Source organism: Staurois parvus, unplaced genomic scaffold (genome assembly GCF_062004578.1).
Source record: "Staurois parvus isolate SC_StPar_1 unplaced genomic scaffold, SC_StPar_1.0 ptg000694l, whole genome shotgun sequence".
In the NCBI taxonomy this organism is placed as follows: domain Eukaryota; kingdom Metazoa; phylum Chordata; class Amphibia; order Anura; family Ranidae; genus Staurois; species Staurois parvus.
Window position 1 is genome coordinate 4,344,434 of NW_028318490.1, and position 144,179 is coordinate 4,488,612.

At 40.1% G+C, this 144,179-nt stretch overlaps 3 protein-coding genes across 3 annotated transcripts in view; 2 read left to right on the top strand and 1 right to left on the bottom strand.

Annotated features, from left to right (window-relative positions):
- The window catches only part of PRDX5 (peroxiredoxin 5), a 25,567-nt gene extending 18,714 nt beyond the window's left edge, over window positions 1–6,853 (top strand). The window contains exons 5-6 of the mRNA XM_089652838.1: window positions 3,191–3,255; window positions 6,625–6,853. Of these exons, the coding sequence (XP_089508964.1) occupies window positions 3,191–3,255; window positions 6,625–6,730 (171 nt within the window). The 3' untranslated portion in view covers window positions 6,731–6,853. The remainder of the gene's footprint in view (window positions 1–3,190; window positions 3,256–6,624) is intronic.
- A 4,042-nt stretch (window positions 6,854–10,895) lies between these two features.
- LOC149446201 (uncharacterized) lies at window positions 10,896–107,049 on the top strand. The gene is made up of 20 exons (XM_089652840.1): window positions 10,896–11,105; window positions 36,432–36,553; window positions 53,727–53,796; window positions 54,625–54,694; window positions 57,621–57,679; window positions 58,727–58,810; window positions 58,922–59,062; window positions 63,205–63,362; window positions 64,603–64,684; window positions 69,526–69,675; window positions 69,763–69,909; window positions 73,474–73,678; window positions 77,966–78,156; window positions 79,198–83,192; window positions 88,055–88,180; window positions 92,290–92,476; window positions 93,407–93,552; window positions 95,671–95,766; window positions 97,605–97,747; window positions 106,093–107,049. Exons 1-20 carry the CDS (start codon window positions 11,037–11,039, stop codon window positions 106,374–106,376), a joined length of 6,525 nt encoding a protein of 2,174 aa, XP_089508966.1. The 5' UTR covers window positions 10,896–11,036; the 3' UTR covers window positions 106,377–107,049.
- Window positions 107,050–136,517: 29,468 nt separating this feature from the next.
- Window positions 136,518–141,081, bottom strand: LOC149446202 (LRRN4 C-terminal-like protein). Its single transcript, XM_089652841.1, has 2 exons — window positions 140,744–141,081; window positions 136,518–137,587 (listed from the first exon to the last, which is right to left on the bottom strand). Exons 1-2 carry the CDS (start codon window positions 140,759–140,761, stop codon window positions 136,655–136,657), a joined length of 951 nt encoding a protein of 316 aa, XP_089508967.1. The 5' UTR covers window positions 140,762–141,081; the 3' UTR covers window positions 136,518–136,654.
- Window positions 141,082–144,179: the final 3,098 nt, after the last annotated feature.

Here is a 144,179-nt window from a genome sequence, read left to right on the forward strand (position 1 = left end):
CTTTTTAGGTTGCATTACTGAAATAAATGAAGATGACTCAGATGTTTATGTCCGAGGAATCTTCGTAAACACGAACGAAAAATCCAAATGTTAAAATTAGATTGGCTTAAGATAATTAAATATTATATTGTATGTATCACTATTTATGTATATAGGTAATGTAATAAACTATATTCTACTCATTGCTGGTAATTGTGTATATCGCACGTTCTGGCCAGAAGGGCAAGGTCACACGCACACTGCATCACTTCCACTTGTACGGAAGATATCAACGCTACATATTGCCCAACGAACAACAATTATTTTTTTTTTAGATTAATGTGGGTCATGATTTCGCCCAACGAACAAACACCTCTCGGTCGTCGGCTGATCGATCGGTCGATTTTCTAATTGTGTATTCCCACCTTAAGACACTGACTCAGGAATTTTTTTTTTTTCTTTTTACACCCAGTCATGTTACTGCCCTGTTGCCAATTGACTTAATTAGTTGCAAAATGTTGTTAAAAGATGTTTTACTGTGGTAAACATGGCCCTGTGTTGCTGACATCAATTTCAAAATTACCTTTTTCTTTCTTAACCCCCCTGGGGGTATTCCCTAGTGTAGCTCGGGGTAAACTTTCAGTACCAAAAGCGGTAACCCCAAGCTACACTTGGGAATACCCTGCAGCGTTGCTCTGGGATCCCTGTTTCACTTGCCTTGTCCTGCGCTCCCGCGATGTCCCCCCTGCAGCGTCCCCGGCCATCTCCTCCAGCCGATGCCGGCATCTGTTTTCTGGGTTCTGTTCCCTGCGAGCGTCGGGATGTACAGGGGCCGGAACCGACGGGAAATTCAAAAATTTTTAGTGACACTCACTTAATACACTAAAATCACATTAATAAAATATTACTGTATCAAAGCATTTCACATACATTTTGTCCTGTGCCCTGCCTACATTTTTACTGTTCTTTCTGCCTGGAAACTGAGAAGCGTCCAAAAGGCGTCCCTTTAGGTCAAAAGCTGTTAGACCAGCTAGAGAACAGCGATAGTAAATTAGAACCACTTGCAGAATTGAGTGATAATGATTCGTGGGGAAATTCGTCATCGGACACTGAAAACTATTTTACGACTGAGCTCAGTGATGTGTGAACTTGGTGCTATATTTCAAATTTCAGTGTTTTTGGTTTGATTAAATTATTGAATTTTATTATAATTTTATGATTATTATATTATAATTTTATGATTTCGTGTTTAAAATGTTATCATACCTGGGATGTTTACTAGACTCTTGTTCGGACAGATTTCAGTGAGTTATTCCAAAAAAAATTACAGGCCTACAATAAAACTACATATTTCTATGCAAAAAAGTACCGTTTTGAGCACAAATATTGACAGAATCATACCGCTAGGGAGGTTAAAATGGTACATTCTCTCAATTTTAACATTTAATATTTTCTGTTATGTGTCGCAACTTTTTTGGCATTGGGGTTGTAAAAGTTACTTATATTCAGCATTCACACTTGTATATTGCTATGAACCAGAGCAAATAATACATTTCTGCTATTGGCCTGTTTATTTGGCACGAACGTAAGATAACAAAGTAATTTGTAAACTGTATTTCTTTTGGTGTTTATTTTTTATGCAATCCCATTAAAAAAAGCGCCTAAACTAACAAAAAACCCAAAAAACTAGGTGTACCGAAATTAAAATTTTGGTGCCGAAAACAAAATTCAAAATGCACTTGGCCGAAAACCGATATGCGCACTTTTTAAAAATTTATATACCCCAATTGTTTTGTAAAATATGAAAAAGGATGTTACAGCAAGTAAATAGATACCCAACATGTTACGATTTAAAATTGCGCACCCTCATGGAATGGTGTGAAACTGCGGTACTTAATCTCCATTGGTGATGCTTTAAAAATTTCTACAGGTTAGCAGTCTAAAGTTAGAGGTCTAGTACGAGAATTATTGCTCTTGCTCTGACGTTTGTGGGGATACCTCAAGTGTGTGGTTTGAACACCATTTACACATGTGGGCATGGCTTACATATGCGTTCATCGCTATATGCGAGCACGGGGGGGGGGGGGCACTTTAAACTTTTTTTTTTTTTTTCTTTTTTTTCTTTTTTTTCTTTAGCACTATTATTCTTATCACAAGGAATGCATGCATCCCTTGTGATAGAAATTAGTGACAGGTCCTCTTTATGGAGAGATGGGGTTAATAGGACCTCACATCTCTCCTCTGCAATGTAAAGCATTAGATAAAAAAAAACATTGATCTAGTGCTTTAAAATAAAGAGAAATTGCCGGAACCTGAAGTGACATCGCTCTGGTCCTCCAAGGGCATAGAGATGAGTGGAGGCCATCTTTCCTTCACTCATCTCTATGCCCAGGCCTGGGATCATTGGTAGTTCTCAGCCTTACATGAGAAACCATCCGAGTGGCTGCAGCGACGGACGGCAACAAGGGGCGGGGGACTTTTTCGACATCTGTATTGATGCTTTTTTTTTTTTTTTCATATCGGCCGACAGCAGAAAGGGGTGTTTTCGGACAACATTTTGGCCACCGAAATTTCAGTGCATCCCTACAAAAAAAACCTACAGTCATCAGTGGTAAAAATATTTAAAAAATTTCTATGATTTGTCCTGCCTAAAATGACTTTAATGACCCTGTGTTTTTTAAAATGACCCTAAACTGTATTCTGGTTCAAAGGGGTTGATTTATAAATCGTTCATTACAGCTGTCTCAACATTTCTGGTAGTGTAATGAACAATACCTGTAATGTGTTTCATTTCCTTTGTACATTTTTGCCAGGCGAATGTAACATTGCCTAACATTCGATCCTATTAGAAAAGAGAAATTAGCTATAGGAACCTTCGACCATGAAAGTTAACATCCACAAACACAGAAAATAGCCCAACACTATATGTCAAGGACATTCTACCAGCAGAGGAAATGAGGGAGACATCTGCACTGTGTACTGTCAGTTCTTTTGTGAATGGCTGAATGGGCATCGTTCGGCTGAATAAACCTCTAGCTGCAGTGTAAAGCAAAACATTCAACACCCGCAGACATCATAACCACCAGTAATTCAACATTCTTGAAAAACTTCAACAAAAAACATCAACAAACTTCTACTAGTGCATGGCCAGCTATGAACAAGTTGTAGCAGGTGTAGCTTTGTATTGTCTAACTATATTTTTCTGTTTCAGGCTTCTGGATTAGGTTTGAACAAACCAGAGTTACATGGTATCTTTGGGGGCGAAAGGTGCAAGAGGTGAGCCATTGCCACTCAGTGCAGACCTTCTTTTGACTTGTTTGTATCTAGTTGACATTGCATTCCAATTATTATTATTATTTATTATTATTATTATTATTATTTACATTTTTTATGCAGTGCACCACAACTCACAAATTCACATCTGTGCTTCATAGTGCTCCAAAATGCAATTATGAAGGTTTTTTTTGTTTTTAATTAGTTGACTAACATGCATCTAGGGCAGTGGTCTCAGGGGGCCATATGCGGCCCTTTGCTTATCCTTATCCGGCCCTTTGGGCACTTTTTCCCTCTCATGAAAAGCACTATTCTCCCCACTGACACCAACACGAGACTTATTCCTTCCACTGACACCAACAGACTATTATTCCTCCCACTGGCATAAACAGCGCTGTTCCTCCCACTGGCGGGGCGCCACATTTTCTACTTTCACTGGCCACAGTTCGGCCCTCCTAAAGTCTAAAGGACAGTAGCCCGGCCCTTTGGTTAGAAAGTTAAAAGACCACTGATCTTGGGGAAAGCCAACTGGTCACTGTCATGCATTCCAGCAGTTCACGCTGCTGTTATCAGTGGACTATAAGCCCCTGGTCACATCAGCCAATTTTAAAATCGTGCAACTTACAGTGAAGTCGCATGACTTCAAAATCTGGTGACCTGCCGATTTCAGTTGCAATTTGCAGGACATCTGACACAGATTTCTATGCAAATCGCAACAAAGTAGTGCATTCACTACTTTAGAAATCAGTGCAGCTCTGACCAAGTCAGAACCGCACTGATATGACTGCTCTAATAGTGGACAATAGGGTGTAACTTGGCATATGATTTGCAAGTCGCATGGCATGCAAATTGCATGCCAGGTTACACCTGATGTGACCGGGGTGTAAGTGTTTATTAGAAATTGCAGTACACACTTAACAGCTTATACTTTCTTTTAAGTTTTAATGTATTACAATTTTTTTTTTCATATGCGATTTGTAGGGTTGCACCAAGACCATTATTGGTGCCAATGCTGAGCATTAGCACGAGTACTTTGTACGTAAAAACCGATACCTTTTGGGGTCCAATTTGAGGCCATACAAAATGAATGCTCAAATTACACTGCAAAGAATCAAATGTGATTTGAAAGAATGCGGTGTGATTCCTGTCCAAATCACATTCCTGTTCAAATCGCATGCGATTCTGTGCAGTGCAATTTGAGCCATTCATTTTTGTATGGGCTCAATCACACCGCAAACATATTGGTGATTGCTATCAGCGAGTACTTGAGTTCAAGTATCGGTACGCATAATTGCCAATTTTTAAAAAAAAAAAAATAGTGCACCCCTAGCGATTTTGAGTTGCACAGAATTGCATGAGAAGGGAAATCACATTATTTGGTGCTGATTCACATCAGTGAGATACTGTGCAGTGCAATTTTTTGGAAAAGCTTCCTGTGCTACTTGTGTGAATTTTTTTTGCCCCATAGAATATGCAAATCGCATCTAAAATGCAAGCAAAGTTTCATCAAAATCGCACTACATAATTACACTGAAAATCCAAATGCATAGCAATAGTGTGCACTGAGCCGAACAGCTGCAGGATGTGATCACTGACTGTTATACTGATCAGTGATTGGGAACCAATTAGCTTTTCCTGATTCTTAGTGACACCAGCACTGTCAGCCAACATTCAATTTTAAAACTTGAGACCAAGCTGTCACTAACTTTTCCTGTAGCACCTGGCATTGTCTTGGAGAACAATCTACAGACTGTAAGGGATTATGGACAGTAGGAAAAATTAGTAGCCACACAACCCAATCCTGTAGTTATATAACCTGTCTGCAGTGGCTTCATAGAATAACCATAGTCTACTGTAGTTGGGTAACTATACAGTCAATCTTCATTAGCAGACTCAAAACAGGAGATATATACAAGGCCAGTGAAGTTATCTTTCTGGGTGCTCAAACAGCAAAATCTCTCTGCAATAGTTGTCCCTCATTCTGACCATTCCACTTGGAAGTTTTGAGTGTTCGAACAACTCCTCCTGTTGTATTCTCTGTATTCTAAAATAAACAATAAATGGGGAGTGGGAATTCCTCATAATGACCAGATAAGTTGTACAAACCCAGGAACATAAGCACCGAGATCTCACCAACTGTGTATAAAAGCTATAAGAAATTGTCGAGTGTAAAATTCTGTCATCTACTAAATAATTTTTCAAAAAAAAAAAAATATGTTCTTGTGCTTTAGTATTGTAATGGTGCTTGGGAGAATTATTTTAAAAGCCAGCTGTAGGTAGAAGGGATGGTGCTTCCCTATTTGTCCCTCCCTAAGTGACCACTTGCTGTGATTGCTTTAATATTGTACCTTTCTCTCAAGGAAAGAGTGCAGTGAGCTTTATTTTTCTATAGATAATACCTGTAAGCCCTGGTTCACACTGATGCGGTGCGGAATTCAGAGTTTTCTGTGCAAATTCCTCACCGCATCAGAATTGCACCCCGTTCATGTGATCCGCTGTGGGTGTGTGTTAACACCCAGAATACGGTCCATAAAATGTGGTGCAATGTGCAGGATTGGATCGCATAGGTGTGAATACCCATGCGATCAGATTCTAGTGCGGACCAAAAAGAGGGTCCTGCACCTTTTTGGTGCAGGTGCGATTGGAGCCATACAAAATGTATGGCTCCAATCGCACTGCACACAAACTGCATGTGATTTGCACAAGAATGCAGGGCAGTTCCTGTGCAAATCACATGCGATAGACCACACAGTGTGTGTGTGTGTGTGTGTGTGTGTGTGTGTGTGTGTGTGTGTGTGTGTTCCATCATCCTGTGGCAGGATGTCTTTTCTGCTCCGGAATGTGGGTAGAGCCTACAGTCATTGCGTCATATAGTCATTGCATACTATGCAGGAACAGCGAGGACATTAAAATATCTGATGCTTGCTAGTCCTGCTTTAGAAAAGTACTGGATAAAAAAACTCCACAAAAAACAAACATGCATACTCACCTAGGTGGATGCAGCATCGATCCAATATTGCATTTGTTCCCTGCCGGCTCTGCGACAGAGAACCAATCGATCAAAGACCTCTGCTTATTCAGTTCTTTCTTCAGTGAGCAGTCGCTGTCAGTCACCGCACTCTTATCAGTGAGAGGCTGAGCCAGCTGCAGGTCCAGGCATCTGGATGGATCCTGACTTTAATCTCTCCAGAGCCTGGACCAGCTTGGTGACGTCAGCTGACAGTGGGCTTTGGGAGAGCAAAGTGACCCACAAGAGAAGTTGGGTCAAATAAACTTCAGCCCCACTTCTCCTTTTAAGACAGACCATGAGAAAATGGTGTTTAGTCATGCTGTTTCAAGCATACATTTTAATTTGTTTTTTATTTGTTTTAGGTTTTCGCTGATAGTTGAAGGTGGAAAGGTGAAAGCCATTAATGTGGAGGAAGATGGGACCGGTCTGACCTGCAGTCTGGCTGCAAACATATTGTCTCAGCTCTAAACTGGAAATCTGCATATACAATAAAATGTCACCATTCGTAGAAATATAACACTGCAGAAAACGTAGTATCCAAACCGATTGTATAAATGACCACAAATACATATTAAAGGCAATATCAAATAATTTCTCCTGAGAAGCTGTTTTATTTTAAATATCTAATATCTAGTGGATTATAGTAGTGATGAACATTTGAGGTTGTAGCCATTTCAGTGTTTAGACCCTGTTCACACTAGGTTTTTTTCAAATAGTGGGTGGAATCGGTGCAATTCTGCCCTTGATTTGGAAATGCATTGTTAAGTGTTTGGCACCCGAAATCGCAGGGAGTTTTTGCCGCAATCACAGCGCATTTTTCCCACGCAGCAAACGTGCTGCGATTATGCAAACAATCGTGAGACCCACAACGCCCAAAAAAAGTTTCGGAACATTTTTTGGGTGTTGCACATCCCACAATTTTGTTTGTGCAAGTTATAATCCTCTACCAACAGTTGATCCAGAGGAAAGCAAAAAAGCCTTTGATGCATCCCAGTTCATTTTTTTGCCTTTTTTCTTTGTTAAAATTCAGGAAGTGTGCATCTTGTATTCATTTTTGCTCAGTTCCAGATGTGTTTTTTTTTTACAGCAAAAAATGCAGCATGTTTTTACTTTTGTTGACTGCACTGGTGTGAACTAGGGCTATTGGAATACATAGAAAACCCTGTGCTTGAGTTTTTGATGCTGATTAAAACTGGACTGCATCTGCTGTGAACTAGATCTAAAGCAAAACTTAATCGACCCCAAAGTAGCTTTTATTGGTACAAGTGTCTCTGGAGTTTGTATGCAAAGGTTCATTTCAAATAGTTTTTAGAACTACAAATGCAGTCAGTGATGCAGACAATTAAAACATCAAATTTTAAACATAAAAAAACCAGCACTAAAAGTGTGTATACATACATACATACATACATACATACATACATACCAAAAATTTGAATATTGTGCAAAAGTTCATTTATTTCAGTAATGCAACTTAAAAGGTGAAACTAATATGAGACTCATTACATGCAACGCAAGAGTTCAAGCTGTGATTTGTCATTGTGGTGATTATGGCTTACAGCTCATGAAAACCCCAAATCCACAATCTCAGAAAATTAGAATATTGTGAAAAGGTGCAATATTCTCGGCTCAAAGTGTCCCACTCTAATCAGCTAATTACGCCATAACACCTGCAAAGGGTTCCTGAGCCTTTAAATGGTCTCCCAGTCTGGTTCAGTAGGAATCACAATCGTGAGACTGCTGACCTAACAGTTGTGCAGAAAACCATCATTGACACCCTCCATAAGGAGGGAAAGCCTCAAAAGGTAATTGCAAAAAGTTGGATGTTCCCAAAGTGCTGTATCAAAGCACATTAATAGAAAGTTATGTGGAAGAAAAAGGTGCACAAGCAGCAGGGATGACCGCAGCCTGGAGACGATTGTCAGGAAAAGGCCATTTGATGAGATTTAAGATATAATTTTTTCACTTTATCTTTTAATATTTTTACATTTTTTCACATATTCGTATTTTGGCACATTAAGATTGTGGTTGGTAGATATGGTCTGCATTTTGGATGCAATATACTCGCATCCTGAGGAGTGCTTGTCTAAATATATTTGCAGTTTACTATTCTTGGTTTCCAAGTATTAGCTGCTCCACCCTTCCCTTTCATTTTTTTCATAGTGTATATGTCTATTGGCGCCATCCAAAAGTAAGATACATATGGTAATCTGTTGTTGCTGGGAGGGTCTTATGTTGCTGGGGAGGTCAATTATTTCTGGGAGACCTCTTCTGGTGAGGGAGGGGTTTATTGTTGCTGGAGGGTCTGTCTATATTAAATATATTTGCAGTTAACAAAAGATCGCCCACCAGCAAAAATAGACTTCCCCAGCAACAATAGACCCCCAGCGACATTAAATCCCCCGACAGCCAGAAACAATACTCTCCATCTTCTCTTTTTTTTTTTTTTTTTTTTTTTTTTTTTTGTATCTCAAGTGGTTATTAAAGTACAAAACAGGTATCCACATAGTGTAACACTGTTATGACACCTGTGTTTTTTAAACAATCTATACGAAATTTATACTTGCATGTAATTGTGCTAAAATCTTCACCAGATCTCTCTATAAATATGTAAAACCCATTGAGCTCTGACAAACTGTGGCCTGTACCTGTCACCTGTGGACTTTCTCAAAGGGATGCCCTCAAACCTTGGCTCTGATTATAACTGCACTCGTACAGGAAATGGAACATTTGGTCTCAAGAAAATTGCCTCTATATATCTACATATACCAGTAGGTTTCAAGAAATTTGCGCGTGTGTGTGCACAATTCATATTTAAATTGCTGCACTACAAAATAAAATTATATAATTTACCAATTAGGACTCATTCAGATGTGCGCTGGCACCTGTAGTTTGTGAATGAGCACCTTGTTTGTGCAGCGTGCAAGTAGCTCATTTACGGTATCTCTTGGCATGCATTGGCTACCTGGACACAGCTGCTTGTCCCAATTTGACGGGTGTGGGTGAGCAGCACTGAATGCAGACAGTCTGGGCAGCTGAAGCTGCATAAACAAGGACATAATTTACAGACTGCAATGACAGTGCTCTTCTGCATGAGCCCTTCTACTCAACATACACTCACTGGCAGCTTTATTAGGTAAACCTGTTTAATTGCTTAGTAATACAAATTACTAATCAGCCAATCACATGGCAGCAACTTAATGCATTTAGGCATCTAGACGTGGTGAAGGCAACTTGCTGAAGTTCAAACCAAGCATCAGAACTGGGAAGAGAGGCGATTTAAGTGGCTTTGCACATGGCATGGTTGTTGGTGCCAAAAGGGCTGTCCTGAGTATTTAAAAAAAAAAATGCTGATCTACTGGGATTTTCTTGCACAACTCTCTAGGGTTTAAAGAATGGCTCGAAAAAGAGGAAATATCCAGTAAGTGGCAGTTGTGTGGATGAAAATGCCTTCAGAATTTGGTGTAAACATGAAAGAAAGGACCCACCCTGCCTTTGTATCAATGCTTCATGATGGTGTGGGGGATATTTTCTTGGCACTTGCAAGGTGTACCTAATAGTCACCAGTGAGTGTATATTATAATAATTAGAAAATTTATATAACTCCTATTACAACTTATCTACCTGTCACTAATAAGCAATTCATTTTTCATGTATATATCTCCCATGTGAAACTGTCACAAAAAAGATATGTTGCATTTGTCTTGAGAAGATTTTACTTTGAATTTGGTTACATAATTTTTATATGTAAGAGATGCTGTGGAAAAACGTGTGTAAGCCTGCCTTCTTTCACAGGACACAGGTCCCTCCCCTCTTTATTCACTCTGATCTTGCTTGCTGACAAAACTGAGGCAATGCTAGGAGTGGGAGGGGTTATGCAGGACTGATTTAAAGGGATAGTTCACCTTCACCAAATAACTGCCTATTCAGGAAAGGGGTGGCTGTAGAAAAAAACAAACTGGGCAGCTCTGACTAAAGTTGAATAATGCCCTTGCTATAGGTGTAGGCCATTTACATACCTTTTTTATGAAGGCTTACTGGAATATTTCCAGGACGTTGCTAAGTGAGGCCTACATGTTACTGGATCACCTCCTCCATCACAGGAGTGAGCTCTCAGATGATCAGCTCGGAATTACTGTATCAGGGGAGAGAGAGCATGTGAAGGGGTCTGAATTAGAGAAAAAGCTCACTCCTGTGATGGTGGGGGTGAGTAGCAATGACTAGGCTTTGCTTAGCAATGTCCTGGGAGTTTTCCAGCCAGGCTTCATCGGGTATGTAAATGGTCTGCACCTACAGCAAGGCCGTCATTTGACTTTAGTCAGACATACAATTTGCAGGTAAGGGACATCTGTGGATAAACACAAAGTCAGTTCTGTGGTGAAGGTGAACGAACCCCATAAGCTTTACTAAATTGCCAGTGTCCAATCACCGAGAGGTGGAGCATAACCCAATGGTCTAACATACAAGTGTTTTTTTTTTTTTTTTTCTGAAATTACATCTTTCGGTGACATTTGGCTGTAGGAGACTGCGCAATGGGAGGTTTCCTGTATCACAGTGCCTGTGTGGTAAGAAAAGGGAGGGGACAAGGCAAACAGAGGAACTGATGTACATGCAGAAACCACAGGCTGTGACACATTAAAGTAGTGCTAAGTAAAAAGAACATTGTGAGGGGTAACATCACAAAAGCTGAACGCTGGAGGGTGAGAAATGTGTATGGGATATGAGACTGTGGATGTAGGAGAAGCTGGACAAGTTGTGACCACCATCATTTAATATGGAAACTATGGACAACCATGAGGGGAAAACCATTGAACGCTTGATGGATGGAGCACTGCTCACATGGGTAAGGAAAACCATTTTTAAAAATGTTTTCAATATAATTCCTGAGCATTTTGAACCACTGTGTAGCGAGACATCAATCCAGCACTAGGTGTGGTACAGTTTTGTGTATAATGTATTCCACTAAGCAGACAAGAATGTATAAAGCTGAATATGCACCTGTTAGATATTGCAGAAATGTTAAGTTTGTGTGTTAATTTCTAGAGTAAAGCGGCATATGCCAAGTATGAAAACCATATTGTGCCGTGACTCATGATTAGGATGTTCTAAAGATCGCAAAACTCCACAGTAGAATGTATTTCATGTATTCTGGCTGCCTTCCCTGCTGACCACTTCCTCTCTACTGCTTGTGAGTAGGAAATAAAGGAAGATTGCTGAAATTGTACACTGTGGGTTTGCTCTTTGCTGGGTCACCTCCTTTACAGGCTAAAGCTGGCCATGCATGAATTGAAATTCAACCAGTTCAACAGGGAACAACTGAATTTTAATACACATGGACAGTCTAATTGTACACAAGTTGATCTATGAATTGACTTGTGTACAACCAGTCCTGTAGAGGATTTTCCTAAACAATCAGTACCACCACCACTGGCTATAGCCTGCAACACGGATCATTGTGTTGTGATGGCAGGGAAGGCTCCCTGCTATAAGACTACAATACCACAGCAGGAAAGATTCCCCCATAACAATCTAAGCTTATTGACGTTCAAGTCTCTTGGTGGGTCCCTTTCTGTTCTCTAAATGTAGCCTCATTCATGTGTAATACAACCTTTACTTAGACAAAAACTATCTCAATATCAGCAATCTGGGGAATGAAATGTATATTACAGCAGTTTGTGGAAATTGGTGAGATGATCTAGTAGAAGATTGCTTCATTACATTTGAGGTCATTGGTAAATTGTGTGGCATATGCAGGTGCGGGAGAAGTACGTGGATATTGAGACAGTAAGTGCAGAGGGGCATTGGTAAGTGGAAAAGAGAGAAAGTTGTGTGGGTGCACGATAGTATAGGGTATATGGGTGAGTAATGGAGACATGCACTAGTACAGTGATGGCGAACCTTTTTGAGCCCGAGTGCCCAAACTGCAACCCAAAACCAACTTATTTCTTTCAAAGTGGCAACACTGCAATGAAACCTGAATATCGAGCTTTTGGTTTAGAAAAAACAACTCGTACAGTAGTGCAAACTAATTAACAGTACAGGGATGACCAGAGACTGCGGACACGGTACAGGGGATGACCAGAGACTGCGGACACGGTACAGGGGATGACCAGAGACTGCGGACACGGTACAGGGGATGACCAGAGACTGCGGACACGGTACAGGGGATGACCAGAGACTGCGGACACGGTACAGGGGATGACCAGAGACTGCGGACACGGTACAGGGGATGACCAGAGACTGCGGACACGGTACAGGGGATGACCAGAGACTGCGGACACGGTACAGGGGATGACCAGAGACTGCGGACACGGTACAGGGGATGACCAGAGACTGCGGACACGGTACAGGGGATGACCAGAGACTGCGGACACGGTACAGGGGATGACCAGAGACTGCGGACACGGTACAGGGGATGACCAGAGACTGCGGACACGGTACAGATGACTGCTGACCTTTGGGGAGGGAGGGGGAGCGGGTACCTGAATTTGACAGGTACCCGCTCTTACTTCCGCAGAGTTTTTTTTTTTTATCTTGCCTGTTCCTTTATCCAGCCGCGCGCTGTCTTCCCGGCTTCTGTAGTGTGGGCGCTCGTCGGACAGCCGGATGCCCAGTGCGCATGCGCGAGAAGCGCTGCGCTTTGTGATTGGTTCGGCGGCTTCTGGGATCTGTTGTGTCCCAGGTACCGCCTTACCATTCACAAAGAGCACTGCTTCTTGCGCATGCGCACTTGGGACCCGGCTGTCACGCACACTACAGAAGCCGGAAAGACAGCGCGCCGCTGGATAGAGGGACAGGCACGGTCCTACTGCAGAGCTGAGCGGCCGGCCCGGTATTCTGACATGGCGGCGGTGGAAATACCGGACCGGCCGCTCTATATTCGCTCCATAAGACGCACTGACATTTTCCCCCCTTTTTTGGGGGAAAAAAAGTGCGTCTTATGGAGTGAAAAAATACGGTATTCTCCTGGCGTGCCCACAGATAAGGCTCGGCGTGCCACGGGTTCGCCATCACTGCACTAGTAGAATCTCAGTGGGGATGTTGTTGAAGTGCATAAACAAGGTGGCGTCTGTGGAGAAATGCATGGGTGCAGTAGATGTCAGCAAAAAAGTGCCCAGGTACAGTCCTGGAGACACAACAGGAAATCGGAAGAAATGTCACCAAAACAAGCGGAAAGAAATGGCACCAGCACACCAAGGCTCTCCAATGTGGGTCCAAAAAAGGCTTTAATTAAGATTTGCATAGATACAGCAAGGCAATGTTTCAGACTCGCAGGACCCCTTCATCAGCCATGTGACAAATTGAACAAACTAAACTATTTAACCTCTACCCCGCCACCATATAGTAGATATACTGCTACATGGCGGCACGGGTGTGCAAAATCACGTGTGTGTGTGTGTATATATATATATATATATATATATATATATATATATATGTGATTTTACCTTTCTGGGTAGGGGGCGTGTGCAACCTACCTGTGCCGCCATTTGCGGCCACGGATGTCAATCACCAGGTCTCAGCCCGTGATTACCGGCAATCACCGATGGGGAGGAAGACTGATTTGTTTACAGTCTTCCTCCCTGTCAGCTCGGGCACACTGCTCAGGATGGCTGTGCACAGCACAGCCATCCTGATCAGTGTGCTTACAGTGAAGCACACAACACACCCCATGCCCCCTAGTAAAAAAAACTCCCAGCACATAGTTAACCCTTTGATCGCCCCTCACATTAACCCCTTCCTGCCCAGTGTCAGTGCTGTCTTTTTAGCACTGATCACTGTATTGGTGTCACTGGGGATGTCAGTGACACCAAGTTGGTTCCCCCCAGTGTCAGAATGTCTGCCGCAGTCCCACTAAAAGTCGCTGATCGCCGCCATTACTAGTAGAAAAAAAAAACGCTATAACTTTCACGTAAACCAATTAATTTACACATATTGGGATCACCGCAATTACTAGTAGAAAAAAAAAATGCTATAACTTTCACATAAACCAATTAATTTACACATATTGGGATTTTTTTTATTAGCAAAAATGATGCTGCAGAATACATTTTGACCTAAATTTATGACAGGCGATCAAATACCACTGCAAACTCAATGTGTGGGGGGAAAAAAGGACATAAATGGGTGCAGTGTTGCATGACCGCGCAATTGTCAGTTAAAGTGATGCGCTGTAACGCAAAAAATTACCTGGTCATGAAGGGAGGTAAATCCTCTTGAGGGCAAGTGGTTAAAGAACCATCCACCAATCAATGTGCACAAAATTGAGCCAGGCCCCTACCCATGATGCGTGATTCCCGCCATATATGAATCAGACTAAATGTAAACAATAACAACAATCATTCCTATAATACATGTGCTGTGAAATGTGTGTGATTTTGCGCAGCCTTGTAGCAGTATATCTGCTATCTACTCTCCAGCGCCAAGTGATTACCGAGGATCTCCGATGGGGAGGAGGGCTGCTTTGTTTACGAACAGTAGTCCTCCTTGTCAACGCACGCCCCCTACCCGGAAATGCAAAATCACATATGTGATTTTGCGCACCCCTGCCACCCTGTAGCAGTATATCTGCTATAGGGCGGCAGGGAAGCAGTTAAAGCTCTTTCGGACTCACATTGGACAGCCTTGGTATGCCAGTGACATTTCTCTCCATTGACTCTGCAGGGTTCCAGTTGACGGCCGCTGCAGTACCCACATATGCATACAGCCATTTCTTGCAGGAAAGTGTGCGTTGGGATTGTGCATTTTCAAAATGAGCGGAAGTCACCGAACTGGTGTCCCCATTGCAAGACTCCCCTTGATTTCCTGTGCTGGTGACAACCAAAAAAGGTCTTCTCATCGTTTTATGTCCCAGTGACAATTGTCACCAGAACAAAAAGAAAGGGAGAATTGCCCCAGTGGGACACAGACAACTAAAAAAAACATAATAGATGTTCTAAACTTTTCCCAATCGATCCAAAACCAGAAAATATTTAAAGATTTAGATACTTATTGACAATAGTTTGTATTGTGATCTGTGTGTGGGGGTAATAAATACCTGGAAGTGCTACAAATTGCTTAGCTTGTATGCACTAAGGCTTGCCATACACTATACAATTTTCTGTCCAATTTCTGCACAATTTCCTTTAGATTTACCTTCAACTATGTAGTGCAAGGACTTGCTCAATTGGATACAACTGAAAGTGTTGTTTAGGTTTGACCTCCTATTATATGGTTTTTGGTAAATCTAAAGCAAAATTCTCAAGAAAATTGTATAGTGTATGGCCAGCCTAAGGCTGGTCATACATTATACAAGTTTTTTGAGATTTTGCTTATTATGAATGTCCATATAAAAGAACATCTGGGTAGCAGTGACCATAACGTCATTTCCTTTATTGTTAGCTGTAAACAGCAAGCACATAAGGGAAAAATAAAAACGCTCAATTTCAAGAGAGGTAATTTTCCAAGGCTGAGGGCTGCTCTCCAAGACTTAGACTGGGAGGGAATATTGGCATTGATGAACACAATACAGAAATGGGAGTTCTTCAAAAAGACTGTAAGTGAACACACTGCAAAATATATTCCCATGGGGAACAAGTTTAAAAGGCTAAAAATCAAACCTATGTGGCTTACGGCCAAAGTTAAAAAGGCTATAGATAATAAGAAAAGAGCCTCTATTAAATATAAAAATGAAGGAACACTATCATCGGTTAAACATTACAAAGAATATAACAGAATATGCAAAAAGGAAATAAAGGTCCCAAAAATTGAAAACAAATGACAGATTGCAAAAGATAGCAGGACCAACCTCCAAAAAAATCTTCAAATATATTAATAGTATAAAGGTTCGGTCCGAGCATGTAGGCCCTTTACAAAATAATCTAGAGTGGGTGACTAGGGACAAAGAGAAGGCAAATTTATTTAATACCTTCTTCAGCTCTGTGTATACAAAGGAACATGGGGGAGCTCTTGTCCATAATGGGCATGGTATTGACACAGCTCCAGATGATCCACATTGGCTCACAATTGATATGATCCAAAAATATTTAGACAGTATAAAGATGAATAAAGCACCTGGACCGGATGGCATACACCCACGGGTCCTTAAAGAATTGAGCTCTGTCATTTCAAAGCCATTGTTTCTAATTTTTACGGACTCTTTAATGACTGGCATAGTACCACTGGATTGGTGTAAGGCCAATGTGGTGCCAATATTTAAAAAGGGGTCAAAATCTTTACCAAGTAATTATAGACCTGTTAGTTTACCTTCTATAGTTGGGAAGATACTGGAGAGCAGGGGCGGACTGACCATTTGAGCACTCGGGCACTGCCCAAGGGCCCGGGCTCAGTAGGGGGCCCCATGAAATGCCCCTGGCACTTTATATAGGCTTTTTTGGGTGTGCTTTGAGTGTGGGAAAGGACACAGGGGCCCCATGATCCCCTATTGCCTGGGGGCCCCATGAGTTGTCAGTCCACCCCTGCTGGAGAGTTTAATAAAACACCACATAGATGAGTTCTTGCTGGAAAAATAATATTGTAAGCAACAGACAGCATGGATTCATGAAAGACAGAAGTTGTCAAACAAATCTGATTTCTTTTTATGAGGAGGTGAGTAAAACCTTGTTCAGAGGGGTAGCGGTGGACGTGGTATACTTGGATTTTGCAAAAGCGTTTGACGCAGTTCCCCATACATGGCTAATGTGTAAGGTAAAGTCTACGGGCTTGGAAAAATCCGTATGTAAATGGATAGAAAACTGGCTAAAAGATCGTATTCAGAGAGTAGTGGTTAATGATTCATACTCTGAATGGTCTGGGGTCATCAGTGGTGTACCCCAAGGTTCAGTGTTGGGACCCTTACTTAATAAGACATTTATAAACGATATAGGGTCTCGGATTAAAAATCCCATTTCAGTCTTTGCAGATGACACCAAGCTGTGCAGTGGAATAAACTCCTTACAGGATATCTTCAATTTACAAGCCGACCTCAATGTACTGTTTAATTGGGCAACTATGTGGCAAATGAGGTTCAATGTTGATAAATGTAAGGTGATGTACTTGGGGGCTAAGAATATGCATGCATCATACATACTAGGGGGGTACAATTGGGGGAATCAATGGTGGAGAAGGATCTGGGAGTTCTGGTAGATCACAAGCTTAATAATGGCATGCAAAGCCAAGCTGCGGTTTCTAAAGCGAGCAAAATCCTCTCTTGTATTAAAAGAGGTATAGACTCCAGAGAGAGAGATATTATATTAACCCTGTACAAATTATTAGTAATACCTCATCTGGAATATGCAGTTCAATTTTGGGCACCAATTCACAAAAAGAACACTGGGGAACTGGAGAAAGTACAGAGAAGGGCAACTAAACTGATAAGAGGCATGGAGGAGCTTAGCTATGAGAAAAGATTAGAGGAACTGAATTTATTCTCTCTTGAGAAGAGGAGATTAAGGGGGAATATGATCAACATGTACAATACATCAGTGGTTCATATAGTGAACTCGGTGCAGAGCTATTCACCCTGAGGTCATCACAGAGGACAAGGGGGCACTCTAAGTCTGGAGGAAAAGAAATTTAATCTCCAAACACGGAAAGATTTCTTCACAGTAAGAGCTGTGAAAATGTGGAATAGACTCCCTCAAGAGTTGATTCTGGCCAGCTCAGTGGATTGCATCAAAAAATGCCTGGATTCTTTCTTGGATACACAGAATATAACTGGATACTAACATTTATAGGTAAAGTCGATCCATGGAATATCAGATTGCCTCTCGGGGGATCAGGAAGGAATTTCTTTCCCAGCTGGAGCAAACTGGATCATGCTTTGCTGGGTTTTTTTTTTTTGCCTTCCTCTGGATAAACTGTGGGTACAGGATTATAACTTTTTTTTCTATGGTTTAACTGGATGGCCTTTTTGTCTTTTTTCAGCCAGACTAAATATGTAACTATGTCAATTGAGATGTAGCGGCTGTACAGACAGACATTGCTCCCAATTTGACAGCCGTGAGAGTGCAGGTGCGTAGCTCCAAAAGCAGACAGTGTTTGTTTGGGGCCATGCACCCACCTGGCTGTCAATGGAAGCAGCGGCTGTGTCTGTGCAATTGACATGAATGGAGCTGTTTGCACAGGGATGTGTGGAACACCACCAGTGCAGCAAACGCAGCCCTCACATGGCCATACGCTCATGTGAGGGCTGTGTTTATTTATAGCTGTGAATGTGACTTCCCCAAAAAATTTCTAGTACAGAATTATTAACCCCTTGACGCCAACAGTATGCAAATATGAGGCCTCTCGGTGTCTGGGCCTTGTCGCCGAGCGGCTACATACAGTATTTGCGTACCATTTGAAAACACATATGTGCTGAGAGCGCGCACCCTGCGCTCTCAGGAACACTGCTGGGCCACTATGTGGCGATCAGGGACACTGTGACAATCAGAGATGTTTGTTCTCTTGCTATCTGCTCCTTCTCTCACAGACAGAACTCCATGTGAGGAGAAGGAGGCAGAAGCCGCACCATGCGGCTTTTGTTTACTTAGACTGTGTCCTTGTTGGACACAGCTGATCACTTGGTATAGGACTGATTTAATTGGTCCCGTACCATGTCACGTGATTCGCCGTGTTCGTCGAACTCGCCGATCATCGGGCTCGCGGGTGCACGCTCTAGGAGCCACGCACGAGCCTCAGATGCAGGACGCAGAAACGGCAACCCGCTCCTGGAGGTGTCCTGTCCCGCCGTTCATAAACAGCGGCCGGACGGGATGTGGTTAATACCTTGGACTGTCTACTTTCCAAAAAAATTTGTAATGTCTTGGCATTTTAGGGCCTCAAGAAATCATATAGGCCGTGGGTACTTCACGACTGATTAATTTTCAAAAATAAATACCATAGTTTGTGTTTCCTACAGACTAAATAATATATACTGATTTGGGTTATTTTTACCAAAGAAATGTAACAGAAGTTTATGAAGAAAGTTTATTTATTTGCAACATTTTAGAATAGAAAACCACTATTTTTTTTTTTCACTAAACATTTTTTATCTTTTTATGTTTATTTAGTAAGAAATAAAAACCCCAGTGGTTATCACATTCCACCAAAAGAAAGCTCTGTTTGTGTGAACAAAATGATAAAAATTTCATATGGTTACAGTTTTGCATGACTGCTCAGTTGTCATTCAAAGAAAAATGTCCAGGGCAGGACGGGGGTTAAAGTGACAGGTATTGAAGTGGTGACTTCAAATGACAATCAATGACCAATCAAAAGCTGAGATGTGGAGAATACCGGATTGACAAAATCAAAATATCCAAGGTCAGAGGCAGAGGGTTGCAAACATAGAGATGTGTACCAACAAGGGGATTTATATGAGAGGTGAGTAAGGGAGGGTCGTACAAAAGTAAAGGGATTCTTCTGGTGTTGAGGGCCAGCATGAGAACCACGTGATCATCAAAGAGCTAGTCACTGTGCTTCTCCACAGAGGAGAGTGATGGCTGTTCAAGATAAGAGCTGAAGTGTGTTTTTGGACAGTCACAACATAGGCAATTCTAACACACATTGCAGCTATATGGAGAAAAAGCTTCAGATATCTCTAAACAGCCAGAAGGCTTTGAGCAACTGAGGGCTATGGGCAAGCAGCATCACCAGAGCTAGAGCTGCCCACCTAGAAATTAGCCTTAGCCTCCAATCACACTGAAGCAGGTGTGACACAGCGTGCAAGCATTTCTGTGTGTTTCAGTGTCAACGTAGCCATATGCTGGCCATACATGGGTCGAAATTCAACCGATTTTTCATCCAAAAATCAGACCTAAGAATGCTCTGTTAGTGGGTCAGTGGCACCGGCCGATTTTCGTGGTTCTTCCCCTTTTCGGTGATCGGGCATGTTGGAAAATTTGTGAAAAACAACCGATTTTCGACTCGATGGTCAAATCTTATGATCGTTTTTCCGAAAAGAATATGCGCATGTAACCTGGAAGTTTTGCCTGTTATATGGGGTGAACTTTATGACTTGGTCGGCCGATTTTCAAAATCATTGATGGCACCACCGGATTACCGAGCAAATGACGTTTTCGATTTTCGGACGAAAAATCGTTCGGAATTCGACCCATGTATGGCCTGCATTTCACCAGGTAATTTTGCTTTTTTTCAGTTATTGTCTTCAACATCACTGTCTCCACTCGCACAGCTGTTTTGCCACACTTCAAATCCCAGTGGCAATAATCTACTGATTCCTGCTGCTGGGATTGACAGCTTTGTGCAGACAGCAGTGGTCCCCAAGTCTGTACACTGCAATGACAAGCTGTCAGAGGCCACAGCTATTTGTGTTTGTTCGCACACCCATCAATTACTCCTATTGAATGCAGATGTACTCACTTTCTCACCGCAGGTGATTGCTGGGTTTGTGAATAGGCATGAATCGCTGCGGCCACCGCCGACACCCTGCCATTACAGTGTAAGGACTCGGCAGCCAACTGTCAATCCCAGTAACAGGAATCAGATTCTTGCCACTGGGATTCACAGCATGGCAAAATGCCCATAAGAATGGCAGGCTAGTTTCACATTTGTGCATTGTGGGATGCATGCAAAATCATGTGAGTTCCTGCAGAGCACAAAAACGTGAAGCCCTTTTGCATGCATTTCTTTTGGCTGATTTTTGTGTATAGGGCAGCCCATTGAAATTAATGGGCAGGGTTAATAGCTGTGTGTGGTGCCAAATGATGGGTATTGTAAACAAAGGTGTGTGGTTAAATAAAACTTGAGCCTGCTCTAGGTGAACAGTGCATAATACACAGTGGAGGGTCAGTGATTGGTAACAGTGCAGGGGTCAAAGGTAAGTAATGCAGAGGTCAGGAGTAAGTAACATACCAAGTGCAGGGGTCAAAAGTAAGTAATGCAGAGGTCAGGAGCAAGTAACATACCAAGTGCAGGGGTCAAAAGTAAGTAATGCAGAGGTCAGGAGCAAGTAACGTACCAAGTGCAGGGCTCAAAAGCAAGAAAAGCACAAGGTGTCTTCCATAACTCCCCCCCCCCCCCACTTCCCAATATAACTCTCCTTCACAAAACCACCTCAGGCACAAACTTCCTTCCTTAAATTTGAATTGTACTCACCAGACCTTGCCATTGCATTACATCTCCTGGGGAGTTCCTAAGGTCCCAATGCTGTTGGCCACCCATGTTTTTTTTCCTCTTTATGTAACTTATGCTGCAGTTGTTAGAATACATGTGCTACAAATGATTAATGAAAGCAATACATGAGCAACAAAGATACAATTGTGACAATACACTGTCAACTAGGGAAGACTGAGGGTCATGATGATGTGCTGTGGCCCCCTGGGGGCTCACTGTTGGCTGCTAATATATGAGGATGGGCATAGGTCAGTAGTGTGTAATGCAGAGCGCAGGAGTCAGTAGTATGTAATGCACAGTGTGGTGTTAGGAGTAAGTAATGCAGAAGGCAAGGGTCAGGAGTGGGTAATGCAGAGTGTAGGGGTCAACAGCAATAAGTATCACAGAGTGCAGGGCCAGTATTGAGTAACTCAGATGTCAGTAGTAATATAGAGTGCAAGAGTCAGTACTGTGGTAATACAAAGTGATTATATCAGTAGTAACAGAGAGTTCAGATGTCAGAGGACAGTAGTATGTAACACAGAGAACAGGGGTCAGTGGTTAGTAATGCAGAATTCAGAGGTCAGCTGTATGTAACGGAGAGTTCAGAAGTCATCAGTATGTAACGCAGAGTTCAGAGGTCAGTAGTAAATAACAAATCAGTAGTATACTGCACAGTATTCAGGGATCAGTATTATGTAACTCAGAGTTCAGAGATCAGTAATATACAACACACAGTTCAGAAGTCAGTACTAAGTAATGCAGAGTTCTGAGGTTCGTAGCGAGAGACAGAGTTCAGAGGTCAGTAGTAACACAGAGTGCAGTAGTGACTAGTGCACAGTGCAGAGGTCAGTAGTAAGTAATGCAGAGTGCAGAAGTAAGTAACACACAGTGTGGAGGTGAATTGTATATGTAGTATATAACATAGAGCTCAGAGGTCAGTAGTAAGTAATGCAGAGTGCAGTAGTAAGTAGCACAGATTGCAGGGATTAGTGGTAAGTGCATGCCTCATTCCTTGCCATGCCTACTTTTCTTACAGGCACACATTTAATGAATGTAAGCAACAAAGGCCAGGACTAAGCAGAATCTTCTTAACCTCCTCACCTCTCAGAGCTCACTACATCTACACAAGCTAAAAGGCAAAGAGCATTAATCACATGATATCTGTACAACAATAGGAAAGGGCACCTAGATGATTAAATCAGGGAGGTAACACAGGTATTTCCCCTTCCCTCCACCTACTCCTCCAGGCAGCAAATAAAAAAAAACAGTTTCCAGGCAGGTTCCAATGCAGTACCAATGCCCAAGGGCGACATTTGAAAGAGGCAATGAGATTTTAAAACCAGGGATCAAATCGGGGACACTTTGCAGATGTGGACAGCCTCCTCAAATCGGGGATTGTCCCTGGAAACTGGGGGAGATCTGGCCACACTAGAATGAGATGATTTGCTTTTATGTCAGCATTTTGCCAAAAAAAAATACAACTTGGCATGTAGTTATTGGCCAATATCAAATGTGTGTGTGTGTGTGTGTGCCTATGTCTGTTTCTGTGGATTTGTGTGTTTTGGCACAAAAGCAAACAAATCAACTACACAGGCCCATACACTGCTAAAGAAATATCTTTTCATTGTGACTCTAAAAATATATTTGTGGAATAGAGTGCCTTACTTTTACAACTTTAAGGAAAACAGATAATGCAGTCAGAATTTCCTATTAGTAACAAACAAATAAATCATTCTTATAGGTACTATACTGTATATGTTTGTTTTATTTTTACTGGCAGAATAAGTAGGGGATTGACTGAGTCACTGATGCATGATGAAAAGTGGTAGAGAAAATATTCCTCTTGCTGCAGCATACACAATTATAGAAAAGAAGAAACCGCTTAAATCAGTTGAAAAATATTGCCAATATTTGCCACCTATCTGCAGCAAAAATTTAAAATAATATATTTAGAGACCTGGAAACAACATTTTTTTATTTCAAAACAAGGTTGTTGAATCACACAGCAAATTACTTGTGAATTTCCTAAATCTATTCCTCTATACCTGTAATTTATAGCTCTGCTCCTTAAATCTGGCCCCAATTGCTAGGGCTAGTCTCAGTGGCCCTGCCTAATTCCTGCTATCTACTTGGGTGTGAGATGGATAGTGACCTAAACTGAATATTATCACATTTGTAAATATCTACTTTGGCTGAATTGATGAAATCCAGGTCTGATCTGTTTGCTTCTATTGGCAATTACTATGTTGCCTGGGAACTGGAGGTTTTTTAGATTTACAGGAACTAAACTGTATCTGAGCAACACAAGCTGAAAGCACTATTTCATTCATTTTTAATATTCAAAGCAAACTAACCCATCTAACCATGTCCCATTGCTTTATTTTGTTGAGAAATAATTTTAAACCTCCCCCTAGCATTTCTAGCTGCAGCCATCTTGAATGAGGGCAGGTGATTCATGTAGCATTTACTTCCTGGAATCCATCTGCCCTTAGCTCAGGTATGCACGCGGGAGAATGTGCTTAGCTGAAAGCCCCTCCTCCCCTCGTCCAGATTAACAAAAATGCCAATGAAGACTCCTGGGATGTATGACATCATTTTGGCAAAAAACAGGGAGCAACTAAAGAAATGCAAATTAGAAAAAAAATTTAATTTAATAAACCTTTTTATTTATTTATTAAGACTAGCAGCATTAAAATAGTTAATGTTGATTAAGAAAGCTAAGTTCTGCTTGAAGCTTCATTACTTACAAATACTGGCATAACGTAGATATGAAATATACATGTCCAGACAGAAACCAAATGTTTTGCCCCAGTATCTGTTCTGCTAACCCTTTCGTAATAAGAGGATTGTGGTAGAAACCTGTTCACTTACTGAAGTTGTGGCGTGTATTATGAGAATGGTATGAAAACACGTTCCACATATCAACAAACAAAAGAGGAATATTATACCATACTGGATAGGAAGTCAAAAGGGAAGTTTGTCACCTTTGTTGAAGGGGAACTGGAATGGATTTCTGTCAATGTGTAAAGGTTTTCAAATTGACTTTTTATGTACAGTATCTCACAGAAGTGAGTAAACCCATCACATTTTAGTAAATATTTTATTATATCTTTTTATGTGACAACACTGAAGAAATTACACTTTGCTACAATGTAAAGTAGTGAGTGTACAGCTTGTATAACAGTAGAAATTTGCTGTCCCCTCAAAATAGCTCAACACACAGCCATTAATGTCTAAACCACTGGCAACAAAAGTGAGTACACCCCTAAGTGAAAATGTCCAAATTGGGCCCAAAGTGTCAATATTTTGTGTGGCCACCATGAATTTACTGCACTGCTTTAACCCTCTTGGGAATGGAGTTCACCAGAACTTCACAGGTTGCCACTGGAGTCCTCTTCCATTCCTCCATGAAGACATCACGGAGCTGGTGGATGTTAGAGACCTTGCGCTACTCCTCCTTCCATTTATGGATGCCCCACAGATGCTCAATAGGGTTTAGGTCTGGAGACATGCTTGGCCAGTCCATCACCGTTACCCTCAGCTTCTTTAGCAAGGCAGTGGTCGTCTTGGAGGTGTGAGGTCATTATCATGTTGGAATACTGCCCTGCGGCCCAGTCTCTCAGGGGAGGGGATCATGCTCTGCTTCAGTATGTCACAGTACATGTTGGCATTCATGGTTCCCTCAATGAACTTAGCTCCCCAGTGCCGGCAGCACTCATGCAACCCCAGACCATGACACTCCCACCACCATGCTGGACTGTAAGCAAGACACACTTGTCTTTGTACTCCTCACCTGGTTGCCACCACACACGCTTGACACCATCTGAGCCAAATAAGTTTATCTTGGTCTCATCAGACCACAGGACATGGTTCTAGTAATCCATGTCCTTAGTCTGCTTGTCTTCAGCAAACTGTTTTTCAGGCTTTCTTGTGCATCATCTTTAGAAGAATCTTCCTTCTGGGACAACAGCAATACAGACCAATTTGATGCAGTGTGCAGCGTATGGTCTGAGCACTGACAGGCTGACCTCCAACCCTTCATCAATGCTGGCAGCACTCATACGTCTATTTCCCAAAGACAACCTCTGGATATGACGCTGAGCACGTGCACTCAACTTCTTTGGTCGACCATGGCGAGACCTGTTCTAAGTGGAACCTGTCCTGTTAAACCGCTGTATGGTCTTGGCCACTGTGCTGCAGCTCAGTTTCAGGGTCTTGGCAATCTTCTTATAGCCTAGGCCATCTTTATGTAGAGCAACAATTCTTTTTTTCAGATCCTCAGAGAGTTCTTTGCCATGTGGTGCCATGTTGAACATCCAGTGACCAGTATGAGAGAGTGAGAGTGATAACACCAAATTTAACACACCTTCTCCCCATTCACACCTGAGACCTTGTAACACTAACGAGTCACATGACACCAGGGCTAATTGGGCCCAATTTGGACATTTTCACTTAGGGGTGTACTCACTTTTGTTGCCAGCGGTTTAGACATTAATGGCTGTGTGTTGAGGTATTTTGAGGGGACAACAAATTTACACTGTTATACAAGCTGTACACTCACTACTTTACACTGTAGCAAAGTGTAGAAAAAAATATTTACAAAAATGTGAGGGGTGTACTCACTTCTGTGAGATACTGTATGTATATTTTTTAAATCTATTATAACACCAATAAACACACATACATGTTCATTTGTCATGAGTAAGGAGAGACATTGCAACATGAATATGGTAATACAAAGTCCAAAAGGATATCCGTTTCAGATATGTAACAATAGACTTTCATAAGAAAAACGAATAGTGTGGGTCCTTCCAACATTTTCATATTAGCCATAGGAGTCCACACAGGTGCTGCTGAGCCTCGGATAGGAGAGGTACCCCATTACAGAGGCCGTTAAAGTGCAGCCAAAAACACAAATACAAAATTCAGCACAAGGGTCATAACTTATAGTTAGTATAATGTGTCCCTTGTGTTGATTCTTCTTCTTTTAGTAGTAATCCAATAGGTCCTGCACCATCCCAGCTGCTGTAATCTTCCGGTGCAGCAGAGGTTAAGGAGTTCTCATCAAAAGAGTTTGACTATGCTTTTCTTACCCAATCTGCCATTTACAGAAGTCATATTACAGATTCTATGAATGACACAAGATCTCAGAATGGAAATATCAGAACTATCAATCAACCATCTATTCCCCGTTCAGAGGGCAGCAATGTGAGGGGATGGTGGAGGGGGAGGTGTAGCTGTGTGCAGGACCAAGTGGATTAAGCTGGCCATAGATAGTTCGAATCTCAGCCAGTTCAGCAGGGACTGGCCAAGATTTAAACCATGTTTAGGCAGGTTAGCTTGAACAACTTGGGTGCAGCCAGCCTGTCTGATTTCACATGTAAATATTCCTATAGGCTATTAAAGCCACAAGCAGTAATCACTGTATTCCGGCTCCCTCCAACTGGGAAAACACAGTGGCTTTGTGGTAGGGATTCCTATACCAACATTGACATTATTTTGGTTGCAGGAAAGAAAATTGCTCTGTTTATGACCAGCTTTACTATTAAAAGAAGAAGAATCAACACAAGGTACACATCTTCCTAACTGTAAATTATGTTCCTTGTGCTGATTTTTATATTTGTGTTTTTAGTTGCACTAAGACTTTAAGGAAAACTAAACTATAAAGTTTTGCTGTAGATTTACTGCCCTTTAAAACTTCGGCTGCAGACTCAAATTAAAGTGACAATAAACTCTAGTTTTAAAAATGATATTCAAGTATGTTACTTGATTCTTAACTCAGAAATTACCTTCAATTGCTGATATTATGTAAATTATCTTGTGAGCCACTGGAGTATAAATGTATTAGTTCGCTGGTTTAACTGCCCACTCTCATGTACTGTGCGCTCATTATAAGATAATTTATGAATAAATAACCGCGCTCTAATACTATCATATCATTGGAAAAGTGTATATTATCTGTGCAAATTCAAATATATTGGTAACTCATGATTAAATATTAATTTGATCCACCCAATATCACCTAATATTAGGTGATATTGGGTGGATCACAAATTAATATTTAATCATGAGTTACCAATATATTTGAATTTGCACAGATAATATACACTTTTCCAATGATATGATAGTATTAGAGCGCGGTTATTTATTCATAAATTACCTTCAATTGCTGTTACCCTCCCCTAATTCTTGAAATTCCTATTTTCTGCTGCTGTAATCCTACTGTTAGAGGGTCTGGTAGTTCACAGTTCATAGTCCCTAGTCCATCTTGGGCGCAACGTATAAAAGGTGACTACTTCCTACATACAGTAAAACCATGGAGAGTGAACATTGCCACACTCTCACTTGCTCTCGAAATGGACTTTTGGCTGTGGACTATAGGATATTTAGTGGGCATAGATCCTGGTTCCAAAAGGAAGTGAGGGGGAAAAGGAGAAGTTCAGGGGCTCATGGAGGACTTTACAAGAATGAAAAATACATTTCATGGTCACTGAGTAGTAGATGTTTTTGGATTGTTTTTGGAGAATAAGGATATTGTTTAGTGTCCCTTTAACATTGTATGCATAATGCAGTGAAAAAAAAATCCAGAGCTGCACTTTTGCTAAAACAAGAGGCATCCCTAGGGCTGGTATCACTCGGAGCGGTAACACGCGGTGTCACCCCTCCAGAGAGGAAGCAGCGGTGCCGGTGTAGCGGTAAAATGAGTATCCCGTGAAGATATGTCAACAGGGTTAGCTGATCTTGCAACCCATAGTGATCCATGGGATCAGCTTCAGCGATTTGCAGCCTGTAAGGGGTTAACTGTAGCAGCTTTGTGCTAAAGTCGGAGATCGGCTTCCCCGGCCTGAAACCGGCACATGCACAGTTGCTTCAGGGGATACATATCTTCACGGGATACTCATTTTACCACTACATCGGGGGGTAGCTGTCACTGTGCCGGGAATCCGGGATCACCCCAATAACTGGCCAGAACATTCACAGAGCCCAGAAGCTCTGCTGGCATCCTGTTCCTGCATCCCCTGTGATGGTATCACCCAGTGCGGCCCGCACCCCCCTAGGGACGCCACTGACTAAAACCATAAAATTATCCTAAAAGCCAAACATTTTTACCTTATTGCATTCCCTGCATTAGAGTAAAAAATGTTCCAGTGATAATATCACCCCCTCACCCCCATTATACTTACCTGAGTAATACAACTGGATCCAGCACTGTGCCTGTCTGCAGTGGCTCTGGTAACTCTCTCCTTATAGGACACAGAGGTAACAGTGGGAACCATTGGCCCCTCCTGCTGCCAATCAAATACTGTGGGGAGAGAGCAGGAGGCAGGTCCAAGCCAGGCTGTGTGTCTATGGACACACACAACCCCGCTCAGGAACAAGGCCACACAGGAAGCCGCTAGCTATGATGGCACACAGAGAAGAGATGGAGCCTAGAGTGCCGTCAGGGGACCCCAGAAGAAGAGGTTCAGGGGCGTTCTGTGCAATTCCATTGCACAGAGCAGGTACTACAAGTATAACATGTTTGTTATTTTAAAAAAAATCAAACCATTACAACCGCTTTAAGGAACAGCCGTGGTTTGTAGTTTTGTAAAAAAAAAAGTTTAAAGAAGCTTGTATTAGAATATAGAGTAATTGTGCACAAGAGCATTTTGAGCAAAGTGTCATTATGCTACCTGCCCTTTCAATTAGGAATACATTACATTTAGATCAGTGAAATGGATTGTTATAACTAACAACTGACTCATGGCTCTGGCGCTACATTGCATTATAGGTTTTCTAAAGAGTAAGCAAACCGTATGCTGTTTGCTTTTAAACAGTTTTTCTTGAATTAAATGTCTTCATGGAGCTGTACAAGGGAAAGGTGAGTCTTCGATGGATTGGTGAATCAGTCCTCCTGTTAAGTTTGTGTGTTAAATTTAGGCATGAGCTGTTGAGCTCTGTTGCCTTTTTTTAGCAAAGCTGTTAAGAGAAGAATAGCCAAACCTTTTTTAGCCCTACTCATCTTGTGGGTCACGGAAGTACAATTAATTTTGTCCTCCTGTGACCTGGAGTCAGCTGATAACAGGCTATCAGCTAATGGGGCAGAGCCACTCCAGACTCAGGAAGCATCCTGACAATATTGTCGGGATCCACCCCACTGCCTCATTGACAGCTGGTTCACCTTTCATTGCATGGCTGAGATCCAGAGCCAGCCGCTCCTGCCTCCTTCCCAGCCCAGAACTACAGTGAGCGCCAAAGGTGCAGAATGGAGAGCGGTGACTGACAGTCACTGCTCTCCACTCAGGGCAGACAGAGAACTGAGCAATCATGTAAACACTCAGTTTTGGGGCTTAGAGTTGAGGTGGGAATGCTGCAGGATCACACAGATGCTGCAGCATGGCGATGAGTGCATATTGTGAATATTTTTTTTTAAATCACATACTTCTCCTTTAAGATTAGCTCAGTAAACGTGAAGACAAGCCTAGAACTCCACCTACTGGCTAGAAATACATATCAGACAATCATATATGCCATCTTATTTACTTGACTATAAAAATAAAAAATCAGTATAAAGACCTAGTGCAAGTATTTTTTTTTTCCTCCAAATTTTAGTATTGTAGTAATTGAGGTAATTGCCATGCCAAAGCTGAAAAAGGGTCCACTTTTGGAACACCGTAGGTCAGATGAATAATATTTGTTCAAAACTAAAAGAAAATTGGTTGGACTTCTCTTTTTTTTTTTTTAAATGCACACATAACTGTATTCAGTGGCGATTTAGTTATACATTTCCTCTTACAGCCCAGCTTTCAACCTTCACTAAAATGTAATTCAACTTCACTTCTGTAAAACCTATCCAATCCTGTAGCAACAATAATACAAACAAAAATAATGTTGTCATATTAAAGCTTAAGACTGTCATCCTTCCTGTGAGTCACACAAAAACTACCACAAGTGTTCCTCTGAATATATTCTTTACTGGGATTCAGGCCAGTGGGCATGTTTGTTAACTAATGAACATATAAATGGAACCAATTTCCTAATCAGATTGAAGAGGCAATTTACATTTTTTCTTTTTATGTTGCTGAACGTTTTGGGTATTTGATGTGATCTGAAAAAAAAAATATTCTTTCCTTAAACCTGTTCTACAAAAATCTTATAGAATAACGTGATAGATCTTTACCCCTGGTCCACACTAGTCCTCATGCTGCGGGCGAGAAACTATGCGATTCCTGCACCCGCAACCACCCGCAGCCACACCGCAGTTCTCTTGTTCTCATTCTGAATGCATCTTATCCTGCAACACGATTGAGGGTGTGGGAACCGCGCGGAAACCGCATGGTCAAAAAGACCATGCGGTTTCCCTGCAGATGAGTTTTGGAAAAGGTGCATGCATTGCGTGAAATGAGGGAACAGCCCATTCAAATGAATGGGCTGCTGTGCCCTTGCAAACACGGCCGCATGGCCTGCACTAGTGTGAACCTTACAGCTGAACTACAGGAAGATACCTAAAAAAGCTTGAAATACATATATGGGAGATGTTCCACTTATCAAAGAATTGTGTTTCTGTCCATCTAGTACTGAGATTTAAAAAGTCCTGCCAAACTGTCCAGTCAGCCTGGTGATCTGACTTTTCTCTACTGTAGTTAAGTGATAAAACTCATCAGGTATCTATGGGATATTGCAGGCGAGGTGGTGCAGGAACTCAACCACAACCCCCCTACCCCTCCTCCCCAACACACACCCTCAAAACTGCATCAAATAGTGGGTGTGGTCAACTGAGCTAAAAGTGGGAGGGTCCTAGCAGGAGTGCATTACATACAAAGTGCAGAGTTGGGGGGGAGGGGAGGTTACACAGAGAGTGCAGAGTAGAATAGTGTGCTATGTACATAGTGCAGAGTTCAGGGGAGCGCTACACACAGAGTGCAGAGGTCAGCGTTCTTCCACAGCTGCTTACTGCTGCATCCCCATCTACATCTCACCCCTCTTCACCTCTGATCTGAGCCCTCCCCCCCCCCACTACCCCCCATCTTCTCCCCCCTCCTTAAAAACTCCACCATCTTCCACATGTCTTACTTTTGTTACTGTCTTAACCCCTTCATGCCCAAGGGTAAAACAAATGTTAATGCCTAAGCACAGTTTTGCAACTTTGACATGTGTTAGCAAAAGGAAAACTGATCCAAAATAGTTCAAATAGAACTTTTTTTTAATTTAGTTGTATATTTCTTGCTACTACCATAACTAACCACCATAGAACAACCCAAAATAATTTCTCTTGCTCCTGACAATCGCAGTGATACCACAAATGTGTATGTTAGTTGTTGTTTGTACCCGTAGTACAGCCCAGAAACAATAGTGCACATTTTGCTTTTTCTTTTTTTTTTTCATTCTGCCACTAACTGACACTGATACTAATTTAAAAATTAAAAAAAAAAAATCATGACCAAAAAAAAAATACTGACCCTGACCTTGACCCAAACACTAACTCTGGCACTGACCTAGATCAAACCTTGATCTGGGTTTTTTTTTTAATTATTATTTTTATGTATTTATTTTTTACAAACACTTGTTTTCTTTCTGAAAGGACAGAGAGAGATGCAATGTATCTCTCTCCTCCACTCAGAGAGAAAACAAGGGGGGAGGGCTTCACAGTGACTGATCACTGTGATATCCAATCAGAGGCTTTCACAGCGATCATGTGACCCGGAATTGAGAGTTCTAGGTCCTGATTGTTAGAACGGGACCCAGGGCTCTCACTGACACCCTGGTCTTTGTGCTGGTAGTAGACCACGCGACGTGCTCTGAGCACAAAGACAGGTATGCAAATTAGCAGCCCCACAGAAAAAAGCCCAGTCCAGTGGGGCTGCTAATTTGCATACGGTCGCCGCCAAGGGTTTAAGCTGAAGCAGCCAGCTGGCCGGCTCTTGTACTTTCCCGTACACTGTAGGTGGCCCTGCCTCTTTCACTTGCAGGGAGATCATCCAGTGGGGGTGTCGGCATCCACACTGCACCCTGGGCACCTACATCTCCCTTGTTCCCATCCTGCACTCAGTAGGAGCCCCTTAGGGAATCAGATCTGTGGGTGACATTGAGAGACATGCTGTCACTTGTAAACATAGAAGCCGGACTTCTGTGTTTACGAGTGATAGTGGTGAGCAGGAAGCAGAGGGCCTGGAGGTGGTTGAAGAGTTCTACCAAATTCCAGCTGAAATAAAGCTCTGATTTTAGTTTTTGAACCAATGAGGAAGAGTTATGAGCCCTATCAAGTTTTATTGCAGTATCCCTGCTCAGGTGACTTGGGTGATTTACCCTTTCTATTTGTCTTGGCGACAATTGTCAATGTACCAGAAAGCAACAGACAACCCAAACTTGTACAGTCACTGCAACAGAAGCTGAAAACTTTGAAGGAGGACACCTGTTCTGGTGATAACTCTGTCACAGGGAATTTCCCTCACTTTAGAGAGATTTCTTCTTACTTCTTGTTGTATCTCTGTACCAGGAAGTGAGGGGTCTTAAAAGCATGAAGAGTGGCTCTTCATTGCAGATGTCAGATGTCACAAAAAGTGGAACTCATTGGCAGTGCCAATACTTATAGGATGACGGATGACTCTGTTGTATTGCCTTTCCAAATATAGTCAGGCAAAGTAGAGTGCACATATTTTGACAAGAAGAAGACCTGAGCCGCACCACAGCTGAATCCAAGGGGGCAATAGCTTATAGTTAAAATCGATGCATCTCCTGCCATACACAGACTCCACCACTGATACGTTTCACTCAGAACTGGACTTAGTCTTAGAGGAATGACTAAACCAAGTTACGGGCAAAACGTGTCAGTGACAGAGTCTGTGCTGAGTAGGATGGATCTATACCTGTAACAGAGTATGCGGCTCTGGTTTTTTCACTGTGACTTTCAGATATTGGATGGATCTTTTGAATGCCTGGGCATCTGCAACCAGTTCCTGTGTACTATGCAAGCCTTGAGAGGCACCTGTGTGTGGGGGAGGGCCTACAGCGCTTGTGCACATGAGGGTACCCTTGGCTTGTGTACATGCTTGCCAATGCTCAGGACCAAGCGGGGGCCACGTTCATGTAACATCAGCTATATGACGGCACTCTGAATTAGAGACTAGTGGTACACCATGTGCTGTTCCATGTCACTACACAGTTTCTGTGAGTTGTTCCATAGAGCCTATGCCCTTTCCACCCGTTCAGCATACTTCTGTCACCTCACTCCCAGTGACAGAATGGGGTCCTGCCATGCACTTAGAACAGACCTCATGTGTGCACTCAGTAACTCCTTCTGCTCTCCTGTACCATGCGGCCAGACTGTGGGTCTCCATAACATGGGTTTGGTCCTGAACTTTTGGGGAACCGACCACTGGGGAGGGAGTCAGAACACCGACCCCCTCGCTACCGAAGGACTCATCACCAAGCCAGGTACCATGCTTCATGACAGGCTGCTAAACACTTTACACCAGTCTTTGATTACCCATGGCAACTACTCTTCCACTCTTCCTGCTGAGTCAACTCTTTATAATGAACTTGCTTCGTACCCCATATGTGTTTTACAGGCCCTGTTCTTTCATATGCCAAAAACCATCATGCACCCCTTTAGAGTAGCTTCAGACCACACTTTAGGAATGGTTTAACAAACTTTACTTAACTTCTTTTTTGTGGGATTATAAATACAAGCTAACTGGCATAGGCGGCTGTCCAGGCACCAGGCATAGAGGTGAGAGTCCATGATTGGCAACCTCCAATACTGGTAGTATCCTCCAGACTTTCCAATATCTTGTGGGGTTACATGTTGGCTCTTGGTGCACTTTCTCCAATTCTCTCTGAGGCTCCTTGGCTAGGCTCTCTTGGGCGACCTCTTCCAGAGGTAGCCCGCTCACTGGGAAATTGCTGGTTGTAAAGGGTTACATCTTCTTCTGTGAGCCTCTTGCTTCTATTTCCATGTGGCCACAGCTCTAGAGCAGAGCCCTCCTTTATACAGTATATGAGCACATGGAGATGAGCAGGGCCTAGCAAAAGCCTGTGAACAGTAGAGTTACCATTAATCTTTCCATAACTTGGGCAGACTAGATAGCTCACTAAACTTAAACATTCCCATTGTAGGCACCTGCCTGCATGCAGCATATTGCTACCTCTGATCTTGTATACATATTTTGAGTCACTATTGCAGCATTTACATTATGTTTTTATGTGGCTTTAACACTTTAAATTCCTCCATATTTATGTTTAAATATAGAGATTTTCTAAAAAAAAATCACTAGAGGGAGCTTGGTATGTGGCTCAATTCCTAAATCTGCCATCTCCCATAGGTCCTTTGAGGGATTCTGAAAGACGGGAGGTTCTTGATTGTGTGACTGCTATGAGTGGTGACATGATCAGGAGCCCGCCCACCAACTTCCTATCATAAACTGTGACCAGGAGTTCCTTACTACCTCCATGTTTAAATGAGAGTCAGTCTGCCTGAAATGAAATGAATGCTAATGTGCTGGCTCTTTAGCTATCCTATAGTGCTCTGGGAATCTCTTACCATTTGTTAAAGTGCAGGCACTTAGAAGTTCAACACTGCCTGGAAGTGTCAGAACTTTGCCTGATCAGAATGGTCTGGGATTTGGGGCAAAGCAATGGGACTGCAGGCTGCTGTGGTTATGTATAGGTGTAGGTACTGGACTTTATATGTAAGAGAAGCCTTCACTTCAAAGTAACAGATTTGGTTTATGGGATGTGCTGCATTTTCCATGATATGGACAAGAGGTAACATGGATATTTAGCATAATCAATGCAATGCATATATGAACAAGTCCTCAATTACATCAAGCCTCTTTTTTTTTAATTCCTCCTAAAATGTAGTACTTACAGTTTTCATTGGTTCTGATGGGACCTGGTTGAGCTAAAGAAAACCCCAAATGAGGTAAACAAGTAGGGTGCCATTGCTGTTCTTTGGCCATTCCTCCTCCACATCATCATTGAACAGATATATAAGGAAAAGGTCAGCTTCCGTACTGTAATATGAACTTCCTCTACTCTGATCTTTTGTAACTGCGCTGCCATGAGTACAGGGAAGATGTGGCCAAAAAACATTTTCTAAAGTGTTCGGTGTATACATCTTCCTAGTTTTAAAATGTACTCCTGCTTCCTAGAGTTATTTGAGCTGCCTGATCATAACAACTACGTACATGATAAATACACCACTACATGTTAAAAACAGCCCTTAAAAAGTTTTATTTGTAATGTGGGTATGATTATAAGCAGTTAGAGAAAAACGTGTACTTATTGGCTGTCAAAATATCTCTGAAATACTTTGCAGACCATGTGCTTGTAGTTTTATCTTGTATTCTAGTTTTCTTTTACATTTTTACATTTTCTTCGTAAAAAACCCCAACCTTATCTATATTTTCCTCTCCTTTCCTCCATACCACCACCCTTACGCTCCCCCTCCTATGTTTTTCTTGCCTGCATGCCTCTGGACACCAGGTTCTCTAAAGACAACCACACATGAATCGATATTTGGCTGGTTTCGCAAGGACCAGATGAATTTTGTTCCATGTATGGGTAGGCTGACTGTACAGATATCAGTCTTTCCATCAATTTCTGTAAAACCAGCTTGCTGGATTTTCCCCACTCGATCAGCACCACTGGCTATAGCCAACAGTGCCAATCGGTGTATTCTGTTGGAAGGGAAGTCTCTCCACCATCACAATGTAATAGCACAGTGGGGAGGATTTCCCCATCCACATTGAGTGTGTGCAGGACTTTTTTCAACCAGAACATGCTGGAACATCATTCAGGAACCTCTGGCAGCCCTCTCCTCTCCAATCTGTCAAGTAACACATTAGCTGGTAGAGGAAGTTTTCCGCACAACTCGCTTCCACTACCGGCTTCTCTGTGTACTAACGATCCCTGGTGAGCCCTGTACTCGAGGCCTAGTGAGTGCCTCAGATCCCAGCACTGCAGCTGCTTGTGGTGATTCGGGAGGTAGCTTCCATCTACGGGTGCCACCACTACTCTGACATTGTAGCACAAAGCCAACCATTCTGATAACCTTGACCCTGTTACAGAAATTTTGCTTTGGAATAACACTTTCTTTGTTTTCATCTATCCACAGATCCGAACCTTTGAGCAAAATAGGGCATTTGAATATGGACCTTTATCTCCTCTCAGAGATCCAGTTAGAGAATATATGCAACTGACGGGAGGAGGAACACTGCACTACATCATGAGTTTTGTGTAAGTCAAGCCACTATAAGTCCATTGAAGGTCTCATCACTTTTTATTTTACTTTTAGTCTGTATGTAGACGAGCCTACCCTGATCACCGGCCACGAGGAAATGCAAATCGTGGCAAAATCACGGTAACGCAGTTGCTGCATTTTGTGTTTTCCTGTGGTCGGCAGTCAAAATGTTCCTATCCTGAATGTGATTCTTCTGCAGTCAGGAGAGTGAGGTTTAACCTCACCGAAATGCGGCAACTCCTAAACTTTGCTAAAAGCCTATGTGTACATGGACATATTCGCTTTTATGGAGTTAAGCTTAGGAGCTTTGGCAAAAAAATGCCAAAAGCTCCTAAACTCGAGTTTAGGAGCTGCTTGTGTACATGGGGTCTTATACTGAACCACTTGCCCTCCTGAAGATTTACCCCCCTTCCTGACCAGGTCATTTTTTGCATTACAGGCTGCGTTACTTTAACTGACAATTGCGTGGTCATCCAACGCGGAATCCAAATGAAATTTACATCCTTTTTTTCCCCATGAATAGAGCTTTCTTTCAGTGGTATTTGATCGCCTGTGCATTTTTTATTTTTTGCGCTATAAAAGAAAAAGACCAACAATTTTGAGAATAAAACAATATTTTTGACTTTTTGCTATTAAACATGTCCAGAAAAAAAAATTAAAAATCTAATTTGATCATAAATTTAGGCCAAAATGTATTCTGCTATCTGTCTTTGCTAAAAAAAATCCCAATACGTGTAAATTAATTGGTTTATGTGAAAGTTATAGCTGGAATTTTTTTTTTTTAATTTTTACTAGTAATATCGGTGATCAGCGACTTATAGTGGGACTGCAGGACTGTGGCGGCATTCTGACACTGGGGGGAACTGACTTGGTGTCACTAACATCCTCATTGACACCAATACACTGATCAGTGCTAATAAAAAGTACTGACACTGTACTAATGGCACTGGGCAGGAAGGGGTTAACATGTGGGGCGATCAAAGAGTAAACTTTACTGTGTGTGTTTTACAGTGTGCTGTGTGTGTGCTTCACTGTAAGCACTCGGCTTTGTATGGCTCTGCTATGCAAAGCCATGCATAGCAGTGTGCAGGAGTTGACAGGGGAGAGAACTGTTTTGTTTACTTACAGTTCTCTCCCTCCTTCTGTAATCCTGCCCGATCACCGGGTGCCGGCGAGTAATCACCAGCTGGGACCCGGTGATTGACAGCCGAGGCCGCAAATAGTGGCGAGGGTAGGGCACGCGTCCGCTACCCGGAAATATAAAATCACATAAATATATGTGATTTAGCGCACCCCTACCGCCCTGTAGCAGTATATCTGCTATAGGGTGGCGGGAAAGTGGTTAATAATGTCAGAAAGAAAAAAATCTAAATTTATAATTTTTCCCGAATATCCAGAGATTCACCTAACATAACAAATTGATCACAGTTACAGTCTTCACCTGGAAAACAGTAGATATTTAAAAACTGACAACTGTTCCTGTAACAGGAGGAGGGAGAAGTTTCCCAATGGCAGCACCTGTGCTGGTGACAAATGTCAAAGTTGGGTAAGATTTTCACTTCCCATTATGTCTCCAGGACAGAAAGTGAGGGGAAATGGGCTCATTGTTGAAGCCAGCAGCAATAAAAAGCCTCACTGCTCCAATCAAAACAAAGGATGGAATTCCCTTATTTCTTGGCTGATAAAATATAAATGCAAATGTCATTTTTGTAGTTAGGGGAATGTAGTACTTTCCCACTTTGCAACAGATGTAAACATGACTGACTGCAATTCCAGGAAAAAACCTGAAATGTCATCAGTTGTTGTGTTTTCTGTAAATTCCTCCAGGGGGCAGAAACAATTGAGTAATGTCCGTGATACGTTTTTTATTTGCACTAACATACAATTTTGAGGACAAGCTTTCGGGGTATGTCCCCTTCTTCAAAGTCCAAGCAGTACTATAAAAATCACAAAGTTTAAGCAGAATGTTAGAAGAGATGTAGAAAAAAAAAGAGGCTAAAGATAAGATACAGCCAAAGCGAGGGGGGGGGGGGATACTACACTCACACAGAGGGAGTCAAGCTTCAGCTAATAGTCATAAAACTGTTGGATAATGAGTGAGGAATCCCATGTCCAAATTAAGGCCATTATCTCTTAAGCTCTGGAGCTACTGCTCTTGCAAAGTGCAGTCTATTTGCCTTTAGTAAATCAACCCCAAAGTGTTAAAAATTGCAAATATATGGTTCTCCATGTTGCAACTGTGACATTGATATGTGTTCCCACATTAGCTGGTCCAATCCAAAAATAAAGTGCAGCGCAACTTCCTATATGTGCTACATTAAGTAATACGTGACCTGTTCATCCGTAAAAAAGAAAAAAGTTTTTCACTTTATTTGTGCTGGTAGAATATGTATTTCTATATATCAGTGGCAAGAGACAACATAGTGAACACAAGATATATACATGGATACATGACTACATTTATTTTATTATTATTTTTTTGTGTGTGTGTGGGATTTACAGGTCACACATTATTTGATGTAGCACATTTATATAATCTTATAGGAGGTTACTTTATTTTTTGAGTGAAGCTTTAAAGATTAGTTAGAATATTTCACATTTTATAATCTATACATTTATTTATTTATTCATACGTTTATTTTTACACTTATAATATATTTGACATTTGATTTGTTAGTCATTCCTAATTTAAAATGATTAGTAATATGTTTTTGGTACTTGAATATATGAAGGGCATAAACCCTGATATTTTCCATCTTTACCTGAAAATTTCAAGGATGACCCAGTAAGAAATAAAACATCATTGAAATAATTGCATATTTATCTTCTGTCTATCATAATCTATTATCAGTCTCTGAAATAGGTAAAATTAGGTATAATTTATCAACACTTTGGCAGCCCTTATATTATGCAATTTTCTTTCCTTCCATCATGAGTGGAAAGAAAGAAAATTGCTCAATCCCCCCATCAGCATAGTTAGGCCCAGTTCACACTAGTGCAGGGTGTGCGGCCAATTTGAATGGGATGCTGTGCCTGCGTTTCATGTAAGGAAAAGATGCATGCACTTTTTTCAAAGCGCATCCGCAGGGAGACCCCATGGTCTTTTTGACCATGCGGTTCTTGCACCCGCAATCGCGCTGTGGAATGAGATGCACGGGGGTGCCATTAAGAATGAGAAATGTGATGAATTGCATCGATTCCTACACACGCAACCAGCCCGCAATGTGCGGACTAGTGTGAACCAGGGGTCGGTGTTGATGAGGGATTCTCTCCTGCAGCTCTATTGTGTTCTGCTGGTGGAAAACCTTCACTACTGGCAGAACACAATGATTACTGCCAATGGCTATAGCCACTGGCAGTGATTGATAGAAAAAAATCCAACAGAGTGGTTGTACTAAGGTCAATTAATGGATCTACTTCAGTACAGTCTGCCCATGGATCAAATCTTGCAAGGTCCCTGCCGAACCAGCCAAGATTCAATCCATGTACAGTACCTTCATACCTCTTGAAATTTTCCACATTTTGTCATGTTACAACCAAAAATGTAAATATATTTTATTGGTATTTGTGATAAACTAACAGCAAGAGGCACATAATTGTGAAGTGGAGGGAAAATGATAAATGGTTTTCAAAAGTTTTTACAAATAAATATCTGAAAAGTGTGGCGCGCATTTGTATTCAGCCCCCTTTACTCTGACACCCCTAACTAAAATCTAGTGGAACCTATTGCCTTTAGAAGTCACCTAATTAGTAAATAGAGTCCACCTGTGTGTAATTTAATCTCAGTAGAAATACAGATATTCTGTGAAGCCCTCAGAGGTTTGACATTAGTGTACAAACAGCATCATGAAGACCAAGGAACACGCCAAACAGGTCAGCGATACAGTTGTAGAGAACTTTAAAGCAGGGTTAGGTTATTAAAAAAAATATCCTAACCTTTGAACATCTCACGGAGCACTGTTCAATCTATCATCCGAAAATGGAAAGAGTATGACGCAACTGCATATCTGCCAAGACATGGCCGTCCGCCTAAACTGACAGGCTGGGCAAGGAGAGCATTCATCAGAGAAGCAGCCAAGAGGCCCATGGTAACTCTGGAGGAGGTGCAGATATCCACAGCTCAGGTGGGAGAATCTGTCCACAGAACAGCTATTAGTTGTGCACTCCACAAATCTGGCCTTTATGGAAGAGTGGCAAGAACACAGCAAACATGTGGAAGAAGGTGCTCTGGTCAGATGAGACCAGAATTGAACTTTTTAGCATAAAAGCAAAACAAACACTGCACATCACCCTGAACACAGCATCACCACCGTGAAACATGGTAGTGGAAGCATCATGTGGTGGGGATGCTTTTCTTCAGCAGGGACAGAGAAGATGGTTAGAGTTGATGGGAAGATGGATGGAGCCAAATACAGGGCAATCTTAGAAGAAAACCTGTGGGAGTCTGCAAAAGACTTGAGACTGGAGTGGAGGTTCGCCTTCCAGCAGGATAACAATCCTAAATATACAGCCAGAGCTACAATGGAATGGTTTAGATCAGGGTTCTCCAAACTGCGGCCCGAGGGCCAGATGTGGCCCTTTGCTAGCCTTTATCTGGCCCGTGGGGTACTATTCCTCCCAGTGATATGAGGTACTATTCTTCCCATTGACACCAACAATGGGACAATGTTTCTTACACTGATACCAATGATGGGGCATTATTCGTCTCATTAATACCAATGATGAGTACTAATGGTATTCATGGGAGGAATAGTACCCCATGTTTATTTTCACTGATGTTGGGCCCCAACTGGTCACAATCTGGCCCTCCTAAAGTTTGACGAACAGTAAACCAGCCCTTTGTTTGAAAAGTTTGGAGGCCCCTGGTTTAGATAAAAGCATATTCATGTGTTAGAATGGCCCAGTCAAAGTCCAGACTTAAATCCAATTGAGAATATGTGGCAAGACTTGAAAATTGCTGTTCACAGATGCTCTCCATCCAATCTGAGAGAGCTTGAGCTATTTTGCAAAAGAAGAATGGGCACAAATGTCACTCTCTAGATGTGCAAAGCTGGTACAGACATCCCCAAAAAGACTTGCAGCTGTAATTGCAGTGAAAGGTGGTTCTACAAGTATTGACTCAGGGGGGCTGAATACAAATGCACGCCACACTTTTCAGATATTTATTTGTAAAAAATGTTGAAAACCATTTATAATTTTCCTTCCACTTCACAATTATGTGCTGTAACGATTGTGCGCAATAGAGACATGGAACCTGCACATGACAGCCATTTTTGTTTTTCATGAGCAATGATCTTCCTCCCTCCTGAAAATTGGAATTTGTAGCTGTAATGTTTAACAAACTTCAAAAGAACCTCTTATCTTAATTAAAACACAAGAAGACCCAGCGTGCAGACCTGTCTGGGGCTGTAAACAGCCAATTGGTCTTGGCAGGATGTCTGTTTCCACAAACCATGGAAAATACTTTCCTCTGCCCTATTGTAAAACAATAATAACTCAGTCAAGCTGTCACACATGACCTGTAAGGTCACTAAGGCTCTAGGAATGCAGAGCATGCCATAAAACGTCTATTCCACATGTAACAATTCCACATACAATTAATAGAATTCAACAGAAACAGGGCACATTAATATTAGGTATATACTGGAATATGGAATATCATACTGAACAAATTGAGGTCATACATGACTATGTTAGCACATAGGAAAGGGGAGAAAGCAGTCTCTTCCCTCCTAGGTGACAAAGGTACTCTGTGTTTTGTATCCCTGGGTTCCAAATGTAATTCTGAATATTAATCTGCCAGTTGCTAGAATACCCCTGTATGTATTGGAGGTTATTAATATTAGTATGAAACTGTAGTTGGGACTGGGTCATAAATTTGGTGACCTCCTAGCACCCATCCTCTTAACCGGATTATTGGTCAGCTGTTCTTGGGCGACACCCCTTTGATATCATAGAAAGGGACTGACCAGATCAAGTATGAAACTCTTGTTTAACATCAACCAAGGAACATCTTAACGAACTTGAGAGCCAAGGCAGCATTTTTGCTTGGACAATTGGACTCTGCTACAACCAAGGACTTCGCAAGTATTCTGCCTTCTTAACTCCCTTCTTTTATTTCTCTGTTGCATTATTGTTCTCTTTATTTCTTTGTAACATCCCTTTCTGTAAATATTTTAATTGCACCATTTTAACCTTTTTAGTAATAAACCCTATTTTGAAAAATGTTGAAACTGTCTCTAAAGCTTTTAATGCAACTAAAGAATCCCTGTCTCTTGAAGAGTGCTACTGCATAATAGTAATCCTCTGAGTATACCTGTCTGTGGTGACAGTGTGTGTTACAGACGTTTATTGTTCACATTTGTTCTTGCTAACATTGTGAAGGGTTGATAGGCCCAAAGCTATCTGGTTGAAGGGTTAATTGCGTAATTAACCTAACCCAGCGACAATCGCTCTCAGGCTGTTTGCATATAGATTGTTGTCCCACAAGCTGGAAAATCTCTGTGTAGGGTGCAGGTAAGAGTAGCATTGTTACACAAGTGACAGCACGGTGTGAGATTGGCTGGTCCTTTGTCACAAGTTCATGAGAAGGATGGGGGTCGGGCACCATGGTCATCACATGTGCCAGTTTGTGTTGGTCTAGCACCTAAAATCCCAATAAAATACATTTACGTTTTTGGTTATAATATGACAAAATGTGGAAAATTTCAAGGGGTATGAATACTTTTTCAAGGCACTGTATGTCTGGCTTTAGAGGAATAATTGTTGACAACAAATCTACATATATTACTTGCCCAGTTCTAATGCACCTTTGGTTAGAATAAAAAAAAAAAAAGAAGAGAAAACACATTTCACTGTATCTTAACCTCTTCATGCCATCGCCTCACAGCCCTTTAAGGGGTTTCAGATGCCGGGAGGTAGGGTGGGGTTTTAGGGTCATGTGACCGCCGTGTAACGGAACCGGACCCCGACGGCACTAGGGTATTTCTGTTAGACTCCCGCTTCCCTGTCAGAACACAGATCCATGGACACCACCACTGACCAGACGAGACAGCACCAGACTAGTATTTGGACTGCTTTTTTTTAACATAAATACAAGATATATACACAGGGCAGGGAAATACACCCAGTAACAGGAAACGCATCAGCAGGCCATCTCATCAGGGGGAAGGGCTGCCGGAAACACCCCCCACCAAGCAAGTACAAACACATAGATCCCATAATAGTTTGCTCCCAAGCAAGACACACAATAGATCAATGGGATACACCACCTGGCAGTAGACAATACATAAACCCATGCATCCCATAATAGTTTGCTCCCAAGCAAGACACACAATAGATCAATGGGATACACCACCTGGCAGTAGACAATACATAAACCCATGCATCCCATAATAGTTTGCTCCCAAGCAAGACACACAATAGAACAATAGGATGCAGCCGCATGGCAGTGAACAATGAACACCCCCCCACCCCAATATTAGAACATTCCACCCTGTACCCCTAACAGGCACATGATGACTTACACATAATAGGGATATGGGGAGCTGAGACAGGGGTCTCCCCACCTCTCCAAAGGGGGCTGTGTTCCATGGACCCCCCACCCAAAGTGACTCCCGTCACACGCCGTGATTCGCTGTCACGGTGGTCACATGATCGGAAAAGGTCGCCATCGCAAGGGGAGATCTGGACCTTTCTGTGAGACACCGGCATATGTGCTGGGAGCGCGCAGCACTTATGTGTTTTCAAATAGTCCGCATATTTGCGTATGGCCGGCGTCAAGGGGTTAATGGATAATTAGACAGTATACTCCCTTCCTGCAAAATCATGTGTTCATAAAGTTTACCATTCAAGTTCAGCCCTGGTTCACACTAATGCAGTGAGGCACATCGCATGTGATTCGCACGGGAACCGCACTGCATTCCTGTGCAAATCACATGCGATGTCTGTGCGGAGCGATTTGAGCCATACATTTTATATGGATCAAATTGCATCGCATCTTCACCATAAAGGTGCAGGACCCTTTTTTGTCCCGCACCTGATTCATGTCGCATGGGTGTTCACACCCATGCAATGTGAATTCTGGTAATCACACTGCATTTTGAAATCTGTTTCGGGGTGTTGTTAATTTAACATTGACACCCGCAGCAGATCGCATGGATACCTTGTCATTGCAATGCGGTGCGGGAAATACACAGGAATCACTGCTTTTCCCGCACCGCATTTTTGTGAACCAGGGCCGAAGCTTTAGGCTTGGTTCACATACTTGCGGGTGGTGCTGCTGCGGATCCGCACGAAAATCCGTGCAGCCGCACCACCCACACAAAGCAATGCGAAGCCCTTCAGGCGGGTGCCATTAATTCTAATGGCATGCCGCCCGCACTGGAAAATACAACCGTACTGGGAACCTCGGGTGTTTTCAGAAGAAGCGCAGGTACTTCTTCCCTGCGGGTCACGGGGCATGGGAGTCCATTCAAATGAATGGGCTCTCGTGCCCGTGCAAAACGCAGCCTGCATGGCCACATATATACCAGGGCTTAAAAACAGATTTATATGTTTTGCTCTCTTAGGCCAGCTGTGGTGCACTAGTGTCAGCAGCCTGTACACCCTGCCCACACCTCAGGGGGGCAGTCTGTGAAGTCACCACTGCTCCAGGCATCAGGGGCAGTACGGGAAGTGTGCTCCTATACCATGGCACCATTGTTGTGCTGTTCTCTGCAAAGACAAGGGGAAGTACACATGCCAGCAAACACAAATGCTCCTGCGCTTGGGGATGGACTCGATGCTACAACCACATTAAGAATGTCCTGGAACATGCACACCTTGCTGCCCTCAAATGGACCGGGGGAATCCAAATATACTGAATGGGGAAAGAACAAAAAGAGGGCGCACAGGCCTAGTGCATTACCATAAAAAATGTTTAATAAAAAATAAAGTAGGTGTTGTACTCACAAACGACAATATAGTCAAGGCACATCATAGAAGAACAGCTGGATCAACACCGCGCTGAGTAACAGTCCACAATAGGGAGTTTAGACATCCAAAAGGCTGACGCGTTTCGAGGACTTGCCTCTTCCTCAGAGCCACTCTGTGGCTCTGAGGAAGAGGCAAGTCCTCGAAACGCGTCAGCCTTTTGGATGTCTAAACTCCCTATTGTGGACTGTTACTCAGCGCGGTGTTGATCCAGCTGTTCTTCTATGATGTGCCTTGACTATATTGTCGTTTGTGAGTACAACACCTACTTTATTTTTTATTAAACATTTTTTATGGTAATGCACTAGGCCTGTGCGCCCTCTTTTTGTTCTTTCCCCATGAAGTACACATGCCGCAGGCATTATGCTTCCCGGCTGCAGCAAAAATTATATCCTCTGTTGCATTCAACAGGCCACTACCAATTGAAACCATCTCAAGTGACTGGGGCCACACCACAACCACATGCAACATACGCAGATTCAGCACAGTGGTGTGGCCTTTAGGGGTTAAAACAGGCACTCCGCATGCAACATATCACTTGTTCACCGTCTGTAATATGCCTCTGAAAAGCGATCCACCAAGAATTGCTTTTCAGCGGGTTGGCAAGGTCTGCAGCATGTGTAAATGTAGCCTTATAATGGGGATACTAGGAAGGCAGGGCAAGACAGGTGCCAAAAATATAGGCCCTCCCCCCTCACCTTGCTCCACTAGCAGTTCAGTTCTAGGTATTGTAAAGATGTATACCAGGAAAACTTTAAGTATTGGGTCCTAGGGAGAATTGGAATGGCAGCAGACAGGAGACAGAGCCATTGCTTTTTTATCTTATATAATCAGAATATCAACCCAGGGAATAGCTTTCCGGGGTAAACCAGCAGTGGTATATGACATTTACATAAGAGGTGTGGCTAATTTAATTACCTCAACTCGCTTAAAAATATAAATTCTCCAATCCCCATACAAAGATTTTTCCACGGAGACAATTCTTTTAATACCAGGCTCACCAAATCCAGCTTCCACCTTAACCAGCAGCAGACACAGTCAGTACCATATATACCAGTACAACACCAGAAACACATCCATAGAAATGCAATTATACCTGCAATGGCATCATCAGAACCACAACTGCAGATAAGATCAGGTCCACAGTGAAACATACCCCAGGGGAATAAAATCAGTTTTGTAGTGACAACACTAGAAACTGGACGTGTGCAGAACAGAAAAAAATGTTTTGTTTCAATTTGATTTGTTATTTAAATAATTTTGTTTAGTTAAATTTGTTTCATTCATTTTCAGAATTTATTTAGTTTTGTTTCGTTTATTCGTATTCAAATTTGACTGAATCGGTTTTATTATTTATATCTTATTCTATTGTTTTTTCTATTCTATTTTTTCTTTTCTTTTCTATTCTTTTTTTTCTATTCTATTAATTGGTGACTCCAGAGATTCCTGAGTGAATTGACATAATTGGTAAAATTAGTCTGAATCATTGTTGTCAGTGGGAGAAAATAGGGAATCAATTGTTGATGTCAATGGTAGTAAAATAAGCACCAATCAGTGCCAGTTGTTGTAAAATAAAAACCAATTGTCGGTATCAGTGGTAGTAAAATAAGTTGCAGTCAGTGTCATTGGTAGTAAAATGTAGTACCCTTTTAGACTAGGATGCTAGGGAAATTTAGGGGTTGATTTACTAAAGGTAAATATGCTGTGCACTGCAAGTGCAGTTGCTTTAGATCCAAAGAGAAGCTCTGAAATGAGGCGAAGCTCTGCTGATTTCTTTCAATAAATCATGTGCAAGCAAAAATGATATATTTTTTTAATTTACTTTGCAAGTTCCCCTCAGATCTAAAGCAACTGCACTTTCAGTGCGCTTGCAGTGCACATCCGAGTGCACTTGGAGTGCACAGCCTATTTACATTTAGTAAATCAACCCCTAAGTGTTTGGCTTCGTCTGTATGCAGAGAAGATGGATTTGCTTGTTTGGGTCTGTTCGTGGTATCCTAGGTGGTGAGACTGACTATTTCCGCCTGTCTCTGTTCAGAACCTTCCAGATTTCAGGGAGGGAAATTCAAATCGCTCACATGAATATTTACTACCCATTGGCCAATCCTTGTGGAGGTGTGCCCAGTAGGTGGTCAGAGAGGGGGTAAATAGGCTGTAACCTGTTCAGAAGTGTTATTAGCAGAGGGGAAGTGGATCTGTGTGCTGCAGATGGCTATTTACCTTGAAGTTTTCCCTGGATTGACTGCTTGGACTACTCTCCTTTGGACAGAGTGCACAGACTTGTTCTCAGTCGGGATCTGTGACTAAAACCAAACCCTCTGTGCTGCAGTTTTTTCCATGGTCCCCAGCTGTCAATATTTGAACTGATCCAGCATGCCTGTTTGGGCTATCAATTTACTTTGTGGCCCCCAGCTGCAAGAACTCAGACTGCTCTAGTCTGTTGCTGCAAGTGATCCCTACCTACCTTATGGTCCTCATCCACAAGAACTTAATCTGCTTCAGTCTAGCTCTTCTAAATGTGCTCAACAAATCTCCTGGTCCTCACATGGGAGTGAAAGACCGTGTTACCTAGAAATTGTCCTCTGCAGATTTGTGCCTAAGCTTTTTGGAGTATCTCATACCACATTGTCCTCCCCAGTTACAAGTTATTTAGCAATAAACTTCAAAAGGATACCCCTAGGTTGTTCAATGAGCCAGAGTGAATGGAATGTTACTATGTACCTGGCTGCCTCTGCACTGCTTGGGAAAGAACCTGTCTAATCGAGAGCGGCCCCTTTAGGGTAGCGTTACAAAAAAAGTATCAATTATAAGCATCAATGGGATAAATGAGCCCTAATTGTTGAGGTCAGTGCGTGGGAGCAAAATAGAACCTTCAGCCCATTATTGCACCAGTAAACTTGTCTCTTCGACCACTCTAACTCTGCTCTGCCGCCTCCTTCCTTTGGGAAGGAACTTTTTTGTGAGTGTTGGACAGGTGATCTATATATACAGTAGGTCTGTATTTAAGGGTTTGCACTACCTTTAAATATTCAGATCGTATCTGTCTCCAAAATCTAAACCTTAGATGATGGCAATTCCATTCATACATGTAACAATGAGTACAAAAAGGGTTTACAATTTTAATCCGGAATCAGTATAGCATTATGTTGATTTCATTTTATTTCCCACCAGTCTTGGATTGTATGCACTGTTTCAACAATTTGATTAAACAGTGATAATAAAACCTAAAATAAAGTACAAAGGCAGGCTTTTGATAACCACATTCCTCCGACCACACAGCATTATTCATCACCACATGACTTAGCTCAGAATCATGGTGTCACACTCACAGGATCAAGCAAAGTCTATGGTCAGCATCAACAAAAGCTATACTGTGCATATATTCAAATAACACCCAGAAACCAAATCAAATGCTAAAAAGTTGCATTTACAAATACAATTTACAATTCGCAATTACAATTCATTAGTAGATAATCCTCTCTTCAAGTACAGAAACAACATTCAAAAACACACAATTCATAAGTACAAATAGTGAATAATTCCATTTAAAACACTACCCCAGTCAAAATGTCTTTTTAATTTTGATATGGTTAGAAACACTGGGCGCAATTCACTAAAGCTTATCACAGGAGTTAAGTCAGTCACATGACCACATATGGCATGCGATACTGAAAAATGTCAATTCACTATTGCTAGTATGCGGTATTTAAAGAAAATAGCAAAAACACTTGGTAAATACTACATAAAAAGACCTTAAAGTCAATTCACAAAAGTGAATAAATAATTAAATGCATGCGGTAGTTGAGTAGTGGTCCAGGCATGCAGTATATACTGATATCTGTCATTAACTGTCATGAGTTGTTAAAGAATTGATGGCTGCCAAGTCCCTAACAACCTGTCAGTCATCAGCTGTCAGTGGGGTTCCGCACTGACAGCTGAATGTGAAAAAAAAAGAATTGCTGGCAATTAAAAAAATAATAAAAAAACAGCATGGGGACCACATGCCCTCAACATGGGGGGGTGCTTTGGGGCAGGGGGATCTCCCCCCCCCCAAAGCACCTTGGCACCATTCTTGTCTCCAATCAGCTGTATGGTCAGCTGGCAGAAACACCGGCTACATTCTCTGGTTCCCCTGATGGCACGGGACTGCCCGAGAAGGCCATGGAAGGCAGCAGGGGAAGGGGGGCATTTTCTCTCGCTGCTTGTAAAAGCAATCCTGCAGCTAATTAGCCACTAGGATTGCTTTTGCATGAAAGCCGATCGCCGGCTGAAAAAAACAATACCAGGATGATGCCTGCAGCTGTAGGCATCATCCTGGTATAACCACTCAAAGTCTAGTGATGTACCAGAACATCACTGGTCCTTGTTGGGTGTATATGCTATGTTTTATTTTTTTTTTTTGCAGCCTATGGGCTGAATGAAAAAATGAGAAGAAACATCTGCCAGAAAAAGTGTATGGTATGCCCACCATTAGAATATACCACCCTGCATCCACCCACTTCTATAGGTGGGCACACATGAAATGTGCCAAAAAATATTATAAAATATATATGCTGAAGCATAGGTGCCATCCACCCACTGGCCACCCCAGGCCCCCATGCTTCGGCATATATGCTCTTTTTTTAACTGCGGATGAAAAATCTCATCCAACAGCACTGCACACTCCTACTTATGTATATTCTGAGAGCAAGACCCTGTTGCTGTCAGAATAAACAAGTCGGTGCTGCAGCTGAATGACATCCTCATTTCTCAAGCAGGCTTTTTCCCCCTTTCTAATATGGGTATTTACAAGCCATTGAGGAAATCCCCAGCAATTAGGTTGCACAGTATCACATGCGTCAATTCCAAGATTGTACAAATGTCTAAATAGTGGCACGCTTGAATAAAAATTGGCCATGTATAAGTGGCACCCCATATAGAAAAAGGATAACAGGATGTAGTATGGGCATTCGGGGGGGCTCCATGTGACTATCTTTTGCCTCATTTATCCGGAATGTATATGTATAGCCTATTGCCCTCTCACAGGTCTTATACATCTTGACCCCATATCTGGCACGCTTGCTGGGGAGAAATTGTTTGAATGCAAGGCGGCCAGAAAAATTAATGAGGGACTCATCAACGCAGATGTTTTGCTGGGGAGTATAGACATCTGCAAATTTTAGGTTAAGGTGATTTACGAGGGGCTGAATTTTGTGGAGCTGGTCAAATTCAGGATCACCCCGAGGATGACAGAGTGTGTTGTAGTTGAAATGCATAAAACACATTATACTCTCATATCTATGCCTGGCCATGGCAGCAGAGAACATGGGCATGTGAAGAATCGGGTCTTTGTACCAATACAACCGCAATTAATTTTTTTAGTTATGCTCATGTTGAGGGTTAGGCTCAAAAAAACTTTACATTCGGAAACTGTAATGGGTTTCCATGTGGATGGTGTGGCAAGGTTTGAATTTGGGTTGGTGGCGATAAACTGTTGTGCACATAAATTGCTTTGATCCACAATCAATGCATACAGATCTTCCGTGAAAAACAGCTCCAAAAAATCAAGGGGAGTAGTTAAATTTGCTGTTTCTCCCTGAATTCTGGGTTGGGCAGTGAATGGGGAAGTACGGGTGCTGCAGAATTTGTGGGCTGCCAATCAGGATTTGCAATCACATCCGGAAGGATACTAGGGGCTCTACGGACCTGTGTGCGAATTCTTGGTGGCTGCAGGACACTACTTGTGCGCCCACTGCACCATCTTGTACTGCACTTATGGGACTCACCACATCACCAAGTGATACTGCAGTGCTGGTATGTGAAAGACCAGGATGTACTAGGCCGCTGGTGCTCACCAGTGCACCAATAGGTAGAGCAGCACTAGTACTGGCACTCTACTGCATTAGAGTCATCAAAATTTACCGGCAAGTGCTAGCAGAGATCAGGCCTGATTCTGCGAACACTGTGGTTTTGTGTGCAATGTATCAAGTGACAGTGACCTACTGACAGTGCACTTGCTGGGGGAGAAAGGGGCAGCGAAGAAGTGGTTAAACATGCCCAGTAAAAAAAAATTTAAAAATCAAATTTTTCTGCGACATGTCTGTTAAAAAATTCCCAATACGTGTACATGAATTGGTTTACGTGAAAGTTATAGTGTTTACAAATGATCCAGTATAGATACTGGATTTTTTTTTCCTACTAATAATGGCATCGATCAGTGACTTATAGCGGGACTGTGACGGGCATTCTGACACTGGGGGGAACTGACTTGGTGTCACTGACATCCTCAGTGACACCAATACAGTGATCAGTGCTAAAAAAAAGCACTGACACTGTACTAATGGCACTGGGCAGGAAGGGGTTAACATGAGGGGCGATCAAAGGGTTAACTGTGTGCTGGGAGTGTTTTCCTAGGGGGCAGGGGGGGTTGTGCGTCACTGTAAGCACACTGCTTTGGATGGCTGGGCACAGTGTGCCCCTGCCAACAGGGAGGAGGACTGTTGGTAAACAAAGCAGCCCCCCTCCCCGTCTGTGATTGTTGGTAATCACCGGGTGCCGGCGGGTAATCACTGGCTGGGACCCGGTGATTGACAGCCGCAGCCGCGAATGCAAGATCACGTATATATACACGATTGTGCGCCCCCGTGCCACCCTGGAGCAGTATTTCTGCTATAGGGCAGTCGGGAAGCAGTTAATTAAACCAATGAACTTAATACTGAGCTGCTAATACGTAAATTAATAATAAAAACATTTAAAACATTGAAAAAAAACAATAAATTAAATCATCAAATGTGCATAATAACGTACATAAATCATAATATATATGTTAAAAATACAAGCAAGTCCATGCAATTAAAGCAGAACTCTCACCTTAACAAAATAAGAATGTGCTTATACTGATTAATAAACTGGAATCCTCCGCTCTCCTGGTCCTCCACCACTTTATAACCACTGGGGGCCCGTCTTCCTTTCTTCTGGTCTCCGGACCCTGTTACAAGACTGGTCCCTTTAAGGGTTGCTTGGGATCAAATTTCCTTCACTCATGTAAAGGAAACAGAGGAATCTCCAGTAGTGCAGTATGTGTCAAGAAATAAATTTATTAAAAATATTACACGTACATGTTTACACTTGTAAAAACGCCATTAAAATAACATATGGTGCAAACAAACACAGACCACACTTACGCGTACGTCACTTCCAATTCACGTCTGGCTCCGGCCACGCCCTATGCGTTGCGTCACACCCACGTGACTTCTTCAGGGGTAGGGCGGAAGGCAGAGGGGGAGTCCTTATATAGTGTATGTAATTCCAATCTATTAGTGGCCATTTTGTTGAAGTCCTTGCAGAATAACATTATGGCGGCCATTTTTTATTGGTCTCAAAATAGAATGTACCAGCGGCAATTTTCTAAAAGTCACCAAGAAACAACAATGTGGTAAACATATACACTAAATCGTAGAGTGTGAAACCCCTAGCGGCCATTACTTTTTAGGTAATCTGTATGCTTACCCCATAAGCATAAATTCCCCCTCCTCCAAGTACCAGCCCCTCCTGCTGAAGTCCCCCCTGCTGAAGTCCCCCCTGCCAGCACAAATGTTCCCCCCATCCTCAGCTTAAATCCTCTTTACCCCCAAATCCCCCCCCCAAAACAAAATCAACCCCCTAGCAAAAATCCTCTGCCTCTCAAATTTCCCCGCCAAACACAAATCCTCTCTCCCCACTCCAAATCCCCCCTCCCAGCACATATTTTACCCCCAATCCCCCCCCAGCATAAATCCCCCCAGTCATCCCTACCTGCACAAATCCCCTCCCAAAACAAAATGTTCCTTTCCTAACACAAATTCCTTCCCCCCCTCTACCATCTACCATATCATCTCTTCTAGCACAAATCCCCCCTCCTAGCACAAATCCTCTTCCCAATCCTCCCTCCCAACACAAATCCCCCTAAATCACTATTCCTAGCACCCCCACCCCAAATTTCCGATTCTAGAACAATTCTTATCCCCTGCCACCCTCCCAACACAAATCCCCCCAATCTCCTGGTGGTGCCCCCTCCCCCCCTCACATGATACCACAGTGCCCAGGGCAGCTGGGCCCATCCCGGCCCTGTTGTCAAGGTATTGTGTCCTTTTCCATTATTAAAACACATGTAATGGTTTTAACAAAAATATGTGTGTGTACATTGACTGAAACATCTATATTTTTCCTTTTTGTTAGTGATACCCGACCATACCATGGAAATGTGGATCTGCACAGCCTCAAATTGAGATTACGATCATACTACCAGGTAACTCCTTACCGGAGCCCTGCTGTAGCCAGGAGCGGACTGACCATTAGTAAACTTGGGCAATGCCCAAGGGCCCGTGGTCAGTAGGGGGCCCCATGAGATGCCCCTGGTACCTTTTTCATAGGCTTTTTGGAGTTTGGGCAAGGACACAGGGGCCCCATGCTCCCCTATTGCCCAGGGGCCCCATGAGTTGTCAGTCCGCCCCTGGTTGTAGCATAACCCTGTACTGCAGCCCATGAATAGGCTATGACTACAGCAGTTTTATATCAGTAGTATTTTAAGACTCACTAAAATTGTCAGCTCATGTTGCTCCAATCTTGTTTTGCAATTTTATTATTATGAATATCATTGATTGTGACATCTTTGCTTGGATCAAAATCAGACATATCTGTTTTAAAACTACTAGACATTTACATTAAAGGAAAAACCTTTATGACATAGAGCTGTGAAGAGCTTTGCTAGAACCAGCTTAGCAGCATTTGTCATTTTTACTTCCAATTTATACTGAATTTTAAATATAAGTACAGTAGGTAACATGTACATAGTCCTAATAACAAAGTGCCATAGACAATAGCAGAAAATTAGGTAGCATCAGTCATTTCTAAATTACTCAGGATAGGATGGACCTTTATGATCCTGTAGATCTTGGAATTGATGCCCAGACATTTTAAGTATTCTGTTTGTGGTGACATAGATCAAGCCCCTTACTGTACACATATAGTTGTCTAGTAGCCTCTCTTGGGGCCTATTCAATGCAGATAGCTAGATTTTCACTTTTGTATATGTGTGAATGGATCACATGAATGAATAAACGATGTCATGTTTTAGGATGCGCTCCATCAGATGATATTGATGCCACTCCCAGATACACATCTTATAGTCAAGGATCCAGTGTCAGGTGAGCCAACCTTTTTAAGCTTTTAATATATATCTGCTCTGCATGCCTGATGTGCCTTCAAACAGTGACTTAGGTTACAACTATCCTGCTAAAATGGATGATGAATATGTCTAAATGCCATTAGTGTATGCTACTGTAGATCAAGAGTAACATTTTCAGATTTTCAGACAAAAATTAGAATTGTACAATGCACAATAATAGTTTAACTGTATTTTTACCAACTGTAACCACCATTATGGTACACAAAGGACCCAGGACAGTTGGTTTTAAACACAAAATAAGTAATAATCTAACCAGTATCAAAGCAAGAAAAAAAGATTATGTACAGTGTGTAAAGACAAAGTTTTGGGTTTTGGATAGCGTAGGACATGGTTAAAAACTCTAGCAAAGTATTTTTTATGCCATCTGTGTCCCACTGGGGAGATGTTCCTACACTTTCTTCCCTGATGAAGCAACAAGAGGTGAGTGGAAATCTCCCCAAAGTTGCAGGTAGGGATGACTGGGGGGATTTATGCTGGGGGGGGATTGGGGGTAAAATTTGTGCTGGGAGGGGGGATTTGGAGTGGGGAGAGAGGATTTGTGTTTGGCGTCAGTGGAACCTCATTTATAGGCAATGCCGTTAATTTACTTAGGCTCCATGCACACTAGATGCTCAAAAACCGCTGATAAAAGCTGGATAAAAAATATGAATATAGCGTGTTTTTTGCCAGCGTTTTTTTAGGAGTGGCGCATGTTTACTTTTCAAAGTAAATTTTCACTTAGTTTCTCCTACGCAGAGATTATCTCAATTATTGGTAGTGCACAGGGTGTATCAAACTCCCCCAAAACTCTTTAGAAGGCATAGGTGAGACAGCTCAGATTATCTCAAGATGTTGGGGTGCTCCAGCAGATCATCGTCACATGTTCTGGGAGGTGCTCAAAGTTATTTTGCTAATGGAAAGCCGTGGTACACATTATCAATACGAACATGTCACATAAATCTTGCTTTTGACCTATTACTTAATTGTGTACTGGGAAATTTGGATGAGGAACTATATACTCCTGAGATAAGGATCCCAGGTTCTAGGCTACTCTTTATTGTCTGCAAACTAATAGCTTTGAAATGAATATCCTCTTATCCCACTACTGTGGAGTAGTGGCGTGTCCAGGGTAATACTTATTTCTTAGGGATCGCTTAATCTTTCAATGTAGTGGTTCTTCAAATTAGTTTATCAAACTTTGGGACCTACAGTATGGCTCTCTGTCCTTGGACTGGTGCCATTATCCTTGGTTATATAAACTCTCTTCCATTGTTAGATATATGGTTCTCTTTGAGACAGCACTATATACTAACTTTATTAAAATGGAAGGGAGATAGATACCATACAGTATATTCTGTTGCAAATGAAAACTTTTAGTTTGTATACATGTTGTTTGAGATTACTGGAATACCATTGTACTTTTCAAAAGATTGCTTCTAACTGCAAGAGCTGATTATATTTCTAGTCCAAATATGCAGATATGTGTAATATTGTATTCTGTTTTCTGTATATTTTCATTACTGTATGTTACAATAACTGATTTAGGGGGTGACACCCCTAAATGTCTGTTGTTTTTTTATACCTGTACACACTAGCAGTAGAAGTTTTGGATGTACTTTCTCTGTAATGTACATTTTGCTATAAAATTAGCAAATTTAATAAAAAAGTATTTGAAAAAAAAATCACTTACTTTATCAAATGAGGTAAAGCTGTGCTGACTTCCATTATCTAATCATTGGTGATCAATAATCTTGTTTTTTTTAACTTTCTTTGTACATGATTGGGTATTCTTTTCAAAGAGAATTTTAACATAGCATCACCATAAGCTAGGTGTAAATTACCTTGGCAAAGGGAACATGCTCTACTCATTTAGTAAATCAACCCCAATGTGTGCATACATTTTACGGGGTAATATAAAAACATGGGCATCCTGCTAACAGAAGGGCCACAAATCTTTGTGTATGTAACCAGCTCATTTATAGGTACAACCAGGGGCGGACTGACCATTCGGGAACTCGGACACTGCCCGAGGGCCCTGGGTCAGTAGGGGGCCCCATGAGATGCCCCTGATACCTTTCATAGGCTTTTTTGGGTGTGGTTTGAGTGTGGGTGAGGACACAGGGGCCCCATGATCCCCTATTGCCCGGGGGCCCCATGAGTTGTCAGTCCACCCCTGGGTACAACAAAGTACACCTTGTTTGTCTGGATTGGTTTCTGCTGTCCTTTAAATCCTTATAATATCTATAATGTCTGTGTTAGAGGGCAGGTTTTGATTGTGTGCCAACCTGCCTAGCCTTGACCATGCTTCAGTTCTTGCTGTTTACTCATATTTAACATGCTTGTGCTGAACCTGCTTCTTTGCTGTCTGTCCAAACCTCAGACCTTCTAGACCACATCTTGGATCTTGACTTGACTCTGATGTTTCGACTTTCTCTCTTCAATTCTTATCCTGGGTTAGTTACTGCCTATTTCTTCCTGCCTCAGTATGTTTAGATACCACAACACATCCTAAAGGCAACTGCTTACTATTAAGTACAAGATAAGGGAGACTAAAAAGGAAAGGGAAGATAGCGTAGATACTGAATTGATACTTGGATCGATGATTACACTGAATCTTTAGAATCCAACACGATTGGCACACTTGCAATGAGCATCCCAACACCTTGTCATTCTTACATTTGGTGACACTATTAATAAAAGGTTGTTAACAAAATAATGTCTTAAAAAAGTTTATTCTTGGGTGTAACTAACACACTGATTTTACAGTTTTAAAAACCCTTGTAGGCTGTTGTTACTAACCACTTACATTTGAAAGCCATTTTTGCTGTCTTTTGTAATATAATTTGTAGTATGCTACACTGCCCAGTACTATTTATACTAACAACCCTTTACACTCTCTTTTCTAGACGTTTCTCTGCAAGAAATGGAAAAGCTGATTTCACTTATATTAGGAGCTGCGGTGCAGGTAATTAAAAGCATCATTAATTGTTGATTAAAGGATAAGTTCACCTTTGTGAACATGTTGCATGTTCCACCAGTTTTTAGGGTGGGACATGTAATATGTTCCCAATGCTAATGCCACCCCCCCTCCTCCCTATGACAGCAGTACGGGGAGAAGTTCCCCATACACGCTGTCACTTTTTGAATAGAATGTGGCATTGTGGGCAGATTCATTCTATGAATGAATGAACTACAAGTCCCGACAGCCTTAGTGACTGCTGGCCTGTAGTTCTCAATAAACTAGTTAATTGATTCTTCCTGTCAGTGAGTGATACTGACAGATCTGCAGGAGATCTGTTGATTGCTGGTGCAATGCTTTACGGGCTCCTGCAACCACAAATAATGCACATTTTTTTACCTGCAAAAAAAAATGTGCATTTATTATTTTTGGTCAAGAGGTGAACTTATCTTTTAACTCCATTCAGGCATGCTGATGAAGAATCACAGTGGACCATTCGCACCTTTATGTTGCAGTAATAAAAAATTTAATTGGAAAAAAAGATTTTACTTTTTGTCAGCCTGGTAAATATTAATTATTGCATATTTTGTATTTATTTAATCACCAAGTTGAGTTTAAGTCTCCTATTCACATGCCCCCCCCCCCCCCCCCCCCCCCCAGAGACTGCTTAGCAGAGCTCCATAACCCAGGCTGCAATAGACACAGAAGAAAATTAATCTGCCCTCAGAGGAATTACAGAAAATAGGAATATTGTTTAATTTGACTCCTAAAGAGTCTGAGCATAAGAATCATTTTTTATTCAACTTTACCAACGTTGCGACTATGTAAATATGTCCATAACATTTCAGTAATCGCCTTTTTTAACCAATAAAAGAGTATGTATAGAGTTCTTTTTTGGATTTGCTCATATTTTTCATTTAGTAGGTTTATGCATGGGTATTGTCATCATACTGTAGATGGGTAACTTTATTGACTCATATTTATCCAAATTTGCATTTTGACAAAAGGACACATATTCATACTCTCATAGTATCATTTTTTTTAATACAATAGGGTGAAGGTCGAGAAGAAATAATTAGTACAATAAGGAGTCTAAATTTGGATTTCCAGACAAAGCTGGCTGAGAAAATTCAAGAGGTGAAGTTTGGTTGTAATTTTTTTAATTTTATAATCCCATCATTTCCCCATCTATTTCTAGACTTGATATATTGTTTCTCACTGGCAATGTTTCTTCCTCTTTATGTGAAGATTACACAAGATCCTCAGAAGATATTTCCTTTGCCTGGGTCAGAACTCTCTGACCTCTCTACCTCTGACCTGGAAGAGCTGGTCTGTTTACTCTCTGCTCACCTGAGAGACATCCTGAAGCAGAGGGATGATGCTCTGGAGGTAAGACAGACATTTCCATATCTATATGTTAGATGTTTTATTTATTGTGTTTGCTTTAGTGAGACAATTTTTGGATAATGATCAGTGCTGTTGATTTAAATGTATCCTATCTTTGACTTTGTACCAATATAGACCATGCTAGGCACTCTTTATCCTATATGCCCAACTGATCAAACCACAACAGAAGCATAAGGGTCCTTTTCCAACTCTCTGAGAACAAGGCCCAGGGGTTCCCTGTACACAAGAACAATGCCAGAAAATTATACATCTCTCCTTTAAATCCTTCTTGAACACAAACTTACAGGAAACTAATTTCAAACTGCTCACAAGATGGTAGAGGACCCCATCACTCTTACACGCCTTCTTTCCTAGTGCCACCAATACTGTCTGGCAATGGGAATTGGAGAAGGGCTCTCTTCACCACATATTTTGGTCCTGCCTGAAGCTTTTTGGAGTGGAGTCAATACCATACATTTACAGATTACCAAATTCCAGTTGACTGACCTTCTTTCTGTTACACAATTCTCAAATCTTACCATAAATCTGTTCAATATCATCTTCTGCATCCACCAGAAATGGAAAAACCCTTTACCACCCACAGTAAATATGTGGCTCAATAAGGTGGAAGAAATCAGGAGGATGGAAACCCATATCCACTCTTCTAAAAATAAACATAAAATTTACCTTGGAAAATGGTTCCACTGGAACAGCTTCATCTTCTCAGATGAGAATAAGGCCCTATTGAGTAGTTATTTGTAAACATCAGCTAAGTTCTTCCACCATGGAACCAGGAGAGGTTCCCTCCCTTTCCTGTTGCTACTTCCCTAGCCCCTCCTATGTACTAGATTATCCCCTTACCTCACCTTCCTGCTCCACCCCTCCTCTTGACCTACCTATCTTCATAGCTACCTACTTCCACCTCACAAGCAATTTTCTCTACTTCCTTTTTAACTCCACCAAACATTTTTTTCTCAAATCCATTCAGACATTCTGGACCACATTATCCCTATTCCCTATTCTTCAACTTAAAACAGAAAACATACTTTGGAATTAACTTCCTCTTCTGATATAACCACCTCAGAGAGTACAGTATAAATAAACATTCTTACATCATGACTAAATACTGAGACACTAACATGATTTCAACATGACCCTGATTTTTATGCATAAATAATTGATATGTGTAACATACATTCGTTGTTTCTGTCTATTGTTTGGAGTTACTGTACAATGATCTACAGTCATGACCAAAAATATTAGCACCCCATCATTTCTGTCAGATAATGCACCACTTCGCCCATAAAATTGTTGCAATTACAAATGTTTAAGCATTCTCGTGTTTATTTCTTTTCTTTGTATTGGTATGACACCAGAAAGTGGAGAAACAAAAAAAACTAATCTGACACATTTCAAGCAAAACCCCAAAAATGGACTGGACAAAATTATTGGCACCTTCTCAAAATTGTAAGAAATAATTTTATTCCAAGTTTCTGATGCTCCTGTAATTTATAATAAAAATCACCTGTATCAATTAACAGGTGCTGACAATATGGAAATCACATCGGCACACAGTTAAAATGCTGAAAAATCGACTCAACCTTTCTGTTGTGTGTCTCTGTGTGCCACATGGAGCAGGGAGACCAGAAAGAGCAGCAAAAAAATCTCTAACAATTTGAGACCAAAAATTGTGGAAAAGCATGGACAATCTCAAGGTAAAAGTCCATCTCCAGAGATCTTAATTTTCCTGTATCCACTGTGCACAACATTGTCAAGATGTTTACAGCCCATAGCACTGTAGCTAATCTCCCTGGATGAGGACAAAAGAGAACAATTGGTCAAAGCTTGCAACAAAAGATTGTTCAATTGGTGGCTAAAGAACTTCAACTTCCAGACAAATTCAATCTAACCTTCAGGCACACGGTACAACTGTATCAGCTTGCCCTATACGTGACAATCTGAATGAAAAGAGACACTGTGGTAAGATACCCAGTAGGACCCTACTGCTGGCACAGAAACATATAAATGTCCGGCCTGGAGTTTGCCAAAACTTACCAGAGGAAGCCAAAATCCTTTTGGGAGAATGTGCTGTGGACAGACGAAACAAAATTACAGCTTTTTGGTAAAGTCCATCATTCTACTGTTTTCAGAAAAAGAAATGAGGCCTTTAAAGAAAAGAATACAGTCCCTACAGTCAAACATGGTGGAGGTTTAATGATGTTTTGGGGTTGCATTTCTGCTTCAGGCACTGGATGTCTTGACCGCGTGCATGGCATTATGATATCTGAAGACTACCAAAGAATTCTGGGGTGCAATATAGGGCCCAGTGTCAGAAAGTTGGTTCTTCGTCTGAGGTCACGGGTCTTACAGCTGGATAATGACCCAAAGCACATGTCAAAAAGCACCCAGAAATGGTTTCAGACAATGTGCTGGAGAGTACTGAACTGGCCAGCAATGAGTCCAAACCTCAATCCCATACAGCACCTGTGGAGAGATCTGAAAACATCAGTTGGGAAAAAGAGCGCTTTCAATCTGAGAGACCTGAAGCAGTTGGCGAAAGAAGAGTGGTGCAAAATTCTGGTAGAGAGGTGTAAGAAACTAATTGCTGGTTACAGGAAGCAATTGATTTCAGTTATTTTTTCCAAGGGGTTTGATGCCAAATATTAAATTGAGGGTGCCAATAATTTTGTCCACTCCAATTTTGGTGTTTTGCATAGAATGTGTCAGCAGAACCATAATGCTGCTGTTACCCTTGATGAGACTGAGTTTAACACCCCTGGTATAGATAATTTTAGAGACTAGAGTTCTTAAGGAAAGAATAGATATTTTTTTCTAAACATGTTCAATTAAAAATACAGGTTTCCATTCATATATGTAGAGTGCCTCATTTAGCAAGATTTTACTTGGCTGATTTCTTGGTATAAATATAGAAAATCTGCATATTGGCATCCCTAAACATCAGGTATCCATTCTCCAGTTTGGTGCTCAGCCATGAAACTACTAACCAATTAAGTTACATAGTTACATAGTTAGTCTGGCTGAAAATAGACACAAGTCCATCTAGTTCAACCATAAAATGAAAATAAATTAATTAATTAAAAAAGAAGGTTAAAAATTATTTTTAAAAAGTTTTGTTTTCCTTTTGTACAGCAAGATTTGTTTTTCTGCAGCTGCTTTGAGGTTAAAGTTGAAGATAGGGCTAACTATTCTTAAAAACGTTCCCTCCCCCTTCCTCCTATCAATCATGCATAATCTGTATAAAAAAGATCAGTGTAAACGTTGCACTTACCTATTTTTAATCCAGTCCAATCACGTGATCCAGCAGCTGTGACTCCTTTGTGCTCCCTTGTGAAAGTGGTGGCTGCAGGGAAGAGGAAGGAGAGCCAACCATGAATGGGCCACCTATGGGTGACAGCACAGCTCCAGAAATTCACAGCTGTTGTTAAGCTCTCTCTTACACAGAAGAGCCAGAGCTGTTGAATAACATGACCAGGTTAAAAAAAGGTAAGTACACATATCTTTTTATACAGGGAATGCAGGATAGGTAGGAGAAGGGTGGTGGGAACCTTTTTAAAAATATTTAGAGGTAGCCTCTACTAACAATTTAATGCATACAGCCACGTTAGGTGCAAATTGTTTCCTTATCATTCAGAATATTCTCTGCCCAAAAGAGAAAGTTCTGCTTTAAGGCCTCATCCCCTGCTCTTTGTTAAGAATTGTTACCTTTAAGGAGCGGGTACCCAATTTTGACAGATACCCGTTCCCACTTATGCTGTGACTGCCTAGGCAATCAGAAGCGGAAGTTGTCCCCCCATTCCCTGTAGTCTTCTGGGACACGTGACAGGCCCCAGAAGACTACGGGACCATTCACAAGGTGCAGTGCTACTTGCACATGCACAATGGGCACCCAACTGTGAAGCCTCAAGCTGTCACAGCCAGGTGCCCACACTGAAGATGCCGGTGCCAGGGAGAGAGGATGGATGGTGAAACTCGCTACAGTGAGCACACCTCTGGGTCAAGTCAGAGGTGAGTATCTGTTTTTTTAAAAGTAAGTAGCTACAGTTTTTCTAGCTGTTGACTTTTAATTTTGTAAGTTTTGACTGGAGCTCCATTTGCACTTTAAATCTTGTATTAATCTTTTACAGCGGCTCTCCATAATGCGATGTGACCAGCAAACCAGGCCCAGTGATACCAAGTTACGAGGTGCATCCAAAACAGTTATATCTGATCCTAACGCTTGGCAGAATCATTCTCTGCACACTGCAGATCTACAGAGCAAACTTCGGCGTGTGCGTCAAGAGCTGTATGTATAATATAATAAATAACTGGAAAAGGGACTCAGAAATTAATATATTTATTCATAAAGCAAAATATTGTAATAGTAATAGATCTTGTATTGGCCACAACTTAAAGCTGAACTCCAAACAGGGAGGTGTTTGTAATTTTGCCCAGACAGGAATTAAACTAATGGCACAGCCACGTTGGTGACCACATTTTTCTCTGCAAATGTAAGCAATATAATGCATTTACCTCCGCACCCCCAGTGTGTGACTGGACAATAAAGGACCAGCAGCAGATTGATAAGGTCATCTTTCTCTCTTTCACTCATCATGTACCTTATTAGCAAATTGCATTCAGCAGAGCCGGGTTTATTTTTGTTACGGCCATTCCCTCTTTTAGTCCAGATTTTACTGTACAGGGAATAACAAAGGGCTGGCACAGTGAGTATCTTTTATTTTATGAACGGATTCAATTGCATGGTTTTTTAAATAGTTCAGCTTTAGAAATCACTTTTACCATTGATTGTGTAAGTCATGTCTACTATATATTAAACTGACCTCCTTTAAAAGATGTTTTTTTTTAAAAAAAAAAATCATACCTACAATAGGTGGATGCAACATCAGTCCAATGCTGCATCTGTCCCCCCGCTGGCTCTAAGTGTGAGAACTCAGCGATCACATGAGTTCTCACAGCCGCTCTGAGCAGAGAGAATCTAAGAGAACCATGGAAAAATGTGTTGTTTTTAACTGTACTAGCAGTTTTAGTGAGAAATAGGAATAAACATTAGGATTATTCCTTTTTAATAAGTTACACATGTCATCTCATATGCACCAGGAAGGCCTGTTAACGGTTTTTCTTTTTTTGTGTACTGTTTTTCAATTCTTTTTTACAGTAAGACAAAAACATAGTTTCATCACTCTCAAATCTAAAATCCACAGCTCCAAATTCACATTTTGAATATTATGCAAGGTTAAAAATGGGCAGGTGTTAGCTTGCAGAACAAATGTTCAAAGGAAGAATACTACAAAAAAGTACCTTCCCATTAAAAAACAGATGTTGTGTGAATCCTTTTTTTTAAAACGACGAAAACCACTGTGAAAAATAGAGAACATATAGAATAAATTGTTGGTGCATGCAAATGGGAGAATTTTATTTGAATCAATGATAAATACACCACTATAGTTTTGGCACTTTTTAGGTGTACATAAAATGCAGTCTAGAATCTAATGGGTAATCTTTTCTCTTTATTTACATTTCCAAAGGGAGGAGAAGTCAGAGGAATTGCTGGACAGTCAGCAGCAGGTGCAGTTACTAGAAGTGGAGCTGAGAAAAGTACATCAGCAGGTACACATGTACAATTATTTAGGTCTACGTTGTCCTTTACCAGAAATCTTTTTTCCGTATTTCTTGCTGTGTTTTTTGAATACGTCTCACATTCATTAGTGTAATATGTCTTTTTGCAGTCTTTTTCCTTCCAGGAAAGGTGAAAAACAAATTACATAATGGATGGAAACCGCAACATTAGACTACTTTCTTAAAGCAAACCTGTGCTTTGCTAATGCAGGCTAAAACAGGTTTGCATTTATTCCCTATTTGGTATAAAATGCTCATTTGTCATTCACTTCCCCACCACTCTATGCATCTACTGGAATTGAGGAAAATACTCTATCACTTGCTTCTCTATAACTAATTACAAAGTGCTAAATTAATCACCAGTGCTATCACATGGATAAAGTCCATAGTAGCTTCTGGCAACAGTGGGTGTTAGAAAGAAATGGGAGTATGTAATACTGGGATAACAGGATTAAAGAGAAATTGTTACTTTGTCCTGTCCTGCATAGGTAACACACAGATTCACTTTAATTGACCTAAAATATCAGAACATATTTTTCTTACATATCCTAATTTGGGAGGCCAGCAATATGAACATTGGCCTAATAAAGTCTTGCAGAGATCTTGATAGCAGAAAAAAGAATCCAACACAGTTCCAACACAGATGTCAGGGCTCCCAGGTGTGACCAGAGATGTGTGACTGACGCAGGGAAACGCAGACCTCAGATATGTTATAAACAATATAATTTATTAACACTAACAATACAAACATAAACGCAGTGCAATACTAAAACATAATACAGTGCAAACAAACCAAACCAAACCACCCACAGATAACAGTACATACAAGCAAGCGTCGTCAGGCAGGCCGGGTCAATATCAATAGGGCAGGTAGGTACAGGGGGAGCAAGCGGAGATTGGTCAGGGTCACAAGCCAGGGATCAGAACAGGTAGCAAGCAGCGTGGTACAGAGGGTCAGACAGAGGGATGGTCAGGAGCGAGCCGGGATCAGAGCAGGAGAAGTCAGCAGCGGTTCAGAAACAGGATGCAGGACAGAAACAGGATGCAGGACAGAAACAGGATACAGGGCCCAGGACAAACACACACCAAGGCAGAGTCTGTGGGTCTGGCCATCCCTTAAATACCCCAGCATAATCCGTTACAGGTGTTAGCTGGCTGCAAAGTTGAGTCTCTGATTGCTGGGAACACCCGCTGGCCAGCCCTGGTACTGCAGATCAAAAGGCAGGTGAGTCCCACCATAGCTGGCCAGTCCATTCCTGACAACAGATAACATATTTTCTAATCTATTTCAATTTATCTTCATTTTGTGGTAGGTTGCATCAGTAGGGGTGTATAGGCCTTGTGCATTGCATCTAAAGAAAGGTCTTTTCTTTACCATAATGCTAGTATTTCTTGTTGTGGATCATACATAATCATATGATAATCTACACTGGAACTCATGATGTTTTGTGTTAGGGCCTGTGTCAACAAGCTTTGGGCTTGGGCCTATTCCATCAGTTTGAGATGTATCTAAGATCATTCAGAATTCTACCTACAGTTGATCTACTTCACTTGCCTTTGACCTTAGATTTTCTTAGATTTGTATTGGGATGTAAAAGTGGTTTGAAGCTAACAAAAGCCCGTTCATGTTGACACAGGCCCTTACATTGAGTGACCTAGAATGGGATAGTGATATGGGGTGTAGTGGAATGAAAAATGGGAACTGAGTTAGAACACAGAAAATGATGGAGAAGAGTCACTGGATGGAATGGTCCATAGGATAGGCAATGGGAGGCGAAGGCAGACCAAGAAACCAGGGCACCTGGATGAGAGCCGGCAAGCCTCGTCGGGAATGGTGAAGATCCTATGTGACTGGAGTGGTGGCAGTGTGAACACAGGTGGTGTGTCCTGAGGCTGATGATGGAAGAAGGGATGGATCAAAAGGTAACCGCCTGGGGAGGGACTGGCAGCTCCTCGTCAAGGATGTGGGAAATCCCTCGAAGATAAGCAGAAGAAAGGGAAAGCGCCAGGTCAGGAGGAGTAAATCAGTGAAAAACTGTAAAAATGGAAGACTTACATCTGAAATTTCTTCAGTCGGCATGTGGAGTGAAAGGACCAGCAGAGGAGCGTGGAAAGCACTGCTTTCCATGGCACCTGTCTCGGCACCTGTCATCTTCTTCCCTGCCGGCTTTGAACCCACATTGCAGAGTTGCGAGCGGCTCCCTGTGTGGTCTCACTGCTGTCACCGATCTATCCACCTGACTGCACCATGATCCCGCTCCTCTGCTGGAACCAAATGGATCAATGCAATTTATCATTAACAGCTGCTATTACTATAAGAGACTCAAAACTGTTGGAGGTAGATTGTATGGAGCCATTTGCTAATTTATAGGTTTGAAAAGTGGTTTAAATTGCCTGAAAGATGCTGTCTACCTTGTATTGAATGAGTAATTTCTTAGCTTCATAAAATGCAGTGACACATGCAGTTTATGTTTGTATCAGCATGGCTGTGTTCCATCGCATGTTTCGTCACATACACACCCAAATCCTGTGTTAGTACTGTACATTAAGCAATATCCTCTTTTCTGATACAGAGAAAAATGATATTACTGTAAAGGTGAAAGTGTGCCTTTTGATCCTTTAAAATGTATATATTTTTTAAAAGGTTAGAATGACATTTTATCCGTTCCACCTCAAAGCATGAAAGTTGTCCAAGTTGGAAATGGATATCAGAGCAGCTGACTTGAAAGATGCACTGTAAAAGTGTGAACTTTTAAGAAAAAATATTTACTGAACAGACTGTATTGGACATAATTTCTGTAGAATTTAACAATGTATAAATGTGCACCTTGAATTTTGAAACTCACACAGTCAGGCACAGTGACCATGCAATAGCCACATTGTAATAACAGTGGTATATAAAGCAGTCACCACATTGGTCACATCACAGACATTAATTCAGACTGAAAACTGAAAAAAAAAAACACAATAAAGAAAAAGAAGCATAAGATTAAAGATGTCCAAAACACCAGCTAACACATAAGGAAACAAGGAAAAGGCCTGAATGTCCACCTCACAGCACATGGTAGGTTCAACTCTAAGAGCTGCTAAGCTATTCACTAGCTGTGCATTTGCATACCACTCTGTATATCAGAATTGGTTCATAATTAATATTACTATCTGTCTTTAAAAAATATTTTAAACAAATTCTCTCTGCTGAAGTATTGGTTAGTTTTTGGACTCATGTGAAGTTCGGCATCCAATAAAACGTGTCACAGATCTTTTTAATATTTGTAGTGGTGGAAGTGCGGTCAGCAATCCACTCTGTTATTATACACCTGGCTGCCGACCAGTATATATGTTTCTATTCAGGGTTCCCTTTTTGTGCTTCTGCTCTATAAGCAGTTGTGGGTTCCTTAAATCTGAAAAATAAGAACAGAGGGTCATAATGTATTCTATAAAACCCTCATTCTTCAGTGCAAATTTGAAACATTTTGTGTCAAGTCCATAAATACTGAGATATGGATGGTTTACATTGTCCACATTTTAGACAGTAGAACACAGATATGCCCATTGAACAGTTTTTTTTAATGAATTGAGTTTCCCTCCATTCATTTGTTACAAATAATGTGATTGTTTTGATTCCTCCTAATAATTTCTATACATTGTTGTAAGTAGGCAAAGTTCCTGGAAGGATTTATGTTTAAAAGTTTTCTTATTGAACAGAGACAACAATTTTTGTAATAAAATAATAGTAAGCAAACTTAAATAAATAAATAAACAAAAATACAAAGTCCCATACACCTAGAGTCCAAACTAAAGTCCAACTTAGAATCCAAATCCAAAAAATTCTTGCAAGTGATTTCCCAATAAATCTTTCTCCCCGAATCAGATTGATGGTATACTGCAGAAAATCTTTATATACCTCAAAGAAAAAAATCTCAACATAGTGTATTACCCCAAGTATTAAAATAAAGTGCCACACGTGTCACATGCAGACAAACAAAAGTGCCACAGCAATCGTGAGATATCAGGACTCTAATAATTCAATTAGTAACTCCACTGCACACAATATAAAGAGTGCATAATTACTCCAACATAAATAAAATCAGCATAGGATCCATATTAACGATGAGAATGCCTCCAAACATTGTTCTACCATCTTCTCCAAACACTTCCCAACGACCTCATAAACAGACCAGGGATCAGTATGTATATTAAATGACAAACATATTTTATTGTAGCAACTTGCATTAAATTTTGATGAAAACAGCTTCCATATAGTGAGATAGTCCAAAATAACCCCACTCCTTAGCGGTAACTCTTTCTATATGGCCATACCACTCTGAAGGAGAGCCAGGCAGAGAATGGAAGTCTCCAGGATTGGAACAGTCGCGTGTTCCAGAACCCAAAATGGCCACCACGGCACTTCCGGAAAAAACGTCAATACGTCACCACGTCACGTGCCCCGGATGTGTTTCATCACATCCGGACTTTTTCAACGGGGAACAATTTTTGTAAGCCACTTTGGTTACAAACTGTAAAGGCTGCAAAGCCCGTTTTGTGGGAACATTGGATTGTTCATTCATGGTTAACAATTTCAAACCCTTTCATTGCCCAACTGGGGTTCAAACTATTGGAACAGTCTAACTGTTACTAGAACTGCTGGGAATCATGGGTTTATGGGAGTGTTGTGCTTTTCAGACATGCTCCTTATGACATGCCCATGAGCTTATTTTTGGAGTGTCAAGGGAGTTTGTTTAGTTCCATACTAATTTCTATCTTCTATCTAATCTCTGACAGCTTGCTGTTTTTCTCTTGGATTGTGTTAAACATATCTTCGCATTTCCTAGGTTCGGGAACTTTCGCAAACCGCTGCTCTCTCTCGTAGTTATCGTGATGAGGTTGATGCATTAAGAGAGCGCTCACGGCGTTCTGAGGCACAAGTGAGCACTCTCACAGAAAGACTACGCATTATGGATTTTTATCAACGTTCCCTTCAGGTTTGCCATCTCAGAATCCCACTGTGACTTAACTGGCACTACGGTAGGTTCAAAGGATTGATGTGGAATCTTTTTTGTTTCTAACAGGAAGAGAAAGAGTTCTCTAGGAGCCTGTTGGAAGACAAAGAGGTGTTAGAACATCAACTAGCTGCTGAAAGAGAACGTTCTGAGAGACTGCGCATGTGTGAGAGAGAAAAGCACTTACTAGAAGAGAGAATCAAACAGTTAGAAATGGTAGGGTATATCTGGGTATGTCTAAACTTGTTGAAGTTTTGTGTATATACAGTTGTGTTCAAAATAATAGAGGTGTGTTTAAAAAGGTGAATAAAGCTCAAAATCCTTCTAATAGCTTTTATTTCCATACACACAAATGCATTGGGAACACTACACATTCTATTCCAAATCAAAACATGAAGAAAAATATATCAAATTTGTGTTGGTCCTCTAAAAAATTTAAAGAAAAGTGAATATTAGACTTCAAAAAAATAGCAGTGTTTGTATTGTTCTTTACAAACTCAAACATTCACTATATAAACTGAAAAATGTTTGAAGAATTTGCTTTCCTTTGAATCACTTAATTAATATTTAGTTGTATAAGCACTGTTTCTGAGAACTGCTGTACATCTGTGTTGCATGGAGTCAACCAACTTATGGCACCTGTGAACAGGTATTCCAGCCCAGGATGATTGGACTACATTCCACAGTTCTCTATTTCTTGGTTTTGCCTCAGAAACTGCATTTTTGTTGTCACCCCACAAGTTTTCTATTGGATTAAGATCCGGGGATTGGGCTGGCAACTCCATAACGTCAATATTGTTGGTCTGGAACCAAGATGTTGCACGTTTACTGGTGTGTTTGGAGTCGTTGTCTTGTTGGAACACCCATTTCAAGGGCATTTCCTCTTCAGCATAAGGCAGCATGACCTCTTCAAGTATTCTGATGTATTCAAACTGATCCATGATCCCTGGTATGCGATAAATAGGCCCAACACCGTAGTATGAGAAACATCCCCATAGCATGATGCTTGCGCAACCATACTTCACTGTCTTCACAGTGTACTGTGGCTTGAATTTAGTGTTTGGGGGTCGTCTACAAAATGTCTCCGGCCATTAGACCCAAAAAGAACAATCTTACTTTCATCAGTCTACAAAATGTTGCGCCATTTCTCTTTAGGCCAGTCAATGTACTCTTTGGCAAATTGTAACCTCTTCAGCACATGTCTTTTTTTCAACAGTGGGACTTTGCGGGGGCTTCTTACAGATAGCTTAGCTTCACATAGGCGTCTTCTAATTGTAACAGTACTCACAGGTATGTATAGGTAAAGGACACACAGTGAGCGCTCTCAAAGAAACAGCAGCTGAACATCCAGGATAAACGCATGTAAAAATCCTCAGTAAAACATATATATATAAAAATGCAGCGCTGTAAATGATCAAATCATGCAAATCAACACAATAATAGTCCTGAAAAGGTGCTCAATAATTGCCAGTGCCAATGGAAAGAATGCAAACTAACCAGAAACACATTTAAAATATGCATGTGTGTAAGAAATCCTGGAGATTCCCCTCTCTCCCTCTGGTCAGAAAATGGATATGTGCTGAAATGGATGACGACAACGCCCTCTTGTAGGAAAACGAAATCCTGCAGGTTAGGAAGCTCCCAGGATAGGATATTCCTCTTCAATGGAACCAGGGCTGGGATTGAAATCACTCTGTGGCTGTGAAGTTGGGAGAAAGGCCCCTCACAGAGAACACAGAGAGATACTCATAGTGTAGTATATTACTTAAATTTATTTAAAAAAAACAAGTAAAACATATAATCAGGTGGCAAGTGAAAGTGACCCACTGACCCTCTTAAAATTATTGGTGGCCGCCGGGCCTCCACATGGCACCGGCGGCGTAGTGTCAACGACGTCCACAGGCTCCCTCTGACGCGTTTCGTGCGCACGCACTTCTTCTGAGGTAGAGCAAGTACTCACAGGTAACTTTAGACCTTCTTTGATCTTCCTGGAGCTGATTGTTGGCTGAGTCCTTGCCATTTTGGCTATTCTTCTATCCATTCGAATGGTAGTTTTTCGCTTTCTTCCACGTCTTTCAGGTTTTGGTTGCCATTTTAAAGCATTTGCGATCATTTTAGCTGAGCAGCCTATCTTTTTCTGCACTTCTTTATATGTTTTCCCCTCTCCAATCAACTTTTTAATCAAGGTACACTGTTCTTATGAACAATGTCTGGAACAACCCATTTTCCTCAGAATTTCAGAGAGAAATGTACTGTAACCAGCATGTACAACATTTGCTGCCTTCTTTCCTTACATAAGGGCAATAATTGCCACCTGTTTTTCAAAGAATGAATGACCTCACTAATAGAACTCCACACTGCTATTATTTTGAACATGCCCCTTTCAATTAGTGATTTAATTACACAGAATCAGCAGCATGCATGTCATGACTGTTGGGTCTGCTGGATTTCTATTACTCTACTACACCTGCTAGTAAATTATTTGCCATGTAGAAATATAATTTCTACCAAAAACAGTGATTGATCAGGTTAGTGATGTCTGACTGCTATTATTTTGAACACAACTGTATATATATATACACACTATATTGCCAAAGGTATTGGGACACTCCTCCACAACATTGGATTCAGGTGTTCCAATCACCTCCATTACCACAGTTGTATAAGATCAAGCATCTAGGTATGCAGACTGCTTATACAAACATTTGTGAAAGAATGGGTCGCTCTCAGGAGCTCATTGAATTCAAGCGTGGTACCGTGATAGGTTGCCACCTGTGCAATAAGTCCATCTGTGAAATTTCCTTGCTACTAAATATTCTGGTCAACTGTTAGTGCTATTATAACAAAGTGGAAGCAACTGGGACCAGCAACTCAGCCAAGAAGTGGTAGGCCATGTAAAATGACAGAGTGGGGTCAGTAGTCACTAACTGTCTGCAGATAGATAAAGACCTCCAAACTTTGTGTTGCCTTCGGATTACCATAACAGTATGTAGAGAGCTTCATGGAATGGGTTTCCATGGCCGAGCAGCGGCATCCAAGCCTTACATCACCAAGTGCAGTGCAAAGTGTCGGATGCAGTGGTGCAAAGCAAGCCGCCACTGGGCTCTAGAGCAGTGGAGACGTGTTCTCTGGAGTGACGAATCACATTTCTTTGTCTGGCAACCCGATGGACATGTCTGGGTTTGGCGATTGCCAGGAGAATGGTACTTGCCTGACTGCATTGTGCCAAGTGTAAAGTTTGGTGTAGGGGGGATTATGGTGTGGAGCTGTTTTTCAGGGGTTGGGGTTGGTCCCTCAATTCCAGTGAAGGGAACTCTTAAGACATCGGAATACCAAGACATTTTGGACAATTTCATGCTCCCAACTTTGTAGGAATAGTTTGGGGCTGGCCCCTTCCTGTTCCAACATGACTGCAGAGTCCAGACCTCAACCCAATAGAACACCTTTGGGATGAATTAAAGTGGAGACTGCGAGCCAGGCCTTCTAGCCCAACATCAGTGCCTAACCTCACAAATGCGCTTCTAAGAATGGACAGACATTCCTATAGACACACTCCTAAACCTTGTGGACAGCCTTCCCAGAAGAGTTGAAGTTGTTATAGCTGCAAAGAGTGGGCCAACTCAATATTGAACCCTGCAAACTAAGACTGGGATGCCATTAAAGTTCATGTGCATGTAAAAGCAGGTGTCCCAATACTTTTGGCAATATAGTGTACAGTATATACACAATTTTTGCTCTTTTTATTATGGGTATGTATTATGAGACTAAATTGTATTGCAGGAAAGAGATACAGAGTGCCAACGAATGCAGGGTCTACTCCAGGACAATCTAACTCTAGCTGAGGAGATTCGAGAACTTAGGCAAGAGGTAACTCAAGGCTGGGAGAACACTTATGAGGCTGATACAGAGACTGTCTCAAAGTGGGAGAGAGAACACTTGACTGTCAGCGAGAAGGCCTGGGTCAAGCAAGACTCAGAAACAGAATGTATGTACTAATACGGTTTACAAGAAAAAAATTGTATGAATTATTTGTAATAAATGTGCTGAAGTTATTTTTTACCAGTAGACAGTATAATATATTGTGATTTTATGATTTAAGCAATATTAAAGAGTAACTCCATTTTTGTTGTACATTGCAAGGATGCTAACAAACTTTGTTGTAGATTCCTACCTTTTGTTATTTTGAAGATTGTTTGACCACTGCAGTTATAGTCCACATAATTTTATTTTTTTGGCTTAAATGTCAAACACGTCCATCTTTCAGAACTGGCTATAGTTTTGTATAAGGTCAAAATATTTAAAAACAAGATACACGATGCAGTCTGTAAATATCAATAATACAGTAGTTTTAGTTTCTTCTTTGAGCCCCCCGATGAAATAGCTTCATTTAAAGGGGATCTTCACCCTCCACCCCATTTTTTTTAAACCCCTGCTTATTGGGTTGTGAGTCCTGCACAGTTATGATACTCACCGCCTTAGAAGATCTAATGTTGTTCTGCAGAATCCTCTTCTCTTCAGCCCCTGCTCGGCTCCCACCTTCCATCTTTTTGTGTGTCATCAAGAGGCACTTCCGGTTTCAGCTGGTGGGCCTCCCAATGATGCACAGCTAGGCATGCCCCCCTCCACCTTTGTGAATTAAGGACTATGCCTCCTGGAATATGCAATGTGCATTTCTCAATAGGCACAGCAAGCATAGTGCACTTCATTTGCCTAGGTGAGTGACATACATGGACGGGCAGGCAGAAAGGTAAATAAGAAAAACCGCTATTTGCACAGCAGAGGGGAGGAGGGTGGAGATCTGCTTTACCTGTTAATTCTGCCAGTAGAGATGTGTTGATGATCCACTTACTATGACTGAGTGAAACTCTGTTAATCTGCCAATGAAACCACAGCACAGTGTTGTCACCCTGTGGACAGGGTAGTCCTGTACAGAAAGAGAGAAAGCTGCTTCACAGGTCTGGGGATTTGAAATCCCCATGGCTTTCTCTCCTCTCCTTGCAGGGATGACAGTATGGGTTAGACAGCTTCTGATTGGTCAACACTGTGATGGTGCTGACCAGTCAGAAGTACTGTCATCCTTGCAAGGAGAGGAGAGAAAGCCGCTGGGATTTCAAATCCCCAGACCTGTAAAGCAACTTTTAGTTGTGTGACAGCATGGGATCAGTGCAGATAGGTTTGTTGTAAGCCAAGCCTGGGTTCTCAGAGGAGTGGTGGGGAAACCGCATGCAATTCGGACAGGAATGGCACTGCATTCCTGTTCAAATCACATGCCATTCATTGCAGTGCGATTTGTGGCCATTCATTTTGTATGGATGCAAATCGCACTGCAAACTATCAGTACTCGATATCAGTGAGTACTTGATCCAAAGGGGGAGATTTACTAATGCTGGTTCACTCAGAATCTGGTGCAGCTGTACATGGTAGCCAATCGGCTTCTAACCTTAGCTTGTTCAGTTAAGCTTTGGCAATAAAACCTGGAAGCTGATTGGTTTTTATGCAGAAGCTAACCTGATTTTGCACTCTCCAGCTTTAGTAAATAAACCCCAAAGTGTCAGTACTCATAATTGACAATAAAAAAAGAGTATCGGTGCATCTCTAATATCTGTATCATTATGGAGAAATTCTTTTTCAAATTTCACAACACAGGCATTGCTTGAGGTGATTGTAGCCGTATTAGTGCATTTGCGACAGGAACAATTGAGTACTGTCCGTGATACTTTTTTTATTTGCACTAACATACAATTTTGAGGACAAGCTTTCGGGAAATGTCCCCTTCTTCAGGTCTAAGCAGCACTGAAACAAAGATTTAGCAGAATGTTGGAAGAGATGTAGGAGATGGGAAAAAAAAACACAACATAAAAACAACACAGGCATTCAAATCTTAGCTTTGAGAACAGATCTTGGCAGCCTGACATTTTATTAAGATTTTACATTAAAAACTTCACATTAAAAACATCTAGGAAGGTAAGTGAGGGTTCGTTTTAAAGTACTTTTACTGCTCGTGAGGACTATGTAAATGGTTTTGTGCGCGTAATCTGGGGACAGGTAAATAGAAAAAAAAAATTGAAAGCCAGCTCCAGCTAACACTTTTTAAGCAGTTAAGACAATCTGACCACACAACCATGATGACCAGCTCATAGCTTGCTTTACATGTTTTTTGTGTACTGTGGTTATATGTACTATAGTCAGATTCACAAATGTGACAGGGGTAAATAAGGTCTGAAGACCCAGAATTTGTCTTAGATTGCCTGAGATGGATTTTTTTTACTTTGAGTAAAACTTTTTTGTGATAACATGATAATATTACAGCTCACACTTGAGGTCTCATTGTCAAAATGGTTGAACCCTATTGGCTGACTTTTATTTAAAAATATCATATTTACATATTTATCCTTATTGATTATTTATGGTATAAGTAACAGAACAGATTAAACAGATTGTAATTTCTTCTAAATTAATCACATAATCTGTTTACTTCTGCCTTGCTTTAATATTTGTATCTAATGGAAAACTGTAAGAGCCATATTATCTGCAAAGCTTTCATATTTATTTTCATTTCGTATATTTCAAAAATGGACTGCGCTAAGGTCACAAATAGACAAAATAAACTGTGCAATCTTTAAAGTGATAACACTGAGCAAAATACAAATACAATATTAATATTCAGTCCCAACATGTGAATAATTGGTGCAACGGTGCTGTATCTTTAACAGTGATACTCCATACTGAAATAAGAAGTGCTTCACTGTGTTCACACTGGTGCCCCACATAAATGTAAACTCGCCGTCATGTCACGACCACCTATCTCTAGGTAAGTCACACTCGCTTTTTGGGACTATCCCAGGTGGCAATCTGGTCCTGATGGCCAATGTTCCTTCGCTCTTATAACTGTGGAATTACCTAAGGACGATCTATTGGTCAAAACTAATCGAGGGCTTATGACACAATTTCTGCTGAAGTCACTTCCGGGATTTGGAACACATGCTAGAATGCGGCGACCATCTTAATTCCCATTCATAATATACAAAGCTGAATACACCTAGTGCCAGGAAAGGCACTTTTTTTGTGAGTGGCATTTTTATTGTTTGACCCCATATTAAAGTTTTATACAGTTTTACACTATGGGATGTCTGGGCTCCTAGGAGGAGCCAGCAGAGCGTGACATCTTAGCCGCCCGGAGCCACGAGGAGGCCCGGCGGCCATATTACTTTTGAGTCAGTTGCACCACTTTTATCATTCACTGATCAGTGTTTTCTGCCCTGTTTTACTATTTTGGAAATAAATGTTTTTTACTCACCTACTACACTATGGAGTTTTTTTGGCTCCTACTTGGAGCTAATTAATTTTTAGGATACCATACCTATTCTGGCCACCGGAGGGAGTTCCTCGTCTATTATTCATCTGGTCTAAAGAGGATCTCTGGATCTGGATGCTGTCCATTTTACCAAGATTGCCTGCTCCCGGATACCCATTGTACCCGCTTGATGAGTGATTTCCAGGGGTCATACTACATATGCGCTTTTATATAGCGCGTCCGGTGAGTGCGCAATTTTACCGTGTGATCCTGGGCTTACTAGTTTCTATGCAAGATCCTGCGTTTATTTGCCTGGACATTATCATTCATTTTTATTTATTCATTTCAATTATTGGTCACTATTTCTGTTATACATCACAGTGTGCTTTCTGATCATCTGAGACATATATGGGTTTATAGATCCTATGCCATATCTATCAGCGCCGCACCTTTTTTATATTTTTTGTATTGGTTACTACCAGCAACCACGGTTATAAGGACGAAAGAACATCGGCCATCAGGACCGGATTGCAAGCTGGGATAGTCTCAAAAAGCGAGTGTAACTTACCTAGAGATAGGTGGTCATGAAATGACGTTGAGATTACATCTATGTGGGGCACAAGTATGAACACAGTGAAGCACTAGTCATTTCAGTATGGCGTATCACCGTTAAAGATACAGCACCATTGCACCAATTATTCACATGTTGGGACTGAATATTAATATTGTATTTGTATTTTGCTCAGTGTTATCACTTTAATGATTGCACAGTTTATTTTTTCTATTTGTGACCTTAGCGCGGTACATATTTGAAATATATAAGATTTTGTGTTTAGAAATTCACATTTAGGACTGCTGCTATATAGGTATCTTATATATAGTTAAATTATTTCACATATATGTTCATTAATTTTTTTCCTGAGCTCAACAGCACCCCTTTTTTCTTTCAAACATATTTACTTTCATTTCATTTGCTAGTTTTAGACTTGAGCTCAGAATTATCCCAGACTCTGCTGCGATTGGAGAAAGAGAATCAAATCCTAAGAGAGAGGTTGCAGGCACTGACAGGAGGAAATTTAGAAATTGAAAGCATGGTACAATATCATACGGGGCAGAAGGAGCTCATGGGCCAGGTCTTGGAAAACATACAAACCTCATGTGTCCGAGAGGTGAGTCCATATTCAACTATTTAGAAGACAAATTGGAATTCAATCAAAAGTTATATTTGTTCCAAAAAAAGAGCACGGTGAAGTGCTACATGACCTAAAAGTAGTAGACTAATTCTTTTTTTCTGCTGCCATTTTTTTATTGTTTCTTTGTCCACAAATGCAGCAAATGTTAAAAAAGTAGCAGGGTTCATTATATGTATTAAATCTTCATTGACCTAGGTAGGGTAAAAACAATGGGATGCTGCAATTGATGCATTGAGAGCAAGCTTACCTAGATATAGAAAGAACAGGGAGTACACCAATGGTGTTTGTATCTTCAATTCCTCATGCTTAAGCCCTGTTGTGGGAGAAACGTATTGATCCTTGGCTTGAGGTGGGAGGTGTGCAGTGTTTGCTGGACGTCATTTTAGTCTGCTTAATAAACTAAACCAGAGTTCCAGGACGTCATTGGTGTGCACCCCATTTCTTCTATTTGTAAGTGGTTTGGAGCAGGAGCAGACATCTGGGGCTTTCTGCACCCAAAACCACAGGCCCTCTCAAGACAGAACCTGAATGAGAGGCTGGTTCATTATAACCACCTGTTTAATGAGGAAAGCTGTAGTGTCAGCATCCCTTTAGAAGTAATTAAGGTAGTATGTTACCAAAAATGAAACTTCTATGGCAGGGGATACCTAAAATTTTAGTTGCCTTTAAGCACAGACATCTCAGAAGATCAGTGAGCCAATTACACAAGCAGGAAATTACATTTCTGAATTGTACAGAATGCGTACAGGTTACCATATCCTGGGGGTCCCTAAGGAATTCCCTTAATTTGCAAGGATTTCCTCTCGCTTACTGTTTGGTTATGGGACAGGAAATTAAAGGATATCTATGTAATGGGACACAGCGGAAAAAAAATTAAACCTGACAGCGGTTATAACCCTTCCTCTCTCCAAAATGATAAAAAAAAGTTTTGCCTATAGTTCTACTTTAAATTAAAACAAATGTGCCTGAAGTTCATCTTTAATCTCAATAATTTGATTTTTCTTTTTTTTCTCTTAGGAGCCAGAAGGTGGCAGCTTAGTGGATAAAGATCATAGACATGGAGATGGAGATATAAACCAAAATGAAAGGGTGATTCCCAAAGATGTTTTTGTAGAGCTGTCGTCACAAAAACTAAATGAAAAACACTGTGCAAGCAAAGGCACTGAGCTATCAAATATACATCTGGAACCCAACACAAAGAAGAACATTACAGAGAACAAAAATGAAGACAATGTGCAACTGATTGAAAAGCAACAAGAAGAAAGCACTCTAGATGACAAGAATGCTGAGGAAATCCGGACTTTGAAGACACAGCTCAAGCTGAGTACTGTAGAGCAGGGGTCACTAAAGTTACAGCTGGAATTGCATATTGAAGAAGTGCAAAACTTAAAAACGCAACTGGAGCTGAGCACTGGAGAAGTAAAGTCATTACTGACTAGGCTAGACCAGACTAATCAAGATAAGCAATCTTTGACAACACAGCTGGAATCAAAATCAGAAGAGGTACAACTACTAAAGACACAATTGGAATCAAGTATTGGAGATATTCAGTCATTAAATGCACAGATGAAATTGAGTGCAAATGAAGTTCAATCTGCAAAGAAACAATCAGAACAAAAAGCTGAAGAACTTCTGTCATTACAGAGAGAACTTGAACAGAGTAATGAAGAGGTGCACTCACTGAAGACACAGTTGGAAATGAGTACTAGTGAGGTGCATTCACTAAAAACACAACTTGACTTCAGTACTGTAGAGTTTCAGTCATTGAAAGCACGATCTGAACTAAATGCTCAGGAGATACTATCACTGAAGACACAGCTAGAGTTAAGCACTCAAGAGGTGCAATCACTGAAGACACAGTTGGAACTAAGCACCCAGGAGGTACACTCTCTGAAAACACAGTTGGAATTAAGTTCTAGAGAGGTACAGTCTTTAGGTACCAAAATGGAACTGGGTGCACATGAGATACTAACACTTAGAAAACAGATGCAGGAGAAAGAAATAGAAAATTCTGCCCATCAGAAACATATTCAAGAGAAATCTTTAGAGAATCAGTTATTAAAGAAGCAGCTATCTGACTTGAAAGAATCAAATTCATTAAAACAGCACCTTCAAGAGAGTTCTGAGGAGATGCTCTCTTTAAAAAAACAATTAGAAGCCAGCACAAGAGATATGCAGTCTATAAAGCTGCATCTTCAAGAAAGAGATGACCACTCAGTAAAGAAGCAGTGGGAAGATACTGCAATGGAAGTTGAGTCATTAAGAAGGCATCTTGAAGAGAGAACTACAGAGTTACAAACTCTCAGAAGTAACCTGCAACAAAGAGAAGAAGTAGGACAATTGTTGAAGAAACAGTTGGAAGAGAGATCAGGAGAAATACAGCTACTTAGGAAAAACTTAGAAAATAGGGAAGAGTTAGAACAACTTGTAAAGAGACAACTAGAAGAGAGAACAGGTGAAGTACAAACCCTAAAGAAAGGCTATGAGAAGAGAGAAAAAATAGAACACCATCTGAAGAAGCAGTTTGATGAAAAAATTAAAGAAGTACATGAACTGAAACGAAGCTTGGAAAAAAGAGAGCAATTAGAAAAGTTAATGGAAAGGCAATTGGAAGAAAAGAAAGGAGAAGTTCAAATGCTCAAGAGAAGCCTGGAAAAGGGAGAAGAAATTGAAGAGCTTCTGAAAAATCAATTGGAAGTAAGGGTTAAGGAGACTCAAGAGCTAAAAGAAAACCTGGCAAAAGGGGAAGAAAGAGAACAGCTAGTGAACAGGCAATTGGTAGAGAAAACAGCTGAGGTACAAGAATTCAAGCAAAACTTGACAAAAAGAGAAGAAATGGAACAGGTCATGAAAAGACAGCTCGAAGAAAGAACAGGAGAGGTACAGGAACTCAAAAGAAACCTGGAGAAGATAGAGGGTATAGAGCAATTAGTGAAAAGACAGCTGGAAGAAAGTAATATTACCATCCACTTTCTTCAGAAACAGTTGCAAGACATTACCAGAGAAGAGCAGTTACTAAAAAGACAACTGGAGGAGAATGAAAGAGAAAGGCAAACCCAATATAGAGAACTGGAAGACAATTCTGAGAAAATGAGGTTGATGCAGAGACAGTTACAGGAGAAAGATTCATCAATACAATTGTTAAAGAGACAGTTTATTGACTTAGGAGAAAAACATATTCAACAAATAAAAGAGCATGCAGCCGAAAATAATGATCTGCACGCTCCAACAGCAGAGTCAACTTCACTTAAACAACAACTCCATGAGATGTCTGAACAAATAGAGAGTCTGAAGAGCCAGATTCAGATTGCAGATGAGAAAGAAGAAAGTTTATTACGAAAGATTACAAATAGTGATGCCGACATACAATCTCTTCAGACACAGCTTCAGGATAGAGAGGAGGAAATTCAGTCTTTGAGGAGAAAGTTAAATGAGAGTGTTGGAAAACAGCAGTCACTACACAGAAAACTAGAAGAGGGTGACTGGGAGTTGCAACTGCTAAAGCGACATCAGGAAGAAAATGAAGGAAGGAGAAAGGTCCAACTGAGACAACTGGAAGAAGATGCAAGAGAAAGACAAGTGTGCAAGATAAAATTGCAAGAGAATGCTGAAGAAATACAAACCCTGAAACTACAGTTGAAAGAGAAAGAAACTTTTGAAACTGCCCTTAACAAACAAATTCAGGAGAGGTCAGAAGAAATAGATTCCTTGAAAAAACAGCTTAAAAAATGTTTAGACGAAGCTGAGTCACAAAAAAGACATCTGGAAGAGAGAAGTGGGGAGAACTTTTTGCTTCACAGACGCTTGGAGGAAAGGGAACAGTCACTGAAGAGACAACTGGAGGAGAACGTTGCTGAACTTCAGTTCCTCAGGCGACAGCTTAAGGAGTTTGCTGAACAGGAGCACTCATGGAAAATCCAACTTGAAGAACATGAAAGAGAGAAGCTGTCTTTGAAAAGGCTATTGGATGAGAGCAACGACCAATTAATGGAAAGACGTTTAAATGAAAATGCACAGATCCAGCAGCTTAAGAAGCAGTTAGATGAAATAATTAGAAACAAAGAATCAGAAGAAACTAATGAAAGTAACAAGCAGTTACAGAATATAGAGTCAGATCAACAGGTGCAACAGAAAGATGAACAATCTCAATGTCTCCTCAAGCAGCTTCGAGTGAGCACTAAAGAAGCTGAAAGTTCCCAGAGACAAGTGAAAGAAAAGGAAGGAGAAATACAGTCACTAAGGAAACAGCTAGAAGAGTGCACAGGAAAGGAGCAAACCTTGATAAAAGAACTCAAACAAAGAGAGATATCAGAGCAGTCAGTAATGGTTAAACTAGATGAAAGCATTAAGCAGGCAGAACTTCTGCAGAGACAACTGTATGAAAGTTCTGAAGATGTTCAGTATCTTAAAAGACAACTAGAACATAGAACTGGAGAAAAGACAACTCACAAGAGAAAAATGGAAAACAAAATGGAGAGCTCTGATCACAATGTGGAACCAAGGAAAAAAACCCAAGAGGAACAAGTGAACCAACTGCTTGGTGGTGAAAAGCAATATAAAACAATTAGACAAGTGAAAGAAAACAATGTTTCTACAGCAGGTTCTCTATCTTCATTTCCAATGTTTCCTCCATCTACTCCAGTGGCATCTCCAGCCTCTGAATATGCCCTTCCCATTTCTTCATCACCATCGGAAACAACTTTATTACGACAATCTCCGGTATCAACCACAACGTCACTTCAAATGACTGCATCTCATAAGTCTGAATCTCCACCTCTAGTAAAACCTGCATCTGAAACTGTCCCTGCAGCTACTGAGTCCCCTTTGTCATTGCTTTTGCTGGAATTGCATGGTGTGCGCAGAGAGAGGTCAGAACTACAGGGGCGTTATGACTCCCTCCTCAGAGATTTGCAAAGACAAGAAGGGGAGCTAGAACGTATGCAAAGAGAGCTGCGCAAAGGCCGAAGTGCTATGAGGCTGTTGAAGCAAGAACAGCGAGAACTACAAGACAGGTAGGAAAGCAAAGGGACTGTTAAATGTTGCAGAAATGCTTGATTTTTCCCCAAAAATATACAAAACAAACTTTGTCATATGTAAATACAGGGAGAACAACTATTACCAAAATATCACAGCTGGAATAAACTAGTCATTCTTGAGGCAGTTGGCAACAAGTAAACTCTGACTTTTTTCTGGTTTTATATATATGGTATATGTAAATACCATTTTTCATGCTCATAACTTAGAGGATAAACTACTCTTCAGCGTAAGAATTAAAATGAGAAAGTAGCCCCATGTTTTTTGGATTGAGATGGTAGTTTCAACACGTATATCTTCTGTTTATGAAGGCTGTCCTGTGATTCTCACTTAAAGCAGAAGGCATTTGCTGGCTTTTAGCCCACCTTATCATAACCTGTTGTGTTACTTTTTTGGTGTTGTATCCGATATGTGCAAAGAGAGATCACACAAAGTATAACTCTTAATAAAAGTAATGACTGATACAAATAACAAATATTAGACATTATAACAATAATACTTAACCACTTTAACGCTGTCCTATAGCAGATACTGTATACTGCTACAGGGCAGCAGGGGTGCACAAAATCACGTATATGTACAGTTGTGTTCAAAATAATAGCAGTGTGTTGAAAAAAGTGAATAAAGCTGAAAATCCTTCTAATAGCTTTTATTTCCATACACACAAATGCATTGGGAACACTACACATTCTATTCCAAATCAAAACATGAAGAAAAATATATCAAATTTGTGTTGTTCCTCTAAAAAAATTAAAGAAAAGTTAATATTAGACTGTTCAAAAAAATAGCAGTGTTTGTATTGTTCTTTACAAACTCAAACATTCACTATATAAACTGAAAAATGTTTGAAGATTTTGCTTTCCTTTGAATCACTTAATTAATATTTAGTTGTATAAGCACTGTTTCTGAGAACTGCTGTACATCTGTGTTGCATGGAGTCAACCAACTTCTGGCACCTGTGAACAGGTATTCCAGCCCAGGATGATTGGACTACATTCCACAGTTCTTCTCTATTTCTTGGTTTTGCCTCAGAAACTGCATTTTTGATGTCACCCCACAAGTTTTCTATTGGATTAAGATCCGGGGATTGGGCTGGCCACCCCATAACGTCAATCTTGTTGGTCTGGAACCAAGATGTTGCACGTTTACTGGTGTTTTTGGGGTCGTTGTCTTGTTGGAACACCCATTTCAAGGGCATTTCCTCTTCAGCATAAGGCAGCATGACCTCTTCAAGTGTTCTGATGTATTCAAACTGATCCATGATCCCTGGTATGCGATAAATAGGCCCAACACCGTAGTATGAGAAACATCCCCATATTATAATGCTTGCGCAACCATGCTTCACTGTCTTCACAGTGTACTGTGGCTTGAATTCAGTGTTTGGGGGTCGTCTGACAAACTGTCTCCGGCCACTAGACCCAAAAAGAACAATCTTACTTTCATCAGTCCACAAAATGTTGCGCCATTTCTCTTTAAGCCAGTCAATGTGCTCTTCAGCACATATCTGTTTTTCAACAGTGGGACTTTGCGGAGGCTTCCTGCAGATAGCTTGGCCTGGCTCTTCTAATTGTAACAGTACTCACAGGTAACTTTAGACCTTCTTTGATATTCCTGGAGCTGATTGTTGGCTGAGTCCTTGCCATTTTGGATATTCTTCTATCCATTAGAATGGTAGTTTTCGCTTTCTTCCACGTCTTTCAGGTTTTGGTTGCCATTTTAAAGCATTTGTGATCATTTTAGCTGAGCAGCCTATCATTTTCTGCACTTATTTACATGTTTTCCCCTCTCCAATCAACTTTTTAATCAAGGTACACTGTTCTTCTGAACAATGTCTGGAACGACTCATTTTCCTCAGAATTTCAGAGAGAAATGCACTGTAACCAGCATGTACAACATTTGCTGCCTTCCTTCTTTAAATAAGGGCAATAATTGCCACCTGTTTTTCAAAGAATGAATGACCGCACTAATAGAACTCCACACTGCTATTATTTTGAACATGCCCCTTTCAATTAGTGATTCAATTACACAGAATCAGCAGCATGCATGTCATGGCTGTTGGGTCTTTTGGATTTCTATTACTCTACTACACCTGTTAGTAAATTATTTGCCATGTAGAAATATAATTTCTACCAAAAACAGTGATTGATCAGGTTAGTGATGTCTGACTGCTATTATTTTGAACACAACTGTACGTGATTTTGCATTTCCAGGTAGGGGGCGTGTGCGAGCCACGTGTGTGCCCTACCTGCAGATGCCCCCCCCTCCCCGGCAGAGAGAGCCTGACACCGACCAACACCATACCCCCCTAGAGAGAGAGCCTGACAGTGACCAATAGCACCCCTGCCCCATCCTCCCCCCCCCCTACACACACCCAAGAGAGCCTTCCACTAACATTTACCCCCCTGTGGCAACAGAGAGACACTCACCTTGACAGCTCTGAACATCCCCGAGAATGACAGTTGGGCTCTGCATACACCATCAAGCACCCCGCAGCCTCTCTCGTAACCCACCTGGTCCCCATGCCGCATATGTCCCTTCTTCCAGGAAGCAGTACTGCCCCCCTAAAAAATGCTGCCCTAGCCAAATGCCTTGTGGTAAATACGCTCCTGCCCGGCCGGTGATTACTTGCCGACACCCACTGATCGAGGAGCATTAACAACGGAGGGAGAGAACTGTAAGTAAATAATACAGTTCTCTCCCTTGTTAGCTCCTGCACACTGCTATGTATGGCTTTGCATAGTAGAGCCATGCAAAACAGTGTGCTTTACAGTGAAGCACACACACACAGCTTACAGTAAAACAGCACACAGTTAACCTTTTGATTGCCCCACACGTTAACTCCTGCCTGCCCAGTGCCATTTGTACAGTGTTAGTGTTTTTATTAGCACTGATCACTGTATTGGTGTCACTAGGGATGTCAGTGATACCAAGTCAGTTCCCCCAGTGTCAGAATTCCCACAGTTCCGATATAAGTTGCTGAGCACCGCCATTACTAGCAAACATTTTTTTAAAAATTAAAAAATCCCAGTATATATACCGCCATTTGTAAACTTTCACGTAAACCAATTAATTTACATGTATTGGGATTTTTTTTAGCAAAGAAATGTAGCAGAATACATATGATAAAATTTGATTTTTTTTTTAAATTTTCAAATACCACCATAAGAAAGCTCTATTTGTGGGAAAAAATATGTAAATTTCAATTGGGTGCAGCATTGCATGACTGCGTAATTGTCAGTTAAAGTAACGCTGTGCCATGATGCAAAATATGGCTTGGTCAGGAAGGAGGTGAATCCTCTGGAAATCAAGTGGTTAACTAAAGATGCTGTTTCTCCATCGAGTCCCCCATGATGGTATGGCATAGGTGACCACAGATGCATGCATGATTGCAATCTCTGAAGATGAGACTGAGGTCATACCAGTTTTGGCTGTGGTAATATAGACCTTCAATGTAAGGAAATAGTCAACTCCTAGTGCAAGCAAAATTACCTTCTAAGGAAAATGGCACATTCTTGAAAGGAGAGTGGGCTGGCTTGTCCATCTAGTTACATTCCTTTGGTATGAACTGATATTTAAGGTAACCAGAATATTAGAGGCTTCATTAGATATTTGTGAGGCCAACATTAATAAGGAATATGAAATATGCAATTTCCCTATCACCTATCTGGTTATAATTTTCTGCTAAAGTACTTAAAGCGGAGCTCCACCCAAAAGGGGAAGTTCCCCTTTAAGGACTGGTCCCATGCTCCCTGTTAAGGATTGGCACCTTTGGGGAGCGGGTGCCCAAAATTGACAGCTACCCGCTCCCACTTCTGCTGTAATCACTTAGGCGATCGGAAGTGGAAGTTGTCTCCCCCTCTCTCCTCGTAGTCTTCTGGGACATGTGAGAGGTCTCAGAAGACTATGGGACCATTCACAAAGCGCAGCGCTACTTGCGGCATGCGGAGTGAGCACCCGGCTGTGAAGTCACAAGCTGTTACAGCTGGGTACCCACACTGAAGATGCCAGCTCTGGGACCACAGGGCGACCAGTGAAACGGGCTGTGGGGGGGGGGAGGGGCAAAGTGGGATCTAGGGACAGGTAAGTGTCAGTTTTTGTAGCTGCTGACTTTTTTTTTTGTTTGCACTGGAACTCCGCTTTAAGAGACATAAAGTTTCACATTGTAACGTTGAGAGTCTACCTAAAATATCCACTTATGGACTTACCTTTAAGTACACCTTTTTACGACAGCCATACCATGCAATCAGTGACTATATCTGTAATAATTTCAACCTTGCTAAAATGTATTTAGAAAACAGTGGTCAAACACCATTACCATTATAGAGCCTTCTTCACAGCATGCTGTAAAGGAGGTTCTATAGCCGAAACACATTGCATTTTGGACATTGTTCCTGCATGTTTGTAATCAATAAAGAGCATTTATAAGAAGATTTATACAGTTTTGAGTGGACACCAAAGCCAGACCACCGAACTCCTGTCCTTGTATGTCTAATATAGCAGTAGAGCTTGGGTAAGTTTTGTCTCTATGTTTTATTGTCTACCTTACCCAAGAAACACAGAGGAAGTTGCCAACTACTGTATGTATTGTATGATCAATTTTTGTAGTTTTCCTTTTCTGCTGATGTAAACTTTTGTATTAAATGTTGACTATTGGACATAATACTTTAACATTCCTATAATGAAAAGCATGTCTTCTTTTATGCAAGTGTTGATGCAATACAGTGTTTGTCTTGTCCATCGCAGAAGGTTCAGAAATAGTGGGTGCCAGTAGAATAAACAGAAACAAACTTTGCTAATACACTGTGTAAAATATTTTGTCATTGCATTTCAATTCTGGCAGGTTTTCTCAGCTTTCTATAGAAAAGGAGCAGGCACAGCAGGAGCATCAACGAAAACTGCAAGAACAAATGTATAAGGTACAAGAGCTGAATATTGAAAACCATAAGCTTCAGGAAGAGCAAAATAGGTGGGTGAACGGTAAGATATGCAGAAAACCTTTCTAAATAAAGGATTGCAGGGTACAGTTTGCAGTTTAGAAGGGATTTAACATTATTGTACAGGATCCTAATAATTCAGGGATACAAGCTTCTATGATCCACAATAGAATGGCTCCTTCAGCGAAAGAAATTTCGAAGAAACTGGGTGTGGCTTAGCAGATTTGAATTCAGAATTGGTAAATACACTGACAACAGCACTTGCCTGCTGGTCTAATAGTCTACCTAAATTTCATGGCCGCAGCCAGGTTTAGGAAAGCCTAATCATTTCAATAGGCTGCCTTATATCCAAAAAACATGCAAAAGAAGTTTGCAACCCTTTTTAAAAATCATGCCACACCAAAATACACATTGCTTGGTGCGCATACTAGCAAGATGCGTAGGGCTGCCCTTAACTACTTCAATACCGGGCACATTTACCCCCTTCCTGCCCAGGCCAATTTTCAGCTTTCAGCGCTGTTGCACTTTGAATGACACATGTGTGGTCATGCAACACTGTACCCATATGAAATTTTTATAATTTTTTTCACACAAATACAGCTTTCTAATAAAACAAAAACTCCTGAAACATTTGAAAAAAAAACGCACTTTTCTTCGTTTCTGTTATAAAATTTTGCAAATAAATAACATTTCTTCATAAATTTAAGTCAAAATGTATTCTGCTACATTTCTTTGGTGAAAATAATAATTATAATAATTGAATTTGTATTTTTTTTTTCAAATGTTTCTACTTTTTTTTTACGTTTAATGACATTTTTTCTTTTTTTTTTACTATTTTATTTTTCAGCACACTGTGACCAAAGCAATACAATGTTACCATAGTAACATTGAACTACTCTGGGCAAGTTATCAAGATTTTGTTTTTGTAACACATTATGATTGCTAATACCAATGTATTTCATTGATGCTTGCAATCATTGTACTGAGTGAAACTGATTCATTCAGTCTTCTGTTGTGATTAGCTGTGATTGGGCAAAGGTGATCACATGATACAGATGGGCTGCTATTGGCCCTGTCTGTATCATGTGACTGCCTTGACCAGTCACAGCTAACAACCTAATTGTATATAATGGATGGCATGACAGGAAGCCATCCATTGTATACAATTGACATGTGATCTGCTGTGATTGGTCACAATGGTCACATGACACTGGCAACGGGCCGGTGTAGTGATATATCATCGGCTGTGTTCTGTGGACACAGCCAGTGACAGATCACGCCGCTGCGCGGCCGCGTGAGCGGCTCGTTTTGACAGGACATCATATGATGCCCAGTCACAATGGCGAGTGTCCCACCCGGCCGTCAATCTGCTATAGGCCAGGCGGGAAGGTGTTAATAACTAATGGCAACACCACGCGTCTGTTAAAGGGCTGAACGTTTTTTTGGGTCCTGGGAAAGTGTGTGATTTTGCACACGTTTCCACAGAGCAGTGTGAACATAGTCTAGCTCATGGGTATCTGTTAGTCTACTTGTACTGCAGTCTGTATTCTCCACTGCAGGTGGCGTTCGACTGCAGCGGCAATGCAGATGAGGGAGGAAGTTGCAAGGAACTGGGTTCCTCTATGATTTCCTCGGTCACACGGGGGCAGTTATCCGATTGGATGCTCGTGCCCCATGTGACTCTGGTGGCCCCCCCTTACCTGGCCACCCAGACTGCGTACTTTGATATGGATTTGGTTAGAATATTATGGGAACCCCAAACTATTTTGTTGCCATTTTTTAATGTCACATTAAAGTGTTACTAAACCCACAACAGTAAAATCAGTCTTTATATGCAGTAACACATACTTGTTATACTCACTGTGGAACCTAAGGGATTAATCCTCCACATTGGTTAAAAAGGCTGTTTGATCCTGTCTTCTCTGATCCTCCCCTTCTACTGTCCCCAATCCATCTGCTGATAGTACAGAGCTCTGCACATGCTCAGTTTAATGTGTATGGCTAGAGAGTTTGTTTTCTTTGGGAGGGTGCATGTGATCAGCACAGGGCCAATCAGCTCTGTCCAGACAGAGGGTTAGAGGGTATGCAGCCTCATAGAACAGTCAGAGCAGAATGAAAACTCCTCCTACAAGTTTCAACCCGTTGCTCAGCCACACACTGATAGATGTCACAAGACTGCTATATACTGCTGATGAGAAAAGGTATTTAGCTGTTTATATTTGCTAAAATAATTGCATTTCCATGTTGTGTGTACTGTGGGAGACCAGATATGGTGAATGCAGCATCATGGCTGTTGTAACACTTTAACCCCTTAACGCCGATGTAACACAAATATGCGGCCTCACAAAACTGGGCTTTTTTCTGTGGGACCGCATATTTGCGTACCTATTTTTGTGCTGGGAGTGCGCTGCACAGCATGATCCCAGCACAAAGACCGGGGTGTCACTGAGAGCCCCAGGTCCTGTTCTAACAATCAGGACCCAGGACTCCCAATTCCGTAACACATGATCACCGTGATCAGTCACTTTACAGCCCTCCCCCTTGTTTTTTTTCTCTCTGAATGAAGGACAGAGATACATTGTATCTCTCTCTCTCTCCTTGCGTAGAGGGGAAAAAAAACTGTTGAAAAAAAAGATAAATAATTATATATTAAAAAATAAAATAAAAAATACCTAGATCAAGGTTTGATCTACTTCAGTGCCAGGGTTACTGTTTGGGTCAAGGTCAAATGTCAGGTTTTTTTCTTTTTTTTTTAATTTAATTGGTATCAGTGTCCGTTAGTGTCAGTGTCACTGTGTTTTAGGTAAAAAAAAAACAACTAAATGTACCCTATTGTTTCTGGGCAAATAACATACAGATATATGGTATCTCTGCGATTGTCAAGAGCTGGAAAATTATTTTGGTTTGTTCTTTGGTGGTAGGTTATGGTAGTAACAAGAAACACACAGCTAATTTAAAAAAAAAAATTTTTTTTTACTATTTTGGGCCAGTTTTCCTTTGATAATAAATAAATCAGAAGATATCCATTACCATTTACCACCAAATGAAAGTCCAATTTGTCCTGAAATAAACAAGGTATAATTCACCTGGATGTACAAAGTAGTTGTGATGATATGTACGGTTTTACTAACACATGTCAAAGTTGCAAGATTGTGCTTAGGCTTTATTTGTTTTACCCTTTGGCAGGAAGGGGTTAAAGCACTACATTGTATTGCTGCATAACACCACAATGGCTTTAAGACATCCCCCAAGCAGTTTAATATAGGATTTGCGTATTGTCAGTGTTGCCATTTGAGCAACAGGAAAATATCTTCTCCCTTCTGAATGGTATTTTATTAAAAAATAAGTTTGCATTTGCACATGATCCCTGTGGCATTGCTCAGTACCTCATGCGCTCTTTTTGTTCAATAACTTTTTATTTTGAATAACAGAAAGGTATAAACGTTTTTTGGACGTCCTGATATAGATAGACCTATTGACATAGCTCACTGTATATCAATTAAATCAGGGCTTTAAAACATAGGGATATGCATAAGGAGGTCATTCAGTGTGCTTATAGAAGTGAAAAAATCTTCCATATTCCTTAATACATAGCAGAGAGTAAAGAATAGCAGAAGAAAATAATAAAGTAGAAGGAAAGAAGGATTGGGGGGGTCGCCTGGAGTTAATGAGGGATTAATTATGTTAGCAACTATAGACCAATGAATATAGACCAATGAGCTTTTTCCAACAATAGCATGCCTGTTAGCCTTGAAAAGGTTTATAAAATAGTTAGTTTCACCTCCTCTACACTTTAGTGAGGTTCGCTGCTGAAACCTAACCCAGCCCGGGTTCCCTCATCAGTGGTACAGTATGGTCTGCTTTATACGTAAGACTATGTTTTAAGCTATACAGGCCACTAAATACATACAGTATACAGCTTCTGCACCCCCTTCCACTTGTCCAGGGGTGCAAAAAGGGAAAACTATGGAAAAGTTTCACAATTCCTGAAAGTAAATCCTCCATGTTACCGCAGATTGATCTGCCTTGAAGAAGCTCTGAAAAAATATGCATACTATCGAAAAGTTTTTATGTAGTATTTAAAAAAAACAATTGAGAGCGTATGAGGATAAGTAATTCTTAACCTGTTTTACCCATATAGGCTCCAGGAGGAACGGTCACGGTTAGAGAAGATTTCTAATGAAAAAACATCAGAGCTGAGAGAACTAAAGAGGGAGCTGGGAGCTGTCCAGAGAGAGAGCGAACAACTTGAAAGAGAGCGTATGGAACTGAAAGAGTTTGTACAGAGAATGGAGATCAGTAACACAGTGCTGACCGAACAGTGTCAGGTTAACTTCTCTTTATTGTTATCATTGTAAGAATACATGTTAGTGCTTCACAGTGTTGGCCGTGATAAAGAATACAACATTATGTAGGAGAAGCTGAAATTATAAGGACATTAGGACTGTCTTTATTACTTTTATCAGCTCTGTTAAAATGTAAATTTTTACATCCTTGGACACCAGCTATAATAGGTCAAAATCCAACTCATTTTGATTACATTTTGATTGGCCATCCCTAGGAAATTGAAGGGCAAACTGCCTTGTCATAAAATTTGTGGTGGTAAAGTAGATATAATTGTACCACTCCAGCCAGCCAGCAGAATTGTTCAAATGGTAATAAAGCAATGCCTGGTACATGTACTGTATCTCTATTTTACCTCACTTTTTGACTTCAGTGCCAGGAAGTGTGGTTTTGAGAAAAGAAATGGCTTTTCTTAATGCTCTGTAGGCTCTCCAGACTGATGCTATTTTTTGCATGAGGTTCCAGTGGCCCATCCACAGGTTCACTCATGGCTCACCTCATTGCAGACCTAGGCTTTCTTCTTAGTGACCAGGACTGCAATGGACGAGCCTTCTGTATCTATCCATTAGCCCACACATTGTAATTGATTGCATATCTACCCATGTACACGTATACTTATTGTATGTCTGGATGCCAGCCCTGCAGATTCATTTTTGTTTATGCTATTCAGTGCTCAAAACTCCCCACAGGCATACACAGCCATCATAATCCACCTGTTGAAAATTGCTGTGTATAGTAACAGGCAGATACATGGTATAGTAATAGAACAGCTGTCCACTTATGATTTTCCAGTGTGGTGCAAGAGCCACCCTACAGTATATCACCCTGGGGACATCACTGATAATGGGTATGATGTTTAGAGTGTTGTGGCATTTGCCTGTTAGCCAACATAACAGTTTCTTGGTATCTTACAGGTGTTATCCCAGGTGAAATTGTCTCTTCAAGATCAGAATAACATCTTGCTGTCTCAGATTCATTCTCTAACACACGATAATCGTGATTTATTAGAGCGCAGTCTGGAAAGTGGAGCTTTGAGACAAGAGGAAGAGAGGCAATTCCGGTAATGTAAAAATGATTCTTCAGTTTTAGAAACAACTGACCCGCATTCTGACTAATACAGAAATTCATTCATTAACTCTTCATTAACATACTGTGTATATGAAAAAATGTTTTTTTTGTTGCGTATTTTAAAAAAACAAGCCTGCTGCATTTGGTGGGATTTCCATAGAGTGAACTTTCCACAGCAATTAATGGTACTGTGCATAAAATGAGAGAAAAACACAAGTAAAATGCATTACAAAGAAGTCAAAACCAATTTAGCCATGGGGCTTTTTTGGAGGTCATACAAACACAAATACACTAACCAGCTACTTTATTAGGTACACCTTGCTAGTGCCAAGAAAATATCCCCCACACTATTAGACCACCACAATCAGCCTGAACCATTGATACAAGGCAGGATGGATCCATGCTTTCATGTTGTTTATGCCAAATTCTGACCCTACCATCTGAATGTTGCAGCTGAAATCAAAACTCATCAGAGCAGGAAACAGTTTTCCAATCTTCTATTGTCCAATTTCGGTGAACCTGTACAAATTATAGCCTCTATTTCCTGTTCTTAGCTGACAGGAGTGGCACCCGCCGTGGTCTTCTGCTACTGTAGCTCATCTGCTTCAAGGTTTGATGTGTTGTGCGTTCAGAGATAGAATTCTGCATACCTTGGTTGTAACAAGTGGTTATTTGAGTTACTGTTGCCTTTCTATCATCTCAAATCAGTCAGCCCATTCTCCTCTGACATCAACAAAGCATTTTCGTCTACACAACTGCCATTCACTGGATATTGGAATTTTTTGGACCATTCTCTGTAAACCCTAGTGAAAGTTGTGTATGAAAATCCCAGTAGATCAGCAGTTTTTTAAATACTCAGACCAGCCCATCTGGCACCAACAACCATGCCATGTTCAGAGTCATGTAAATCCCCTTTCTTCTCCATTCTGCTTGGTTTGAACTTCAGCAAGTCTTCACCACATCTAGATGCCTAAATGTATTGAGTTGCCTCCATGTGAGTGGCTGATTAGCAATTTGTGTACCTAATAAAGTGGCTTGAGAGTGTATAAAATATATAAAAATCACCAACTTTATTTAGAACATATTAGAATAAAATGAGTTAAAAACAGAGAAATGCACCAGGAACATTTTTCCTACAATTTTCCACTTTTCAGTACATAATTGTAAAGATTCTTCATAAAGAAATCCATCAATAATTATACCATTCAAGAGAAAAAGATGGAAAACATCATGAATCTTAATGCATTTAGTGAACCATGGTTCACTTCATCAGAAGTCTGATCTTGCTGACAAGATGTGTGTAAATTAATATCAAAATAATAATTCAAATAATACATGCATAAAAGCATTGAATCACCCCTATAGAAAAAAGGGGGGATATAGCATGAACACTTACAGCTGAACGTAGTAGCCATGGTTCAAAAGAAATATTCTAAACATCAAATGGGACCCACAGATGGAGAGTCTGTTCCAGGGGTTGTGGAGATAAATTATCACATCAAAACCTAAGGAAAATTAATTTAAGCTAGAATAAAAGCAGTGAAGTGAAAAAAAGAATAAGACTGAAAAGAGGGGGCAACATGAATGCCTCGAAATTAAGTGTATGTGAGCATATAATAAACTTAATAAAATGCTGAAAATTAATTGGAAGAATAAATAGGACCAATGAGTGATGGTGTATGAGAAGCCTTGTGTAGATTAGAGTTGTAAGAGGGTGAAAGAACACCAAACTGCCAATGTGGCCAAATACTAGTGAGTAAACAAGGCAACGAGACAGAACATCTAGGAAAAAGGAATTCCTGGATAGTTCTATTTCATTTTTTTTATTGTCATCATTTCTGAAAAATGCATCTATTTCTATGTGCAGAAGTATAAATGGACCTTTAGGGTATTGTCCACTCTTACTACTCCACCATATATTTACTGATGTAGAAGCACTTTTCTGCTCCTCAGGGATAGAACTTGCTCTTTAAAACTTCCCATGCCCCTTATTAAACACATTAGATTACATAGCAAATCTGCCAGTTATCAAATATTTTAGAACTAAAACTTATAGAATAAAAGTAGAAATTGAATACAACAAATGATCATTGTTTTTTTTTATTCATAGAGAGAAGCTAACAGAGCTTAAGCACGAAAAGCAAAAACTGCTCGATAAGATTATGGATCAGTACCGAGTATTAGAACCAGCTCCAGCAATACAAAGGTAATCCGAGTAGCAGCGGATCATAGCACAAAATGTTTATTATACCAAATTGAGGATATGTGTCTAAAATATGAAAATATGTATGGATGTGTTCATTATTACTTTTATGATATCACAATATATAGCAGCAGAATAATTTTCCATAAAGCATTATTTTGTATCAGACATTGAGCTCCAGGGTAATGACATTTTGGAAGAATGATGTCATCTCTCTGCTGCAGGCAGGAGAAAGCATTTCCTCAGTCACCTATAATATAGTAGATAAGTAAAGCAACATGTGTACACACAAACTAATACAATAAAGAATGTAGCGCTACTCCTTTAGGTGCAAACACACATATATATATAACAAATTAGTGATAAGTGAACACAAAATTACATCCAAAATTGTGATAGAAATATCAATTAAAAATAATTAGTGCTCATTACTTGAAAAAATCTGCAAAATTAATTCAAATAACCTAAAACATGTGAAAAAAAATCATTTATATATATATATATATATATATATATTCTGTGAATAAAAATCACACGTGCCTCTCGTCTAGTGAAAAACACACTATAACAATAAATAAAACAGTGCTCTCAAAGTCCAATCAATACTGATAGTGATCAAAAATTAGCAAACACTCGTGCTCTCAAAGTCCAAAAGCTGCTGGTAGTGACCCAAAAAATGACAGAAACTTGTGTAGGTATTTGTGTGCAAGTGAATATGACAATCCGACCACCATCTGGATAAGCCTCTCACCTTATCACTTCGACCCTTGCGGATCAAAGCGCTTAAGTGGATCCCTCTCATGGATCCTCCAAGTAAGCTATCACTCCAAATGCTGCTCCTTGTCGCACCCCAATACCTCAGAAATTAATACTCCACCAATGGCTCCTCTCCAGGTAAGATGTAGCATCAATCTCTCAAATAAGACATAAAATAGATCCTCCCATAGTGCAGTATGTTTTATTTGTCAAGTAGGGACTATAATAACAACAGATCTTCACTCACATAGCAGCCGATCCTGTCCAAAACCTCATGCTTTCAGATGAGGGCATGTATGTATGGGTGTACAGCTGGGTGTACAGGTGTACCAAGATGGCCGCCACGCCAGAAGTGCATCACTACGTCAGGCCGACACGTTGCGTCACAGTGTCATGTGACTTCCTCAGGGCCACTTATATCACTAATATATCTATTGCCACGTGCCACTTTTAAACATAAGAGGCTTTCATTGTTTTTAAATGTTAACAGCTGTCAATGCAGTCTGTAAAGTAAATGCAAAGCAGGTAACTGCCTAAAGAGGGAGAGGAAGACATATGGTCTGGGGCAGGTTGGTTCATGGAGAATAATTTATATAATGTACACTTACTGTATGAAAGCAAAGAAAAAACTACCTGCAGGGATGTAAATAATTTTTCAACTACAGTTATCATTTAACTATCCTTTTCTTCATCAGAGTTGCTGTATGGTTAAATTAGGCATGGTCATAAACATCCATCCAAAGGTAGGCCATTTACAGCTGATAATGAGTGCTATTGACCATCATTTATGCACACAGAGATTTTCCAGCTTGCAACATTAATGCAATGGGGTTGATCCATTCATATTCTGAGTGAGGTTGCATCATCAGCCAGGTCTTACAGTACAATGCATCTGGTCCAGTCGCTTTTAAAGCAGCTAGATGTGTCTCTTGTGCCATCATTCTTATGAAGACATCTGCCTCTCTATGCCAGTTCTTATATCCAGATAACCACCATGTATCTTTCACCAAGCAACTGTATCTGAAAACTAAAAGTAATTAGATGTGTGGCAAATGGGAGTTAATTGGGTTTTTTTTTTATTTTAGTCATAGGAGAGGTAACTGGATTGCAGATAAAATGAAGAGGCTTCTGAAGACTAAGGACAAACCTTCAAAAGGACCTGGAGAAGCCTCTCGCTTTCTTAAACCTCCTATTGAGCCTGTGATAGAGCCAGAGAGTCCTTATAAAGGTAAGTATCAATTGTTTTAATGAACATTTTATGCTTATTTAATGTCATTTTATGGTACATAGGAAAAAAATACCCAGAAAATCAGTTTAATTTATCTGTCACAGGGTCAGGCTGGGTGTCCAGTAGCTGAAACGGCAGATAAGTTCACAAGCTTGGTTTGGTACACAAGTTGTATAGGCGCAAGCAGAAACATAGTCAGACATCAGGACAAAATCAATAGACAAAGGTATCAGGTTTATAAGGGAGAGCGACAAAGAGTAGTTGGTGAATCTGCAGCCAAGGGTTGATGCCCAAGTAGTGGTAGCAAGATACAAACTTAAGAACATAAATCTGTAAGTATGGATGCATAGCTCAAAGAGGAGGTCCCTCTCCAAAAAAATGAAAGTCCTTTTTATATAAGGACACTTACTTGTCCAGGGAGCCAGTGCCGTCGTCACCCAGGCTAGTTCTTCACTAGCCTATGGGTTCCTGTGCCAGCATTGCAAGTGAGGGAAACCAGAAGTGAAGCCTTGCAGCTTCATACCTGGTTTCCTACTGTGCATGCATGAGCAGGCTGTGCCTTGATATTGGTCCCACAGTCTTCTGGAACCTGTGAAGTGTCCCAGAAGACTACGGGGGTCAAGGGGGGCCAAGTACCTGCTCCCTCCAAAAAGTGCCAAATGTGTCAGAGGAGGGGGGGGGGCAGACAAACAGAGCTTCCCCTTTTGGCTGGAGCTTCACTTTAGATAGGAAGTTGAAGGGAAGAGAAAGGAGTTCAGCAAGAAATAGGGTATCAATGAAGACTGCCCAGGAGATTGGACAAGGAGCTATCCAGCACTTTAGGTGGCTTAGTAGGAGAAACCACTAGCAGACACAGCAGAGACCCTGAGTTTGGATTCACATCCTGACATTAGCATCATGTTAACAGTTGATATTTGTTTGATATCCGCAAAGGTAGTTAAAAAGTAATCATAGCTGCTAAAAATAACAAACAATTCTCCACCAGTATACATGTGAAGTTAACTATCATATATTCACAGCTGTTGAGATTTAAGGACAGGTTTTGGGGAAGACTGCTGGAGGAGTATATACTGGAGGGCACTTTTCCAAAGTCCTTTGTCTGGAGAAGGATCTTTTTGTTTCCCTCACTGAGGATCTATCTGCCTGTGGAGGTTGAGTGGCAGACAGATAAAAGGACATTGTGAGTAAAGACCTTGCTGGACTTTGGGTGTACTTGTGCTAGAAGGGATCTAAGAAGTGATCTAAGTGTCAGAGGTTGCTACATGGACTGGGACTGCTCTGATGAACTCCTAGATGTGCTGAACTTTCCTTGTTACATCCAGGAGGGACTGCTGCAAGACAATTCATGAGATGCTTGTCCTCCTGTTATAGCTATTGATCAATTTGGGGTGACTATGCACCCCTCTCCTGTAGGGGTTCCTTTAAGCAGTAAATGCTTAAAAGATATCCCCTACCCTGTGTTATTGGAGCTGGTAGGAATGAACTGGTGCTTGCAGTGGTGGGTAGTCTCTGTATTTTTAAGGAAGAACCAGTTGTTACCAGCGGCTCCTTCGAGGGTAGCTCCACAGTTAGAATGACACTTCTAAACATCACTGTACTAGAAAAAGGTCAGTCTACCCAAGTCTGATATTTGGGTTAATTTGCAAAAGCTGAATTGCAAATTTACTTCTTCACATGGTGCCTTGCACAACAAGAGCTTTCTATTTGGGCATCAAGGTGTGTCCACCTACCAAGCAATTACAAATGTCTTCCTCTCCATAAAGGATTTTAAATTATATTACAGGACTGAGAATGTATAAGCACAGCGAAACTCAATGACAATATGAGACCCAGAAACCAATTTCAATAAGGAGACCTGCTTACTGGGCATGAGTTTTGAGAACCCAGTAGTTGTTTCAATACCACCAGCATTCACCCATATTTGAAATATCTGTTTTGGAAAGTTTTGTTTTATTATTTTTTTTTTAATTTTGAAATAAGGTATTTGTAACCTAAGTCCAACAATGGGTTATTTGTCGGTCTGCCTTGTGTAACCTTTATTCATAAATTGAGAATGTACACATTGTAAGAAAAGGGGGATAGGGAAGAAGTACAAGTACATGGGAAATAAAGGAAGGGCGAAAATAAATGTACACAAATATGAATTACATAAACAGTATGAATGCATAATGTAAATGTGGAAGCATGGACTCCCTTTTTGGTTCATCTTATATAGTTACATAGTTAGTCTGGCTGAAAAAAGACAAAATTCCATCCAGTTATAATCCTTTACCCACAGTTGATCTAGAGGAAGGCAAAAAAAACCCAGCAAAGCATGATCCAATTTGCTCCTGCAGGGAAAAAAATTCCTTCCTGATCCCCCGAGAGGTAATCGGATATTCCCTGGACCAACTTTACCTATAAATGTTAGTAACCAGTTATATTCTGTGTATCTAAGAAAGAATCCAGGCCTTTTTTTAAAGCAATCCACTGAGCTGGCCAGAACCAACTCTTGAGGGAGTCTATTCCACATTTTCACAGCTCTCACTGTGAAGAAACCTGTTTTTGGAGATTCAATTTCTTTTCCTCCAGACGTAAAGAGTGCCCCCTTGTCCTCTGTGATGACCTTATGATGATCTTGGAGGAAAGCTTTTACCTAGAGTTTCCTCTACAGTTTACACAATAACATATATTAGTGCTAACAGTTCCATAGGCTTTTGCGTAAACCTGTCACAAATCTGGGCAATTTACCATTTTTGCTCATTTATATTTTTACACTTATATGGATCAGAGCAATTTTTACATTTCCACTGGAGGTCTCTTTATTTGAAAATAGGATTGTCATTATTACTTAAAGTGGTATTAAAACCAAAGTAAAACTTTTATCAAGCTGCAGCTCACCAATTCGTAGGTGTGGTGGCTGCATTAGTTTTCTTTTTTTAGACTTTTTTCTGTTATTTTCACCTGGTAATACAGCCAGTAAGTCTACTATTTTCAACTTCCTTTAACAGACCAAGCTGTCCAGACAAAGCAGCAGTTAGAGGGTTAAGACAAATCAATTAACACTGACAGGGGTGCTTACAATGGTCATCTTTTGTTCTTTTTTGTAAAACCTTTACCCTAAAAAGAAAAAAATGTTTCTGCAACTGCTTCAAAAGCGTTAGCTGGAGTTCTGCTTCAATTTGTTAGCCTACCACTACCCTCTACCCAGACTGACATGCTGTCCAAAGATGTCTGCTTTACTACTTCTGAATGCAGACACTCTAAGACATGAAGTGTGCTACTGGCTGGATTACCAGGTGAAATAAAGACAAAAAAAACTAATGCAGCCATCACATCTAAGGATTGGTAAGTTGCAGTATATTACATTTTTGTTATGGGGTTAATACCATTTTTGAACCAGGATTCTTAGGAACCCTAGGGTTCTTTCAGAGGTTTCTAGGGGTTAAACAATGGGAAATGTTTGCCTCTCGGATATGTAATCACTGATAGCAATCAGTAATTATATTTTTTGAAATGTATAATAGGAGCAATCTTTCCACTGACCAACAATGTAAGGAAACATTTTCCCACTGGTCACCAAAGTAAGGAGCATTCTTCCCACTGACCACCAATGTAAGCAACATTTTTCCACTGACCAAGAAACAGAAGGAGCATTTTTCCTAAGGACCACCAGTGCAATGGGGCCCATCCCTCACTGACCAGCAATGTAAGGAGGCCATTCTCCCCTAACTACCAGTGGTGTATTTAAGTTTTGTGCTGCCCTAGGCAACAAAAAAAAATCGCCCAACCCCCCCCATCCACTGCAGAGAGTGTCTGACACCGACCACACCAACCCCCCACCCCACCCCCTGGCCGAGAGAGCCTTACACTGCCCCCGTACACCCGCTACCATGTTGCCCCCCCACCCAGCGAGAGATAGAAACACCTTTGCAGCTCCGGACATCCCCGGGAACGAGAGTCGGGCTCTGCATACAGTCAAACAGCCCACAGCCTCTGATGGATTTCACCTGGTCCTTATGCCCTTCCGTGTCCCTTCTTTCGCTGCCCACTGAAAAATGCCACCGTAGGCAAATGACTTGTTTGCCTTGTGGTAAATACGCCCCTGCTAACCACTAATGTGAAGGAACTTTCCACTGATGTCTGGTGTAAGAGGAAACTTCACTTACCACCATTATAGGACTTTGTTCACATATAGGCATTTTGAATCGTGGATGCAATTCTTCCTGCGATTTCAAAACGTACTGTTAAAATGTAAAATCGTTCATCAGTGTGTTCAGTTGCCATTCATTTCAGTGAACCAAAACGTCTTTTGGGCAATACGCATTGTGCGATTTTGTTTGCGTGATTGTTGCAGAAATATCATGTGGCATTTGCGGCAGAATCGCTCATTTTCAGGTGCCATTGAATTTAATGGCACCAGAACACGCTGATGAGTGATTTCACATTTTAACAGCCCACTTTGAAATTGCAGGCAGAATCGCGGAGATTCCACCCATGATTCAAAACGCCTATATGTGAATGCACTTTTTTTCTGCCCTTTATTGTTTTCCTTTCATTATCCATACTGCATTCCTTATTCTTTGGTTGAATTTTACATTTCAATTTATTCATGCTAATGAAGATATAGTATTGCCTACATTGTACACTGTTCATGCTAAGCAGTAGATATAGAAATTAATAGCAGGGTTCCCCGTTATTAATTTTTGTCACTGTTAACAGAAAGGCTAAATTAAAGTGTAACTAAAGGCAACATTTTTTTTTAGTTTTGTATAGGTTGAAAATGGATTAGAACCTCTCCCAGGGGGTTTTCTCTCTTTTTATTGCTGTCTAGGCTCCAATAGGGAGATTCACCTTCTCCATTAGGCCTGTTTACCATTATCATTGAAAGTGAAAGATCCCTGATATTTCACCAAAGTCCCCCAATGGGGCTCCTAAAAGAAATTGTAGAAAATTATTCAAAACAATATTGTAAAAAATAAATTAAATGTGGTAAAAACTGCCAAGGTCACACAGGTCGCACTTGTGACTGGGTTCTAGGCGTTCTGCCACCAGGTTTCTTGGGAAATGCCCCAGCCGGGGGTCAGGGGAGAACTTTATGGTTTCTTGCCCCAAGGCCCTGAAGGTTTTAGTTATGCCACTGAGTTAGATGTAAATCTTGAGTAAAAGTTAGATTTTGACCACCCTTCTGTCTCCCAGGTCTATTGGTAATGTGCAGCCTCACTGATGAATAGGGATGCCTGGGAGGTTAGATTGGTGGGTTCAAGCTTGACTTTCAGAAACAGTCAAGATATACATTTAGCTTCAGATGCCTACATCTCTGGATCTACTATCTATTTTAACATGTGTTTCATTTAAAGTAACCCCTGCTTATTGTGATTTTCATTGTATTTTACCTTCAGCTTGAACTCTCAAGGCTTGTTATGATCTATTGTAATCTTTAGCCCTCATGCACACTTGACGTTTTTACAGCTGCTGTTTTTGGCATTTGACGTTTTTTTCAAACTCCCCAGCATGTTATTCTATGTGTCCATGCACACATAGACTGTAATAAACATTTTTGGCTGTGACATTTTTTGGCAGGAAAAAAAACTCAAAACTAGTGGGTTTCTAAAGGAGTTTTTTAGCTGTAAAAACACTCTTATGCTGAGAAACATGGTAAAACGCCATAAACCAGCATTTTTGGACTTTTTTTTACCCCCCCATATTTTTGTTGGTAAAAAAATCGTTAAAAAACGGAAAATGTGTGAAAACGCTGCTAATCGCGGCAAAACTCTGCTAAACACTAATGCAAAAAGTTAAAAAAGAAGAAAAACTCACGCTTTTAACACGACTTTACACAGCTAACGTTACCAGCGTTATCAAAACGTCCAGTGTGCATGAGGGCTTAGACTTCATGCACACTTAAGCTCAAAAGGGTCTGTTCTACAGGCATGTGACATTTTTTTTCTTCCTCTAAACACCCCTCTATGGTAGCCATCCATGCACACATAAGCATTTACAGGTGTTTAGAGGCAGAAAAAAAATCACTTGTTCATTTAAGAGAGGAGCGTTTTGGTAAAAAAAACAACTAATGTGCCTAAATGTGGGTAAACGTATATAAATGTGCCTAAGCACTAGGTGCATTTAGCGCTTGAGCATTTTTTTTTATTTCAATGGCAGGAATAAATTAATATTCTTTCCAATGAAATAACTAAACACCAGAGTGCTTGGTGCTTGATGTGCCTAAATATGCTTAAACAAGTTTGCAAAAATGCGGCCTCGTCACATTTTTTAAGCTGCTTTTCTCGTGGAAAAACATGTTTATAAAAGCCTCAATGTGCATGCAGCCTTACTATAGTGATCTAAAATAAGTAAAGGAATGCGCTAAATACCCGTCCTACGCGTTTCGTCATCCGACGTCTTCAAGGGGCGGGGCTTAGTGGATGGGACATCAGGACGCTCCTCGAGACTGTCAGCTGTGATCGCAGTGAGCAAGACTCATCCCTGTTTTAGCTTTTTGAGACTGATATTGCTGTTATTGCTGGTGTCGGTTGGACACCTTTCTTGTGAGTGCATATTTTAGGCTACAATAAAAATTATCCTTGTTTTAATATACTGCACCATGATACTCTTCTTTGATTCCCCGAGCATTTCCAAAGTTATGAAGGCACGATGACCACTTGCAGTTAAAGCTGTTCCATGTGTGCTGATTTGGCTGATTGCAGTATATTGCTCCTGGATACTCCAACAGATCATCGCTCCCAGAGCAATTGCTATTTTTGCTGATTTATAATTTGATCAGCAAATAGCTCTGGTGAGTTTACCCATTTCATTCTGTGGTGGATTTTGCTACACGGTGTTTTTTCTTGTTTAAGAGATTTTTTTAATCACTTATTTTGGTGTTTGGACTTATATATGAATTACGGACATTTATAAATATATTTTTTATTTTATTTATGTATTTATCTGCATTTTCATGTGATTTGGTATTTAGCGCATTCCTTTATATATTTTTTGTCACTTACCTTTTCTTTGGTTAGGTTTGCAGCTTTATATATAATTTATTGGCGCTGTGTCTATATATTTTACACTAAAATAAGTAAACATTATTTTAAAAAGGTAAATAAATGTTCACCAAATTAGCATTATCCTATCCTTATCCACCAATATTCTCATAGTTACATAGTTAATCTGGTTGAAAAAAGACACAAGTCCATCCAAATCTCAAATATTTATCTCCTTATGAACAATCATGTAGATTGTTAACAAATTAAATATAACTGTGTTGCGCTAAACAATTAAAATCAAAAGTAATCTATGTCCACAGTGCAAAAATATACATTAATTAAATAACATAAAAAAAACTTATAGTAAAAAATTGAGCTGAATAATCCTCAAAATGTTCCATCCAACAATGTGCAAATAGGTGAAGCCACGCCTCTTCTTGAGATTTTATATACTGTATGTACTGCCACCGACAGCCACTTTACACCCAAAGTGATAGTAGAGTATTCACTTACCAACTTCCTATGACCCCCTTACAATTAAAGGGTTGTAAAGGCTCAAGGTTTTTTACCTTCATGCATTCTATGCATGAAGCTAAAAAACCTTCTTCGTGCAGCATCCCCCCCCCAATACTCATCTAAGCCCCCTCACGATCCAGCGACGTGCACTGGAGTCTCGGCTATTCTGGGAATCCCTCTCCTCATTGGCTGAGACAGCAGTGGGAACCATTGGCTCCTGCTGCTGTCAATCATAACCAGTGAACCAATGAGGAGAGTGAAGGGTCGGGGGGAAATGACACACGGTGCAGTAGCTGGGGAGTGCTCATGCTTGGGTACCCCCATAGCAAGCTACTTGCTGTGGGGAGCACCCGACAAGAGGGAGGGCCAGGAGCACCGGTGGGGGACCCGAGAAGAGAAGGATCCAGGCTACTCTGTGCAAAACCACAGCACACAGCAGGTAGGTATAGACATGTTTGTTATTTTTTTGAAAAACATATTTAAGCCTTTAGAATCACTTTAAGAGCAGTCATAAAGCGCTTGTGTAATCTCTCTGGACTTCTTGGTCAACTTCCAAGCCGTCTCACTCACATAAGTTAAAACACATGCACATGTAAATATAGTCACCAAACTAGCATCAGCATCCACTTCCTGGGACACAATGACGTCAGTAGGAGGCTCCACCCAGTGCGCTTCATCATCAAAAGACGTCTTCCGGGGCAATGGTTATATTTCATTTGTATACATTAGAAGGGATATCTTCTTGTTTGTGTTTGCTGCTTATGGTGTTTTTCACAATATTTGTTTTTTGTCCACAAGTGTGCAGTTTTAACAAAAACATTGAAATTGTTAACAAACCAATTATACTTTTGTCCTCTTTAGGAAGTGAGGTAACTCTCCGTCGCAGTAAAAGTTCTGTCAGCGTTGACAGTCATTCATTTCAGATGACACCCACTCGGTTTCGCCGTGCTAAACTAAGTTCCACTATTCGCAGTACTGAATCATTCAATGAAGCAGACTCTACTCCCCGTGACAAGTTCCGTCTGAGGCGCAAAGCACAGTTCACGGAGAGTGAAGGGGAGGACACGGCATCTGAGAGACGGAGACAAAGTAAAGGAGAAGAGTACAAAGAGGAGAGATTACCTGGAGGAACAAATCACAACTAAGAAAGCACTATGTATATGGTGTATGATGAGACTTTGAGGTTGTGTATATGTATAGATGTGTGAGAAACCCTTCAAAACTGAGAAAAGGGGAAAAAGCACAGCAGAGATTGTGCTAAATTTCATAGGTTACTTTTCTGTCAAGTTTCAAAAAGTTTTTAAAATGATAGTTTTTAACCTTATTTTCCCAATACGCAGACTATGTCTGAAAAGGACAGAAAAAATTTCATCATAGCAGTTTCTACAAAATAATCCATCAGCACAAAAGAGTGATTTTACTACTAGTCCATATTTCATACTTGCACCTTTGTTATTCCCGTAATGTATGATTAATTTAAATATAGTAATATTATATAATAGTAAATAGATGTATTTATGAAAGGCCAGAGCTTACACTCTTAAGCCGAGTACACACTCAGAAAATTGGATGAAAAAAAACACATTTGGAGCGATGGTTCAAAAACGTATTTGTTAGCACGCAGCTTTCAAGAGCCAGTCACAACAGTTCACATGAAAATTCCAGAAGGACAAAGCTTGAAAAGTTTTCTCATTATTTAACAGAACAAATGATTTTTGTTTAATTGGTATAGTAGTTCATTAACAATCGAGTGACCAATACTGCGCATGATTGAAAACTAGAGAACGACCTGGAATAAATAAATGACAATGAAAATAACTTTCGTATACAACAGAAAATGTTCTTAAACTCAAAAAAAACCCATTGTTTTCATGACAGAAATATGTTTAATAACAATAATGGAATGCAAATTCTAATTTTACTAATGTGCTTATTACATGTAATGTGAACATACATTACATCACTTCTGATTCCTTGCTGGTACATAGCTACATATATGGGAAGTTATATTTGATCTACGAAAATTTTCGTACCTATATTAGCACTCTCATTTGCCATATGAGACTAGCATGCAAAAAAAACCACCTCACGATCATTCATCTGATCTTCTTATAGTCTGTACTAGGCTTTAAGCTGCCATACACCAGCTGCTGATCGATGCAATTTTTTTCAACATGTTCTTTCGAAAGAAGTCAGTTGAATAATCGGCTTCTGTAAAGTCGAGGAACCCACACACTGATTGAAATGCGTCCGGTCAAGTTGGACTGGCCAAATTTCGGTCAGTGTATTGCCAGCTTTAGATTGCTGATTTGAGAAGCATGAGCGCTTTCCACTTCTGTAAATGCATTATGCTATTATTGTATTATAAAGATGTGAATAGATAGGCACTAAAACAACCGTGCATCAAAAATGAAAGCAAATCAACTCTCAACATCATCTAACAAATCCTATACCAAATATAGTGATATGAGTGCAGGTGTACCCTCTACAACATCTAACGAATATTAATCATCTAACAAATGATATTCCTATATCAGATATAATTAATGGTAAACACAATATATATGGTGACAGTTCCATGAAGATGTAGTTCCGTAGACCAAAAAGATGTGCACTTTCACCAGACAGTAAGTGAATTTCTCACTCACCAGAAACAATTGACCCTGGTTAAGGTGGTCAGGTACCGCTTTGTTTTAATGAATATTTGAATTCTGAATCCCAGGCTCTCCTTATAACAAAGGTGATGCTCCAAGCAGCTAGGTGGATGCAGCATTGGTCTCACCACCTAGATGCTTGCAGCATCACCTTTGTTATAAGGAGAGCCTGTGATTCAGAATCCATCCACCATTGGTATACTTGGAGTCTTGTGATCACCCAACTGGGGGCAATTATCTGATTTCCTGGTGATCGGGAGGTTTGACCTAGGAGGGGTCAATTGTTTCTGGTGAGTGAGAAATTCACTTACTGTCTGCACGTGGTGAAAGCACACATCTTTTTGGTCTACAGAACTACATCTTCATGGGACTGTCACCATATATATTCTGTTTATATATTGTGTTTACCATTTATTATATCTGATCTAGGAATATCATTTGTTAGATGATTAATATTCATTAGGTGTGGTAGAGAGTACACTTGCTCTCATATCACTATATTTGGTATAGGATTAATATTTGTTAGATGATGTTAAGAGTTGATTTGCTCTCATTTTTTGATGCACGGTTGTTTTAGAATCCACCTATTCACGTCTTTATTTGTCCAAGTGTAACTCACTTTTTAGGGGTAGCTGTCAGCCTTTCTTTGCCAGCTTATTGCGGGCAATATCCATTACTGTTTGGATACTCAGTCACATAGGCACCACAATATTTCAGTTATTTATTGATTATTTTATTATACAATCTTTCATGGATAAGCTCTGGCCCATCAAAACCCAAATATTATTGACAGGAAGAGTTTTGGGGGCCCCAAAATGATACTTGATGTTTATTATCCACAAAATCATATAAAAACACCATCATGTTTTGTAGCGCTATAGTGGCCACTTCCTCAGGATGGTGCATAGGAGACTAAAAAAAGAATATATGTGTACATACAGTATGTGATATACTGTATCTAATGCTTATGATCAAATCCAATTAATAAAATACAAATCTTGATGTATTTAACATAGTCTATCTTATTGTCACATTTGTTATTATGTGACCTTATATATTATTTATATATTATTATTTGGACATTACTGTAAGAAATATCACATATACTTTATAAACATATTATTTCATCAGTTTCTTATGCACTATTCTGTGTGAATAGCAAATATAGTGCCACGAAATGCGTTGATGGTGTTTTTATCTTTTACATTTGGGCACCTCTCCTTACACTACCTATGAATTTTCTGTGGCCTCAATTCCCCTTTCTGCAAATACACTGGGAACCGTACTTTACAGTGTGTATGACCATCCAGACCACCCCATCTAGCATAGAGTGCTGTGAGTGAACAGCTATATTCCCCGTAGGATCTTGCACCAGGTTGTCTGACCCCTCATAATGGGAGCTCAGTAACCTCAAAGATGAGTACATCATTGCACTTTATCTACCATTCAAGTTACTTTTCCATAAGGATCACTCCTGTGGTCTTCTGCCTTTGTTTTTCTCCTCTCTCAATTTTTTCATTGGTACACAAGCCATGTGATTATTAAATATAAGTTCCATGGTCAAGGTCTGGCACATTCACTCTGGACATTTCTGCCTTTTCATTGCTTCCAAGTGTAAGAGAGGGACCCATTAGTCAGTAGGACGCTACACTGAGTGAGAGGAGATGTTTCCCAGGTCTACATAAATATTAAAATTTTGCATGAAATATGTGAAATTCTTAGCTATATTGAATAAATTATCTTTACTGTCTTTTACTTTGTTAGAAAGCTAAAAGGCACCATAACCACTAGTTTCCACTGATGATTACTTGGTGATGATAGAAAGACTTAAAATAAACTGTTTTACAACACCATGATCTTCCATGTTCATTGACAAATTCAGTTTAGGAGTGGATCCAGTGGTAATTGTATAGTCAGCTGGAGGGGGTGGGATAGAGCTTTAAAATTGGGGTTGGGGTAGGATTACTTTTTTTTATTACAGAGTGCCTGAGTTTATAGGAACAAACTTTAACCTTTAAACAGCTTCTCATGGTTCATTATGAGGATATCCACTATTTAATGTAAGTCATATATGCTGCTCAAAAAATTAAAGGAACACTTTGAAAACACTTCATATCTCAATGGGGAAAAATATAATGCTGGGTATATATACTAATATGGACTGGGTAATATGTTAGGAATGTAAGGATGACCCATCATTTGATGGAAATGAAAATTATCAACCTACATAAAACTGAATTCAAAGACACCATGAAAATCAAAGTGAAAAAATGATGCAGCAGGCTAGTCCATTTTGCTGAAATGTCATTGCAGCAATTCAAAATGGTACTCAGTAGTTTGTATGGCCCCCACGTGCTTGTATGCATGCCTGACAACATCGGGGCATGCTTCTACTGAGATGATGGATGGTGTCCTGGAGTATTTCCTCCCAGATATGAACCAAGGCATCACTGAGCTCCTGGACAGTCTGAGGTGCAACCTGGGGGCGTCGGATGGACCGAAACATGATTGGATTTAGGTCAGGCGAACGTGGGGGCCATTCAATGTATCAATACCTTCATCCTCCAGGAACTGCTGCATACTCTCGCCACATGCGGCTGGGCGCTGTCCTGCACCGGGAGGAATCCAGGACTCACTGCACCAGCGTAGGGTCTGACAATGGGTCAAAGGATTACATGCCGATACCTAATGGCAGTCAGGGTGCCATTGTCTAGCCTGTAAAGGTCTGTGCGTCCCTCCATGAATATGCCTCCCCAGACCATTACTGAACTACCACCAAAATGGTCATGCTGAGCAATGTTACAGGCAGTATAAATTCTCCATGGCTTCTCCGGACCCTTTCAAGTTTGTCACATGTGCTCAGGGTGAACCTGCTCTCATCTGTGAAAAGCACAGGGTGCCAGTGGCGGACCTGCTAATTCTGGTGTTCAATGGCAAATGCCAATCGAGCTCCGTGGTGCCGGGCAGTGAGAACAGGGCCCACTAGAGGACACTAGATTACATCGGGCCCTCAGGCCACCCTCATGAAGTCTGTTTATAATTGTTTTGTCAGAGACATTCACACCAGTGGACTGCTATAGGTAATTTTGTAGAGCTCTGGCAGTACTCATCCTGTTCCTCCTTGCACAAAGGCGCAGATACTGGAAAACGTACACAAGCACAAAACGTGTTAGGGAGGAGCCAAGCCAGTGACGTCATGCCGCACAGGCCACGGGAAAGGCCGGCAGCCATCTTTACTATTGTTTCCATTGTCAGATGTGAATGCATTACCTTTATGTATATATTTTACCAATTTAAATAAAAAAATGACTGCACTGTTAGGCACTCTTTCTCTGGCTCGTTTATTTATGAGCCCTTTAAGGTGGATTCCTGGTTTCTCCTGTTGCCTAATACTGGTCCATTTACACTAGATGGGATTTATCCTGGAACCTGGAGAGTAGCAGCCAGATGATCACCTGATATGCTGACGTGTACCAGATGATCCCGAGTTACCTTTAGGATACAGTTGACCAGGAGTGGTGTAATTTACTCAAATGCACATATAATTGCGCTTTCTGGTTAGTGCAATATATACTCGTTTTTCCATCCACTGGAGTCACGGAATCCATATATGTTTATTGGATGTTTTACCTATTTATTCATATTTGTGTCACTATTGCACTTTATGCATCATATCAAGACACTATTCTCACTAATATCCTTAGCGCTCCACAGCGCACGTTTCTTAATGTTTGGGAATTATTTTATTATCATTATTTCACTCATCATTTGATTAGTGCTGCATTTTACAATTATTGCAGATACTGGTCCTGCTGATGGGTTAAGGACCTTCTACAGTCCTGTCCAGCTCTACTAGAGTAACTGCCTGTCTCTTAGAATCTCCTCCATGCTCTTGAGACTGTTCTGGGAGACACAGCAAACCTTCTGGCAATGGCATGTATTGATGTGCGACCCTGAAGGAGTTGGACTGCCTGTGCAACCTCTGTAGGGTTCAGATATTGCCTCATGCTACCAGAAGTGACACTGACCCTAGCCAAATGCAAAATTAGTGAAAAACAGCCAGAAAAGATGAGTAGGGAAAACAATGTCAGTGGCCTCCACCTATAAAACCATTCCTGTTTTGGGGATCATCTCATTGTTGCCCATCTAGTGCACCTGTTGTTGATTTAATTAACACCAAAGCAGCTGAAACTGATTAACAACCCCCTCTGCTTCTTAACAGACCAGATCAATATCCCAGGAGTATAATTGACTTGATGCTAGACTTTGATTAAAAAGTGTTCCTTTAATTTTTTTGAGCAGTGTAAAAAAAGGAGTTCCTGCTGTCGAGGGGAATCCATATCAAATTTCAACCTACAGGCAATTGGCATTGATCATATAATATTATGGGTGCTTTGAAGGGGGCCTGTCATTGACAAAATATATGGGTATGCAGCAATTTTTAAAGTGATTCTAAAGGCTCAAGGGTTTTTACCTTCATGCATTTTATGCATGAAGGTAAAAAACCTTCTGTGTGCAGCACCCCCCCCAATCCTTACCTGAGCCCCCACCGATCCAGTGACGTTCTTGACCGCCTCTGCTGTCTGGGGACTCTTCCTCCTCATTGGATGAGCCAGCGACAGGAGCCCATTGGCTCCCGTTGCTGTCCATCAGAGCCAGTGAGCCAATGAGGAGAAAGAGGGGGAGCGGCTGAGCCAGGGCTCTATTTGTCTTATGGACGCATAGAGCAGCAGCTTGGGGTCAGAAGCTTTCCATGGGGGCACTGCTCGAGGAGGAGGAGCCAGGAGTGCTGGAGGGGACACGAAAAGAAGAGGATCAGGGCTGCTCTGTGCAAAATCACTGCACAGAGCAGGTAAGTATACACATGTTTGTCATTTTACAAACATGTGGACAAAGTGGATCCTTCCTAAAATTCCTGGAAGAGATCATCACGGCCCTTTTGTATCCAGAAAGTGCTATGGTCCAAGCCCCCCAACCCAGATGCAGATAGGCAGCTGCATGAGAGGAATTTTGCCGATGCCATCCCTGGTACCCCAACCGAAAGGACACCCCAAAAAAGATGTGTCTGTAGCAGACATGGAATTTAGCTTGACACTCGCTTGTTTTGTCCCTCCTGTCCTGACCAAACTGTTCTCTGCATCAAGGACTGCTTCTGTCGCTACCATACACTAGTGGAGTATTATATAGGGTACAGCACGGCATAGTGCAGGGCACATATTTGCACAGGGTCTCGAAAGATGTTAGATAGTCAGGAAACTGGCTATTACATTTTGAGAGACCCTACAATCTGGTTAAGTTCAAGTTAAAAAAAAAAAAAGTAAAAAAAAAATAAAATAAATAAAAAGTAGAAGTACAAAAAAAAATAAAACGTATTTGAAAAACAAAAATAGTTGTAGCTTGTTTTGTTGTTGTCAAGTTATTGTTCTACTGTTATGATTTTACTGATTTATTGTTAACCATTGCTGTTTTCTTAGCAGGAATGCCATTGAGCTGCAGCACCGACCTGTTCTGACAGCAACAAGAACTTGCTCTCAGAATATACATAAGTCAGTGTGTGCAGCTCTGTTAGATGAGATTTTTCATCCGCAGTTAAAAAAGAGCACATATGCCAAAGCATGGGGGCCTGGGGTGGCCAGTGGGAGGATGGCCCCTATGCTTCAGTATATATTTAAAAAATAAATGTTTGGCAGATATTTCTTTATCCACATCAACCAATGTGAATAAAGGAATGAAGGGCTGAATGACAAAAAAAAACATTTCATATGTGCTCACCATTAGAAGTGGGTGGATGCAGGGGGGGGGGTATATTTTAATGGTGGGCATACCACACACTTTTTCTGGCAGAGATTTTTCCTCTCTTTCATTCAGTCCACAGAATGCATAAAAAAAAGAACGTAGCATATATACCCAACAAGGACCAACGAGGTACTGGTACATCACTGGACTTTTGAGTGGTTATACCAGGATGATGCATCATCCTGGTATTGTTTTTTTCAGCTGGCTATCAGCTTTCATGAAAAAGCAATCCTAGTGGCTAATTAGCTGCAGGATTGCTTTTACAAGCAGTGGGAGAAGATGGCCCCCTCCCCAGCCGCCTTCCATGGCCTTCTCAGGTAGTCCTGTGCCATAGGGGGAACCTGAGAATGCAGCCGGTGTTTCTGCCAGCTGACCATAGAGCTGATTGGAGATTGGAATGGCGCCAATCATCTCTATAGTCTAAGAAATCAGAAGCTACGAGAATTTCATCATTTCAGATTCGCAGGATATAAACAGAGCCATTTGTAAATTGGGAAAGCATCTGATCACATCGATCTTGGTGAGATTAGATAATGTGAGGGCAGCACAGATATCTACAGTCTGATAGACCACAAATTTATCAAAAAAGAATACCTGTCAATGACCATTGAAGTCACAGGGGATATTTGTATTTCTTGTTATAGCATTAAAAGTGATAAAAAAAAATATAGGGACATTGTAAAAATAATAAAAAAAAATCAAAATAACTACAAAAAAAGCACTCCTGCGAGCTCGAGCATTGACCCTGTGCCAGTATGTAAACAGTGGTTGAACCATGCATGTGAGGTATCGCCACGAACGTCAGATCAAGGGCAGTAATTCTAGCACTAGACCTCCTCTTTAAAGCTAAAATGGTACCTTGTAAGAGCTTTTAAAGCGTTGCCTATGGATATTAAAAATGTATGCAGTTTGTCGCCATTGCATAGGGTTTGCGCAGTTTTAAAGCATGTCATATTTGGTATCTATTTACTCGGAATACCATAATCTTCTATATTTTGCTAAATAATTCACCAAAATATTGTGTTTTTGTGCATTAAAAGTATTTGAAAAATCGCTGTATGAGTACTATGTGACATAAAAAATTGCAGCACCCACCATTTTATTCACTAGGGTGTCTGCTTTACAAAATAATGTTTGGCAGTTCAAAGTTGTAGAGGATGAACTTCTTCCTTGCTTGTGTAGAGGAGATTCATCTAGATCTTCTGATCTTCTGAGGGAACACCTCACCTTCTCCAGGCTCTGATGAACGGGTCCTTGCAACACTTTTCTCACTTTATGTCTTTAAGCTTGAGCGTGTACATTGGATGGGACCAATAGTTGAGAACTGAAAGCCAGAGAGATGGGTTGCTCAGCCAACACATTCAGCTGGCCAATGGCCTAAACAATTATGATGTTCTGCTTTCCATCCTCGGTAGACAGGCCGTGTAACACTCACTATCTTGCTGTCCTTAAGCTCAAGAGTGTGCCATCAGATGACACAATGCATAGACACAAAGAAGTTTAGTTTTTTTACAAGCCTGGGTTGCTGGCCCAGCACTCAAACCTCCTCCTTTCTCAGCATGGACTTGGGACCAGCCACGGTGGAGTTAAAAAAGGATTATATGCTGAGAATAACACACAGCATACACAACAAAAGAAGTGTTGCTGTACAGAGAAAATACATACAGAATAAGAAAAGCAAGCACCATCACATGAGAACAATATTCTGGAGCTTACAGCTCGTGGCACTGGCCACACAGCTGACACGTTCAGCTGGCTGATGCTGCGCACAATCATAATGATGTGCTGCTTTCCATCTTCTGTAGAATAGGGGTGCACAACACTTTTCTGTCTTTGTTTTGTTTTGTCTTTTTGAATAGTGCAAAAATGCACCATCAGAGAGGAATAATACTTGGGAGCTTAGAGCTCGAACTCACAAACATAGAAATCCCACCCCTCCTCCCCCCTAAAACCCCACAACACTGCAAATCCACACACACTCGCACAGCAAATCCACACCCCCACCTTTTCCAATTCACATAATATCCAAGATAGGATCTGCAAAGGTCTTACTATTTGTAGAGGATGAACTTCTTCCTTGCTTGTGCAGAGGAGATTCATCTAGATCTTCTGAGGGAATACCTCACCTTCTTCTCCAGGCTCTGATGAACGGGTCCTTGCAATACTTTTCTCACTTTATGTCTTTAAGCTTGAGCGTGTACATTGGATGGGACCAATACTTCAGAATTGAAAGCCAGAGAGATGGGTTGCTCAGCCGACACATTCAGCTGGCCAATGCTCTGAACAATTATGATGTTCTGCTTTCCATCCTCAGTAGACAGCACGTGCAACACTTTTCTATAATTCTGTCCTTAAGTTCAAGAGTGTGCCATGAGATGACACAATGCATAGCCATGAAGAATTTTGGTTTTTTTACAAGGCTGGGTTGCTGCCCCAGCACTCAATCCTCCTCCTTCTTAGCATGGACTTGGGACCAGGCAGAGTGGAGTTAAAAAAGAAATATATGCTGAAAATCACACACAGCAAACAGAACAAAAGAAGTGCTGCTGTACAGAGAAAATACATAGAAAATAAGAAATGCATGCAGCATCGCACAAGAGCAATATTCTGGAGCTTAAAACTCGTGGCACTGGCCACACAGCTGACACGTTCAGCTGGCTGATGCTGCGCACAATCATAATGATGTGCTGCTTTTCATTTTCTGTAGATTAGGGGTGCACAACACTTTTGTCTTTGTTTTTATTTTTGTAATAGTACAAAAATGCAACATCAGAGAGGAATAATACTTGGGAGCTTACAGCTCGAAATCACAAACATAGAAAACCCACCCCTCCTCCCCCCCAAAACCCCACAACACAGCAAATCAACACACACTCGCACAGCAAATCCACACCCCCACCTTCTTAACATCACACAATATCCAAGTATGGATCTGAAAAGGTCTTACCATTTGTAGAAGATGAACTTCTCACTTGCTTGTGCAGAGGAGATTCATCTAGATCTTCTGAGGGAACACCTCACCTTCTTCTCCAGGCTCTGATGAAGGGATCCTTGCAACACTTTTCTCACTTTATGTCTTTAAGCTTGAGCGTGCACATTGGATGGGACCAATAGTTCAGAACTGAAAGCCAGAGAGATGGGTTGCTCAGCCGACACATTCAGCTGGCCAATGCTCTGAACAATTAGGATGTTCTAAAAAATATAAAAAAACAAAACCTCAGCGCTCAGGACTTCCTATTTACCATATAAAACCCCGTGAGATGCTGCTGTGCACAGGTACAAAAGACCAAAAACTTTTAACAATGAAAACCAGCGCAAACCCACATGATCAATTACATTACTCAGTGTAAAAAAACATTAATGTGCTAATAAAATTATATATAATAAATTATATATAAATTATGTTGATACAAAAATATATCTATAAAATTATGAGTCCAGTGAAAAAACAAAGTGACAAAAAATCAGAAAAATCCCAGAAAGTATATATATATAAATAATTAAAGTCCCGTGACAAAATTAATCAAATTAATTTATAATATATTTTCCATATGATTCTTCCGTGTTACGGATCCCTTCACCATCCACCAGTGCAAAAATCAACATTAACCGCACTCACCAGATAATGGTGAGTCACACGCCTTTCAGGATTGTTAAGGGCTCCTGGACCCCCTTTACTTTCTCTGAGACCTCCAAGTGCTGTTTCCTCTCATGTCTAGGTACCTCTTCTGCTTACTCCTCTCACCGAATCCCCCAAAGGAAAATCAGGAAGAAGAAAAGACCATAGCGTGATACCGCAGTAACTTCTCCTCAAATTAATCTCTCCAGACCACTCACATTCTTTTGCGGGATATAGCCCGCTTTTTATTCAAAACAACAGCGATTCTCTTCACAATTGATCCACTTTTCATGTACACCGATTATATAAGGATTTATATAAGGACCCCACAATTTAGTGTGCAGCAGGATGGCAGACCTCAGCTACAGACTCTTCTCCTTAGACTAAGATGGCCCCTTGGAACGCACCGCTCGGCGTGCGCTCCACTCACCGGAAATGACGTCAGACGACGGACCAGGCAACCGGAAGTGCGTCAACGCGTTTCGCCCCACCCACAGGGCGTTATCAAGACGCTCATTACCACTTCCTAGCCGCTTATAAAGCTTTGGGAGATCCCTCCCACTAATTCCTCTGGCACAAAAACCTGGATACAAGCATATCAATCACCACCATCCATCTGCACACCCATGTGGGATCCCTGTACATCGGAGGCCATTTCAAAAAATACATTACTTAAAAAATACATTGCTTCAAAAACATACTTTACTTAGAAAATATTCTTTAATATAAAAATAAAAATGAAAATAAATAAAAATGAAAATAAAAATAAATATAAAGATAAAAATAAAAATAAAAATAAAAATAAAATAAAAATAAAAAATAATAATAAAAATAAAAATAAAAATAAAAATAAAAATAAAAATAAAAAATAAATAAAAAAATAATAAATCAATAAATAAAATAAAAAATATATAAAATAAAATAAAATAAAATAAAAATAAAAATAAACATAAAAATAAAAATAAAAATAAAAATAAAATTAAAAATAAAAATAAAAAATAATAAAAAATAAAAAATAAAATATAAAAATAAAAATAAAAATAAAATAAAAATAAAAATAAAATTAAAAATAAAAATAAAAATAAAATAAAATAAAATAAGAAAAGAATAAAAATAAAAATAAAAATAAAAATAAAAATAATTAAATTTAATCATGAACACGCACTACGGACATATAACTGAATATTACCAATTCGACAAGAAACAATTTATATCAATATCTGCATTCAACCCATTAGGATGCAATGTACCCATTTGGTAAATCCACTTCGTTTCATTTTGGGACACATTTATTACCATATTGCCTCCCCTCCATGGGACTTCTACTCTATCTATCCCACAAAATTTCAACGATGCCGGATCTCTATTATGATATCTTCTAAAATGGTATGATAAACTATGATGTTTGAACCCCTTCTTTATGTTCCTAATGTGTTCTCCCAATCTGGTGGCAAGTTTCCTAGTTGTTCTCCCTATATACTGGAGCTTGCAAGGGCACTCCAGCAAATAGGTCACATGCGTACTATCACATGATATGAATTTATTAATCTTATGGGATCCTCCATTATAACAGGATTGAAAAACCTTTATTTGCTTCTTTTTATCCCCTTTCAGGGTTCTACAAACCAAACACCTCCCACATTTGAAAAAACCAACCCTATCCAAGAAGGTAACCAATTTTTTAGGTACATCTGGAACATTTTTAACAAGTCTAGACCTTAAAGTAGTTGGTTTTTTATATATAAACAAGGGCTTACTAGGTAACACTTTCTCAAGCGTTTCATCCCTCATCAAAATAGGCCAATATTTTTTGATTATGTTTTCAACTAATTTGTAATGCTTAGAATATCCTGTGATAAAAGCCACATCCCCCAACTTGTTTTTACTTGCTTTTTTCTTAAGAAGTTCATCTCTACTAATCTTATTAACCTGTTCTAATGACATAGCCAAATTTTCTTCTCTATATCCTTTCTCCCTAAACTTTTGCAATAACACTTCAGCCTGTTCCAAAAAAACACCTTCATCATCACAATTACGTTTGATCCTAATAAGCTGACTCTTAGGAATGGATTTTAGCCAATTTTCATGGTGACAACTAAAACTTGGGATATATCCATTCCTGTCTACTTGCTTGAAATATGTCTTAGTGTAAAACCTGTCATCTTTCTTGTAAATTGTCAGATCCAAAAAATCAACTGCCACCTCACTAATATTTTTAGTAAATGATATGTTATAAGAATTAATCCCCATTTTTTGGATAAACTCCTCCAGTGTCTCTCTTGTACCTCTCCAGATTATAAAGATGTCATCGATAAATCTTCTATACACCAGCAACTCTGTGGTTTGTTTCTTAAAAATAGCTTCACTTTCCCACCTACTCATGAATAAGTTAGCCACCGATGGTGCATACTTGGCCCCCATGGCCACGCCTCTTGCCTGCCTATAATATTTCCCAGAGTACCAAAAGTAATTATGTGACATAGCTAAATTTAGACTATTAAGTAAAAATTCAGTTTGTTGTGGTTTTAAACCTGCCTTAGCCTCCAAGGCCCATCTAACAGATCCTAATGCATCCGTATGCCTTATGTTAGTGTACAGGGAATTGACATCCACACTCGCCATCACACATTTCCCCTCTTCCCTAATTCCCTTAATCAGATTAATCAAATCTCCACTATCCCTCAGGTACGCTGGAAACACTGGAACTAGAGGCTGTAGAAATTTATCCACATATTCACCCAATCTACAAAACAATGAATCTACCCCACTCACAATGGGTCTCCCAGGGGGTTTTTTAAGATCTTTGTGAATTTTTGGTAACTGGTAGATCACAGGTGTTATTGGAGCAGAGGGTACCAGATATTTAGTCTCTTTTTTGTTAAGTATACCTTTTCTACCCCCTTCTTTGACATGTTTTACTAACAAACTCTTATATTTATTGATAGGGTTACCCCTTAACAACTCATATGTTTCAACATCATCTACCAATCTACTTAGTTCTGTATAATAATCCACCTTATTTAGTACTACCAGGCCACCACCCTTGTCGGCTGGCCTTATAACAATATTTTTATTTTCCTCCAGCCTTTTTATACCAATATCTAAATCTTGTTTCTTCCTCATAAAGGGAATGGCTAAATCCTCCAGATCATGTTCCACCATTTTTTTAAACGTTTCTACACAACAGTTGTTGGAAATTTTCGGATTAAACACCGATTTATTCCTCAACTGTGTATGCAGAAAATAATCATCTCCTTTTGCACTATTATATTCAAAATTAGTTTTATTCGCCCAATACTTCTTTAAATTTATTTTCCTTACAAACTTATGTATATCAATATAGGTTTCCAGTTTATTCAGTTTTTTGTCCGGTGCGTATTTCAATCCTAATGCTAAAACTTTTAACTCTTCTTCATTTAAAACAGAATCACTCAAATTAAAGATCCCTTGATTTAAGTTGACCTCTTTCTTTTTCCTTGTCCCCCCTCTGCATCCCCTCCTTTTTGCCAGTAGGGTTCTTGTTGGTTCATAGGAGGTCTCCACCCTCCTCCTCCCCTCCTCGGTGGATAAAAAGGTCCACCTCTTCCCCTCATCTGAAAAGACCCTCTTCCTCCTCCCCCTCTCCACGGGGGTCCCCCATACCCCCCCCTCTGAAAATCCTCCCTCATTGGAGGGTAACCATATTCCTGAGGTGCTAGATTGCCCCAATTGTTAAATGGTTCAAACCTATTATATACTGGCACATTATATTTTGGTGTCCCATTTTGTCCCTTATTTTTTATGGGGGATTTTCTTTTATCCTGAGGGGATTTATTTTTGACCATAGGTGATTTCCCTGTCGTCCTCTCATTTCCTGTTCCTGGTGAGGAGCTCCTAGATTCACTATTATTAATTGTAACATCTTCCTGCCACTTATAAACATTATTATTTTTATAATCCTGCATATCCCGATAGTATTTCTTAATTTTCTTTTTCTGTGTATCTTCATCCACTTTTTTAACATATTCCTGAATTTGTTTAACCTTATCTCCAAACTCACTAGAAGTATTGAAAGGTGTCATTTTATCTTTTAATTCTTGGATTTTATCATCCAACAATTTAAGTTTCCTTTTCCTTCTCTGTACAATAAGTTCCATTAATTTCATTTCCACATTATTAAAGAAAGAAAACCATTCCTCATCCAATTCTTTACTTGTCAAACCATCATTGGGTCCCACCTCCCACCTTAACCTTCTAGGCGTGATCCCCTCTTTAATATATTTTTCTAGAGTGACTACATCCCACCATGCTCTAATCTGTTTATCCAATGAATTCTTAAGGTGCCTAAAATCTTTAGTTAAATCCATATGCTCATAATTCTGTGAAAAAACATCCTCTATATTAACTCTTTTCTGAGATGCAAAATTAAAAATATCCATAGCTGCTAAGTTTCAAAGATGTGATAACACCTCAAATATATAAAAAAACAAAACCTCAGCGCTCAGGACTTCCTATTTACCATATAAAACCCCGTGAGATGCTGCTGTGCACAGGTACAAAAGACCAAAAACTTTTAACAATGAAAACCAGCGCAAACCCACATGATCAATTACATTACTCAGTGTAAAAAAACATTAATGTGCTAATAAAATTATATATAATAAATTATATATAAATTATGTTGATACAAAAATATATCTATAAAATTATGAGTCCAGTGAAAAAACAAAGTGACAAAAAATCAGAAAAATCCCAGAAAGTATATATATATAAATAATTAAAGTCCCGTGACAAAATTAATCAAATTAATTTATAATATATTTTCCATATGATTCTTCCGTGTTACGGATCCCTTCACCATCCACCAGTGCAAAAATCAACATTAACCGCACTCACCAGATAATGGTGAGTCACACGCCTTTCAGGATTGTTAAGGGCTCCTGGACCCCCTTTACTTTCTCTGAGACCTCCAAGTGCTGTTTCCTCTCATGTCTAGGTACCTCTTCTGCTTACTCCTCTCACCGAATCCCCCAAAGGAAAATCAGGAAGAAGAAAAGACCATAGCGTGATACCGCAGTAACTTCTCCTCAAATTAATCTCTCCAGACCACTCACATTCTTTTGCGGGATATAGCCCGCTTTTTATTCAAAACAACAGCGATTCTCTTCACAATTGATCCACTTTTCATGTACACCGATTATATAAGGATTTATATAAGGACCCCACAATTTAGTGTGCAGCAGGATGGCAGACCTCAGCTACAGACTCTTCTCCTTAGACTAAGATGGCCCCTTGGAACGCACCGCTCGGCGTGCGCTCCACTCACCGGAAATGACGTCAGACGACGGACCAGGCAACCGGAAGTGCGTCAACGCGTTTCGCCCCACCCACAGGGCGTTATCAAGACGCTCATTACCACTTCCTAGCCGCTTTTAAAGCTTTGGGAGATCCCTCCCACTAATTCCTCTGGCACAAAAACCTGGATACAAGCATATCAATCACCACCATCCATCTGCACACCCATGTGGGATCCCTGTACATCGGAGGCCATTTCAAAAAATACATTACTTAAAAAATACATTGCTTCAAAAACATACTTTACTTAGAAAATATTCTTTAATATAAAAATAAAAATGAAAATAAATAAAAATGAAAATAAAAATAAATATAAAGATAAAAATAAAAATAAAAATAAAAATAAAATAAAAATAAAAAATAATAATAAAAATAAAAATAAAAATAAAAATAAAAATAAAAATAAAAATAAAAAATAAATAAAAAAAAAAAAAAAAAAAAAAATAATAAATCAATAAATAAAATAAAAAATATATAAAATAAAATAAAATAAAATAAAATAAAAATAAAAATAAACATAAAAATAAAAATAAAAATAAAAATAAAAATAAAATTAAAAATAAAAATAAAAAATAATAAAAAATAAAAAATAAAATATAAAAATAAAAATAAAAATAAAATAAAAATAAAATTAAAAATAAAAATAAAAATAAAATAAAATAAAATAAGAAAAGAATAAAAATAAAAATAAAAATAAAAATAAAAATAATTAAATTTAATCATGAACACGCACTACGGACATATAACTGAATATTACCAATTCGACAAGAAACAATTTATATCAATATCTGCATTCAACCCATTAGGATGCAATGTACCCATTTGGTAAATCCACTTCGTTTCATTTTGGGACACATTTATTACCATATTGCCTCCCCTCCATGGGACTTCTACTCTATCTATCCCACAAAATTTCAACGATGCCGGATCTCTATTATGATATCTTCTAAAATGGTATGATAAACTATGATGTTTGAACCCCTTCTTTATGTTCCTAATGTGTTCTCCCAATCTGGTGGCAAGTTTCCTAGTTGTTCTCCCTATATACTGGAGCTTGCAAGGGCACTCCAGCAAATAGGTCACATGCGTACTATCACATGATATGAATTTATTAATCTTATGGGATCCTCCATTATAACAGGATTGAAAAACCTTTATTTGCTTCTTTTTATCCCCTTTCAGGGTTCTACAAACCAAACACCTCCCACATTTGAAAAAACCAACCCTATCCAAGAAGGTAACCAATTTTTTAGGTACATCTGGAACATTTTTAACAAGTCTAGACCTTAAAGTAGTTGCCACCAGATTGGGAGAACACATTAGGAACATAAAGAAGGGGTTCAAACATCATAGTTTATCATACCATTTTAGAAGATATCATAATAGAGATCCGGCATCGTTGAAATTTTGTGGGATAGATAGAGTAGAAGTCCCATGGAGGGGAGGCAATATGGTAATAAATGTGTCCCAAAATGAAACGAAGTGGATTTACCAAATGGGTACATTGCATCCTAATGGGTTGAATGCAGATATTGATATAAATTGTTTCTTGTCGAATTGGTAATATTCAGTTATATGTCCGTAGTGCGTGTTCATGATTAAATTTAATTATTTTTATTTTTATTTTTATTTTTATTTTTATTCTTTTCTTATTTTATTTTATTTTATTTTTATTTTTATTTTTAATTTTATTTTTATTTTTATTTTATTTTTATTTTTATTTTTATATTTTATTTTTTATTTTTTATTATTTTTTATTTTTATTTTTAATTTTATTTTTATTTTTATTTTTATTTTTATTTTTATGTTTATTTTTATTTTTATTTTATTTTATTTTATTTTATTTTATATATTTTTTATTTTATTTATTGATTTATTATTTTTTTATTTATTTTTTATTTTTATTTTTATTTTTATTTTTATTTTTATTTTTATTTTTATTTTTATTATTATTTTTTATTTTTATTTTATTTTTATTTTTATTTTTATTTTTATCTTTATATTTATTTTTATTTTCATTTTTATTTATTTTCATTTTTATTTTTATATTAAAGAATATTTTCTAAGTAAAGTATGTTTTTGAAGCAATGTATTTTTTAAGTAATGTATTTTTTGAAATGGCCTCCGATGTACAGGGATCCCACATGGGTGTGCAGATGGATGGTGGTGATTGATATGCTTGTATCCAGGTTTTTGTGCCAGAGGAATTAGTGGGAGGGATCTCCCAAAGCTTTATAAGCGGCTAGGAAGTGGTAATGAGCGTCTTGATAACGCCCTGTGGGTGGGGCGAAACGCGTTGACGCACTTCCGGTTGCCTGGTCCGTCGTCTGACGTCATTTCCGGTGAGTGGAGCGCACGCCGAGCGGTGCGTTCCAAGGGGCCATCTTAGTCTAAGGAGAAGAGTCTGTAGCTGAGGTCTGCCATCCTGCTGCACACTAAATTGTGGGGTCCTTATATAAATCCTTATATAATCGGTGTACATGAAAAGTGGATCAATTGTGAAGAGAATCGCTGTTGTTTTGAATAAAAAGCGGGCTATATCCCGCAAAAGAATGTGAGTGGTCTGGAGAGATTAATTTGAGGAGAAGTTACTGCGGTATCACGCTATGGTCTTTTCTTCTTCCTGATTTTCCTTTGGGGGATTCGGTGAGAGGAGTAAGCAGAAGAGGTACCTAGACATGAGAGGAAACAGCACTTGGAGGTCTCAGAGAAAGTAAAGGGGGTCCAGGAGCCCTTAACAATCCTGAAAGGCGTGTGACTCACCATTATCTGGTGAGTGCGGTTAATGTTGATTTTTGCACTGGTGGATGGTGAAGGGATCCGTAACACGGAAGAATCATATGGAAAATATATTATAAATTAATTTGATTAATTTTGTCACGGGACTTTAATTATTTATATATATATACTTTCTGGGATTTTTCTGATTTTTTGTCACTTTGTTTTTTCACTGGACTCATAATTTTATAGATATATTTTTGTATCAACATAATTTATATATAATTTATTATATATAATTTTATTAGCACATTAATGTTTTTTTACACTGAGTAATGTAATTGATCATGTGGGTTTGCGCTGGTTTTCATTGTTAAAAGTTTTTGGTCTTTTGTACCTGTGCACAGCAGCATCTCACGGGGTTTTATATGGTAAATAGGAAGTCCTGAGCGCTGAGGTTTTGTTTTTTTATATATTTGAGGTGTTATCACATCTTTGAAACTTAGCAGCTATGGATATTTTTAATTTTGCATCTCAGAAAAGAGTTAATATAGAGGATGTTTTTTCACAGAATTATGAGCATATGGATTTAACTAAAGATTTTAGGCACCTTAAGAATTCATTGGATAAACAGATTAGAGCATGGTGGGATGTAGTCACTCTAGAAAAATATATTAAAGAGGGGATCACGCCTAGAAGGTTAAGGTGGGAGGTGGGACCCAATGATGGTTTGACAAGTAAAGAATTGGATGAGGAATGGTTTTCTTTCTTTAATAATGTGGAAATGAAATTAATGGAACTTATTGTACAGAGAAGGAAAAGGAAACTTAAATTGTTGGATGATAAAATCCAAGAATTAAAAGATAAAATGACACCTTTCAATACTTCTAGTGAGTTTGGAGATAAGGTTAAACAAATTCAGGAATATGTTAAAAAAGTGGATGAAGATACACAGAAAAAGAAAATTAAGAAATACTATCGGGATATGCAGGATTATAAAAATAATAATGTTTATAAGTGGCAGGAAGATGTTACAATTAATAATAGTGAATCTAGGAGCTCCTCACCAGGAACAGGAAATGAGAGGACGACAGGGAAATCACCTATGGTCAAAAATAAATCCCCTCAGGATAAAAGAAAATCCCCCATAAAAAATAAGGGACAAAATGGGACACCAAAATATAATGTGCCAGTATATAATAGGTTTGAACCATTTAACAATTGGGGCAATCTAGCACCTCAGGAATATGGTTACCCTCCAATGAGGGAGGATTTTCAGAGGGGGGGGTATGGGGGACCCCCGTGGAGAGGGGGAGGAGGAAGAGGGTCTTTTCAGATGAGGGGAAGAGGTGGACCTTTTTATCCACCGAGGAGGGGAGGAGGAGGGTGGAGACCTCCTATGAACCAACAAGAACCCTACTGGCAAAAAGGAGGGGATGCAGAGGGGGGACAAGGAAAAAGAAAGAGGTCAACTTAAATCAAGGGATCTTTAATTTGAGTGATTCTGTTTTAAATGAAGAAGAGTTAAAAGTTTTAGCATTAGGATTGAAATACGCACCGGACAAAAAACTGAATAAACTGGAAACCTATATTGATATACATAAGTTTGTAAGGAAAATAAATTTAAAGAAGTATTGGGCGAATAAAACTAATTTTGAATATAATAGTGCAAAAGGAGATGATTATTTTCTGCATACACAGTTGAGGAATAAATCGGTGTTTAATCCGAAAATTTCCAACAACTGTTGTGTAGAAACGTTTAAAAAAATGGTGGAACATGATCTGGAGGATTTAGCCATTCCCTTTATGAGGAAGAAACAAGATTTAGATATTGGTATAAAAAGGCTGGAGGAAAATAAAAATATTGTTATAAGGCCAGCCGACAAGGGTGGTGGCCTGGTAGTACTAAATAAGGTGGATTATTATACAGAACTAAGTAGATTGGTAGATGATGTTGAAACATATGAGTTGTTAAGGGGTAACCCTATCAATAAATATAAGAGTTTGTTAGTAAAACATGTCAAAGAAGGGGGTAGAAAAGGTATACTTAACAAAAAAGAGACTAAATATCTGGTACCCTCTGCTCCAATAACACCTGTGATCTACCAGTTACCAAAAATTCACAAAGATCTTAAAAAACCCCCTGGGAGACCCATTGTGAGTGGGGTAGATTCATTGTTTTGTAGATTGGGTGAATATGTGGATAAATTTCTACAGCCTCTAGTTCCAGTGTTTCCAGCGTACCTGAGGGATAGTGGAGATTTGATTAATCTGATTAAGGGAATTAGGGAAGAGGGGAAATGTGTGATGGCGAGTGTGGATGTCAATTCCCTGTACACTAACATAAGGCATACGGATGCATTAGGATCTGTTAGATGGGCCTTGGAGGCTAAGGCAGGTTTAAAACCACAACAAACTGAATTTTTACTTAATAGTCTAAATTTAGCTATGTCACATAATTACTTTTGGTACTCTGGGAAATATTATAGGCAGGCAAGAGGCGTGGCCATGGGGGCCAAGTATGCACCATCGGTGGCTAACTTATTCATGAGTAGGTGGGAAAGTGAAGCTATTTTTAAGAAACAAACCACAGAGTTGCTGGTGTATAGAAGATTTATCGATGACATCTTTATAATCTGGAGAGGTACAAGAGAGACACTGGAGGAGTTTATCCAAAAAATGGGGATTAATTCTTATAACATATCATTTACTAAAAATATTAGTGAGGTGGCAGTTGATTTTTTGGATCTGACAATTTACAAGAAAGATGACAGGTTTTACACTAAGACATATTTCAAGCAAGTAGACAGGAATGGATATATCCCAAGTTTTAGTTGTCACCATGAAAATTGGCTAAAATCCATTCCTAAGAGTCAGCTTATTAGGATCAAACGTAATTGTGATGATGAAGGTGTTTTTTTGGAACAGGCTGAAGTGTTATTGCAAAAGTTTAGGGAGAAAGGATATAGAGAAGAAAATTTGGCTATGTCATTAGAACAGGTTAATAAGATTAGTAGAGATGAACTTCTTAAGAAAAAAGCAAGTAAAAACAAGTTGGGGGATGTGGCTTTTATCACAGGATATTCTAAGCATTACAAATTAGTTGAAAACATAATCAAAAAATATTGGCCTATTTTGATGAGGGATGAAACGCTTGAGAAAGTGTTACCTAGTAAGCCCTTGTTTATATATAAAAAACCAACTACTTTAAGGTCTAGACTTGTTAAAAATGTTCCAGATGTACCTAAAAAATTGGTTACCTTCTTGGATAGGGTTGGTTTTTTCAAATGTGGGAGGTGTTTGGTTTGTAGAACCCTGAAAGGGGATAAAAAGAAGCAAATAAAGGTTTTTCAATCCTGTTATAATGGAGGATCCCATAAGATTAATAAATTCATATCATGTGATAGTACGCATGTGACCTATTTGCTGGAGTGCCCTTGCAAGCTCCAGTATATAGGGAGAACAACTAGGAAACTTGCCACCAGATTGGGAGAACACATTAGGAACATAAAGAAGGGGTTCAAACATCATAGTTTATCATACCATTTTAGAAGATATCATAATAGAGATCCGGCATCGTTGAAATTTTGTGGGATAGATAGAGTAGAAGTCCCATGGAGGGGAGGCAATATGGTAATAAATGTGTCCCAAAATGAAACGAAGTGGATTTACCAAATGGGTACATTGCATCCTAATGGGTTGAATGCAGATATTGATATAAATTGTTTCTTGTCGAATTGGTAATATTCAGTTATATGTCCGTAGTGCGTGTTCATGATTAAATTTAATTATTTTTATTTTTATTTTTATTTTTATTCTTTTCTTATTTTATTTTATTTTATTTTTATTTTTATTTTTAATTTTATTTTTATTTTTATTTTATTTTTATTTTTATTTTTATATTTTATTTTTTATTTTTTATTATTTTTTATTTTTATTTTTAATTTTATTTTTATTTTTATTTTTATTTTTATTTTTATGTTTATTTTTATTTTTATTTTATTTTATTTTATTTTATTTTATATATTTTTTATTTTATTTATTGATTTATTATTTTTTTATTTATTTTTTATTTTTATTTTTATTTTTATTTTTATTTTTATTATTATTTTTTATTTTTATTTTATTTTTATTTTTATTTTTATTTTTATCTTTATATTTATTTTTATTTTCATTTTTATTTATTTTCATTTTTATTTTTATATTAAAGAATATTTTCTAAGTAAAGTATGTTTTTGAAGCAATGTATTTTTTAAGTAATGTATTTTTTGAAATGGCCTCCGATGTACAGGGATCCCACATGGGTGTGCAGATGGATGGTGGTGATTGATATGCTTGTATCCAGGTTTTTGTGCCAGAGGAATTAGTGGGAGGGATCTCCCAAAGCTTTATAAGCGGCTAGGAAGTGGTAATGAGCGTCTTGATAACGCCCTGTGGGTGGGGCGAAACGCGTTGACGCACTTCCGGTTGCCTGGTCCGTCGTCTGACGTCATTTCCGGTGAGTGGAGCGCACGCCGAGCGGTGCGTTCCAAGGGGCCATCTTAGTCTAAGGAGAAGAGTCTGTAGCTGAGGTCTGCCATCCTGCTGCACACTAAATTGTGGGGTCCTTATATAAATCCTTATATAATCGGTGTACATGAAAAGTGGATCAATTGTGAAGAGAATCGCTGTTGTTTTGAATAAAAAGCGGGCTATATCCCGCAAAAGAATGTGAGTGGTCTGGAGAGATTAATTTGAGGAGAAGTTACTGCGGTATCACGCTATGGTCTTTTCTTCTTCCTGATTTTCCTTTGGGGGATTCGGTGAGAGGAGTAAGCAGAAGAGGTACCTAGACATGAGAGGAAACAGCACTTGGAGGTCTCAGAGAAAGTAAAGGGGGTCCAGGAGCCCTTAACAATCCTGAAAGGCGTGTGACTCACCATTATCTGGTGAGTGCGGTTAATGTTGATTTTTGCACTGGTGGATGGTGAAGGGATCCGTAACACGGAAGAATCATATGGAAAATATATTATAAATTAATTTGATTAATTTTGTCACGGGACTTTAATTATTTATATATATATACTTTCTGGGATTTTTCTGATTTTTTGTCACTTTGTTTTTTCACTGGACTCATAATTTTATAGATATATTTTTGTATCAACATAATTTATATATAATTTATTATATATAATTTTATTAGCACATTAATGTTTTTTTACACTGAGTAATGTAATTGATCATGTGAATTAGGATGTTCTGCTTTCCATCCTCGGTAGACAGGCCGTGCAACACTTATCTATCTTGCTGTCCTTAAGCTCAAGAGTGTGCCATCAGATGACACAATGCATAGCCACAAAGAAGTTTAGTTTTTTTAAAAGGCTGGGTTGCTGGCCCAGCACTCAACCCTCCTCCTTTCTCAGCATGGACTTGGGACCAGCCACGGTGGAGTTAAAAAAGGATTATATGCTGAGAATAACACACAGCGTACACAACAAAAGAAGTGTTGCTGTACAGAGAAAATACATACAGAATAAGAAAAGCAAGCACCATCACATGAGAACAATATTCTGGAGCTTACAGCTCGTGGCACTGGCCACACAGCTGACACATTCAGCTGGCTGATGCTGCGCACAATCATAATGATGTGCTGCTTTCCATCTTCTGTAGAATAGGGGTGCACAACACTTTTCTGTCTTTGTTTTTTTTTGTTTTTTTGAATAGTGCAAAAATGCACCATCAGAGAGGAATAATACTTGGGAGCTTAGAGCTCGAAATCACAAACATAGAAATCCCACCCCTCCTCCCCCCTAAAACCCCACAACACTGCAAATCCACACACACTCGCACAGCAAATCCACACCCCCACCTTTTCCAATTCACATAATATCCAAGTATGGATCTGGAAAGGTCTTACTATTTGTAGAGGATGAACTTCTTCCTTTCATGTGCAGAGGAGATTCATCTAGATCTTCTGAGGGAACACCTCACCTTCTTCTCCAGGCTCTGATGAAAGGGTCCTTGCAACACTTTTCTCACTTTATGTCTTTAAGCTTGAGCGTGTACATTTGTGATCTACATTGACTCTTTTTGCAGTAAAGGTATACCTCCTAGTAAACTACAGTCACTCCCACAGCGCTGTTTTCTTTGATGCTCTTGGATTCACTACATAGGTAAATAACAAAGCAGCAGTGCTCAGGTTTCATACATTTTATGCATTATATTTCTATATATGGATGGCTCTTTAATGCGCTTGGATTTATTGACAGTTTCAGTCATATAAAGCCTTTAAAGCAGAACTCCAAGCGAATATAAAAGACACATACAGTGGGTATAGAAAAGAATCACCCCTTTTAAAATAATTGATTTTGTTGCTTTGCAGCCTGAAATGAAGACAGACACAGTTTTTGTTTTATCCAGCTGTATTTACTCAGTGCAACTCATAACATCCAATTGAAAGATATAACACCAGCATGTCAGAAAAAAAAAATTGAAAAACAGTGTCACTGTTGGAAAGTTGGAAGTTGGAAAAAGGATCACCCCTTGTGTCAGTGTTTTGTTGAACGACTTTTTGCTTTACTTAAGTTACAGCCTTTATTCTGTTGGAATATGTCTCTACTAACTTTGCACATCTAGACTTTGCAATATTTACCCACTCTTCTTTGCAGAACTGCTCAAGTTTAGATAAATTCAATTGTGAACATTTTTGGACTGCGGTCTTCAAGTCATTCCACAGTTTTTCAACGGGGTTTAATTTTGGGCTCTGACTAGGCCATGCAAGTACATTTTCCTCATTTCCTTCAACCATTGTGTGGTCAATTTTGCTGTGTGTTTTTGGTCATTGTCATGTTGGAAGATAAACTTTCTTCCCATTGACAACTTTCTAGCAGAAGACAGCAGATTTTCCTCAATAATTTGACAGTATTTTGCCCCCTTTATTTTTCCTTCTATATTGACATGTGCTCCAGTCCCTGCTGCAGAGAAACACCCCATAACAGGACATTACCACCTCAATGCTTTACTGTAGGAATGGTGTTATTTGGATGGTGGAATGTATTGGATTTTCGCCAGACATATTGTTTAGTGTTGAGGTCAAATAATTCACTTTTAGTCTCATCTGACCAGAACACCTTTTTCCATGTGACCTCAGAATTGCCAAGGTGCATTTAGCAAAGCTCAGCCATGACTGCATGTGGCCTTTCTTGAGGAGTGGCTTTTTTCTTGCAACCCTCCCATACAAGCCACATTTGTGGAGAATTTGTGATGTTGTCACATGCACACAATGACCACTCATACATTTGTCATACATTTCTGCATCTGCTGCAGAGTTGCTGTAGGCCTCTTGGTAGTGTCTCTGACCAGTTTCCTCCTGGCTCTTTCATTCCATTTGGAGCAACATCCTGATCCAAAGAGGGTCTGTGTTGTACCAAATACCTTCTACTCCTTAATAATAGACTTCATTGTGCTTCTCGGTAATTGAAAAAGCCTTTGAATTTTTTTTATCCATCTCCTGACTTGTGTCTGTCCGTGACTTTATCCCAGAGATCTTTTGACAGTGCCTTGCCACCCATAGTTAATTGTTTGATTCAGTTGCACTATCAGGAACTGAAATGCTGCAGGAAAGCTCTTTTCATGCTGAGCTAATAAAAATGACCACAGCTGATCACAACTGAAAGTCAAATGCCTTTGTCTGCCATTGAGAAAGTGATTAGCTACTCCTGATTGAGTATACAAGTCATTTTTATAGGGGGGGGGGGGTGATCCTTTTTCAAACGGTGCGATTCTGATTTTGAATTTTTTCTGACATGTTGATATTATATCTTTCACTTGGATGTTATAAGTTGCAAAAGTAAATACAGCTGGATAAAACAAAAACTGTGTCTGGCTTCATTTCAGGCTGCAAACCAACAAAATGTGATTAATTAAAGGGAGGGATTCTTTTCTATACACACTGTATGAATGCAATGCTATAATAATTAAGGTCACCTTTTGGGAAAAAATAATAAATGCTGGGAAAAAATGTGCATATATTATTTTTTCCTGGAGGAGCCTGGAAAGCATTGCACCCATGATCAGTGGATCAGGGGTGCAATGCCAGACTCCTGCAGACAAATGCTGCAGCTTTCAGCTTTTTCATACAGGCTAACTGTTTACAGTCTGTAAGGTGTGTAAATGAAGTATGAGGTAGCTCATCAGCGACCCCGCAGTCCGTTTAAAACTACAAGCTGTTGGCCGCAAAGGCAGATGGTACTTGCAGTTCAAGTCATTCACAGGAAACTGTAAAAAAATGATGTGGCCTTGTGGGCGGAGCCCTGCATGGCCACGGTGTTTTCAGACAGCAGGTACCAGGAAAAGATACCCACTTACTGTCACTGGTAAGGGGAGAGGCTGCAGCTGCTGGCACAGGTTACATGTTCCACCCTAAATATGGGTTGAATATGTAACATGTTCCAAAATGTGAACTTTAAATGCAAACAGTGGGAAGCATTATAAGGAGTCTATCAGGTGTTCTGCAGTGCCATAAGAGGAATGCACCCTGCCAGCGGGTAAACCTGTGAATGCACCCTGCCAGCGGGTAAACCTGTGAATGCACCCTGCCAGCGGGTAAACCTGTAAATGCACCCTGCCAGCGGGTAAACCTGTGAATGCACCCTGCCAGCGGGTAAACCTGTAAATGCACCCTGCCAGCGGGTAAACCAGTGAATGCTTCCTGCCAGCGGGTAAACCTGTGAATGCACCCTGCCAGCGGGTAAACCAGTGAATGCTCCCCGCCAGTGGTTCATTAAGCGGCTGTTTCTTTTTTCACTGTCCAGTTTTGGAAGGAAAGGAGTCCTATACATTGCAGCAGAGAAAGATCAGGTTTCCTTCCCTGCCAGACAGGGCCCTGTGGTGTGACAGGGCTGTATAACTCTCAGGAATGGATGGGCAGAAATAAAAATCCTTTGGCAAGTAAAACAGCCCTCATATATGTATTTTATTTATTACAGGTACTTGTGTAGCACTACCCTCTTGGGGGTTGCTAAGGATTTGGGTCCCCCTATAGTCCTGCACAGCCAGGCAGTCCTCATTCTCCACACAAGCTTGCACTCTGAGTCAGAAATCAGTCCTTGTTGTTTTGTATTTTGAGGGGATTTAACTGGGATAGGGTAAGAGGGGGTATAGTACCATCCTGAACAACTTAAGACCCATCTCCCTGCTCCCGTTTATCTCTAAACTCTTAGAATGCTTAGTCTACAATCGCCTGAGCTCCTACCTCACTGATAACAACCTTCTTGACCCTTTACAGTCTGGCTTTCGCTCACTACACTCCACTGAAACTGCTTTACTAAAACTCACTAATGTTTACTAACTACTAAAACCAATGGCCACTACTCCGTACTCTTACTACTTGACCACTCTGCGGCTTTTGATACTGTTGACCATCCCCTCCTCTTCAAAAAAACTCCACTCTCTTGGACTCTGCTCTCTCCTGGTTCTCCTCCTACCTATTGCAGCGCTCCTTCAGCGTTACCTATAACTCTGTCTCCTCATCTTCCTCTTTCTGTATAAGTCCCTCAAGGTTCTGTCCTTGGACCCCATCTCTTCTCCATCTACACCTCCTCCCTTGGTCACTTGATAAACTCCCATGGCTTTAAGTACCATCTCTATGCTGATGACATACAAATCTATCTTTCTACTCCTCAACTCACCCCTTCAGTCTCCTCTCGCATTACTAACCTACTAAGTGATATGTCGGCATGGATGTCACTCCACTTCCTCAAACTCAATCTTTTGAAAACTGAGCTCATACTATTCCCTCCAGCCCGTGCCCCCTCCCCTGACTTCTCCATAAAGATCAATAATACAACCATCAGTCCCTCCCCTCATGCCGGGGTACTAGGTGTAATCCTAGACTCCCATCTGTCCTTTCAGCCCCTTATCCAATCACTGTCCAAATCTTAAAGACTTCACCTCCGCAACATCTCCAAGATACGCCCGTTCTTAACCTCTGAAACCACTAAGCAACTTATTCACTCTCTTGTTATCTCTCGCCTTGACTATTGTAACTCCCTCCTTATTGGCCTACCTCATCGCAGGCTATCCCCTCTTCAGTCTATCATGAATGCTGCTACCAGACTCATCCACCTCACTAACTGTTCCATATCTGCCATCCTTCTCTGCCAATCCCTCCACTGGCTTCCCATTGCCCAACGAATAAAATTCAAAACATTAACAATCACATATAAAACCATTTATAACTCTGCCCCAAATTACGCCACCAATCTTGTCCCCAAATATCACCCAATCTGTACTCTCCGCTCCTCCCACAATCTCCAACTCTCTAGCTCCCTTGTCTCCTCCTCCCATGCTCATGCTTCCTATGATGGCACACCAAGAGGAGGAGCCAAGAGTGTAATCGGGGGACCACAGAGGAGGAGGTCTAGGCCTCTCTGTGCAATACCATTGCTCAGAGCAGGTAAATATAAACCTGTATGTTATTTTAATTAAAAAAAATAAAAAAATTACAATCATTTTAAAATGGAACTACTGTATGGGCAAACTAAAAATTACATATACATATGATGCAGTCTGTCAATAGTAATGCAGCAGTCTTTGCTTTGCCCCCTCTAACATAGTTTTATTACCCGTGGATCCTGCCAGTAATTCTGTTATTTTTCACTTTCCTTTAACAAACCAAGCTGAGACAAGCATTTAACACTGTCAGGGGTATTTCTAATGACCAGCATTTATTCACATAGTTAAAATCTTTATTCCAAAAGAAAAAAAAACTGTTGTAACTACTTGTGTTCAGCTTTTTTTATTGGTGACTTTTTAAAGTTTGTTTAAATGTACTAGTCTACCTTCTGTACAGGTTGACAGTGTTGCTGTTAATGAGTGACTGCATTGCTCTTGCATAGATACAGTGGAAGATGAAGCATAGTCACCATAAGGCTGGAAGTGTGTTACTGTCCACATCACCAGCTGAAAAAAGGAAAAATATGCATGGAAAACTAATGCAACCACTGCATCTAAGGATTAAATATATTATCTAATATAGTAAATTTTTGTTTTTGTTTTTATGCATATATTTTAAAGCTTCGTCTTATTTCATCCATATCTGCCAAAATACATTTGAGTTCTTCAGTATGCTGTAAGTTTGTATGTATTTAAATTACATGTAAAGGTAAATATTAAAGAAACAGAACTGTATAAAAATAGATTTATTTGGAATAAATAAATAAATATTAACATAAAACATATGTACATGGTAAATACGCCATGCTTCCGTCTATTCATTAATATCACAATAGTGCCTCACATCATATACCTCACAAGTATTCTTTCACAGATTCTCAACACTTTCTGCCCTAAATGACATATTGGTGACCCCCATCTCCTCCCCAATTGCCCTTTTAATTTTTCTACTCCTCTTTCTACACCTAAACCAATAAACAAAGGAAAAGATCCCTAAAAGACCTGCTAGTACTGCCAAACCAATTCCTACTGCCAAATAAATATATGATGCATAGGGGTCATAGGTATTATAAATGCCACATGGACCTGAAATGCGTTCCTGACTGGGCCATTCTTTTTCTTCATCCTTTAGCTCCACCTGGCTTTCTCCTGCATCATTTATGGCCACTACACACACCCTGTAGGTTGTGCCTGGGACAAGGTTTGGTATTGAGAAGATGCGATAAGATTGATTAAGTAAGGGTCCTTGCTCCAGTGGACCTTCTGGAGCACCATACAGCACCCTGTATCCCTGCACTGTTGATAGAGGGGAGCACCAGCTTACACTGATGCCTTTCTGTCCAGGAGTTACGACATGTAAATGTGGAGCATCAGGAGAAATAGTACGTCCACTTATCCCTGGACAAAGGCATTTGCCCCCTGCACGCTTCTGTATTTCACTGCATGGGAGCTCCAGATGCTTGCAGCGGTCAAAGGGGCAGGCTTCATAAGATATTTGTGGGGGCAAAGTGAAATGCTTCTTGTAACTGGTATCCTCTTCATCCTCATAGCTGTCATAGTCAATGTCTTCAGTTATAAATTGAATTCTTTCTCGTGTTGTCTTCTGATTTTGCATGATCTTGCGTGGTTGAGGAACAGAAGACTGTTCACCTTTGTAGTCTGAAGAATCTGTGGTGAGAGGACTCATGGTGTAACTCAGTGGTACTGTGTTGTTTTTGTTATCCTCTGGTTCTGCTGTGCTATTCTTCTCAGCATGCAAACCTGTGATGAGTTGAAGTAGTAGTAGGCAAGAAAGAGATAACTAAAAGAATCACAAAGGGACAGAAATGTCACAAGAAGGGAAGAGAAAGATCAAAGAAAATAAGAGAAAAAAATTATTACTGAAAACTTGATAGAAAAAAAATCTTCAAAAATATGTTTTGCATCTCCAATAATATTTTCATCAGTGTTTTCCAGTCTACCAGAACTCCTGTAAAAGAAGACTATTGATGCTTACCTTTCCTGCCACCCATTCACAAAATCTTCTCTTGGTTGCTAAGCAAGTCTGCCTGAAGCATCTTCACTTCAGACATATTTCTGGGTGTTAGGTGCCTGTGCCCTCCTCTGCATTCTCTGATTCCTCCTGATGGTCCCTACATTACTACTGTGTCCGGTAGTAAAGAAGGGCCCCGCTGGTAAAGAAGGGCCCAGTGGGAGGAATCAGAGAATGACGTGGGGGATACAAGTATCCCACACACCCAGGACTGTCATGTGAAGATCCTTTGGGTGGTTTTACTTTGCAATCAAGTGACGATTCTATGAATAAGTGGTGAGGCAGGAAAGCATAAAGTGTCTTCTGTTAGTGCTTCATTTTAGTTTTTTCAAGAACAGAATGTTAACCAACAAAATGGTACAATCTGGCTGGAAAGAAACAAAATCATTCTTCTTGATGAGGTCACCTACTACACTTGATGTACTACCAAATCTCCATTTACATTGGATACTAATCATCTCATGTCTATAGGCAGCTTTACAATTATCAGCAAATGGGTACAGGTAAATAGACTGTTTGCTTTGCAAGGGAATTTTCCCTTAGCTTAGTGAATGAGGTGAAGCTCTAATGACTTTCCCATCCAATCATGTGCAAGCATTGAGTCTTTGTACATAATTGTGTATTCTCTGCAAAGTGCATTTTTACCATATTCATTAAGCTAAAAGAACATTTCCTTGTAAAGTAAACAGCCATTTTTTCCTTTTGTAAATCAACTCCATAAATGTGCACACTCATGGCTTATGAACGGTATATCTAAAGGTGTGTGAACCAACACTGAAGAGCTCTAGCTCAAACAGGACATATGAATTGATGCACCCAGGACTACAGCAGGCAATATGTCATTACCTAAGTGTAGCAAGGGGATAAACACATAGGGGTTGATTTACTAAAACTGAAGAGTGCGATGAGGTGTTGGAAAATGTAAAACAAGTCTCCCCTAAATTACCTGGTAGACTCACCCAACTTTATGTCCTACATCGGGCATATCTCACGCCAATACGTGTCTCTCGCTATCGTCCTGGCCGTTGCCCTCTCTGCCCGTGGTGTTGGATGTCATCTTGTAATTTAATTCATATCTTGTGGTCCAATATTTTGTAGCCAGAAAGTCTGAACAGTCGGGAAGACTGTTCAGACTTTCTGGCTACAAATTATCAAATTTTTGCATGACCATGTGGGCTCACCCCTTCAGTTGGATCCTGGAGTGTGCCTGTTGGGCTCCCTCCCAGATATGCCTGAGGATAAGTTTTTAGTTATTCTCCTCCATGAAACTTTATTCTGTGCACTACTGGATGCAGACAACCGTTCCTACTTTACAACTATGGTTATCGGAGGTCAACTCTACCATACAAGAAGCTTATTTATGCTCACAGAGGATGCCCCTCGAAATAAAACAAGATTTGGGACAGATGGCTTGCCTCCTCGGCTACTTTGCTGGCTGAGTGCTTGGGGCAACCCGTTGTGCAATATATTGTGAGGGTCTTGCCCTCAATTCACTACCCTGTTTGTTGTTCTTTCATTGTGACTGTGTGACCCTACTTAGGGTTCTGATCCTGCATTGTGGTGTTTTTATCCTGTTGCAATGCCATCACACCCAAGCCTGTATCTGTACGTTGTTGCTTTATAATTTTATCAGTGTACGATGCGCTATATTTGTTGATGTTTATTATGCCCCGACCTGGGGGCTTTGATTTGTTTTCTGTCTATATCTTGTTTTATTTTCCTCCTTTTCCTTATTACTTATATCTCTTCTTCTCTTTTCTTATATTTTTTGCATCATTGTCTGTTGCTTGAATGTTATATACTGTTTTCCTGTTCAATTTCTTCTAATAAAGTTGCTTTTCAAAGTAAAACTGGAGAGTGCAAAATCTGATGCAGCTGTGCATGGTAGCCAATCAGCTGCTAACTTCAGCTTGTTCAATTGAACTTTCACAATAAAACCTGGAAGCTGATTGGTTGCAGATTTTGCACTCCCAATTTTTTTTTTAAATCAACGCCATGGTATATACAGTACTCAGTATACAGGGTCAGTTTCCAGTCAAAACTCCTATAGCAATGGCATACTTGAATTGTTGGTTCAGAGCACGCCTCTGCCATATTAACAGCTTTAAAATTTTACATATCATCTGTCTAGAAAAATTATAGATGTAATTGCCGTGTACTAAGACCACTTGTCATAGATATGGTACAGTTTTCCCTTACAATTTGTATCTACTAATCAGCATATGTTGGGTTTACATTACGATAAGCATTCATGTTTTCTGCAAAAAAGTAGACAACAATGTGCTGTATCCCATAGTAAACAGTTAAATTCACCATTATTTCCTGTCTGATCACAGTAATTAGTTAAATGTGAAATTGATTTGGCATTGTTAGTGAGATGCAGAAACAATGCTTGATAAATAATTAAAAATAGTTGGCATTCTTTCATTTTGACACTGTACATGTTGTAGAATACATATCAGATCTTGCTGAGAATTTCTTCAGAATAGAACACATAACGCCAGTCATATGACCATGAAAGTCCACTTTTAAGCTTCTACTTCAAAATCCAAATTTCAGCCTTTGCTATCTTTCTACTATAATATCCCAGGACACTTTGCTACTGTGCCTGTGTATGTAACCTGATAACATATCAAACTGTTTTAGAAAACAAGAAGTACAGTATACCCAAATAGGGCATTCTGTTAAAGTAGCTGAATTTTGTAGATCATAATTTAATGTGGCACACAAAGCAAAAGAGTGATTTTTGGTAGTAACATGGTCATGAATATCACCTAAAGCCTGGAAAAAGTTAACAAACTTTCTGCTCAGTCGTCGTGCCATGACTTGCATTCAGCAGCTTCCGCATAAAGTTCTAGTTCAACATGTGGAAAGTGAATTTCATTACCTGTCTCAGAAATAATTCTAGCATGCTTTTTTACTTACCTTTGTGTTACAAGCCATCTTAGAATTTCTATTTCCTGCAATTTAATAAATCTCGGTGAATATATCCTTTCTTTTGTAGTGGTTCCCTTTTCTGTACTCCGACGTTTTTTGTTTCAGATTAACAGAAGTGTAATATTAGGAACTGAATATTTGTCTCTTCCTCCCACATGCTGTGCCTCGCTTTATAGAGCTTGTGAGATTGTGATGTCACTTGACTCGATCCTGATTCACTGACTGAGTATGTGGAAATAGAGGGGAGGGGAGGCAGACAGGCAGAAGCAAATCTTGGGGGGACACCAGAGGCGGATGGAATATCATCTGCAGATGTGGAGAGAGCTGTGGGAACCTGTCTTGGAGAAACTGAACTCCAGATGTGCAGACACCCAGGCTCTGTGTTTATATGGGTGGGTCACTAGCAATTCTTCCCTACAAGGAAATTTTCTCTGATAAATCTGAATAACTATGCTATTGGGAGAAGTGTTTACATTCTTTGCAGTCCTGTTCTTTATAGTGCTCAGAGAAATGTTTGATCTCAGTCTGTTCACATGACTACTTCAGTTTGAGAATGAACAAGGTGAATGCAGGTAACATTACTGTCTGATGAAAATGTAACAGCATGGAACAATTGATCAAAAAGTTATAAAATGGTAAGCTTCACTTAGTATAATTTATTATGCCTGGAGTCATCAGAATGAATAAACAAATCCTGGCCTAAAAGCCCAACTCTGAGTAAATTAAAAATTAATACTCCAAAGTAAAGGTTTAATTAAAACAAAAAAATGAAGCCCCCCTCCTCTGCTGTGTAAATTTTTTTATTATCCTCTCTTCCTTATTTTGCCTGTTCTGAGACCCTATGGGGTAATTATTTTCCTTCTTTCTTTTTCCTTCTGTTTTTTTTTTTTTAAGAAAAGTTGGTTCAACTTTTATCTTGCTATCAAATAAGTGCTGCATATCAAAGCAAACAGATCGATTAGGGCATAAGATATACAGGTGAAACTCGAAAAATTTGAATATCGTGCAAAAGTTCATTTATTTCAGTGATGCAGCTTAACAGGTGAAACTAATATATGAGATAGACTCATTACATGCAAAGCAAGATAGTTCAAGCCGTGATTTGTCATAATTGTGATGATTATGGCTTACAGCTCATGAAAACCCCAAATCCACAATCTCAGAAAATTAGAATATTACATCAATAAAACAAGGATTGTACATAGAACAATATCAGACCTTGGTTTGGGCCCCTTTTGTAGCAATTACTGCCTCAATGCGGCATGGCATGGAAGCTTTCAGCCTGTGGCACTGCTGAGGTTTTATAGAAGACCAGGATGCTTCAATAGCGGCCTTCAGCTCTTCTGCATTGTTCGGTCTCATGTCTCTCATCTTTCTCTTGGCAATGCCCCATAGATTCTCTATGGGGTTCAGGTCAAGCGTGTTTGCTGGCCAATTAAGCACAGTAATCCCACGGTCATTGAACCAGGTTTTGGTGCTTTTGGCAGTGTGGGCATGTGCCAAGTCCTGCTGGAAAATGAAGTCAGCATCCCCTTAAAGCTCGTCTGCGGAAGGAAGCATGAAGTGCTCCAAAATCTCCTGGTAGACGGCTGCGTTGACCCTGGACATAATGAAGCACAGTGGACCAACACCAGCAGATGACATGGCTCCCCAAATCAACATAGACTGGAAACTTCACACTGGACTTCAAGCATCTTGCAGTGTGTGCCTCTCCATTCTTCCTCCATACTCTGGGTCCTTGGTTTCCAAATGAGATGAAAAAGTTGCTCTCATCAGAAAAGAGGACTTTGGACCACTGAGCAACAGACCATGTCTGTTTTTCTTTGGCCCAGGTAAGACGATTCTGACATTGTTTGTTGTTCAGGAGCGGCTTGACAAGAGGAATACGACATTTGAAGCCCATGTCCAGGATCTGTCTATGTGTGGTGGCTCTTGATGCACTGACTCCAGCCTCAGTCCACTCCTTGTGAAAGTCGCTAACACTTTTGAATGGCCTTTTCCTGACAATCCTCTTCAGGCTGCGGTCATCCATGCTGCTTGTGCACCTTTTTTTTCCACACTTTTCCCTTCCACATAACTTTCTATTAATGTGCTTTGATACAGCACTTTGTGAACATCCAACTTCTTTTGCAATTACCTTTGAGGCTTTCTCTTCTTATGGAGGGTGTCAATGATGGTTTTCTGCACAACTGTCAGGTCAGCAGTCTTTCCCATGATTGTGATTCCTACTGAACCAGGCTGAGAGACCATTTAAAGGCTCAGGAACCCTTTGTAGGCGTTATGGCTTAATTAGCTGATTAGAGCGGGACACTTTGAGCTGAGAATATTGCACCTTTTCACAATATTCTAATTTTCTGAGATTGTGGATTTGGGGTTTTCATGAGCTGTAAACCATAATCATCACAATTATGACAAATGACGGCTTGAACTATCTTGCTTTGCATGCAATGAGTCTATCTCATATATTAGTTTCACCTGTTAGGTTGCATTACTGAAATAAATGAACTTTTGCACGATATTCAAATTTTTCGAGTTTCACCTGTAAAACACACGGTGGGTCCAATCGGAACCACCTGTCAGTTTTTCAGGTGGACCTGATCGGATAGTCCATTCACCCCTATGGACAGGAAGGTATAAACGGACTTGTGCCTGTGTTACACCCACCTAACTCTAGGTCTGGTCTACTCCAAAAAAAAAAAAAAATAGGAGATCTGTCCTCTTCCCTTTGTGTGGATCCAATCGGAAGGTAGTAGGGTGTAAATGGACAGCGGAGTCCATTTACATCCAGCCACCCATAGCCCTGAGCAGCTGCATGTCTGTGTTCAGGTGGGCAGTCAAACTGCAGCTCAACCATCTGGTTTCACCCATAAAACACGTGTTAAAAAAACCCTTATAGAGGTTACGTTTAATTTGTTTTCCCAAGGAAACTAAAGCTTCCAATTGGAACATTTTCCTAAGGGGACACGGTTCTTTTTCTAGCCCAGTTTAATGGGAACCTCTCTCTGTTCACTTTGCAAGACAAATTCTTCTGACTTAACCCCAGCCACCTGACTATTTATAAACTAGACTCAAAAAGTACCTAAAATGACAGGTTTATTACCTGGAAAGCAAAAGGTGGGATCTCCCAAAGGTACTAACACCTTGTTACAGGTGCAGACATGCAATATGTTCTATTCTTGTGCAGCATATTAGTGTGAACTGATACCATAGGTTATATGCTTGCTCTGGGACTGTGTTACGCAACGAAGCCCAAAACTGCTGGTGCGAATGGGCCCTTGCAAGCAGGCTGTTTTTTGTTCTGACTCAGCTAAACTATCACATACCTGGTCAAGGCCAAGCCAAAAGGGCTGCCCTTACACCTTTTGTCCACTTTTCCCCGGGATGATGACAGGGTATCACAGCGCACAGAGTGGCATGGAGGCCT

Excerpts from the sequence above, each read along its gene's own strand:
- LOC149446201 (XM_089652840.1), top strand. The coding sequence starts at position 11,037 with ATGGAAACTATGGACAACCATGAGGGGAAAACCATTGAACGCTTGATG. Across the intron at positions 59,063-63,204 it reads AGAGGGATGATGCTCTGGAG|CGGCTCTCCATAATGCGATG; the intron begins GTAAGACAGACA and ends AATCTTTTACAG. Across the intron at positions 97,748-106,092 it reads GCCAGAGAGTCCTTATAAAG|GAAGTGAGGTAACTCTCCGT; the intron begins GTAAGTATCAAT and ends TGTCCTCTTTAG.